Source organism: Corvus moneduloides, chromosome 3 (genome assembly GCF_009650955.1).
Source record: "Corvus moneduloides isolate bCorMon1 chromosome 3, bCorMon1.pri, whole genome shotgun sequence".
Taxonomy (NCBI): domain Eukaryota; kingdom Metazoa; phylum Chordata; class Aves; order Passeriformes; family Corvidae; genus Corvus; species Corvus moneduloides.
In genome coordinates, this window is record NC_045478.1 from 41,867,133 (window position 1) to 42,011,311 (window position 144,179).

Genomic DNA, 144,179 nt, shown 5'->3' on the forward strand with positions numbered 1-144,179 from the left:
GTAATGAATTACAAGCTCATCCATCTGGGCCCTAACACTCTGACACCCTGAAATCTAGTCATCTAGCTAAGCAGATAAAGATTAATAGAAATCTAACCTGAATAAGGAATTGTTCTAACAGGAGACAACACCAAAGAGAATTAAACAGGAAACGCCTGTGTGAGATTGATTAGGGAAGGAAAAAATTAGCTTTTGGCCTGATCTCTTTACAAATTTCCACTGCTAGAAAAAGAGTTCTCATCACAAAGATAGGAGACAATGTTAGCAAAACACAGGGATAAATGACCTGAAGGACCATGTTAGGGGATATTCAGCAATACTAAATACACATCTGTACAATAATAACTGAAAAGATTCAAACTTATTTTTAATTTCAAATTTATTTCTGCCATATGAAAGCAGAAGGATCCAATTGTATTTGTTGATCATAGGTTAACGGGATACTGGAATATGAATGTGATACAGATACCTAAAAGGCAAATGCAATACTGGCACATCATCATTCAGAATATGGTGACTGTCAATCTTAGGACATTAAATAAAAAGGAAGAGAATTAGGTAAGAGCTATTAAGTTGGTAAGGACAAAGAAAGTCTGTCATAGGAAAGAAGACTAAAACACCTCTAGATTTTTTCACAGGCCAAAATGAAGGCTGAGGGACAATTTAACTCTTCTTTATAAAATACTTCAGGAGATATACACTAAAGAGAAAGAATAGTGTTTTCAAGGGAGGAACATTGTTAGTACAAACACAGCTATGAATAAACTTTCAAGGACAAGTCAGGAGAAGCCCTCCAGCAGTTTTTCTATGGGAGATGGGGCAGAAAGCAATGGCAAGGGAAGAGCATAAAAGTACTTTTGAGATGGGGTTTTATATACTTATGAAAATATATTCCAGCCCTCTGCTATTGCAGTCATCATTCAGAGAGATCTATAAACTCCCTTCTAGTCCTGGTCCTCTTTTGAGGGCATGGCCTGAGATCTCATAAACAGAGCAAAGAAACTACTCAGAGTTCAGCTAACACATTGGCATATGGATATGCTTTCAACAATTTGACAGACTGGATTAGCATTTCCACAGTTAGGCAGTACCTGTGCCAGTACTCTGAGGCAATTTAGATGTTTTATTAAGTTAGGCAGCAAGTGAGAGATCTGAGGATCTCAAGTGATGCATAAATTTCACTCATTGGCCTGTCAGGGGTTCTGGCCCACAGTGATGTACACATATGCACAATAAAATACATGGCACCATACAGCTTCATCATGATAAATCATTTAAATTGCTTTCTGTTCCACTAGCCAAGCTAGCTAGGGCCTCCTATATTGAAGTTTGCACTGTACACACACCAAAAATATCTTACCGGTAATGAGAAAGAAATCTATAGCAGTAGACAGCTCTAGTAACTTTTGAGTATTATTACAAAGTAGCACACATAGAAAGTCAGGTCTCCTCTTTCCCAGAATGAACTCCCTAGAAAATAGAAAAAAAGTAAGAAAAGTCAGTCAGGCATACCTACTGAAGCAAGCAAATTACTAACTTCTTAAATCATTGTCATCACTTTAGTACTCAGGCTTAGGGGACAGAATAACTACACCCCTCAGTGAGGGCATTAAAAAAAACTTACTATAAATGAAAACAATCAAAATATTCCACAATAACAAAATAACTGAGTATCTTCTAGCCAGGAATTTGGAACAGGAATTGAATGATAATCAAGAAGAATGCAAAAGAAGCATTAAGTGATCTTGTGACAGATTTAGACAAGCATTAGCAAGTGGATCAAAAACCCTAAAATAGATAGGAAATTATTTTAAATAAAATTCTTATATTGACATTACCAGCTCAATAGAACTGTAAAAGAAATCAAAGGAGGTGACTCAGGGAAAAAAAACCAACCACACAAGAACAGACCCCAAGGGGTAATAATTCTTCATTAGTAGGACACAGAAAGACATATAAAAAGATAATAGGAAACAAGTGACAGAGAAGCTGCAACAAGGAAAATTTTAATTGAGTGAATGAAATCAACCTATTTTGAATTGAGTAAATTCATAGAATTCATTATAGATCAGCAAAAAACCAGTAATAAAATATCTAGCATTTTGTGCATTTTTTATGGAACACGTCACTTCATTTGTTACAAATAAGGTCTATTCCAATTCATCTACATTTTGGAGTTGTGCTTTTTCATTTTATTAGTAGTGCAAAGAAAGACATTTCTTTAATGATTTCTTTGATCTTTGATGTGATGAATGCTAAGTACATAATATTTAGTAAGTTGTAACTTTACACTGGACGTGAAATTAAATACTGACAAAAAGGAAGGTGCTCTATGAGATCTGTGTCTGGTAGGAAAGATGGAGAAAGAAGGAAACTTCATCCTACTCTGTTAATAATGGGTTTAAAGTTAAATACCAGATTTCTGGATCCAGGTATTCCCCAAACAAAAAAAAAAAAAAACAAAAAAAAACACCAAAAACCAAAAAACAAGCAAACAAACAAACAAAAAAACAAGACCATGACCTCTCACTTCTGGGTTGGAAAAGGCTGGCTTTCACTTTCAGACCATAGAAACAAAAACTAAGCCTGATTACAGTTTTCTACTGCTTTTTGCTCCTCAGCCAAACCTTGGTGTTCATGTAAAGGTTTTCTTTTCTGGAAAGAAACAGGTGAACACTCTTCTGCATTCTCAGGAAATCCTTCTTTTGAGAAGGTGAGGATGTTGAATTATGTCAAACTGTCATCATCATAAAGCAAAACAAAATTATGATGGTTAATCACATGATTAAAAATTGCCATGTAACAGGGCTTAGCAGATGCTGTCTCATTAGCAGAGCTTTTAAAAAAAAAACAGCTAATGCAAATCTCTGATCTATTGCAGTGGAAAGTAAAATGTTTCAGCAAGTTACCATGAAAGTGGACTAGATACAAAATTTATAAAAATTTATTTACATACTCAGTAATTTACAAAAATTTTTATTTACTCCATGTAATTTATCCAGGTACTCATGAGAGAGATTTTAGAAATATATTCTGGAAACTGTTCTGGTAGGATTTTGGATTTTTTCTTTTTTTTCCTAAGAATGCTCTCAGTGAGTGAATACTCATTTTCTTTGGGGAGATACTTCACACAATAGAGCTGTCTCCAGGTGCACTGAAAACAAATTTGTAATTATCCTTGAAATGATTCATATTGTTTCCAAAATCCTTAATATAGAAAAATCCTTGATAATATTCAAACTATGAAGGACCTTCAGAAGATCTGTGTGACAGAATGAAGGTCTTTAATTTAAAATCAAGCATCCTGGTGAAGTCAAATATTTTTTGTAATGACCTGGTAACATTATCAAACCTAATCCCTAGCATGATTGCAGGAAAATACTATGCTCCCTGAGAAAAAAATACTTTCAGAAATCATTTGACTCTCTGTCTCTCCCTGCTTCTTAATTTCTGTTGTTTCTTGACTAGTTCCAACTGCTTCATCTGCTTCCTTTTACCCACACCTTGTCTATTTTACCCGCTCTCCCACCCCCATTATTAATAAATCATGCTTTTATAGAATTATTTTTCAGCTTTCTCATTCATTGTCTTTGCTTTACCTGAAGTTTCCAGGGTTTCTTTTTTTGCTTACGTTCAGTATAATAGCCTAGACCAGGCAGGCTGCCTTTGCCTTATAGCACCATAAAATTGCAAGTAGTGAAAAAATTAATTCATTTACTGCAGTGTTACAGTTCGGAAGTTATAGCAGAAATTTGTAATTTTTTTGTTTGGTTTTCTTTAAAGAAAACTAAGTAGCTGTTAAATCTGTTACTTCAGCCTTTTTAAAACACCTTGATTTAAAGTAACATATGTTTTATCCTTATATGATTGTCTAATTGAAATCAAAATAACTATAGCTTATTTAATAGTTACCATTCTTTGTTTTAGAAACTAGTTGGATTGTTTCCTCTTTCCTCTTTATTTTGTATTACATTTCTCCTTTCCCATCTCTTTCTATCAGCCAAAAGCTGGTGGAGATGTCTGGTCCCAAAAAGCTGGGCTTGTGCCATGCTGCTGTGCACATAAAGTCGGTGTTTTGCTACAAGAAGGAGCCAAAGAGCCAAAGGTGTCTGGGAGGCAGCCTTTAAAGCCTGAGAAGTTTTAAAACTTAATTTCATAGAGTTATAGTTGAAATTTCTACAGAAGGCTTGGGAGTTACTGAGAGTCCTAGCCCTTGAATCTGAATGTTAAAATGATTATGAGCTAAGAGCTGAAATGGAACATCACACCATGAAATAAAAGCTACAAGAAGGGCCAGATTCTGTCAAGATAATCCCTAAGGTCAAAAGAATTCCTCATGAAGGACAGAGCTAGTCCATTCAACAGATACAAGCTCTCACTGAACGATCAACTAGATCACATGCCTCTTTCTTAATCTGATGATCTAGTTAGGTGAGCTACCTGATGCTATTCTGTTGGGATTCTACTGTGATCCATGACCACCTGTAAAGTGGAAACAAGAGCCTGATAGACTTCCACTCACCAGAAACCTTCATGAATTTGTGCTCTGTGCACTATTAGAGAAGTACAGGAAAAAAGAGACATGAATTTCGCAGGGACAGTAGATAAGAAATAAAAATTTTATTTTCTTGAAAAAACACTGGTTTAGATAAGCATCACCAGCTTCGGTCTCCAAATCTAGATGTCTCTGTCTGTTTCAAAACTAACCAGTAAGCCTTCAGACCCACTCGAGATAGACGAGGGGAAAAACCTGAAAAAAATCTCCTGTCCTTCAGCCATGTTGAGCTCATTTTGTTTACATAATTTCAACTAACAATATAAATCTTTGCTCTCAGCACAGCTTGGACCACATGGCCTTCAGAGGTCCTCTCCAACCTGAATTACTCCACAATTCTAGAAAAGTCTTTTTTCCCCCTTTTTTTTAGTGAAAATAGAAAACTACTAAGCTTGCTGATCTCAACCTCATCCCATGAGATGAAGTGTCTAAGCATACTCTATGGTTCCTTGAAAACACATAAGCTTGAAATCTCTTCAGTGAGATTTCCATCTCAGCAGCAATAAAACTGGGTGGCAAGGGCCAAAAGAGATGTTGCTGAAGTTTGCTTTAAAAATAAATTTCAATTATAGATGAGCTCTTAGTCTGAGGGCATTTAATTTGACAATAAACAAGTAGCAATTTTTTTGACATCTAAATGCTAAACAGCGTATTTCCAGCAGTTTGAAGCACTTACATGCATAGTTTTCATTCCCCCTTGCTTTCAGCTGGCAGTCTCACATGGATTTCTGGTGCAAAATTAACTATGACTGGCACAAAGCATATTCCTGCAGGCAGGGAGATTGCAAGAGGCATGCATATTTTGCCTTGGCTGAAGCTTGTACGAGTTGGTAACTTCAGTTACCTTCCAAAATTGTCTTTTGCAGAATGTATTGGTTTATGCTGGAAAGCAGACCCTCGAGTTTTAAATAAATCAGTGTGCCATTTTTTAATTATTCTCCTGCCTCTTTTGTGTAGCTGCATCAGATGCTGTGTTATTTTTTCCAGAATTATTCTTTGTAATCAAGTTCAGGCTTCAGAGAGTCACATATATTTTACAGTAGCTTTTCTTGTTTGTATCATTATAAACTAAATCAACTGCTTCATTTTACATACAGAGCAGAAAGTTTATGGTCTTATTAAAACTCCAGTAACAGCCTATTCAATTTACTCTTGTGCAAAACAAAAGACACATCCTTAAGACAGAAGTGTTTTATTGTTTGGGGGTGGGGGTTTCCACCAAATTTCAGTTCAGTATTCTTCATTATCATGCCTATCATAACTGCAATAGTAAAGACTAAAGGACATGAGGATAAGTAACAATTGAATGTTACCGTAATTCCTCACTTGCTGAATTCCCTAACATTCAAGGATATTACAGTCCCTGTTTATAGACACAGCTGCTTTCTCTAGTATATCAGACCTCCTGTAAAATCACCTCCTGATAAATCACTTCATAGCCTATTTTTCCTTACTTTCCATTTCAGTCTTCTTGAATCAATGTCCTTAGAAAAGCACCTGCTCTACTGCAAAAATATATTTCCCACAGTTGGAATTGGCGCAGGTTGCTGCTCTGCTCTAGGCTTGTGGGACAACAGATTTCTGTATCAGAAGAAAGGAAGATGAATTAATAACTCTGCTTCTCTGTGCTGGCTCTATTTGTCACTGCTTCTGCCCTTCTGTCATATCTAGAAAGATGTATTGAGCATTGGCAGCTCTTATTGCCTGGAACAGTCCATGAAAACAAAATTACACATACACACAAGAAGAATTAGAAACACGCAGTCCTGAAGATGATGAAATCTATCAGACTTTTTGGTATCAAGTAAATGTGAAAGGTGCTCCTCCTGCTTGAAAAATGAAGCTTACTGTGGCACTCCAAGACAGATGCTCTCTCAACAGCTGTCCTTTGAAGCAGTGAAGCCTGTGAGCAAGCTCGCTACCCTTCGGTATGCTCCCCGGCCAGACTGACTACCCAGGCTTGGACTGTCCACACTGTTATAGAGAGAAAGCCAGAACTTTGTCCCCTTTGGTGAACCCACTGCAGTATCAGTCTGACATTTCAACACATAATGCTGTGAACTGTCTAAGAAGGTCTCGGCTGACTGATCTGTTGTGGCACACATGATGGCAGATGTAGCCAATGCAAGAAAATTGTCCCAAACCTGTACATTAACTTGCCTGTCCACATCTGGGTATGAGCCTGTATCAAAGTACCAACAGCAAAGAATCTGGGCTTAAGGGTGGTTTCAGGCTACCTATCTGGATCTTAAAATGGAAATATAACTAATGAAAATGAGGTGTGCACTTTATACAAAATTGTTTTATCCCTGCATCTGGTATGAATATACCATCTGTAAAATACCATGTGCTGTCAGTGACCCTGTTTTAAGCAACGTTAGTGAGATGGAACTGACTAAAGTAACCCCAGCAAAGGGTAACTGTCTGAGAAGGGCACTCTATATAGAGTTTCAAAGCTCTCTATTCACTTTATGAATGACCATACCTAGGAATATTGGAATTTGTCTCTGTTGAAGGTGTTACTCTTTGATTATCATCTTACAAAAATTCTATTTCCTACAATTTGGCTATCTTAATGTGCAGTCCTCAGCATATCAGTACCCTGTAACAAATATACAAAAGTAATTAGGTTTTTCATAACATGTATGGGTTTACTCCTTCTAAAAATATGAAAAACTATTGTGCATAATGTAATTCCTAAATAATTGTGTCACATAAATTAAAAGCGGAAAAGGATATAGACAAGTAATATAAAGTGGTAATAGATAGCATGGCTGTATATATAAAGCACAAGGCTTAATTGTGTTTCTCCTTATTTACTACCAGTAAAACAAGCCAAAATGAACCCTAAAAGTAGCATTGCTTTACTTTATTAAACTAAAATTGCATTCTTACAAAAGACATCCTGAGAGCTTCAATAGTAACTAGTATCTTCATGTCTAGACTACCAATCAATGTAGATATTGGAAATTATTTCCTTCAAGCTGAGTTTTCTACACTAAAAACAATGACCTGATGAACTATATGTCATCCAAGTTACTGTCTTTATATACTATTAAAGTTTTCCTTTCTCATATGCTCTACCCATTTTTATGTTAAAAAAAACCAACAATCACAGCTATTCTTTGTGTTCTTTGGAGACTATTCCCTATCTCACAGGGGCATGCCAAATTTTTTTCCTATGCTGTAGAGAATGAGAGCATTTTCTGAAGTATAAACATCTCTGACAACACTGGTTGCCTTTACTCAATACTTTTATTACAAGATCTGAACCTGACCGACAATCCAAGAAATTACAAAAATTTGGTATATTCAGAAAAACAAATAAATCTGTTTCTATAGGTTCTAGAGACTTCTCAGGTAAGGGCTCAATATTTTACAGCATCAAGGACAATACTATTGGCATCCATTTGACCCTCAGTACTCCTGCTTATGGTTCCAAAACTATCAAAGCTGCATGAATTGTTTACAAATCTTCTGAACACTCACATCTCTTAGAGACCTAGAGCTTCCAAAGTTGCAGATATTCAACATGCACCATTTGTTCCACCCCTACAGGGGATAAATCATAACATCAAAAAATCAACATTTAGACTGAAACTGCTGACAATCCCTTACCTACAACATTTGGCATGACCGCAGTAACACAGTATAAGAGATTAACGTTTCAAGTTTAGCACTGTTGATGAGTCCGTGCATTTCTGAATTAAGCCTGAAATTTCATGGCTACATTTTAAATTGAGTTGCCTCTGAAAGTGCTCCTTAGAGGAGGAACAGCTAAGCTACGCTGGCACATGCACACAAATTGCTATGCAAGAAAAAGCTGTACTATTAGTGTAAATATATTCTGAGAGCACCAGAGATACAGGAAAATTGTACTACTTAAATAAAAGATATCTAAAAAACATTATCATAAATAATTTTATTTAATGTGCAAATCAATTCTCTCTACTTAAATCAAGATGTTTTATTTTGGCACAACAGAAGACGCTTTGCAAAATTAACTGAAGCAATTTGTCGTGGTGGGGTTTTTTTCACCCTATCAGTCTTGTCCAGGAAAAGACATTGAGTGTCATGAATTCCATCATTCAATCTCCAGTATTTTATTTCACTGTTCTTCCTACTGAAGTTCAAAATGAGCATGGGATGTCAGGCACATAGCACTGTGCATTGCAAAGATGTGAGGTCTTTAGACAGACTATTACAAGTTCTTATCAGCACCACCATATGCTACAAGACAAAATGCATATAAATCTGTCAACACACATAATTCTCATTTTCTGATTAAAGAATACCTTATACAGAAACCACACATCCTTCTTTCCTCCAGCATTACGACCCTGTTTAGGGGTATATAAAGGCAATTAATCTGCCAGAGAAAACAACAATGTATTTGAAACATAGAGGACTTGATTTGCCCATGAACTATTTCAAATCTATTTTCTGTATGCAATTTCATTGCCAGACTTGTAAAAATACTTCCATCTAAACATATTGACATTTGGTAAGAGGATATTAAAAAATATCTCATCTCTATTTTTTTTTTTCAAATTTGGGTGACTTTTTTACATGATTATGGAAGAAAAATCTTTCTTCATTTTTAGTAATAATTTTATCATCAGTCCAATAAGGAATCTACCAACTAAAAAAAAAAAAATCCTGTATACAGTGTGTGACAAAAAACCCCATATCTTTCCCAAAGAGAATACAAATTATTTCTGAAGGGGAAAAAAAAAAAAAAAATGAAACAGTCTTTGTGCTTATCATTAAAAAAATACTAATTTTGGTTTATTTTTCCTTCAGCTGGGTAGGCATATAAACTGGGAGTGGTAAAATCCACTGGTATATATAATCAGAACTTTCCATAAGAAAAAAAAATATTGTCATTGTAGCTTGATGGTCTGAGAATACCAAGAAAAAGTAGTATATTCTGTTACGTGTAAAAAGATGATCTTAAAAACAATGTCAAAGAGTAACACTGGATTTCCCAAGACTCTAAGCAGCTCATGGGTCATCAATGAAATGCAGACTTCAGAGGTGAGCAAAAACTGCTGTTGAAGTAACGAGCAAAGCCCCAAAACAAAGGACAAGTATCTCACCTACATAAAATATAGTATGTATTGTAAATTAAGATGCATCATATACAGACCAATGAGAAAAAAGGAAGATGCAAATCATGTTAGAAAACATTAAACTACCTCAAGCAAACATTGGAATGACAAGAAAAAAAAAATATACTCCTTCAAAAAGGAGGAAAAAACTTTTTCACCAGCTTCAAATTCCTCCCTTTCTGGAATTCAGGATCCTGACAACTCACTGCAGCCCCACCCTGACTCATTCAGGATCAGAGATGCAACAAAAGGATGACCACAAATCTTGATATAATCCTTTTAAACTTATTAATAATGGGATCTATTTGATATTAATTTGGACAGTAACTATTAGTATAATTTCAACTGGACTATCATAACATATTTGCTTCATCTTAGTAAAAAGAAACATGAAAAGGCAGAACAGGGGTATCATGGGTTCTCACCATGACTGACCACCACAGCTGGTTGTGTGAGTTCTCCTCAGGAGACAGAGTTGTTGGAGCCACCTGCACTGCCACAGCAACAAACAATAAATTTCCTTGTTTAACATTTAATGTATGTTCTCCTTTTTGTCCATAGTGAGATCTTGAGTTTAACAGCTATGGCAGGTAGGTTATACACAGGAATGTAATTTAAAGGCTACATAACGCGGTACCATGAAAAACAATATACAGATCAGAAATTAGAGAAAATACAAATGTCCAGACATACAGACAGCATAGCAGTTTCCCAGTCATTAATTAGTCACTAGTCATGCAATGATACTCTGCAGAATAACTTCCTAAATTAACTTGGATAGTTAAAGAGACTAGATGATAAATCCAAATTATGTGGATAAGTACATATATTTATATTTTCCATACATGTGTGTATTTTGCCTGGGAAAACATTTACACACTCAAGAGGAAACAGCTGCTGACCTCGTGGTACAAATTCCAACAAACAAAATCAGGAACAAGTTTAATTAGGTGTTAGTGAAGCAATTAAAAAAAAAAAAGGAATATATTAATTGAACAAGATTGCAGACAGGCAGTATGACAAAGACTCTTTGAAGTGACAAGATGCCTTTTAAAGAGATATTGTGTTTGACAAAAAAATACTGAAATTATTGTGCAAATCATGTTTGCATACATGATGCTTGCCAGAAGTTCATTTGACTTTATATCCTTTCCTCAGTCCTGCAATAAAAAGTAATTACAGCACATAAGGGCAAATTAAGGTATTTGAACCTTCTGCTACAGTTTCCTTGAAATTCACTTTTGACACTCCCTGTATTGACATCTTTTCTGCCTTTAATAACTTTAACCTTACGTGATCCTTCAAGGACCTGATTTATCTTTTCTAAGCTACTAATAATAAAGATGGGAGTCACAGTGGCTGGTTACAAACCAGCAAGCTCCACACCAGGATTTACAGAGACACGTTGTTTGCTGTCCCAGGAATTTGAGAAGTTAAACCTAAAGCTATTTGCACTCCAGTCTAGGCTAAAAGAGCAACAAATGATGTCACCTGCAGCATGTTATCACTGCTGTAAGTGGTTTAATGGCAATGTGCCTGGACATTTCCACACCAGATTTACTACAGTAAGTTACTTTCAAGGTCTTCTTCTCTTAATTGCTCATTGATTGCTCACCATTCTTTACAATGAGAAGCCCTGAGTTTAATTGGAATCAATGGTGACAAATGCTGTACAGTCCCAAATCCTTACTACTGACTTAATTGGAGAGATATGCACTTCCAATTTTAATTGTAAGTATTAAATGCTACCTCACCTGTTTTGCTGTTGTGCTTTACAGCAACACTCAGTCCTTTACTGTTTTGTTTGATATTTGGTCTGTCTGAACTGCTCTGAACTGCATCACTTCAAAATGTTTTGTTTATTTGCTCTTTAACACAAAAGTGTTCTTCTCATGTCTTTCAGAACACATTTGCACCCTCCTACCCAAGAAGGTTGTCATCCTGTGTTCCATATGCACTTTTCAATTTTAATATCAAAGCAAAGTAGTGGTTATTTTCAGTGTTCAGAAAAAGCAACAGACCTCATCTAAACCAGTGGAAATAGGCTTCCATCATGTGTGTCCATATTATCTTCTAGCTTAGGAAAGGTTAATATAAAATGTGCTGTAGTTTAAGCTGCAGAAGATCTAATTGTAAGGAAAAATCAGATTATTAGACTAGGTACATCTATGCACATCACTAAGGCAAATACATTTTTAGACAGGTGTGCACTGAAGCAATTATATTCTAATTATAGACCTAAAACATTGTTATCATGCTTAATTTAACACATGACGTAACCTATTCCAGAGGAATACAATTATAAAATTTTTACTGCTGTGTTACTACTAAGAAATAAGAAGCATTTCTGCAGTGTATCTATACATGATTTAAGGCTTATTTCATACTCATCTAGGAAAAGTAGAAGATAAGTCTTGGAAGGATCATTGGAGTGAAGCAAAATAATACCAGTTAAAATCAGCAGGTTCTCAAATCATGTCAGAGGTTCTAAATCTAACTTTTTAAACTATAAAAAATGATAGAATTATGAGTTTAAGCTATATCTGATATCTGATCCTTGATGCTATATGAAATAAACTTCATTAATACCAAAAAGAGAGCTGACATATAGCAGTACTTTAGTTTAATAAACAGTGACTTTGAAAGACCCTTCTCAGCTTAATAGTTCACTTATATTGATTATGCTAAGATTTTCTTTTTAGCCACTTTAACTCAGAGAGTCAATATAACATTTTGGCTGTTATACTTTATTGCTTTAAATTATTCAGGAAAGGGACTACAAGGGCAGACAGATAAGGTCTTTTTTTCTTGCTATAAGTAACACAGTATATTGTCTTCCCCTCTGCCCTACTTTCTTTTCATTTTGATGCTCTTTAATTGATCATAGTCTGATATAAATTTTTAGTTCTTCTTTTCTGAAGTCCTATAAACCAAATAATTAGAAAAAGTAGAGTAATTCTCACCTAGATAGAAGAGTGACAAAGCAAGTCAGAACACATTAAGATACCTTGGAATTTGCAATCCAGTTTTGGTCACCTACATTAGGCAAAATGAGGTTTGGATCTTTACAATGTAGTATCTCACAGCTAAGAAAGCTGCAGATATGTAATATTGTTAGATGGAGCAAAATATATCAAAAATTACAACAGCTATTTCTAAAATGTCATTTTCATTTTTATAATACCATAAGTTCACATTGCTGGGAAATTTAGGATGCCTACTCTAGATGCAGTGTAAATGCAGACACTTTTCTTCTCCACTGACGAAAGTTTCAAATTATTGATGCATGTGCTTAAGCCCTTGAATTACCCTTTTAGGATACTTTTTTTGAATGTGTCTATATTATGGTTCCTACAAGCAGCAGGCAGCACCTATCAATAACAGTAAAACAAAAAGGAAAGGCTTGATCATGACTTTACTTGCTCTGATAATGAAGATCAAAAGGTCTTTACACACCTTATAACATAGTTCCCAAGACAAGCCCAGCTTAGCACTAGGCTGAAGAGCTGTGGCAGAAATAAAACTTCTATGTTTAGATTATCCATTTGATTGAATAAAGTTTATTCCCATTTCATCCTGTGAAAATGCCATCTCCTCCTCAGTGTATCTTCTCCTGGAACATGTGGGATACTTAGGATCTCCAAAATCACTTAAGAAGAAAGTTAGGGAATGTAAAGCCAGGGTAAAACAGAGTAAAATGTTCCCTGTTTCACTTCAGCCACTTAAAAGAAAAAATACGCTGTTTCTTACCATGTGTCATTTTGATGTGCTCCCAGGTTGTTACCTCTGTTCTATGTTGAGACAAGTTATTCAACTGAGTAATTTTTTATTATTTATAAACAGTCACATCTCCTGCATGAAGTTGAGAACACCCAAACTCTTTATGTCCTAGTGCCCTAACAAAAAAAGCAAGTATCAGTTTCTTAGTGCAGGAAGTTAAAGTTATTGTCTAACACTTGTTATTAAAATTTGTGATATAATCAAGTTAATTCTTTCTGTAAGCATTTTTGGACATGGATTATTACCTTAATTATTGATGTAATTTCTAATGAGGGAATTCTATAATTCTGAGTAATTCTCAGTTTCAAATTACATATAAATGTTGAATCTTGCAGCTTGGTATTTTGAATTCTATGGCATATATCAAGACATTTTAACACAGCTACTCAACTGAGCATGGGGCTACGAGAGCCTGAAAGCTTGGCTTATCACCTCTTATAGTAGAAAAGTCTATACAGTGTAACAGGAATTTATGGGAGACTTTTAAACTTTTTTTAACATTATGAAACTCAACAGTACATATAATTTGCAGTAGTCTTTGAATATTAAGCTCTGTAGGGCTTTTTCATTATCTTGAAAGACACAGAGAAGTTTAAAAAAGTCCTTGGTCCACAGGGGAAGATGGGGATTGTGATGGACAGTCTTTTTTTTTTTTTTCCCCTAAGACTGCTGCTGTGGGAGGAGCACACAACACCAAGGTAGATAACTTTGGTCAAATTCACATAGCTGAAATTCCACAAGAGCACAAAATCCAGAGTATTACTGAGCAGTTTAGGGGTCTTTATATTTAAACAAATCCAATGTTTAAGCATTCCCTTCATCATCCAATGAAAAGAAAATAATATGCATCATAAATAAACATCCATACTGAATCATACCTTCCTACTGAAATCATTACTGTCTTGCTGGCAGAATCATTAATGGAATTGGAAAAAAAAGTGTACATACTTTCTGAAAAAGAAGAGACAAATGACAGCTGTATGGCACTGACATGTAAGAATGTGAAGAATGTATCTCGTCCTAGAAATTGTTCTATAGATTCGACCAAACATGTACAGTACTACAAAATTATTACATCCTTTTAGTACTTAGGCAACCCCTGGAAAAAATGGCCGATTGTACTCTGACAGGCTGGTTTATGGGCAAATCAGTCAGGTTGGATACCATCTCCACCTCTGCTAAAAAGGAATTGAATCTGTAAAAAACTGCTTTATAAACCTAACCTGTCATTTCTATGGTTCACGATTTACTTTATTAGTAGAATTCATGCAAGAGATTAAAAAGATACCAATGAGGATATTTTGAACTAGAGAACTCCAGACAGGAACAAAAAGTGCAAATTAAGCTAGAGCTTCAATCAGAATTTAGGTGCTTATATTTTTCAGATAGCTACAGAGATGGATAAAGCTGTGATTTTGAGGCATAATTTTAGACATTAATTTAAAATTTATTATAGGTACTCCATTGATTCTAGAGTAATGGATAAACAAAGAAGACACCAAGTCTATGAACAAGTGGGTTCTTTCACTTTCCTTAATTCTGCCTTCTTTCATAACTGCTTCCATGTTCTTGTTTTGTGACACTGGCAAAAGTTAACACAACTGGTGTCAAGTGACATCTATCTGGAAATGTCTCTTCCCAGGTTTTCCTAGGGTCCTTGGATAGTAGCTTCTACTTTCATATCACAAGCCTAAGTTACCTTTCCCCTTTGCCTTATGACAGGGTTGAAGCTAACAAATTTGCTAACCCCAGCATAAGTAACAGCCACAGGGGAACACAAACACGTTTCTAGTCAGTGACATTATCCAGTAACAAATGCAGAACATCTATCAGAATTCATTATGTCTTATTTCATTGAACAATTTCTTTAGTCTGAATTATTTAAATACTCCAGTCCTAGATCTTCTTCTGGAAAATATTTTGTTTTCTAAAGCCGGCAACCAAAAACTGATTTAGTTACCAACACTCCTGTTCTGAGACATGAATACTCAGATTAACTAGATTAAAAAAAAAAAATTACATGGAGTTTCAACAGAACATTTGGGATCTAGAAATAAATTTTGATACTTGAAGAATAATAGTGTTATTACTGAAACTTGACCCTGAGTTTTAGCAGCAAGACCAGGCACAATAGCCCTTACATAATATAAATCTTAATAAGGCAGCAGAACATGACAGGAGGCACTGATGTATTTAGGCAGCCTGGGGTCTAGCCTACACAAGTTATGCATTGTGCAAAATATGGTTTTTTAACAGGTGGCAAAGAAACCTAGAATTTTCCAGCTAACCAAACATTTAAACTGCATCCCAGGAGAGTAGGATTGTTTTCTCTTATTTAATTTTATAATATTTTATAATTTACTCCTGTTTAATGATTCATTATAACCCACCCATCCATATGCTTCATTGTTGGTAATGATAGCTCAGCAAATATGAGGCTATTTATATTTTTTTTTATTTCTTGTAAGGCAATTTTTTTTAAAGGTCCATTACTTCTAGCTTTAGACCTTTTAAATAAATAAACTAGCTAAAGATGCAAAAGGGCAGATACAGCCAGAAGAAACACACCACTGGAAGAATGAAAATGGTAACCAAGAAGATGTTTAATAATTTTAGAAGATGGGTTTTACTTCAAGGAGTGTCTGGACTGTGAAAACAGAAAAGTTAAATTATAGAATTTTAGGCATCAGATATTCTTTCACAAAAGAAGAATTTCTTAAATGATAAGGTCTCTAAATTGATGACAATGAACAAAACTAAATACCTACAGGGGGGTTTTTTTAGGCAAATTGATGATTGTTCTCTATTTATGAAGGTGGAAGTACATATGCAAACTTTAGAGTTTAAGGTGTTAAATGTGAAGATAACTAAACATGGGATAGAGAAACAGGGGGATCAGGAAGATTATCTTTACTGCTTGACAATAGGCTTTGGGGACTTTAGTTGGGGCAACCATAGAACTCTATGGGACAATAGGGGGAGTCAAATTATGTAAATTTGGGGAATGTAAAGAGAATGTGCTAAAAGCATATAGCAAGAAAGACAGGAGAGAAAACAAGAATGACAAAGCAAGTATCCTGGGATAACAAATATGGACTACTCGCTTAACCTATGGATAATTCTCTTATATTATATGCTCTTATTATAATAAAAGACAGCTCTTCTATCAAGAAAAGAAGAGCAGAATAGAACAGCTGAGCAATTCACAGTTAGATATGAATGCTGCAACAGTCTTGCCTCCTTATTGAATGTAAGTTAACACTCCACAACCAAGGAAACCTTGAGTTTGTTTTGACTCAATATATTTAAAACTTCCCTACAAAGTTCAAATATAGGAAGAAGCTAACATCATGACTTCCAGCCAGGTTAACAAAGACTGTTATTGTCATCCACTAAAATATTATTCCACATGTATTCAACAGTTTTGGATCAATGGTCAGAAGCCAACAGTATGAAGTTCAGTAAGGCAAAGCGTTATGTCCTGCACTTGGATCATAACAATCCCACTCAATGCCACAGGCTGGGGGAAGAGTGGCTGGAAAGTGGCCTGGTGGAAAAGGACCTGGGGGTGCTGGTCGACAGCAGTCTGGACAGGAGACATCTGTGCCCAAGTGGCCAAGAAGGAGGAGCAGCTTGGTGACCTGGGGTTGTTCAGTCTACAAAGAGAAGGCTCAGGGTGACCGTATTGCTTTCTACAACTACCTGAAAGGAGGTTGTAGCCAGGTGGGAATCAGCCTTCTCGCAGGGAGCAAGAGGAAATGGCCTCAGGTTTTGCTAGGAGAGGTTCAGGTTGGACATCAGGAAGAATTTCTTCACTGAAATGGTTGTCAGCCATTGGAATGGGCTGCCCAGGGAAGTGGTTGTGTGTTCCCTAGGAGTGTTCAAGAAATGACAGGATGTGGTACTCTGTGCTTATGGTTTAGTTAACATGGTGGTGTTGGACTTGATGATCTTGGAGGTCTTTTTGAACCTTAATGATTCAATGATTCTATGAGAAGTATCACCAGTCTTAGGTGTCACAACTAAAGTCAGCCAATACAATATCTTCTGCACCACTGAATACCCATTATTCCCAGAGGAGAAGTTAAGTTTAAAACTAAATTCAATACTTCAACTTGCACAGCACAGAAAGCACACAAGTTATTTCCAAAGCAAACCAAATGTCTGTGATACAGCAGTAACTCACATTTATGGCAGCTGCCACATACGTACTGTAGTTTATAAAGTGCTATTTTTCCCATTTCTAGTTACTAGTCTTCATATATTTGTAGAGCAACACTCTAGACATTTAAACCTTGGACAAAGGTTCTAATTTGAAATAAAGAACTTGTACTCTATACTATATGATTTAATCTATAAAGAACAAAAACTGATTATGAACATGAGAGAATTATGACAAAAACCTCAACCTCCTGGTATGCCACATATAATTTCCAAGAGGCAGAATGCAGAAAGAAAAAAATAATATTCGAAGAGACAAACATGCATATAGCAGTAACACTAATTAAATCACATTTAACGTGTACTAAAAAAAAAAGCTTTTTCAAATCTGCAAGAATAATCTCATATCTCTCCTCTTCTCATTTTCCAAGACCTTCAGGCAGTTTCAGTGACAAGAAATATGGTCCATATATGTGTTCTGATACCACATTTATAGAATATCAGGAATAGCAGCTTCAAAGTATTATATCACTGAATTACTTTCTGGTAATACAAAATTGAACGATCTATAAAGGCGGTGTGATTATATACATATAATTAGAAAAAAAAAATCAGGTCATGGTTAGAAAGTCTTTCTTTTAACAGGAAACATAGCTTAAAGCTAATGATATTTTCCACCATTAGAAACCAAAAAAAGGCAAGTCAGGCTAATTGTTCTCCATGATAAACTGGCTATTACCCAATAACTTTAGTGATTCTAATGGAATTTGGTTAAAGTCAGAAGACCGGAGGCTGACCAGTCAGGCTTGACTTTCCCTACTAAAAAGGAATGAAACAGTAAAACTTAATGTATTATAATACTGTCATTCATATGCTTCACTGTTTCCTTCATCAATTATATTTAGGGGGGAAAAAGGATCTAAAATACTGTTGATGAGAATACTGTTTTGCATTTCTTTAAGACCCTTGATGCTAACTGCATAAACAAGATAGCATGGTGAACTAAAGCTACGTTTTGTGTAATCTGGGACCCAGCCAGGCCTCTGAGGCAAATCATACACCTGGCTGAATAATTTCTATGTGCAGTGCCCCCAGAACCATTCTGTCTGAGACTAGATTTGCCCTATCTCATCTGAAAAGTATTTTGCCTCCAAAACATATGGACATCATGAAGACTCACAGATGTTGAAGATATCTCTGAGATGTCTTGAGGGACGTGAAAGGCCTTGCTCCTCCCACAAATCCCCTATGGGTCTCCCCTCCCATGTAGTTCTGAAAATAACAAGAGAAAGCGGCCCACAGCACAGAAATGCTCAAAAAAAAATTATTACAGATCAATTATCTTATTTATAGAAATTTATCTTACAGTGAAATGGATAATATATAAGAAATATGAAATGTCCTAGTCTTGAATTTGGCTTTGACTTTTACCCTTTGATGTATACTCTACCTGTGCCTTTGCAGGATAGTTTGGTTATAACCAAGTTATATTTTCCTTTAATTTTTTTTTTTAATTTGTAAAATGATTGACTATTATGCAGCTACTTTTTTACAGATTTGTTTGAATGAATAATATTTTTAAAGAAAAAAATTAGAAGAATTGGAAAGAAGCTCTTAAGTGCAGTGGTTTAAACTTTGGTGTATAGAAAGTAATGATACCATACAACATAATCACAAGCAGTATTTTGTGCATAATTCAATAGTTTTCCTAGTTCAGGACCGAAAATAAAAAGTATTGAATGGAAACATAATTTCCAGTTTCCCTTTTGGGATCTCTGTGTTCAATTATTGATAATCAAAATAGTGATTCAATCATTTTCAAAACTAATTATTCTTAAATTATCCATTAGCTGTTCCAACTTTTTTAATTAAAGTAAACAGTAAGCAGCTGTTCTTCCACAGTCACTACCTGCTAGTTGTAACTGAAGCCCTTTAATTTTCTATCTTGATGGAAATTAAAATGCACTTTAGCTAATTCTATCCAATTATTTTTACTCACTAGTGTTGGAGTGAAAGCTTCTCTGGACTCAGGCCCAGAGGGAAGCCAAAGCACAGGGGTTGAATTAAAACCTTTGGACAAGCTGAGATACATGAAGTCACACCAAAGTGAAATAGAAATATAGATGTTTAACTTTTAGTAGAAATATATGCTAAGTGCCTTAAACATTAAAAAGCTGCAGCAGAGACCTTAAACACAGTTCTTACTGCAGCAGTGTTACCTTTTCACAGAATTCTTTACTTTAGACAAAATATAGATAGAATTATACTGTTCACATTTTTTAGATAGAGTGTTCACATAAACAATAAGAGCTGATAGAAACTGTATAAACAAATCTGTGTAATACCTATGTAACACTTGTGTAAGACCTACAACTGTTAGAATTAGACCAGGATAGGTTAAGAAAAGGAAAACTGGAATCGTGTGTTAACCTTATTGGTCAGTTAACAAATATAATCCACACTTCTGTAAGAAAAGATATTGAGCATCTAGAATTAGAAGAAGAAGCTGTTTTCTGCCTGCTGTTTGCTGTTGCTGCTTGGCTTTATCGTGTAATCCCCTTCGAACTCTGCCTTCAAGAAAGCTATGAGGCTATGAAATAAAGAACTTAGCAGAACAGCAGCCTCCTCTGCTCTCTTACCCTAGTCCAAGAAGGAAGGGTATCCCATCCAAGCTCAACACACTAGTATGCAGAATTCCATTAAATTTCAAGCACCTTTGAAGGCAAATGAAGGTGTACACAGAATGCAGGTGTGCATATATTTATAAAAAAAATAGAAGTTCATAAAATCTGAAATTATGTGGACAGAATCAGAGTATTGATTAAGGAGAGATCATAAAATTTAAAATGTCAATGGTTAAAGCAAAAAAAGAAGACAGGTCTCTAAAATAAACCTCATCTGCTGCCCAGCTTTATAAAAAAGTTTTCGTTCCTATTTCTTTGGAGAATTCACTGTGACTGTAAAATGAAGGGAGAGAAAGAAATTTCGTATGACCCTTACAGGTTTTGAGAAGCTCCCATGGAGAAAGATATGATGTATTTTTAATAAACTTTGTGAATTTTAATGAGAAAATTTAAAGCATTGAAGAAATTTTCTTGAGATAAAAATAAGTGGTGCTAAATTCTACCCCTTCCTAAACAGCAGATAAGAATCTTTTCCTTGTCTTATAATCACCTCCTTTTATTTTGAAAGAATGTGCATGTACTTTTTAAAAATTTAATTTCAGAAATTATTCCTGTTCTTTCAGACTTTTTTGGCGTTTTTTTTCCTTAGCATTGTAAACACTGTTCTATCCAGAGCTTTTGCTGAATTCTTTTTTGGGGGAGTGTTGGGGGAGGGCAGGATTTTTTGGTTTGGTTTAGGGTCTGTTTGGGGATTTTTTGGGATATGTGCACAGATTGGAGACTGCTAAGGCAGGAGATACAGAGGCAGGCAGAATAAGCAGAGAGAGTCCAAAACAATTCCACTGAGAGTTTGGATGTGTATATCCCTTCCTCAGTTCTTAGGAAAATATATGCTGTCAGATGTTCATGCTGTGTTCACTCAAAATATTGCAGACATGATTTCAACAGTAGTGACAATTATTTCTTAAGATTTCAGAGAATGTGGAAAAAACACCCTGTTGCCTAAAAGTAGCATTTTCTGCTAGCATTAGAATGAATCTTTATTCATAAACAATACAGAATTCAAAACCAAGATCTTTACATTACAAATTACTTCAGGAAAAAATATAGTTATCACATTCATAGCACTGAACTTGTTTTTCCTCCCTATCCTATCACCAAGAATTTCTCAGTCTATTTCATCCCCCGGATTCACATTTCTGTATTGTAAAGCACTGAGTGCTGGGACAAGCAGGAATACTCCACTCTGAATAAGAAATGTAGGGTCATTTTATGCATCTAAGGAAATCTGAATTATTTCCTCTCCCACTCTCCTGCTCTCCCCCATCAAGTTTCAATCTCCAGACTGCCCTGCCCTCTCCCTGAATTATTTCCTCTCCCACTCTCCTGCTCTCCCCCATCAAGTTTCAATCTCCAGACTGCCCTGCCCTCTCCCTTTACTGCATCTAAGCTGTCTTATTGACAGCCAATCACATCTAAATGATAAACAAATGTCTAGCATATTATATCACACCTATATCACACATTCAAAGTTGTTTTGACTCTGGGTTTGTACTTGCACACTGTTGGATAGGTCTGAGTACTCTGTGGAATCCTGCATCTCAGGCCACCATGCCAAACTGATACACGAGCTGAATATTTTTGAAAAACAAGTTTTAAAAAAAGCTACTTTGAAGCTGGGTACTGCTGTTTCCTAAAACCAGGAGAATGGAGGATAACTTCTGTTAGCTATGGTCAGACTAAGGTGAGGTGAAACAACATTCCTTACCAGCTGATATTGCCACCCCTGCTGCAGACCTGGCTCTCATTTCTGCTTCTCCCGAGAGCAGGCAAGCACAAGATTTTAGGGGATAAGTGTTGTTATTTCCCACCTTTCCAATGAAATGAAACCACAGATGCAGTGGCACCTACCACTCACCCCTGCTCGTGGGAGAAGAACCCTTTCCTGGAAAATACCTTCAAAAAGTCTGAATATACATCAACACTCAAGCATTCTAGTTACTGTTTAAGCACACAACCCATGAATGCAAGTGGGGTTTCCTGAATTCTGTCTTTTCTGGCAGGTAAAAAAGGTGAAGAGGTTGTGATGTTGGCAATGACTCCTGTCAGTGCTCCATTAAAATTATATAGCATACTTCTTTCTCTTTTGTTGGTCAAGGGAAGAAATAAATCAATGTTTTTCTGCTTTCACTATAATGACATCACACAAAATAGATGGACAGTGGAAAGTGACATCAAATTCCCCCTGTCACAAAGGCTCAAGGACTAACATGAAGAGCAAAATACAGGAAACCCCTAATGCATCTAAATATATTCCCATGTGGAAAGAGCAAGGACAAAAGGCTGTGGTCCAATGAACAGGACACTTATCAAGGAATACAAGACTTTTGATTCCCTTTCTAGCTTCACTGCTAATCCAGTCTGCACTCATACTTGTGACCTTAATGCCTCATGACTCAGAATTCCCCTATGGGCAATAACTGCAATAGCTTTTTACATATAGCTTCTGTTGCACCAGATTGAAATCCAAAATCTTTACACCCATTTGTTTAAAGCTAGGTTTTCTTCTAAGAAAACCTTCTTTTCTTCTAAAAGTGACCAGAATTTAGTAGGAAAGAAACCACTTTCAACTTTTACTGTGGTTTGCAGGAACAGAATATCAGGCTCCAACAAATATCATATGTGTCACTCAACCAGCAAAATGCAAATCTAGGAGGCAAGGTTTACCTATCCAAACATGAAGACTTCATTTCAACCATATGATCCTAAACAGAAAAACCATAGGGGTTTTTTTCCCATATTTCTTTAAAATGTTAAACCATAGTATGTCAAATTTGGATCAACTGAAACCAATTAATCCTTTAACATGTATCAATTGCATTCAATAGCACATCATCATCTCTAGAAGTTTTTCACTAAACTTACATCTCTCCAAATTTTCAACAAGTATAGTGAAACATCTGTTTTTATATATTGTTGAGTAGAATGATTCAGTTTAATGTTTACTGGAATCATGAGTTCAATTAAACACAGAAATCATATGAACAACAGAGTTTAACTACCCAAATGAAATCTTTAAATTATTTTTTGTAATCAAATCCCTTTCAATGCATCTGTGTACATTTCATTGTTCTCACTTGAAATAGTAATATGCATTAAGGTTGCTGCTTTGTCCTCTCTAAACATTTTAATTATAGCAAGTGCATTAGCAACTGACATGTCACCCTTTAAAAGCTTTAAGGAATACCATTGCTTTTAACATGTACTCTTCCATATTTGTTAATGAAGCATAATTTGAAGTGCGTGTCTACTGCAAAGCATGACAGCAATCATTTTCCAAGGATGTGTGGATCATTTCATTTATAATTTGTTCGAAAACCCATGTGATGATTTTTAGTGCTTGAAAAACACACAAAAGGAACACAAAAGACCTGTATTTTGCTACAAAAAGTGTAGTAAGAGGCCTTAGTTCTTCTGATGATATTGGTCATCTTGCAGGCACCAATTTCTAAATACTAATCACGGCAATAATAAAATAATTTATGCATATACAGAAATATAATAAGATTTCGGGGGGTAGGGAAATAATAATAATGAGAGGTTCTAAATAGAAAAAAATGAGTTTGCTGATGTTGATACCTACACTGATAATTCAAGTCTAGTCTTTAAACAGTGAAAGAATATAATTTATGTTAAATCTGTAAGAACAGAGTGAAACATAGAAATAAGACTAATGGCCTTGCGCACGAAAGCTTTGACTTAATGGACAAGAAACAAAAGTATCCATCTTACTGTTTTCTCAACTCAATCTTCTTTCTCACAGTCAAAGTCTCATTATTTAAATAAATTCATCTGGATGATAAAAGTGCTGGTTTTATTCCAGGTTGTTACTTTAGATACTTATCTGCTTAGTGACAGTGTACAGCACCTAAGAACATTAAGGCAATCAAGAAACTCCATTACCTGAGCCAGGGACAGAAATGATGTTTTACACAGTGAAATGCCTAATGTTTCAATTTACTCTTACTGCAAGGGAAGATTAATAAACATCATTGCACAGAGAAGCTGTAGCTTCCACCCTAAAGGATTTTGTTTTATGTATACATCAAATGTATAGGTTGAGTTACCCGCAACTTCTTCTGAAAGGCCCTATGAATCCTTAATGCCCACATATTATTAGAATACAAACTAGAGTAAGTTACCTTTTAAGGGGACAAAGAATGACTCTTCTAGTTGAGACAGATCAACAAGATATTTGAATACAAATTTTTCCAGGCCTGTTTGAAAGTTTGCAGAGTCAGTCCTTATCCTAGGGACTTTCAGTGGCTTTTAATCTTGTATTAAACACTGTCTATCCATCTGCTTTCCCCACCTTCAGATTTCCCTCCCAAGCCTCTGAGACCTGTCTGTGTTCACTCCCTGTCCAACATCCCTTCTCTCCAACATCCCCATTTCTCTCATTTCTCTTTGGCCAACTTGCCTTTCAGAAGGTTCTTTCAGGTGAGTAGCATCATTTGTTCTCAAGGAAGACAGTCTAATTTCTGTCCATGAACTTGCAGGAAGTCTTTGAGTGGGAGCCATGCTAATCTCTTCTGTATCATTCCATTTGGATTTTTACTTTTTTTAATATGCACTACTTTCATCAGCTGTAGATAGTATGAATTTTCTGACTTATCTCAGTCTTCAGAAGAATTGTAGTTTTTCATGAAGGACAGAAGGATTCAGCACTTACTTAAATACATAGATTTATCAACAAGTACCCGTGATAACAGAGATTTCAGGAAGCCTTTTTTAAAAAAATTAAAATCTATTTGACCTGATAAGATGTCCTTTTCTCTTGGATAGATTCAGTAAAACAATTTTTTTCTTTATAAAGCATATTCCTAAATTTTTGGGAAAGCCTGTTGAATGTTTTTCCGTTTGCTTTTGAAAGTAGCCAAGAAGTCACTTAGTCATTTAATAGTTAAAATATTAAACAATATCTGAAACAATCTCCAAGTGCACAAGAAAAAGGTTTATACAATTGTCAGTACTGCTTTGCATTGTCAGAACATCTTCTAATCATGTAATGAAAAACTCTTTAATAATACATACCTGTACCTCAGATGGACTTATTAAATATTATTAGTATTTGTGTAATGTTCTGAGGATGTGAGAGGCTCTGTAAATGGCAAATGTTACTGTTATAGATGATAGCTGTAGCACAGAGCGTTGTAAGACACAAGGGACAAATACTTCTAACAGATAACCCCCCGAAGAAATATTTCAAAACAAGCATCAGCTTCTATGGTTGCCTGAGTGATTTTCACTTTGAGGGACTAACTTTAGTTCTATAAGATAATGTCAGTAGATGTGTTAAATTTAGCTATTTTAACCAGCCACTGAAATTATTTTTGTCTCTCAGTTTTACATAGTCTAAACCATTCCTCCATTAAAATGTGCAATGAATGAAAAAGTCCAGGCTGCAGCAATCAAATCCAGTTTTCAAAGAGCTTAGAAGTCAATTTATTCAGATAGAAGCCCACATATGTTATGAATTCATTTTATCATGCAGACATTTTAAGATATTATATAACATTATTTTTAATTCATATTTATTATGCATCTCAAAAATTTACTAGAAGGTGATAATGAATGGGATGACAGGGTATTTATAGAGAGGCAGAATACAGGTTAAACCAGGAGAGGAAAGGAGCTATACATTAAATCATGTTAACTAGACATCATCCCTATCAACAAGGAACATAGAAACTAAGCACGCTGAAACCCGTAGCAATTTAAAGGAAAACATTTTGCCTAAACACCCAGGATGGTAACAATAAGAACAATTTGCCAAGAAGTCAGAGAAAATATTAATGAAAGATTTGGCTGGCATATGTACACTCCAGAACAGTTACATCCATTGGAGGTGACATTTATGTCTCCTATTGATGACTTCTTGAAGTGATTAATGAGGGAACACACCAGAAGAGAGATTTGTCTTCAGTTTGGCATAAGATTTGGCACAGAATGTGACACTTGAAGACTCAAATTCCATATCATCTAGAAAATTTATAAGCTAAAGAAATGCACTACAGTAATATTTTAACTTTTGAAAAAGAATTATAACAATTTTTTTTTAATATTTTAAACAATCGGTTAAAATAAAAATGTGGTTGGTATAGAGACTGTTCAAATGCACTCATTTGGAAGCTGGTAGTAAATTAGTATCAAGATACAAATAAAGTCATTAAAGAGTAAATGGGTAGATTATTAAAAGAGGATAGATTATTAAAAGAAAAGCTGATGAAAAGAATTGCCTATGATAATAGCTGACTGGGAATTAATGTATCAGATGAAAGTCTATGTCAATAAATTCATAACAAAACAAACTGAAAAAGTAATGAAAAAAAAAAGCAAAATACCAAAATCAACTAGTTATTTATTGCTGAGGAAAGAGGCTACAGAGATAGTCTTACAAAAAATCTAACTTGTTGCTTAAGAGAGATCACCAAGTCAAATAGCACATTAGAAAGAAAAAAAGAACACAACACAAAATCAGTATCATGCCATGACGTAAACTCAGAATTAGTACCGGTGACAAATACTGTGTGGTCCTGATCTCCACATCTCAGTAAAGTTATAGTAAAAACATTAAAATTACATAAGTGGCAGGGAGGAACACAGAAACAAAAGAGCTTTTTTACAAGAAGAATCGAATTGATAACAACTCCCCTGCTGGAGGGGAGACTCCTGGTGTGAGATATGATAAATTATAAAATCATGATTCATATAAAACTGGAATACCTACTTTCCATTTTCTCACAGGGCATGATCAAAAAAAAAAAAAAAAAAAAATCTGTAAATTACCAGGCAACAAGTTGGACGTTTTTTAATGTAAAATTAAAGAATTTCACCTAACATGTTCAACACGCAGTTGAAGTGTAGAACCACATTGCCATACAAACTTGCATAAGCCAATGGTAGAAAAGAAAGATAGAAAATAATTCAAAAGGTAAATTGACAAATCCACTGTGAAAAAGCTGTGAACACAGTCTCTGGTACACAGCTGACTGCTGAAAGCAAGCAGGATATTTTAGGGGACTCAGGATAGGTTTGATCAATTCGTGCACTTAACTGGTCACTGGAAAAAAGACAATATGGGCTGCAAAAGACTTTTGTCCACCCTAGCACCAAAACAAGTGAAGAATATCAAACTATTTCAGGATCCTTGAGGAGATGACATCTCCTCAAACTCTTCTGAAGTTCTGGAGAGAAGATGTATATCAACAGTTTGCTGTTTCTCCAGATGGAGGTCATATGTGTTATTCACAAAGTTCACAACTCAGATGCACAAAATATAATTTTCCCCAGCAGTTAAAATAATTGCAAAACTTGGCAACAATACAAGCACTTTCTTCTGAACTTATTTTCTACTAAATTAGTGCAAAACAACATGTGCACTAAACTGTAGCAATAACAGGGCAAAACCTGACATACAATTTTTCACTGTAAGAAAAAAAAAGGGAATCAAGTAGCACAAATGCTGTCCCCAAGTTTAACAAAACACTGGAGGATAGTTTTTATAGTGATAAACAGCATAGCAGCCTAAACAGGTAGAACAACAGGTTCTACAACAGGTAGAATCAACTTATTATTTTATACCATAATCATTGTTTGATTCAAAAGGAAAAAAAATCAAGTTATAGAATACCTTACTTGGGTCTACTTTATATCACAACCCATTATGTGAGACTAAAGGAAACTACAAGGTCTTTCTTAAGTCAATGGCTTAGAAAATCATTATGAAACTGTGCTATAAAATAGATTTTTTGCTGTTGGGTATTGAAGCTCCTCAGGAGACTACGGCTTTCTTAAAGTATTTGATTTTACTGAAGTCTTATGAAATAATGTATAAAATAACAGTAATTGTAGATTTGAATGATACTTTTCTTAGCAAACTACAGTTACAATTTCAACAGAGGTATTCAGATTTATCTTGCAGGAAATTAGAGACATGATCCTGTATTTTTCACCTTTCAAGCTGAAGGAGAAAATACCATGTTAGAGAAATCTAAATACTACACTGAGAAAACATGCATATTCCTCACTTATGTGATCTATTTATTCCCTTTATTATTATACTACTATAATTACTTCATTAGTCCCTTTATTATCCAGTTTTCTGCCCTATCATGGGTTTACATATATTTGGAGAAATTTATAATGGGTTCGGTTGCTATTCATTAGGAGAGCCAGTTGTAATAAAGTAAATACAAAAAGTATTTGAAGACTGTTATAACTATTTATTAATTAAAGATGTGTTTCACTGAAGATAATGAGGAGAGAAAAGTACAGTTCCCATTGTCCTCTTTTCCTGCTATAATATTCTTTTCCTTTTTCTGTGTTATCTTGCACCAGAAATCCTAACTAAGAGACTCTCATCCCTGAATATATTTCTAAGTTTCCCATTAATTTTAGTCTTCATTATTTTCATGCTGTTTCTCAAACACTGATCCTCCTAAAGAAATTATTTCCATGTTTTGTTTGATTTTTTTTAGCTGGCCTTGTGTGTCATATGCTTCCAAGAAGCCCTTTTGTGTAGCCACATCTAAGCAGTATTATCACACAGCTGCAGTCTTTACCAGACTTGGAGCTCATTTACCCAATAAACAGCATCCTTCTGCCTCAGAACAGTGGTATCTCAGCTGAGAATTCACAGAACCCACTTCTTTACCCTCCTCCAAGTTCTCTGCTCCAGTCTGCTTCTGCCAAGACTTTGCAAATTGCCATCCACATCCACCCATCCTTACAGTTGTCCAAGTTTTCTCTCACCTGTCAGACTCCAACCTCATCTCCTGTTCTGAAGATGAAAGAAACCTAGGCACAATGAATACTTTCTAAAATTCTGCCTAGATGGCAACAAATAAAAGAGATGTGAGAGCTTCCCAAATAATGATGCGTAGTTTATTTATTTATTTGCAATTTTCATTGTACTGTATATATTTTACTTAACTTTAAAAGTTGCTGTTAAAGAGGTTTGTTGTGCTCAGTGTGATTATGACCATTTGCGAGCACCATCTGGAATTCAAAGAAAAGGAATGGAGATATCCAAAAATATTCAAGAATGCAGATATTCTAAACATAAACAACCTGGAACAGGTCAAGTGAAAAAAAAATTGACACGATTAATGCTGGTAGGAAGCAGTCATTGCCAAGTCACATTAGAAGTTTATCCAATAGTTTGAAAGTGGACTGTCAAGAGTGTGGTGAAACACACAAAATGGATAAAAGCCACTTTACCAGTCTCAACCTGAAAGAAAAGTACTTTCCTGCAAAGCAGTATGTGGCATGCAAAGATTTATTTGTAAACTCACATTTTAAAGTCTAACAGTGAAGCACATTTTTTTCAGGTTATCTTTCTCTAGTTTAACAACACGTTATTCAGGTATGGAACCCTCCCTTCCTTCTTTATGTAAATATACTCAGGAAAAATAGGCAGATCCACCTTAAAGCTTTAGCCTATATTACTTCAAGGTCTGTATATCTAAAACAAATCTGTAATTTATAAGACAAAAACTATTTGTTGACTATTAGGGATGGGAAGAGATACACAAAAGCAATACAAGCACATACAAACCACTCCTCTTTCTTAAATATTTGTGCAAAAGATTTGCAGATTCTACAGTGCTAAGGATGTTGTATGAAACATCCAGTTAGTTGTATGTTGTAGGCCTAATTGGCATGCTGTTTTAAAAATAAGAACAACAAAACATTAATTTATTGTGCATTCATTTATTATCATGACAGAAAAGAGCAACATGATATATCTCCTCTGGTTTTTGGAAGTTGTATGAAGTAGATTTCCTATATAGCAAAAGTGATTTATTGTCCTGCTGGGTAAAATAAACCATAATAAACACATAGAAAAAGACCAAGAGAGTTGAATTTCCTTGCTTTGGGAGACAGTATTTCTCAGCATAGAAAACAGATTACTTAAACAGTCTAATTTTGGACTTTTCTACTAACTTCTTAGTGACTGGAAATTTAATTTATTGTATTTCTCTTCCAATTCTTTCCTGATACTTTTGAATATTCCTCTATGTGATTGTACATACCACATACTAGTCCTCCAAGAACAAGAAGCCTCTGTGGGACTACTGGCTGAATGAAGATTATTAAATTCGGAGCAATAAAAAGTAAAATTCAATAAATACAACCCTGCTTATGGCAAATGAGGAAAGGGAATTATTTCTCCATCCTTACTAAAGTATTAAATAAATTTCTAAGGATGTCATAGTCCTCAGCATTATACACAGAAATTGTGTAAAGCCTAGTCCTGATGCAGAACAAGAGTGACAAATGCCTCATTTTTGCCTTTCACATGAAAGGATTAAAGTTGAGTGCTCTAGAAACAATAGATATTTTGAACCTATAGTTTTCACCTTAAAAGTAAACACATAAGGACCTAAAAGAAAATCTGACTACTATTAGCCTGCTGGTGAACAAAATATTTTCCAGTCTGATCACCATCAAACTGGCAGTAATTATGGTTTCATGTCAGACAACAAAAAGAAAAGCAACTTTTACTGTTTGGTAAGGAAACATGCAAGACTAGACTAGATAGCCATCAACATGGCAGAAAATGATTTAATATTACACTGGATCACAGCCTCTCAACAGAAGTTAAAAATATCATTTTCTTGTGAAAAAAAATGTAATTCTGGGATTTATATGCAAGAGTGGTGCATGAAAGACATCCAGAATATGTATTTTAGTCATCTCAGTACTCTTAAAGTATCTGCTGCTTTTTTTTTTTTTTTTTTTTTTTAAGGAATAGAGCTTAGGAAGGATATGGAATAATTTGAGACAGTCCAAAAGAAGCAAAAAGAAATGAAAATTGGTATACATATCTTGACCTACAACACTACAACATACATGATAATCTTTTGAGAATGTAAGAGGAGATGTTAAAGAAGAAAATTCATCCATCTTTGTATAGTCTGAAGACAAAATAAAAAGCAATGAGCTGAAATTCCAGAAAAGGAAATTTAAATTAGAAATCATGAAAATATCTTGAAGAGTGAGGACAGTGAAGTACAAGAACAGGTTGCTTAGGAAGGCTGTGCAATCTGTTTAAGGAAATTTTTTACAACCAGCCTTTAAGAGTGACACAATTATAGTATATAGTGTCCTCATGCATGAAATGTATCCAAGGACAAGATAACCACTTGTAGTGTTATTTATTACTCCAGTGATCAAATATACCTGTAAATATATCCCTATAAGATATATTTTCTCTGGGAAAAAATGCCACTGGAAAAAAATGTTTTCAGTTAACATAATGTATCTAGTCCTTATGCCTAGAGTTCACACTAGACATAAGCAGAGAAGATTTGGGAATGATTCACAAGAATGATCAAAGCCATGTGAGGCATCTCTTCTAGAGGTATGAATTAAATTTAACTTGTTAAACAAAAGAACAAAGAGTGATTTAGTCTCTCTACTGCCACAAGAACGTAAATTTCAAAAGTAATGAAGCAGCAGACTAGGAGATAAGGCACTGTAACAGCTAATGAACACAGAGCACAAATTTTTAACAATTAAACATCAAAGTAATTTGCCAGGGACTATCACAGGGCATATACATTTATAGAAACAGATCTGAAAATTATGCTCTAGTTTAACTACAAATTTAGATTCAGAACAAGAATTTTGTATTGACCCACTGAAATATGAACTTTCATTCAATGTGACAGGTGCAACGTCAGCAGGCAGGAGCTGAGATGCTGAAGTGTTCAAAGTACCTGGTAAACTTTGAATACAGAAAGAAACATGACACACTGTATAGTTAACCTTATCCAGAAAGTGAACCTGAATTTCAAGAATGCAGAAGTATCTACATCACGCTTGAAAGGGGGGACTGAAGCCTTGCAGTCTATGTAGAAGGTAGAAAACACTAGGGAGGCAATGCAAGTGGACTTCAGTTGTCTAAACATACTCAGCCTTGTGATGTCTTTTTGTTCAGTACTTTTAATTCTGAGGCATGGCTGTTTTACCAGGAGGAGGCAGTGAGAATCTGGTGTGATGGACCAAAATCTTAACAATCCTTCCTTAAGGAAGGATAAAAAATAAGTAACTAAGTAACTGTGGATTCGCTGCCCAGTGAGGTCATTGAAGGTTCAAAGTTTGAATTTAGTTACCTCCTAAAGAAGTCTGTTAGTTGTGTTGAAACTTCCAGCTCCAGTTGTATGGGGGTTTTATGATGATTTCATGGATCTTAGATAGCACCAACTATCTTTGTTTAGGTAACATCTCCAGATTGAGTACTAATAATTAATTTTTTTAAGTCTTCTGGTGATACTTTTGTCATAGCTGTGGTGGAGGTAAATTAAGCTAGTACAGAAACTATCTAAACCACTTTCTAAAAATGGAATGACTGAGGACTTGAACTAAATATGTTCTGCTGCAGACTGAAAACAGGAGTAATGAAGGAAAATACTGACAGAAAAAACACGTTTGTATAACACACTTATTTTAATTTCAGTAGCCTGCACAGGCTATAATCAAGGATTAAGCCCAACTTATTCTACATAGCTTGCATGTACAGAACACAAAGATCATTCCTACTCTCTAAAATTTTAATGGTCACAGTCCATCAGGCTTTTTAAATACAGAATGACTTATAAGTAAAGAAATAGAAGGGCTTTTACTTTGTGCTATTTTCTAATGTACTGTTATGTAACTTAGTTCCCAGCACGTTGCTAACCACTCATAAAAGAAGATGGTCAGAATATGTATTTGACTTCTGATTCCAATAGGCACACAAAGAATCACTATGTATACATCACTATGTATACTATATCATGTTCCATATACAATTATTTACATATTTTTCTATTTTCTTTTTTTCCAGTACCAACTGGAGAACAGGTAACTTCCAAATGGTGAACTATCATTTGCCTTTCTTTTCTTTCTCCATTTTTCAGAGGAGGCTGAGGCAAACAGTTGTTTCCAAGTGTCTGCTGCTTTTACTCACAAATTAACGGAACAGAATTCTAGAAGGCCAATGAAAATCTCAAGGTTAACTTTCAGAAAGCAGCAACTGAAATGCATCAGTACTAACACTAAACCATTCCTTTTATCTCCCTCTTTGTGCTGCATTTTTTCTGCTTCACATGATACCATAGTGTAAGATAGGTTATAAAATACTATCTTTGATTCAGTAATTTTCTGTGCTAGTTAAATGAGTCTTTGTAGGGTTGGTTTTTTTTAAAGTGTGTACTAAAACATCCCTGAAACGTAAAAGAAAATATCCATATAAATATTATGATGGCCAGTCATGTCCATTAACAAGTTTTCTACTCCCTAATACACCTTCAAGATAGTAGGATTAATCACCTGTGCAGATTTCATACTACAAGTTCATGTAAAGCAATGTCCTCAAAGCAAGAGTAGAGGCTGAAATGTGCCTACAGCTTGGAACTTATTTGAACACTTTTTCAGCTCTGTTATCTTTTCATAGTATACCCGACCCTCTGCTGAGTCCTATGGATAAAAAGCTTTTTATAATGGTTTCTACCTTAGCAAACCAGAAAGTGTAATTTCTCATGATCTGCTACTTATTTGTAGGAAAATTGCAAAAATTATGAAATGCAGTGAATTGTTTTTAATCAAGGGATATGTTTCTTCCATAAAGCATGCTTGTTGTATCTCCAGTGACTTCCTAGAAGGAGTTCAGTCCCATGGCAGAGTTGCCAATCAGCATCTATACTGACTGCAGCATAATAGTGTATCATTAAGCAGGACTAACTATCTTTACAATAGAAAATCAGTAACTACAAAATTATTTTCAATTTATCATCTATGTTGTGAACTGTATTTTAATTAACCTCTTGGCTCACATAAGCTGATTTTAAACAAGTGGGCAGAAAACAAATCCTACAATAAGTCTAAAAGCGAACAGTCTGTATGTTTCATTACAGAGAGTAGGGAAAGTTGTTCTTCCCCAAAGAAAGACACTCCACAGAAAAATCAAATAGTCTAAATATTTCCAAGTGAGCATCAACTGGCATGTCATCTTTTGACAGTACTGTTCCCTGAGAGTAAACCATAAACAGCTATACACCTGACTACTGTATTTGTTTCAGTAGAACAACCACAACAAAAAGGCAAAATCTGTGCTCCCATTTGGTATTTTGCTACCAGCTTTCACACTTGTCTATCTATTTGTCTACATTTTCCAATATCCTACATCTATTTTCTTCTGCGCTGACCTGCAGTGCCACTAAGCTCCTCATTCAGACCAATTTATTTTGCAGATCCTACAAGAAGTTAGCCAACTAAAACTGGTGTCTTATTCCATTTCTGGAAATACCAATATACAAATGACAGTTCTGCCATCAGTGCCCATGACTACATCTCACTTCTAACACCACATTAAATCATGCTTGAGAAGCCCTCAGGATAGGCAGTACCTCTTTTCACCTATTTTGAGAAGCACTTTCATCCAATTAGGTGCTACATTAATAAATTCGTATTTTTATTATTAAAGAAGCACTGTTAATAATCTAATGTCAAAAGTTGTTAGTGTTTGTAATACTGAAAGCTGCAGTGTTTGATGATTTGCTAGATCTGCCAGGGTTCCTCTTTTCTTTGTGATAAATCAAGTGACAAGTTTGTCTACAGTCTTGAGGCAACCACTAACGAGTTGCATGGAGTTCATCCTATCTCATCCTATAAAATAATATGATCTTCAAATTAATCAGATGCCTTCATGATGCAGACACTTCTAGCTGCATAATTATGGAAATTACTGCACTCACTTGGCAACATTTCAGGCACTAATGCTTAGCACTATACTGTACAAACGGGATTTTTTTGAACTTATGCACTCATTAACAATTCCTGGTCTCCATGATCTTTCTTTGCTACTCTAAATTCTATCAAGGCTCCAAAACAAGACCCACAATACAAGAAAACATTTTTGTAGGTAGAATACATCTCCAAGTGCAGTAGAAAATGACTGAAAGAACAACACAGATCCTATGCCCGTAATATGCTTCTAATGTTTTATGCATCTCAATTACACCCACACAGACATACAGATGGAAAAAACTGCTGTTTTATTGAACAAAACTGTAATAAAAATGGTAAAACACTTCCCATTCTAGCTTATGAGCTCAAACTAACTGGAATGGAAGACAGAAATACTTTAATACAAATACATCTTTTTTTCTTTTCTTTATGAGGAAAATCTGTGTTTCATAGTGCTTCCATTACTGGAAGTTCTCATTCCATTGTCTAACTCCACATATTTCCTCCCATTCCTTTGTGACTGCTTCAATGTCACCATCTTTAACAGTACAGCCTAATTAGGCAGAATATACACTGCTTTGTAGTCTTCTGTCATGCAGCTGTACTACCATTATCAGCTCATACAGTATTTTTTGGTTGCTTAAGAAACTTCACACCTTTGGCTTTCCCTGAGCCAATATTTATGCTTAATACATGAAAGCATTTAAACTTGTTTACTGGGAAATAAGATAAATACCTTTGCTTACCAGAAATCCTTAAATTTAAAAAAAAAAAAAATGTAGATTTGTTACCATTCACTCACCTATAGACTAATAATGTATCTAGTGGTCAAAATGAAAATGTGATCACTTTTGTATGACAGTTACATGTTTCAATGTGAAATATATTAATGGTTCATTTATTCCTAAAATAAAAGCTAATAAAAAGTTGGAAGTGCAAGTACAGTACATTATTTGATACTTTTACATTTTCATCCTGATGTTCCACCAAATAAAAAAAGTCACACTATTATGATAGTACCTATTTGAAAAGGCACCAATTAAGTACACGGTCCCTTCAAACCTCAAAGTTTTGAACAATGGTGGTAGTTATTTTTAATCTGGAGAGGGTTGTGGGTCCCTTAGAAGACTAGAAGAACTCTTTTTCACCCTGCAGAGCTATCCTGACATCATTACAAAATCACTAGGCTGCTATATTGTGCGAAACTTTATTGGCCTTCTAAAAGGGGACATCTTAAAAGTACAAGAAGTACTGTGAACACACAGAAAGGGAAATCTGTGCTTGTGTGTTGGATTTTACCTGCAAATTGTCTTGCACCTCAACAAGAAGAGTACTTATTTCTTCTGAAAATCTATGAGGCATTAATGCATGACTAGAGACTGAAATGCTTGAAATGCTTGATTAGTCTTAGAAGTGTGATGAAATGTTATTCAGATAATTTATTTCCTTTCCTAATACTAACCCAGCTAAGGATGGTTAAATGGTATTTAAACACTCTGAATCCAAATGTATATGTTTTTACAGGGTACCCACAGGCTAAGTGTGTCATAGTTTTTAAAACTCTCCCTTGCTTTGACCCCTTTTTTTACCAGTATCACCTAACTCAGCTATTTTTAAAGCATATATCACCATCTAATCTCAAAATTCCTCTTGTCCTTTGAAGAACTATTTCTTCTTCTACCATTGTTGAAAAAAATAACCAAAAAAAAAAAAAAAAAAAAAAGGAAGAGAAAAAAGAAAAGGAAAAGAAAAAGGAAAAATGAGTGCACAAGATTACCTGAGCTGAATTATGTTTTCTGCCAGAAGAAGGAAACATCATTGTCTCCTCACAGTTCATTTAACCTGAGAGGAAGCACAAATGAGGCTTCTAATTTCTGAAGGAGATGAGAATCGCAATAAAATACATCTGCAGATAGATATGTACTTCAGGGAAACTCTTAAGAACAATACATAAATTCTTTCTGTACAATTTTCTTTATGGGCAGAGAGAAAAATTTCTTTCCTCTCACTATCTGTTATGTAACTTTATTTCTAACAAAGGGAGTATTAGAAAGAGCTATGTTTTATCTTGCTATACCCTTCCAGAAAAGGTCTTTAAACAGTATGAAATGAAAGAAAGAAAAAGCACATCCCAATATGTGCCAACGTATATCATGTGATATGTATTTCCTGTACTCATTGCCCAATGAATAACCTTCATACAAATCCAATACATACAACAGCACACAGTTCAATAAGCTTGGTAGGCACTCCTGCACTAACATTTTGACTTTGTATAATTATTAGCTACATTAGATTATTTCTCTTTGTAAGTAAAGGAAATTCCTACTTGCACACATTACCTTCACATACAAAAGTAAATGGAACTTTCTAATGTGAGTACAGTATGTTATCAGTGGCTATAATTACAACTTTTTTCTTAGTTTGTCCTCTTGGATTTTTTTTTTAATCTCACAACACAAATTTAAAAATAGGCAAGCCCCACTGTTTTTGAAGGTGAAACACTTTTTTTTTAACTTTCAAAATTACAGTAGACTATGACATAACTTCTATACATATAGAATAGTTTCATTTCTGAAAGGCTGGAACAAATCTCTAATACACTATGGCAGCTGGTGTGGGGTCAGTAGCTCTGACCAAGGAAGCTGTGACTGGTCCGGAGAGATGGTCCCAAAAGAGATCGTCTTCCCGGGGCCCGGTGTCTTCCCTCAGCTGCTGGCTGGAGGGCCTGTGCAAAGCTGTCAGCTCTTTAGTGACTGTCAGCTCATGATTCCAGCTCAGCTCTGCAGGGCAGCCTCCAGGCCAGACCAGGGAGAGAGAGACGAGAGGCCCGTGTAGCTGTTCCGCACGAGGCAGCTTTATTAGTCCGGTGAAGGGGAGGCCAGGGACGAGCTCGCTCTGCCCTCGCAGGGGCAGGGGGCCAGCTTTATAGGGATACAGGGGGTGGGTGTCAGAGGGTGAGGGCCAATGGGTTACAAAGGATCTGCTTAGGGTCTCCCAGAGGATTCTGGGTTTGTCTTCTTCTCGCCGTAACTGAAGAGTAGCTCCCTTTCCAGGGGAGTTCTGCTGGGAGGTTTAGGCACTCTCCTTATCTCAGCACACGTCCCTCCAGGGCAGTGGCTGAGCATACCCTACAATACACTGTGCTGGTTTTGACTGGGATATAGTTAATTTTCTTAACAGCAGCTAGTATGGGCTATGTTTTGGAGTTGTGCTGGAAGCAGTGTTGATAACTGTATTTCATAACTGCTTACACAGTCAAGGCCTTTTCTGCTTCTTACCCCACCCCACCAGTGAGTTGGCTGGGGTGCACAGGGAGTTGGGAGGGACACAGCTGGGACAGTGACCCCAACTGACCAAAGTGATATCCAGTACCATGGGGCGCTGGATATCATGCTCAGCAAATAGCTGGGGAAAGTACAAGGAAGCAGGGACCTCTGGAGCAGTGGTGTTCGTGTTCTGAACCCACTGTTACATGTGATGGAGCCCTGTTTTCCTGGCAATGGCTGAAAACCTGCCAGCCAAATCAAAGTCATGAATGAAATCCTTGTTTTACTTCATTTGCTTTACTTGTCAAACTTTTCTTTATATCAAGCCACAGGTTTTTTCACTTTTCCTCTTCTGATTATCTCCCCCTTCCCACCGAGGGTGAGAGACTGAGTGGCTGTGTGGGGCTGACTTGCTGGCTGGGGTTAAACCATGACATACACACAGTTCAAGAAACCATTCAATAAATAAGAGATTAGTTTCATGACAGAAAATGAGTATGAGCTTTAATAAAGCTTGTTTATATTTGCAGTTTGAAGATCTATAGCTGTCCTTGGATGGCTGTCAGGTAATCCATCTGTGAATTACTGAAGTCAAATAATCAAAGCTTTCATTTCTCTAAATCATCTGTGTAGCCAGTATTTACTGTTTCAAAGTGATCTTTTGGAATTGGTAAAGAAGCAAAAGTATAGTTATCCAAATAGAACCAAACTGTTACTGTATTTCTACTGCTACAGAAAACTTCCAGTGAAAAATGGACCATCACTTTTCCACTGTTTTTTGTGGCATAAAAGAAAGGTTGTCTTTAGCTTCTGCTCAGGAAAAATATGGGATGCAGCAGTAAGAGGCTCAGGGAAGAAAAATTCAAAGAGATGGCTATGTATCAGATAAAGTGGCAGAGATTCACGAAACTTCGAAGGAGGAGCTCTGGTATAAGAATGATTACTGGAAGGAAAATAGAGAGATTCATGATTTGGAGACAGATAGGACTATAGAGAATAGAAGGAAAGGCTACATGCACAGACTATTCCCTCTTCTGTGATTGTTCTGAAGCCAGAACAGTTTATCACAGCTATTATATCCATAAATACAGTACAAGTTAGAAGACACAGGATATAATGGAGGAGAAAATAATGGAAGCCACAGGAAAGATAAGGATATCAGAAGGCAGGCTAGGGAAAAGTATATCTTGATCTTACACAGAAAAAAATAGCAATCACAAGACCAAGGAGGAAAAATTAATATAATGCAAGACATTAAAAAAGAAAGTTAATCAGTAATATTACCACAATGATATTAACATCCCTTGTTCCAGCTAAACTTAAACTGAACATAATTACTTCATTTCCTTGCAAAAAGGCTTGGAGGAAGTTGTGCGATTTGGGTTTCTTTTTGTTTCTTTCTGAAATCTTAGCCAGTAGATTCAGTCTAATCAGCAAAAATCCTCTGACATAATAGAACTATGCCAGAACAACAACTTTTAGGATTTCTTTCTTCTGATTAAATGATTTTTTTAATATTCTCTAATATTAGTATACTTTTAGCTAGTAAACACATACTCTTAATGGGACATGATAAAATGCTTCAGATTTACTTTTTACACTCTTAAACTTTCTGATTTTCTTATTTTCAAACAAATATTCTTAGTTCCAGTACAAGTTCTTCCACATGGTAAAGAGAAAATGAAAATTAAAGTTAGGTCCTCCATAAAACAGAAGTGAAGAGCACCCCTACAATACCTTTTCTTTTGAAAGAGAGAAGCAAAGAAGGAAAGAAGGAAAAAAAGGAGAGAGGAAAAGACAACAAAAGAAAGAAAACAGTAAAGAAAAAATTGGGGAGACTGTAAGGAAATAGAACAGATATCAAGGTTTGATCTCCAGACTATTCATATGCCAACTAATTTATTATTGAGGCATGACATTTCTGAATCACTTGCTACACACTCCATTAATGAAATTATTCAGATAAATGCAATAAATATTAGAAATTAGAATTACTGTAAATATTTTTTCCCATAAGATCTCTCAGACAGCATAAAGAAAACATCATGCAACAATTCCTTCAGTTTTCTCAGAACTCAAGGAGAACCGTGGGAGCTATTGAATTTACTTGCTTATATCTACAGTATGAGACACTAATTCCAAGTTTTTTCATTCACATATGAGGTTAAATCCTGTCTCTGTCGAAATCAATCAGACTTTTGCTATTGATTTCAATGAAACCACAGTTCTGATCAGTGTTTGTACTCACTCTCATGGCTTAGACATTCTTAACAAAAAATCAGGCAATCTAAAATACAGGGGTCCAATTCACTACAGTCATTTTTCATATGGCAGAGGGAAGAAATGTTTTGGTTCAATGGGAAGATTGTGATGTTTACCTAGTGCAACAATTTGCATTGAGTCAATCTGCAATCATACAAGTGTTCTTCTGCTGTTCAGACTTCTGTTGTTACAGTACACAAGAATATATTTTTTTCATTGATTTGGTTATTAATCTCATTATGACAACTATTCATAACCGATTTTCACTGCTTAGGAAAAAAGTATAAAGCCCACATGACATGCTAGTGCATGAAAGATCAGTGAAGCCCTTTTTATATTATTGCAATTATATGTAACTACAAAATGACTGTATAAAAGGATTATTTATTGAACTTCTATCCACATATTTTTTTTCCTGATTTATTCCCATATAGCTGACAGGGTGCAAGGATGCGCAATTACCCCAGCGCACTGACTTTCTCAATGTATCACTGTATTGAACACCCTAGTCTAATGTAAAACACCACCCTTAGGGTGCAGAGGTGCCATACACATCGCACACAGACTCCAGCCCCGGGCTTTATCCAGCCATTACTTGCCCATCTCTGTCCAGAGAAGGGCAACAAAGCAGGTGAAGGGTCTGGAGCACATGTTCCATGGGAAGCAGCTGAAGGAGCTGCGATTGTTTAGCCCGGAGAACCTTAGGGGGTGAAAGGAGCCAGGTGAGGGGGGGGGGGGGGGGGGTCAGCCTCTTCTCCCAGGCAACCAGCGACAAGATTAGAGGACGTAGTCTTGAACTGCTGCATGAGGGGAGATTGAGGTTAGACATCAGCAGGAATTTCTTCACAGGAAGGGTGATTAGACATTGGAATGGGCCGCCCAGGCATGTGGTGGAGCCACCATCCCTGGATGTGTTTAAGGAAAGACTGGATGTGGCACTCAGTGCCATGGTCGAGTCGACAGGGTGGTGTTCGGTCATAGCTTGGACTCGATGATCTCATCCTACATGGATCCGGCGACTACCATTTCGCGGCTGAAAAGCAAACAACAATCCAGCAAAACCTTCTGAAGAACTGAAAGATTTTTAGACCTTTCGGGTAAAAAAAAGAAGAAAAAACCAAACAACAAATGCAATTTGAATGCCCAGCGGAGGCCCCGGCCTTTCAGCAGCTGCCCACGCCCCCCGCTCCCGGAGCCCAGGGCAGGAGCGCGGCGCGCCTCTCCCCGCGGGATAACGGGGCGGGATAACGGGGCCGCCCGCCGCCCGCCCCGCGCATGCGCCCCGCCTGGCGCACGCGCCGCCGCCGCCCCGTCCCGGCGCAGCCCACGCGGCCCCGGCCCGGCCCGCGCGGCTCCCGCAGGGGCCCCCCCGCGCCCGCCCGCCGGCAGCGGCCCTGCCTCCCGCGGGTGAGTAGCAGCGCCGGCCCCGAGCACTGGGGAACGGCTCCTCGGGGCTGGGAGAAGCCGGGGCTGCTGTCAGAGGGACTGCGGCGGCCCCCGGGCGGTGCCGTCCCTCCTCCCCCCTGCGGAAGCCTCGCCGCGCCTCCCGCCCGCGGCTGATGCTCCCCTTGTGGCGGGGGCTGGCTCTTGGCTCCGCAGAGTGACAGATACGTGTGACCTCTCGGAACTCGGTGGCTTGCTCAGGGGATGGGAGCAGCGCAGCGGGCTGGGTCCGCTCCCCTCCCTTTCTTTCGACTCTTGTTAAGCAGCCTGGCTCTGCAGCGGCCCCGCCGTGAACTGCCCCGGGGAGCTCCCGGTGAGGGCGGGTAAAGGTCGCTTTCTTCTCGTGGCCTGCACCTGCTCTAAGTTAGGCGTGTTCCCATGTCCTTTCAAAGCGGGAGAAGGCTGGCGTGTTGAAGGCAAATACTCTAGTGTAATGCTGGAGGCTCTCTTACCACGTTTACAGCAAAGAATCCAGAAGGATTTCGTTTTGTTATTGCTGCTGTCTTTCTTAAATTCAAATCACATTTTCTGTTTTCTGGTTGTCACATTTCAAATACCTCTTTCTAAATTGGGTAGACCAAAAAGAAATCTTCTATAATTTGAAGTGTTTAAAAAGAAACCCTTTTAGCATGTAAGCACAGCTCTGAAGTTTCTGCATGCTGTATCTAATGTCTTCTTCCATATTTAATGATTTTCAAGCTGTTTTCAAAAAAAGGCTTTAGAAGAAGACTTTTTATATAGAGAGAGTTTTTGAGAAATTCCGGTTTTTTCTAACACTAGAAACACTCACGACATTCCCACACATATGGTCAGCCTCTGTTGCTTTTTATTATTTGTGAGATCAGAATGTGCTGTGTAAATAAATGTGCTCTGTAAATGTGGTGCTTTAAACACTCTTACCAGTCCTCAGTTTACTAAACCTCACCTGGTCAATCACTTGGAAACTAAATTAATGTTTCTAGATGCACATCTGCACTGTAGCTCCAGAATCAGGGCTTTAAGGCCTAGGAGCTTCAACTCTAGATAGAGCTGATCTGTCACTTCAGGGTTTTCAGTTTCATTGAGCTGGGAAAACTAAGTAGAAACTAAGCTTAGATAACTTAGCTGAGAAGCTTTGATCCCATCCATGAGCTACCAGCCTCAGTAGCTTCTGGATGACCTTACCCTTGATCAATAAAATCAGATTTTCAGAGTTCTCCTCTATATTGCATTTCCATTTGTTATGGTTAAGGAACATCAGAGCAAATAAGTTATAGTATTTGCTGATTCTTACTAAACTAGATAAATCAGTTTTATCTGAACCTACTTTCTTTGCATAGGATATTTCTGTTTTGGGATTTGTAAAACTGAAAGAAGCAACCCACTGGGCAGGGCACTGAAACTTGAGTTGTCTGTCCAGAATTATCTAGAGTAATTATCCGCCATCACCCCTTTCAACCACTTTTATTGGGTTTTTTTTTTTTTTTTTTCCTCACTAAAGAAACATTCTTATTTGGGGAAACATGTCAGGAAAAAAAGTTCATCATCTGTACGTTTTTTCCTTCATCTAGTGGAAAGGACAAACAGAAAGTTTCCCTGCACAAAAACTTAAGTATATAAAAAGAGGTAGTGAGGGAGAAAAAAAATCACTGGCAGGTAAGAGCTTGAGACATTCAATTAAGTTTGGGGAACAGATAGGAAAAAATACTTGAGATTTTTTCATAGACCCTTTTTCTTTTCTTTCTTCATGGAGGAGTTGCTTTAAGAAGAACACCTTGAGATTTTGCCTACTGTGATGAATTTCATGCTATTTATTACCAAAAAACCCAAGTTAATTTGGAACAGAGATGATCATAACGGGATGTACTTACATGTATTTTTTGCTTTTAATTCTATATAATTGCTTCCAAACTAAAAAGTAAAATAACTGTGTCAGATTTTTTTGTTTGTTTTGAGAAGGGAACTGGATGCTGAGGAAATACAGGTTTTAACTTTTCCCGGTAAAGCTTCATATTTTTCTAATGTAATGAAGGAAACTACTAAATGATTCATTAAAGGAGAAAGATATCTAAACCAACTCTTTCTTCCTTCTGACCTGTTACAGGTGGTTTTTTTCTTTTAAAATTTATTGAGTAGGCAAGAGAAAGAGCTCAAATTGCTTACATTTTTGGCTGGTAGATCTGTATGTGTAAACAAATGTGGAGTTAGAATCCAGAAGTGAGTCAGAGTAACTGCGTGTAAGATCTTAACCTGCATAAAGCTGAAGTTTTTCCTGTTAGATCCAAGCACACCCAAAAGTCCAAGGTAAGATACTTCCTAAGTCTATAGGAGTGACATGTACCTCAGTAAATTGTAATCAGGCTCTTAAAATTTGAAATGTCCATGACAAATACAAAATTACAGCTGTGCTTTGTCTAATGACTGTTGAATCAGAAATGTATTTTTAAAGTTTTTGCACTTGCAAGAATAGACATAACTTCATGTAGCTGTTTCACGGGGCATGTTTGCTCAGTCTGTTTCCTCAATATTGCCCTTGTGCTGTGGCACTAGCATTGATAAGGGTAGTTTACCTGTCACTGTCTCTGAAAAGTAGATCTGAACAAGATTAAATGGCACAGGAAGCACTGCCAACCTGTAGCTCTTCAATGCACCTTTTACCGTATACGTGTCTATGCCAGGTCTGAATTATATTATCATCATTGAGACTGATGTCTGCCCAAAAGAGAAGCCTTTACCATAGGTATCACTTCTTGTTCTAGAAATTTTGCACTTTGATGCTGACCCTGTCTAAGCATAGCAGAAGTTCATAATGTGCTATGGTAGACCAAGGTTTGTCTCAATGCTAGTTAAATGCTAGTCAAGGAGGCTGCTCATTTTTAGTACACTTCAACTTTTAATAGGGAGGGACCCCAACAATATTCCATTGAAAAAATACTTGCTAAAATAGTAACATGGAGCACCAAGATCAATTCCTGACACTTCAGACAAATCACTTAATAATAGTGAAATCTTGATCTAAACAGGAGGAATTGAGTAGCACATATGTCAAGCAAGAATAAAAAGGAACAGTTTCTTCGATATGGAATAGGAAAACCTAAATGAAAGACCTTGTGAACATTCCAATTATAGACATTGCAGTCATGAATTCTTTTTCACAGAAGAGATAAAATCATAAGTGCAGAGGTAGTTTATCGCTGGCAGTCCTGTATGTTGTTTAATGAAGATCAGAGGCATCGGGGTTAAATTAAATGAAATACATTAATACATTAGTCAGATGAATAATATTGTTTCCCTAAAAAAAAATCCTGACCCTTCAGAAAACTTCAGTTTGTCTAATGTGAAAATTGAGTTAAATTGCCAGGTAGGGGTAGCATAATGTACTAGAAAGAAGACTGAAAAGGTAAAGAAAAATATCAGGAGTAGTTTGAGTGTATTTAGAGTTAATTTCTTATTAAAGAAAGATGTTCTGTACTCCAAATAATCTCTGACAGAATTCTAAAATTGTGGGATGGATTGTTAGCTGTAGAAAAAGAATCCTGTAGTTTGACATAAAGTGTTGTGAAATCCTCTTAGCCTATATGCTGTAGAATAATTTTCCCTGACAGTAGCCAAATGTATGGTTTCACAATCCAGTTGGGCAAAATGAGCATCATTTTCATAGTCTTGCCTTGCTCCATCTTTCCTTTGTTGGCTTTAGTGCTGTGATACTGATTCAACTGAGTCCACTCCCTAACAAAGTAAAAGTGTATTGGCATTTTTGTGTTGTTTATTTGTGAAATGTTAACAGGGTTTTGCTCTTAAAGTAAATGAGTGACTTTACTGTGAAAACAAAATTAATCCCAAAAGTAAGTAGGAATAGACAGTAGGATGAGAGGATTAATATTGGAAATGGAAGCAGAAGTTCCCTTTGTGGCAGTGTAATACTGCTAATCCAATTCAGGCTATATTGTTAAAAAGCATATTCTAAAATTCCTTATCTAAAATTATTATAGCATTAGCAAACAGTGTATTGTGACAACTGAGCTCTATGTTAATGCACTGTAACACTGGTAGGAAACTAAGGTGAAATAATTTGTAAGTATTTTGAAATTACCTGTGTATATCTCAGTAAATTAAAATAAGATTCTAAAATTTGGAGGTCAGTGACAGAAATACAAATCACAGCTTTGCTATGTCTAGTGACCCTTGAATCAGAAATTTATTCTTAGATTTTCCAGTTTAGTGTTGTCAGTTTTATGCATAATCTTGTTCCACATAATTCTGTGGTAACCTAAATTTTGTTAATCCTTTTCTCTGGTTCTCTTGTGATAATGTCAAACAGGAATTAAAGTTATAAATAATCAGGCCTTCCATTACACTGATTTTCTTCCCCTTACTTTCAAGGTTCAAATCTTGTTGTGTACCATTGGTGTTGTTTTGAATTTAGCCCTGGAACGCTACATGAAGTGTCAGGCAGCTGTGACATTGTAGTAACTGGCTGCCAGTGGCTAACTTGCAGGCTTTCTGCTTGAGGTACATCCTTAATGCTATGCTGTTTTGTGTTTACATGATTCAGAAAAAAAATTAGAGTTTTAGATCTGTGAAGTTGCAAAGCATCATGGTTTTGAATTAATTTGCCAGAGTATTTTGTTAATATATTGGTTAACTAAACACAAAGTGGTTGGTCTGAAGCCAATAGGTTAGCCAATAGTAAATAGGTTAGTAAATGAAACCTGTATTCTGAACATAAGCTGTAGTTCAGTCATACCCCATTTTGTCTTTTACTCTTGTTCTGCTATGTTATTCTCCTTTCGTGTCTTTTGCTTTTTTCTTGTTTTCTTTATTATTTCTACCAGAATAGCATTTGCAAAACATAATAGTTCTGAAATAATGTAACCAGAATTTCTATTTCATGGTATTTACCTGGGTAAAGATAAAAGTTAAGTTCAAAAGTAAAATAGTTTATAAAATATTTGAGTCCTTGGTGGTAGAACCTCAGAATCTGACACATGTTCTCAAATAAAGAAATGGGGTTTTGTTTGTGTACCCCACCCCCCACAAAGTCTGTTAGTTATGCAGTCAGTGTATACATCACATTTCTCTCCATGTTATTTCTGTTATGTAGAGATTTAATGAAGCATTTCATACTGCTGAATACTAGGTAGTAAGAAATCTGACCTGAAAATATTTGTCTTTTGATCAGTTGCGGCCAAAATCCTTCTGTTGGGATTCTGAACTATGACATCATGGCAAGATTTCGCAGAAGAACATGCATCATTTTGTTGCTTTTTATTTTGTTTATTTGCTCCATAATGATGGCTTTGAAGACGCTGAGACCTGACAGAGCTGGCTTTGGGGATCCATTTGGACTTGGTTTGTTGCCGGAGCTTCAACAACGGACAGTGCTTTTAGACAGTAAACAGAATTCCCTAAATAGGGCTCAAGGAGATACTGTAACACGTGTCAGTAATTTGCATAGCATTGCTGTCAATACTATGAAGGCATCTTTGTCTCCAGTAAAAAAGCTGGAAGAGGAACTGTCTTCTCCTAATTATAACTTTCACATATTCTACTATACTTGGTATGGCAATCCACAGTTCGATGGTAAATATATTCACTGGAATCATCCACTGTTGCCACATTGGGATCCCAAAATTGCAAACAATTATCCAAAGGGAAGGCATACTCCTCCTGAGGACATTGGGGCCAACTTTTATCCCGAACTTGGATCTTACAGTTCCAAAGACCCTACTGTCATAGAAGCCCACATGAAACAAATGCGTTCAGCTTCTACTGGTAATGAATGTTAACGTTTCAGCATGTTGTTCATTTACCCAGCCTTATATATGTGGATGAGCACAACTGAGCCATCCTTCTCTTTTTCTGTGTAATTCAGGAAATGTCTGAAACTAGTAAATATCTTTATATCTCTGAGTTTTAACCCCCAACTGAAACCTACATCTTTAAAGCCATGTCTGATGAGTGTAACAACAAAGAAACATAAGAATGGTGTTTGTAATCCTGTAGGTACATGTTTTTCATGACTTACTGCTAAACACTGATAACATATATGGAAAATACAGAAACCTTCACTAGAATACATTGTCTGTGTATTTTATTTTTGGAGATGAATGCTTTAGTTTAAAGAACAGGTTTCACTAAACCATGCTAACATGCTCAAGAGCAGTCTGTTCACATATAAGTGGGTTTATTTTTTTCTCTGAATGATGTGTGTGCAATAACAATTATGTATTAATTGTTACTGTCCAAAATTACCTCCTTTCAATACAAATTGATGTTCACTTTTTCTAAATAAGATGAACTGTATACATGAGAATAGTCAATATATTTTTTGTGTCTTTCCTTGTTGTTGGGCTTTATGGTCCTTTTTGTGTTAAACTTCTTTAAAATAAGCAGTCGTATAGGCTAATATTAAACTCTGAACAGCTTCTGTAAGTGTAGTTGGAGCAACATGACCAGAGCTCACAGCATTATTGACACTGCTAATCACCTTGTATTGAATCTCCTTCATTCACCTAATCATTAAGGTTTAATGTAATTGTTATATTTTGATTAGTGATGTTTACTTGTGTAGTGTTTACTTCTTGGTTGTTGTTATCTTGTGGGTTTTAACCTAACCTTTATTTTGTACAAGGGTTAATACAAACAGGAAATTTCTCACTCTCTTCAGTAATATAACTCCATCAACAGGAGTAACAAGACTGGTGCAGAGAAATCTCAGATATAAGTTGCCAATAAGCACTGTTTTAGTCTTATCTGAAGCAAAATAATGCATGATAGTGTGATAAAGGCAAGCTTTAAAAGAATCTGTAATGTTTCTCGTCCTCTTAGTACAGATGTGTAAGAAAGCTGAACTGCTGGTGGAATAGATGCCAATACTAGGAAAAATGCTTTGCATAATCAATTTTTTTAGTAACTTCAGTTAGTTTTCCATGTAAAACTCAGCAATGCGAATGAGTAGTTCAGGCTTCCTGTGACACTCTTTGTAACATTACTGATAAAGAGTTACCTTTTTCCTGCTGTTATTCTGACTTACAGATTTAAGTACAATTTAATTTGTTCTCTCTCATCTAGATTTGACTAACATAAATCATCAACTTTTGTCCCTCAAGTCACTACTTCAAATACTGCATATTTTTTTAAGAATTATGCTTTGTTCATCTTTTGTGTACTGTGAGGCTGACTATTTACAAGTTTCTTCTTTTTCTGTCTTAGCCAGTGTCTGATTCATGACTGCATCTTGCATTCTGTCACATAATTTTTTTTTTCTAGCTGTTTTTGGGGCTTTATCAAGGATCTTATGAAAAAAAGAAAAATGTAAGTGGTTCTTTCAGCCAGTATTGTCTAATGATCAAAGGCATATAAGAGATTGGGGCAACAGGAGTCTCATGCAGTGCTTCCCTGTATTCTTCTTATATTTTAAACTTGTTTCCTTATCTATTAATTTCCTAATATTTTACAGATTAATACAGTAGATTTTATTCTTGAGATTGCTTGGAGAAATTTATTTTTTTCCACCAGTCTTTTTTTGTGATAGTCCACTTTGGTCTTTAGTGACTATTCTGGTTTTAAAAATTTATAACACTGTTTTTAGTGTCAAGTCCATCCCTTTTTTTTAGACTCTTGAAGTGGTACATAACTCTATTTTTTAACCACAGGAAAGAAAATGTTTAGTAGTCTTTCTCAGGAAAAGACCAAAGCAAATGTGAATTTAGATTCCTTGATCAACAATTCTGTCTCCTGAACTTTTATGTATTTCCTAAAGGTGTAAAAGAGGATCTTGTCAGATGTATTCAAGATACCCAAATTTGTTGCTGCTGTTCTGCTTTATACCTCACTCATTTGCATTTAGTCCTTTTCTTTTGTGTGAAATAAAAGATAATCTGATAAAATGCAGTAAAATACTGCATTTTGCTTTCCTGGAGCAGACTGTCTCTTGTGATAATCTGTTATTTGTGATTTTCTTTTTGATAAAATGCAGAGAGAATGTGCCTAAAGGTAGTTGAACTCCCTTCTATGTGTAGTGAGCACAAATTTCTGGTTTGGATATTAGGTGATTATGTTTTCACTGTAATTTATGATTTCTTTTTCCTAATTTTGGAATTGTTTGCTGGAAATTGTTGGTCAGAAATGTTATAATGTTAGTCAAGTAGGTAGAATTTAGAATATATACTTTCCTAGCTCAGTAAATTTATTCATGTACTTAAATCATTACCTAGTTAAAAAGAACCACATTGACTTATTCTTCCATATGTTCTGCATTCCATTGTTAGGAAACTACTTCTACATCAGTATTTCATGTACTTCTTTCAGACTTGGCTTCTTTTTGATATTGTTTCCAGCTGCACATCTAAGAGATCTAATTTGTTTATCTGACAGCATTTTATTTTAGAAGGAAAGGGTTTAGCCTTTCTGAAGAGGTATGTGGTCTTTTGCTTTCTTGTAGAGCATCAGAAAAATTTATAATATGAAAACATGGTATTTGTTGTATTTTTTCTGCACAGGACTGGTAGCATCCTTAAATTATTGAGAGTTACTGAAGCATTTTTGAAGATAATAAATTTAAAAACTAGTTTCACATGCGTGGAAGGGTGGATTACACCATAGTAACTGTACCAGCAAGAAAGAAGGTTGTGGGATTGCAGTCACTACTTCTAGTATTAAATGGTTGTTTTGTAGTAGAGCCAGAGGTACAATGAAGAAATATGGTGGTGAATAAAATTCCATTAGATAAAAATCTCATCACATGCATAGCCATCATCTCTTGAGTGTTCTATAAGCCATGCATCTTGATACTCTCTGACTGTATCGTGGCATAGCTATAATACCTTTGTGGGGAGCACTCTTTTCCTCTTGAACAACCTGAAGGTTGGAATGCTGTGCTGAAAGGTGGGAGGGAACAGCTCTTAAGTATTAGGCTTAGGACACTGAGTATAGATTTCTTCCCTTGACAAATGATCTAACCACTGTTTGTTTTGTAGTCCTATAAACAAAGAGAGGAGTTAAAATCCACTCTGAGAATACTGAGATTTTGTAACTGATTAAAAAGTAATTTGAGATTCTGATTTATATTATGTAGCTTTCACATCAATAATTGTAACTCATTACAATGTTACAGTATACATGTAATATATTAAACAACATGATTTAAAACTCAAGTTTTGTATTTCCAGGTGTAATAGTGCTTTCATGGTACCCACCAGGTATGGCTGATGAAAATGGAGAACCAACTGATGATTTGGTGCCAGTTGTTTTGGACTATGCACAAAAATATAATCTAAAGGTAAAGTATTTCTAAATGCATAAAATAGGAAAGTAATTAGGAAAGTAAACCTCACTATTATACTGCACTTCATTTTGGTCATAGAAGCCATTGAATTGCCCTGGACTTTGGTAGGACCTGAGTAATATTCCCTTGTAAGTAGAATAAATATTATAATCTGCTTTAGCTTGCAGAATCTAAGGCATACTGTATCTTGTGGGTTTTTATTTTTTTTTATTTCTTTTCAGGAAACAGTTTCTAAAATAAGACATTATGTTGTTTCTCCAGTGAGTCTTGGGAGATGAGGGAAGTATTACATACTCCAAAATACTGTGAAGTACAATGAGCTATAAACTAAGGACCTTTGAGAAAGAAGAAAGACTATCTTCGTTTTGCATTATTTCATAGCTTGCTAGCACCTGATCATAGAGGTCGGAGTGAGCATCTATGAGTAATAAAGACAGATTTGGAATATCTAGTTTGAACTAATGTCTTTATTCCAGAAGGTACCAGGAACATTTGCCTTGGATTGTAAGGTCAGAGACTCAGGGTTACTTCAGGGCATGACAGGATAGAAAGGCTAAGTTACTGACTTCTTAAAATAGGTGAAATATCAAGTCAGTTAAAGACTACATGAATTGATCAGTAGAATCTTAAATTGTGGTTTGGTTTTTTTTATTTTTAGAATAAAACTTGTATTTTCCTTTTGTTGTAATGGAAATGTGCATTTCATTTTAATCTCTCCAGTAATAAATTTGACTTTTTAAGTAGCTGCATGTGTTTCATCTCTGGAGTGTGCTGTCTGTACTGTGTACTGAAAACACAGGCTGTTCATCTGCTCGGGTTTTAGTCGGTCATGCAAGTTGCAGGACCTCAGAGAAATTTCCTGTCACTTGGGGTAACTTTAGATTCCTTAGCAAGCAGGAGGAAAGTAGGATGAATAAATTGGATACAGAAGTAATTTTGAAACTATTAAAAATATTGTGTGATTTGCATTATGTGACATAGGTTGCACTATCTAATAATAAATTATTAAAAAGACAGAAAATGGTATTATCCTGCCCCAAAATTTTCAGACCATCTAATGGAGTTTGCTCTCGCCTAAAAGAACTTGTTAACATTCAAGTCACAAAGGAGTCAGGGCAAAATGAAATAAGCTACCAAGGAAAATACAACAGTGTGTAATAGTATGGTAATGATTGGAATGTGGATGAAGCTGCTGTTACCACTTGGAAGAATTACTGGAATACAGATACTCAGTATAGATATTGCAGGAAATGCTACCTTCGCTGTAATGTTTTTAAGCATTCTTGCACTAGTAAGTTATTATAGTAAGTGTTAGGAGTCTCAGTAGACCAAAGCCAGTATACAAAATACGTTTCTATTATGTCTGCTAAGTAGAAGTCTGGGAGAAGATATACCCTTTCGATTTGCCTGGTTTTGATAGTTGGAAATGAAACATGAAATTATAGTGCTCTTCAACCTCTACTGTCAGTCTTAGTGATTTAGTCTAACACTATTTTTCTATAGTTTCTACTTAATAGGGAGATTGGCTCTGCAGTGGAAATTTTCTGCTGTTGCGGAGTTGTCAAAGACATTATTAAGTGCATTCTGCTCTAAACTGCTTCTGAAAAACTTGCTTTGATTAATGTAATGTATTCTGCCATGATTGTATATTTGAAAACAAATTTATTTTTACATTGGAATTCACACATATCAGTTAATCAATTCCTTAAGCTTCAAGTTTGACATTCAGAGCAGTAGCAGTACATTATATTAGATTTAGTTCCAAGAGCTTATTGCTGTTGATAAATCTATAAAATTTTAAATTGAAGTTTTTGTATCCCGTATCTTAAAATGTATTATGACTCTGAAAACTACCCTTGGAGCATTACCTTTAGCAGATTTTAATATATTGGTTAGAAATTAAATATTAAAATGTTTCATTAGTTTATCAGTTCTTTGACCTTCAAGTAGATAATATTTTAATTTTTAAGTTTTGTAGCTTTTTAAGTTTTCTGAAGCATGATTACCACTTGCTGTAGCCTAGGGAAAACAAAAGCAGTGTTCTGTTTTAATGTAAAAAACCTAAGTATTTAATACCAAACCTTCCTGGGATCTGAAGCTTCTGATGTCAGTAGTGCAGGAGTTGTACTAGGGCTGGATTATTCTCATTATGGACTGATGATTTGTTGGGTCTATAAACAACTGTATTTTTTGTGACTGGTACTTACTTCATACAATACCCAGTGCCCACGTATTCAGTAGTGTTTTACGTTTGTGTTGCTCTTACGTTTTCATCTTTCAGGTCACTTTTCACATCGAACCTTACAAAGACAGAGATGATCGCAGCATGTACCACAATGTCAAGTACATAATTGACAAGTGAGTTCTTCCAGATGGTTTCCTTTGGGGTTTCTTACATGCTGGTTTAGGGGACTTCTGCATATTATCTAAAGCTTGTAAAAATACATAAGAATGTCTGCTGAGACTGAAGAGAACTGAAAGGAACTTTGTTCATATTTCAGTGGTGTAAAACTCAGTCTGCTTTGTAAATACTGAAGTGTGACTTTTACATAGATTCTCAAAATTGCTTTCAAACATTCTTTAATATCACAGGTCATACTTTAGTTTAAAGCAGATACTTCAGATAGCAACATGTTATATAAATTAAATTAAATTAAATGTACATTTTGATAGTGACAAACTAGCAGATGGAGACTTATTGTGTTGACCTCTAATGATTTTAATTTATCTTGACAAAATCTGTACAGCTACTAGTTGTTTTGCTTATCAGTGCTGCTTAGACTGTCTTTATTTCACACTGAATTAGAGAACTGCCCTTCAGAGGAAACTGATAACTGTAGCACAGTTTGACACTAAGTTACTGTCACAGTTTAACCCCAGCCAGCAGCTAGGTACCACCAGTGCTGCTTCCTTTCCCTCTCACCCCCCAGCACTCGGGAGGTGAATCAGAAAGAAAAGATAGACTTTGTGGGTTGAGATAAGAGCAATTTGATGATTGAAACAAAACAGTATTATGATAATTATGTCAGTAGTATTATTAAGAATGTTAATGGAAAGGAGAAGGAGAGAGGGTAACAGAACCCAAGACAAAACGCTCACCACCTACAGAGCAGTGCCCAGCCCAGCCCTGAGCAATGTTCAGCCCCCTTCCAGGTAACTCCCTCAGTTTATATATGGGCATGACATGCTGAAGTGTGGAGTATCTCTTTGGCCAGCTCAGGTCAGCTGTCCTGGCCTTGCTCCCTCCCAGCTTTTTGTGCAGCTCCTCACTGGCAGAGCATGAGACGCTGAGAAGCTCTTGACTTAGAGTAAGCACTACTCAGCAGCAGACAAAACATAAGTGTGTTATCAACGTTTTTCTCATGCTAAATAAAAAAGACCACACCACTGTACCTACCGGCTACTAAGAACATTAACGTCCCTGCCAAACCCAGGACAGTTAATAATTTGTAGTAATTTAAAGGTTCTTTGAAGAGTTACTGTTTGATACTTCAGCAAACACTGGACTGAAAGTGGATATGGATTGCTGTGTTTCAAAGTCCATGCCCTGCTTTTTTAAATTAGTTTTTAGGACAAGTCTTCATCTCAGATTGTACAACAGTGTTTTCCAAATGGCAAATTTTGTCTTAACGATACTTGTTTGCTTTATAGATACGGAAGCCATCCAGCCTTTTACAGGCATAAGACCAGCACAGGCAGACTTCTTCCTATGTTTTATGTCTATGACTCTTACGTAACAATTCCTGAAATATGGGCAAATCTGTTAACTGTTTCTGGATCCCAGAGTATTCGAAATACTCCATATGATGCATTATTCATTGCACTTCTTGTAGAAGAAAGACATAAGCATGACATTCACAGAAGCGGTTTTGATGGAATGTACACGTACTTTGCCACCAATGGCTTCTCCTACGGCTCATCTCATCATAATTGGGCAGGTTTAAAAGCCTTTTGTGATAGTAACAACTTAATGTTTATTCCAAGTGTGGGGCCAGGTTATATTGATACCAGTATCCGACCATGGAACAACCACAACACCCGGAACCGTGTCAACGGGAAGTATTACGAGACTGCCTTCAGTGCAGCCCTTCTGGTGCGACCAGAAATTATTTCCATTACATCTTTTAATGAATGGCACGAGGGAACACAGATTGAAAAAGCTGTCCCTAAACGGACTGGACAGGTAGTTTACCTTGATTATAAACCCCATAAACCAAATGTTTACCTAGAGCTTACTCAGAAGTGGTCTGAGAAGTACAGAAAAGAACAAGAACAGTGGCTTATGTGAGCTGGTTTTGTTTCCTAATGCATTGACTGCATTAAGAAAGAAATTGAGAGCTGAGGAATCTGTTACTAGATGTCTTTATTATATCTTTTGAATGTATATGCACTACTACTGAATTTTAATTTTGAAAAGTAAAAAGATTATGAGAATATTAGCAATTATGTCTTACTGGATATTTTAGTTCAAAAATATTCAGGGAAAGCTGTTGTTTTCAGTTGTTGGTTTTTTTTTTTACTTTGTAACTTGCATGCTGAGTTTTCAGAGCATCTGCATGGGATAACTCTACATGACCAAAGTATAACAAAAAATTGGCACAGTTCCTTACTTCCTTTATTCCTGTGTTTCTAATCAAACTGATACTGTAATCTAAATCCTCATAGCTTCTTGCAGGATGCATGTCTATAATGTGTGGAATAATCTACATTTATGCTTTTTAATGCTTTGCACACAGAGTTCTTGACATATGACTAGCTTCTGGTAAAAGCACTGAAGAGTTATGTGTGATGCAACACCACTGGGTTTTGTTTAAAAGGAAAAAAAGTATTTGAAAGAAAGTTCCAAAGAACTGCTGAAAGATTTCTAGTTTACTTACATTTTTTCTGTTTGGTACATGGTGTAGACTTCTGCAGATTACTGGATACCAACCAGGAACATTTTTTTTCTATTACTTTGAATTAAAAATAAAAGAATTTTGAATTTGAGTGGAAAATATTTTTTGAGGGGAAAAAACCCCTAAAGATGCAAAAAATTTATTAAAACTTCTATTATTATGTGTTTTCTGCTAATTGACTGCAGACACAGATCTAGTGTGGTTTTTTTAAATGTTTAAAGTTTCTAAACTTAAATAAACCTAATATCTTACTAGTCCTACAATAACAATAATTGTAGGAAATACTTTTTTTGTTTCTGATTTAGGAGCAACCTAGTTTGGTAGCAATGAGAGCTACTACCTATTTGTTTAATTTGAAATCTGAGATTTCTCTTTTTCATCTAGTCCATTTAGTCCAGAATTCAGAATTGTAGATACTAAAATCTTTCTGTTGTTCAGATAAGCACTCTGCCAATGCTACCTGTAAGACTCTGGTGTGGCTGGAACTGAGTATTTTCAGTCCTGAGAATCTCACTTGCCAAATGTTGTAATTATTAACTGGCATTTTTTATGAGGTTTGAAAGGTTCAAGTCACACAGACATACCTCCTCAGCAATACATTTTTTTGGATTTTCGTAGAATTTAATAAAAAAGCCCTAAACTTTGGAATAGTGGAAATTGCAGTGTTTTGTTTATTTGCAGTAAGTGTTTAAACTTAGCAAAGTGGATTCTTTCTTAGTTGTTCATTTTATTTTTTTAATCTATGTATAAGGTGCTGATCCTGTGTTTTAGTTCATATGCTGAAACTGTTGTGACCACTAGTAACAATCAGAATTCAATTTATTTCAGCAGAACCCATGAAAATGACACTCTTTACTCAGATCTCACTGTAATCTGTCCGTTAAGTGGTATGGTGAATGGGAGGACTTCTGTTAGAACAGAAACCAAACTACTATGTTTTTTCCGGAGAACTGTCATTCCAAATAAATACAAGCCCATTACCTCTATAATTTTCTAGAGTCTTTCTGGTATGAAAAAGGTTTGTTTATATATCTCTTACTTATTTACAGTTTAGTTTTCTTGTCATTTCTCTGCAGTTGCTCAAGCAGTGAGGTGTCATCTAATGCCCTTAGCTGCTTGAAAAAATACAGAAATTGCATGGCAGATATATAGCCTGGCATGTTGAAGTGTGCCTCTAGAGTTACTGGAGTCTTATTAATCTCTCTTCATATTTTTTTTAATTTTCCTATTGCATTTCTGCAAGGTCTGAAATGCCTCTGAAAGAAGTGTTTACTAACACTCGTTTTGTTTTGCTTATTCTCAGGTGGATAAATTGACATAGACATAGGTATGACCACAGTCAAAAAATAGTGTCTGAGACATAAGAAGCACTTGTTAGATTTTTACCACTTCCAAGATAACTGCTCCCTTTTTTAAGGAATCTGATATTACTTATTTTACTATAAAGCCCTTAAATAGCTATACATAACTCATTTTTATGATTTGTTCTATGTTTATGCTTTTACAGCCCAGAGTCCATATATTTATTTTAAATGTGAGAGAACAATTAAATGTTTTGCATATGTTACTAAAAAGTCTTCTGAAATCAAACCTTTCCAAAGGACAAGTCTCTTTGTTTTCTCTTTGCTTAAACTTTTGTCATCCACTGGTCTTTTCTCACTGTAGTTATCTGAGCACTTTACTGGTCTTGACAACTTTGCACTCACCTTTCAGCCCTTACTTTCTGCTGGTGGCAGTTTATTTTCTTTGTGACTGTGAAAGTCACTCCTTTGTTGCTGTGTATAGAAACATTTGAAATTTGTCGTAGGGTATTGTACAACTGAGGTGATCTGTCTTGTTTAAAATACAGTTTATGGTAACAATGTAATGGATCTTCATTACTCTGAAAGACTTTTGTAATTGCTGTAAAGGTATCATTTAGCTCTTGCCATGAAGTGATTTGGGTCATGGCACGCTGATGTCTAATGGGACCTTTAGAAGAATTTACAGAATTTCTGTAGAAAAGAATGAAAATTAAGTGCCTAGAAATTCATCACCCCTGAACACTTACTGTGCTTTTATGTGCTTGATGTGTTTTAAAACATAAATGTGCAACCTCACATACTATTTCAGAGTTGAGAATTGAATTTGATGATCCTAAGGAAAGCTGATGGAATAGCAGCTACTAGAACTACCCCACTAGCCTGACCCAATACTTTCTCTGTACTTAAAGCAAATCAGTGTGCTGCTTCCTCTTATAGGGAGTGGAGAGTGTTGCTTATGGACTATTGCTGCAGCTGTGATACTTATTTGAAATTTGAGTAAAAATAGGTCTGTGGGAAAGGGTTTGTACAAATGCAAAGGAATAAGATTGTTACAAAGGCACAGTTACTGGGGCAAGGGAGGAGAAAAGTTAATGTATTTAAGAAGGTGGTTGCTTCAAGGTTTAAGATTACAGTAGGGAAAAAAAAAGGGACTCCACGTGCAACCAGACTTTAGAGGCAGGGAAGCACATTTGTAATGATTTTGAGATTTGAAATAGATTTAAGGAATATCCAGATCTTATTTCACTTTGGTGTCCCATGACTTTTACTTCTTGGCCAACTGAAAAAAATACTGTAATGACTGTTTTTAATATTTTTACACTGATTAAAGGCATTGATTCATCTTGTTATTTCATAGTACTTAGAGTGATATGGGGAGATTTAAAAGAGATCGTGCCATGGTATGCCTCTGCAAATACAGAAATACCTGAAGTAATCAATCACATACTACTGACTGAGTATCCCCAGGGGGTAAATGGTTTCTAGACAAGTAGCAAGTCCTTGTGGTAAAAGAGAACATATTTTTAAAAGAAAATCTATAGGTTCATTTCTGCTTCTGTCAGTTATGATCAAGTAAATTATTTTAGTTCTGTGAGCTGTCTCAGAACTGAAGCTTAGTGCATCAACTCTGAAATAAGAATGTGTATTAAATCTTGTATAGTAGCGCATGTTTCTCAGATCTCTAATCTTGTACTGAATGTTGTGGGAAAACACGTGCTGATGCTGTTACTATTTTAGTGGCAAGCTATAGATCATTGTGAATATAGTTTCTGCAGTGATGTTCATTGTATTTGTCTAGTGCATTTCTTTTGAGGTGCCAGTGATTTGTCTCTTAAGAGGTTGTTGAAGCAGGAGGTTCTTCAGTGAAAACATTTTAATATAAAACTTGATATGTATTTGCTCTGCATAGTTTGAATTAACACATTAACAGTTCTTGGATTCAATTGAAAACATTTCTCAGGAGTGTCTTCAGCTCTGTTGACAGTAAATGGATCTCCAGGCACATGGATAAGGACTTCCTGTTACTTGGGGCACTTTTTTTTCTGAATCTTGTGAACCTAAAAAAGAGGAAATAAAGCATTTATAAACGAATTATTTGCCGCTTAATGTAAGATGAAAATCTCTCTCCCAGTCCTCCAAGTACTTGTCTTCATCCTTCTACTTGGTTAAAATTGTGTTAGTGTTTCATTTCTTTTTATCTTTTACTTTTGACCAGCATGTTAAATGTTCTATAAATTTCTAAAGTGACTGTATTTCTAAGATTTCATAGTTGGAATATTCAGTAAAGAGAATCTACAAGATTAATGGCACGGCAGAAAAGCCTGATGTGAATTTGATATTGTATAGGTGAATTTGTTGTGAATGGATAGTGTATCTTTGATGTGCATTGAACACAAATAAAAACTACATTTCTTTTAATACCCTACATGACTGTGACAGAGATGAATTTGCTTACATAAAAACAAAAAAAAATGTGTGTGTGTGTCTATTTAGATATGTGCATATACCTGAAGTCATTATTTTTAAAGTACTATATTGTAATAAAATTACAAACTGGGTTCTGCTACTTTTAAGTAAGCAGTGGTTTTAATTCCCTCTGATATTTACAGAAGACCTTTTTGCTTATGTATGCTTTCAGGAACAATAAATATATGCCCAAAAATTGTGATTTTGAAAGGAGTGTGTGATAGTCGGGTCTTTTAATAATACGGGTTTTGAAAGTTAATTTTTATTTTTCTATTACTATGTGTGTGTAAAACTTAGACTGAAAACAACAGGTTTACCACAATTTTTTAAACAGACAAGACTCCTGAAGTTTTTAGGTCTGATTTTATTGCATCTTATTAGGCTGCTGAGTTCACTACTGCATGGTGTTGCAAGTGTCTTTTGAGTCCTGAGGTACAAGTGTATGTTGACAAAGTAAAGCTGAAGTTTGCAGTTCATACTAAAGTTTAGGAGGGATGGGTGCACAAATAATTAGCCTTGCAGGAGAATGGTTTACAACGGATTATTACAGAAGGGTGAATGAAGTATTTGTTGCATTCTGATAGTATATTGTGCTCTTCAGGTATGAAAAGTCTGGAAGGTAAGTGTTGCCATTTTATTTTCAGTGTGGAATTACCTCCTTGGTGTTTGAAAAATGTGTTTTGTTTTTCCAGCAAACTAACTACACTGGTATGAAAGAAATTAAAGCTAATTCACACACATAGTATTGTGTATTTCTGTAGTCAAGTCAAATATATTTTAAAATGTATAATCACCTCATATTTCTTTTGGCTTATCGCATTGTAAGTGACTCTGCTATAGTTAAGGTGTTTTGCTCCACAGTGCAAAAATTTCCTGAAAATTTTCTGTCTCAGGAGATGCAAAAGGTAATCAACACAAGGTCTATTTGAAATTTGAACTTATGCACATACCTGTTGTCGTGGGTTCGGTTTGTAACCGGGTGGAAACACCAATTTAGTGTAGTGGTTTGGTCCAAAATACTCATTACTGTTTATCTGCTGTGAGATAAGAATTAGGAGAAATGCAAAGCAGGCACCAAACTTGAAAGAATATAAAGAAGTTTATTAACAGACCTAAAAGAAGGGAAAAAAAAAAAAAAATACCACCTTCAGAACTCTCCTCCTCCCCCCACCTTCCTCCCTTCTCCCACTGACAATGTAAAAAGACAACCCTTAAGATGTTCAGTCTGTTTACCACTTCCATAATAACCTTGTTCAGTCCATTTAGAAAGAGAAGTCTCTTCTTGCTCGTGCTATGAAAACAGTATCACAACGAGACAGCCGCCCACTTCCAAATATTGTTCAGTCCATTTAGGAAGAGGAGTCTCTCTGCCTGCATGTGAGTCCCTTCCCCCGACTTGCAGCTTTTCCCGCAACTGCTTTCGAGGGTCCACTCTTGAAGTTTTTTGGGGTACAATTTTAAGGTTGAGCTGTTCAGAAACAAAACCAGAGGCCCTTCTCCTTCCCTGGGAGCAAAGGGTCTTCATCATCTTCATTGTTAGGACTATCTCTGGGAGCATCTTTAGGAACTGAGGTTTTCTCCTTTCCCATTTGGAGCAAAAGTCCTCATCTGGTTCATCTCTAGGGACTGAGGTTTTCTCCTTTCCCGTTTGGAGCAAAAGTCCTCATCTGGTCCATCTCTCCCTGTCCAAACTTCTCATGAAATTACAGCTGCATCAGCATCTGCCTATCTCAGTGCAGGTGCTTTTGCTTACGAGTTGAACACTCCACCCCCCATATCTTCATGAAATTACAACGGGATACTCTGATATAGCTTCACAACAGAATTTCAGCTTTAAGCATCTCCTCTCTCTCTTCCCTCAGGTTTTCAGCTCTTCACAGCAGTAAAAAGGGTTAATCTCACCTCGGCCTTGCAGCTTTGCAGCTGGAATGTTGAATGTTTCTTATTGCAGTGGAGAGGGGGGAGAGCCGAGCCGCTCCGGCTGCCCACAGCAAGGCAGTGGGGGGGGTTCCATGGCTGGAACAGGTCCATCGACTCCAGGATGGCCATGGCCTGGCCCGGCCTGGCCCAAGCAGGGCTTGGCCGGGCCCGCTGGCCCCCACACGGGGCCCGCAGCCACCTGTGCCAGCGCCGGAAACGAGAGAGAGCTTGGAGGGGGAGTTTGTCTGTTCTTAAGTGTGGATCACAGAGGCGGTCACAACTTTAAGTGGCTCAAAGAATTGTCCATATTCAAACTGGCCAGCTGATAGGTTCTATCAGGTCCCAGAGGAAACTGTAAGCACCCCTTAGCAAGGACATCCCTTCCGGGACTATGCTTGCTAACTTATGGCACCTGTAATGGACACTTTACTAGGAGACTTCTGAGAAACTTTGGCATTTTAGTAGATAAAATATCTTCCAAGGTGTTTCATGTCACTTTATGTGAATTTAGGAGAAAGAAGAAGGAGATAACAATGAAAAAGTATTTATTACCTGTTCATCTAATCTGATCATTTTCCGTACAGTAAATGGGATGTATATTCTAAACATTCTTTATGTGAACAATAAATAAGAATGACTAGTACATTTATGTTTGTTTTCTTTAGCTGGGCAGCGTAGATAGAGGAAACAGTGACACAACAAAAAGCACATATATCTTTCATTTTTAAACTTCAGTTTAGTTACATTTTTAAACAACATAAAATGTGTGAGCTGTGAAACTAATGGAATATTCAGAAGATCCCTGCAATAAAAATCTGAAAAATTAATTCACTGACCCAATTTAGTGATAGATTCAGAGTAAAGTTATCTTGTAGCTATCATAATGTTTCAGTATTTTTCAAATAGAAAGCTACAGTCTGTTAAGCTGGAGTCAAAAAAGAAGTAACAGGTGTATACAGTGTGATGATCTTATGGCGAATGATGAGAATTCTCTTTTGTATATTCCATTATTGGTATTATTCAAAGCTGGCTTAGCACATTCAAAAATGAGCGAGTTTTGTTAAATTAATTTAGATCTTAGAATATGTGTGTGCAAATGAACACACACACAATTTTTTTCTAATTTCTTTGTGAAAAATGCAGCTGCCCTTGTATGGATAGAAAAAAATCTAGAGCAGTTTTAATCAGTTCCCAGATCTGTGCTTGTCAGTGTTCATGGTGTGATCCAGAGTGGCTCACTTCTCTATCCTAGCAGTTGTGTGGATAGTCAGAAGTAATCAGAGTATTCAAGTTCATTTCCTACAGCCTTTTATCTTAAAATACGGGTAAAAATCTTCTCAACTTTTCAAAACTAGAGGGTTGTAGAAATGGTTAAATGAAACTGTTTTCAACATAGATTATAATACAGCAAAAGTATATACTAGCCGACTAAAATCCATATTGGAGAAAAATAAATGTTTTATTAGATAATGTTGATGCCTGCTATTGCATTCAGAGTTGATGTACCACATTTAGGAAACAACCTTTTTTTAAAAATTTGGTATCTACTTAGAGTATTTAAACATTTTTATTTAGTTAGAATAGATGTTTTTTAAAACCTCAGAGGTGTATTCTTCTCTCCATAGAACCAACACAATGACAAGCGGTTTGTTGTTTTTTGAGGAGGGGGTGTGTTTTGTTTGTTTTTTAATACATGGAAATGAGCACTATGTATCTGACAGCAGGACCTTGTCTTCAGAGTTGGTTTTATAACTTGATGTCATTGCTATGGAAACACAGCACAATCTCTCAAGACTTAATTTCTCAACTGCAGTGTGATTCAACAAATAAGAAACAGCCATAACTTGAGTTGATTTTTAGAATACTAGTAGAAAAATAGGCCGTTGGTTTGTTGTGATTTTAATGGAAGTTTCTTGAAAAATTCTAATACACTATGGTAGAAAATACTTTTATCATAGTGCTAAGATTGACTGCTCATGAAGATCAGATAGCTAGTTAAAGTTTGATAAGTATGATTTTAAATATGCTATATGTATTTCAATAATACAATATTTCATAATACTATTACTACTAATCAAAGTAATAATGGTGAATACTTATTTTTAAAGGGGAAACTAAAGAAGAACTAAAAAGGGCTTTTAAAGAAGCCATTAACCTCAGAAAGCAATGTTAATCAATGAGAAACAGTAGATTTTTCAGGGGAGAAAGAAGTATCCAGCCATTTACTTTGTGAGAAGCTCTGCTGTCCTTATTTTGTCTCATATATATGATTCTTGGTGAGTACACAAATTTTATTCCAGGTGAGTGAAGAACCTAGTTTCAAAAAATAAAATACATTCTGAAAACACAAATGGTAAATCATATTGGTAGTACTCGTAGCATACCAAAAGTACGTATGCTTTGCTCTTTATGTCCAACCTTTGGCTGACCAACTTCCTGATCTACCACTTCACTTGGAATTTTTTGCACATATTTGTACTTTTTTTTTTTTTTTTTATGAAAACATTGGGGAACCAGTACAAAGCAAAATTTTAAAACTCCATTGCAGTAACATGACATTGAAAAAGGTAAGCTGTATAGAACAGAGGAAAGCAGTTAAGAGATGTCAAAATTACAAAATGTCTGGAGGCTTTATGCAGGCAGTATAACCATATTCAGATTATTACATCAATCAAAAGATTTAAATTTTAAGATGCCTGGAAGAAGCTCATGTAGTTAAAAAACAGAATAAAGAAAAGTGCTAGAAATAAAAGATATCTTTAAAATGCAGATTCTGTCCAAAGGATCAAACCAGAAAATAACTAAAGTTCTGGCATTAATTCTAAAGCTAAAAAAAAATCCCCTACCAAACTTGAAGGAACAACTTCCTAGACCTAAAATAATAAAATAATAATTCAGCTTCCCCCGTCCATCCCCCAGAACTAAATAGGAGGCAAGACATAATACAATAGTAAGGAAAAAATACCCAAACAACAATTTCTAAGACCTGTATACTAAAGTCTTCATTAATGCATATTTCTAAAACATGTCACAAGCAGACAGAAAGCTGCTAGTGTGCTAGTAGTGCTGGCAGATAGCAGAGCAGCAAAAGATCCCTTGGATGTTCGATAAAGCAGTAGTAGAGAAGTTGAAAGTGTTTTGTATCTATGTTTATTACAGAAGAAGTTAGAATTTTTCATGCTGGATCCAGTATCCATTGCTCAAGAAATATCCTAATCAAGAAATTAATTAATCAAGAAATATCCTATGTTGAAGTGTCATAAAAGTGATCTTTTGACTGGATCAATAAAACAGCAATAAATCACCCACTCTAAATTTTACTCATTCGAGGGTTTTCAAGGAACTCAAGTATGAAATTCTTAACAATGTGAATACTTTGTTGTTTAAGTTAAGGGTAGGCACATAAAGGAAAGGGGACAAATGTGGTATCAATATTAAGAATACTTCTAGGAGAGCTGCTTGGAACTGTAAACAAGTCTGAAATTCATCCTTGATTTTAAAAAATAGGAAGAATAGACATTTAAGATAGATGTATTGAGCAGTATCAGTGTAGCTTTTCCAAAGCAAACTCATGCACCACAAATCCATTACATTTTTGAAAGTATAATTAGAAGTGTGGTCAAGGATAATAAAGCTTCCAGCGAGGTACTTGGCCTTCAAAAGATACTAAATTGGTACATAAGTAGAGGGAAGAACTTTCAATAGATTACTTGCATTAAAAGTTAAGAAACAGATAATAGAAATACTAAACTTTCATAAAAACAGGCAGGTATTTGTTAAGTAACAAAGAAGCCTGTTGTGGTACTTGTGCTGTTCAGAAGGTCATTTAAAAATATATGTGCTAGTGCTAAACAATTTCTGAAGATAATCAAAATTAAAACCCTAATTGTGTAATAGTAATTACAGAGTAGAGTAACAAATTGGGTGATAAAAGAGCTGGAAAACAATGTTGACCAATCTTTATCAGTACATACTGTACATGCACAAAGCTGTACTATGTTATAGTGGTCTCCTACTGCTTCAAATAGATTTGGCTATCCATTTGGTTAGTACTATTAAAAAAAATTAATCTCAAAGATAGTAAAGAACAAATATATTACTAGGAAAGAAAGAAAATATCACTATACCATTGTAGAAATGTGCATCATGCTTGCATCTGGAGTACTGGTTACTTATCCCCTTTTTAAAAAAAGAACTGAAAAGAGACATGGAAAGATTATAGAAATCATAGTGAGAGAGAGTTGAACCAAGGAAAATGTAAATTAAGAATGCTCACCTTCAAGAAAAATTGTTCTTTAGAAGGCGCTGGCGGACTAAAATCATTGAAGGGCATAAGGAAAATTAATAGTGAACAATAATAATTTTCTATTCCTTATGCCAAAGAAAGGTCATCTAATTAAATTTTCAGATAATGTATTTCGACAAAGATTAGGAAATTGGGGTTTTTTCACTCAATATAGTAAAATTATCAAATGTACTGCTACAGGATAGTGTAGAAATTGAGAGTATAATAGGTACAAAGTCACAATAGCATTGATCAGACTTCATAAGCAGGGTAGTCCAGGTGCAACTTTTGCCTCAAAAACTCTCTAAACAACTGTTTCTCAGCAATCAAAAGTATTTTTGAAAATAAATGTGAGTTCTCTTTCATGTAATGCTTTAGGTATTTTGCAAGACATTGTTTTGACTTACGTGTGAAAATCAGAAATGTCTTCATCTGTTTCTGAAATTAAGGATATTCATATTGGAACGCAAGAAACTGATTTAGTGGCAACTAATTAATATTTTCGTTTTCTTCTTTCTGTAAGGTTGAAGGTTGCTGGCTTTAAACTCTGGACCGTCATAGGCATGAGTTTAGCACTCATGCTGTGCTAAACTAATGCCATTTATTCTTAAAGATTTTAAAGGATTGTGATGTTGCTGCTTATCTGTCATGAAAACTAAACCCCAAAGTCTGGAGATAGACCCCACGTGTTGCAGAAAGGTTCAGGCTACCTCTGTGTAGCTTCTTCAGCCTGGTGCTACAGATGATCAGTTTGATTGCAGCAAGTTGTGGAGCTTAGAAGAGAGACTCTGTGGTGTTAGGGGCCTTTGAATATAGATTATAGATGTAAAGAAGGAGAGAACCAGAGCATTAATCAGAGGGCTTCCAGGGGATCCAGTACAGAAGATTTTAATTAAATAAATATATAATTTGCTTTATAACCCCACAAATTTCAGTTTAGCAGTGGGGAACTTTGCACTAGTTAATGACTCTTTTCCCTTATATACCCATTAATGTTTATATATTGAAATTCACCTGCAACTTTATTTCATGATAAATCTCATAAAGTATTTTTCCAGAATTCATGCAGTTCTGCAAATTGGCCTGTGACTAATCCTAATTCATGAAAAGAGTAAATAAATTCTTTAATCATTATGTCAGAACTTTCTGGACTGATCACTGCTAGTTACCACTTATGGTAAAGCTAGGTAAGTGACTGTGGAATCACTCCTAGGAGATTTTGGTGTAAAATAAAACATGGCTTAAACTATCTTCAGCTACATCTGAGGTGAGAAACTGGATTGAATTAATTCAGTGGGAGTAGAAATATGTTAGGTCTTCATTGGAACACAGCATTAAACAAGCAATGGGAGACCATTCATGTGTTGCGAAGTAGCAAATTCTTTCTTAAAGTGAAATGTTTTCAACCATATTTCTTATTCATCCAAAGGCTTTTTGACAAATCTACAAAACCTAATGATCAGGCTATCAGTTTTAACAACTTTTTATTTAGCAAGTGTGTTCTCCTGAGTTTAAATACTTTTTTGTTCATTATAGGGACCTATATTGTTTCTTTTATTTGTATCAGGAAGGAAAGAGGGATTGAACATCCCATAATGCACCTTGAATATGTGTAATACAGAGGAGTATGGGGGGATAAAAAGGGGTTGTTGATAATTATATGCAGATCAATTCATACTTTTATCTGTCTGAAAATGTAATGCTTAAACAAACTTTCTCCATGGTAATATGCTACCAAATGTTGTACAACCAAATCTGTCCAGGAAACACGTAAACACCTCATGATACTGAAAAAAATGTGCTCTTTTCAATTATATTTATATTGTCCTCTACATATTTGCCAAATGATACGACTCTATGTTCACAGGTACTTAGATCTCTTTTTGTAATTTGGAATCTTAAGTACATTCCTGTGCCAAGTCTGTATTGATGAAAAATATATAAAAATTTAAATATTTAAGATTGATTGAAATACATAGAAAACCCCTTAGGTCTAGCTTGCAAATTTTTTATACTTAGCAGGATTTTGAAAGTTTTTTCCTCAGCCAATATTCATCCTTCAGTTAAGAAACCTATGACAAGAAAGTGAACAAGCAGAGAATGCAAAATATAGGGGATTTTGTTCCTTTTTTTTCTGCCAGTGCTTGAAACCTACAAGATAAGACTATCATATGATACAGAATTTGTGTGCTCAACCCTATGCACTCAATATTTTCTTTAGTTGAGATTTCATAAAATTTTAACCTGTAGCATGTAGAGAACATTAGAATATTAGGGCATATTTGTGATTTTTGAGCTTTGGTTTAGGCCCTAAACAGGTTTTCCAAAATCTATTAAAATACTAGAGAAGCCAGCATATGGGTGAAAAGAATGCTTCACATGCTGTGTACATAAAAGCATGACAGCAACAGCTGAAAAGCATTTTAAATGAGAAAAGACATGAATTGAACATTTAGTGTCAATAATCTCAGTATGTAATGTGAATCTAAGGCTACCAGACACATATTAGTGTAAGATATGTGGAAAATTTTGAGTCTAGTTCTGAAAAGTTGGGGGTTTTTTTTATTATTAACCCCAAATTATGACATTATAGAGATACTATGCTATTCATAAATGTTTCCCATAAGCCTTTTCCCCCCCCTCTCTCCATCTTTACAGGTGCATATTTTATTGCACCACAGAGGCAGAAAAATAGCTACGTAATATCTTTTGGTGAGATTCTTAGAGGAACGGTAATATTTTTTTTGCATTTGTATGGGACTCAAGATACAAGATTCAGTTCCCAGTTGTGTTACAGTAACTTGCTGGCCTCAGGCAATTGCCTTAGTCCCCCATGTGTAAAACAGGAGTAATATTCCATATCTATTATGATCTGGCTGTCTGATTTATTCAGTTGTCAAAAGTGTGTTTTTCAGGCAAAGACAGTTGCTTACAACAATTTGTGTGCAGAGCACAGAGGGTACCCTGTCACTGGCACATGCTTATCTAGATGCTGCTAAAACAAGCTGTCTTCATAATCTAAAATCTCAGAGCTTTCTTCTGGAGGTGCCTGATGTTTCTGTTTTCTATGTAGAGCAGTTAAAGCTTAGCTTTAGATGCAATTGCACAAGAATAATGGTAATCTAACCAATACCTTTTTTTCCCTAAAGTGGGACAAAAAAAAGATATTACCAGAAGAATTCTTTTATCACCAGATACTACAATTATACCATCTGGGCTGTTGAGAGGATGACATGTAAATAGTGCAGTTCCCTTAAATGAGAAAGAAATGAGGGGCCCTGAGGTCCTCAGGGAATGCTGCAAATTGCATGTGCTGATCATGTGAGGAAAGGGTTGTCCCAGAATCACTTCCTCTAGAACTGCAGCAACTATTTGAGGTGACTGAAGAACTTGCCTTTTTCTTGCTTTTCTGGTTCATGCCCTTCTCCTATAATTCACAGGCTTTATGACATATATTCTTCCTGCAGTTGGCATTCCTATCTCCCTACCCTGTGCCAACTCCCATGCTTACTGCCTCCTGCTTACTGCACAGTTACTCCTCACTTAAGATTTTCTAAGTTTTCTAATAGCTAAGATTGATTCAGTGAGAAGCAAAAGGGAGGGACTGCTGGAGTTAAAGAGCAGATTTTCAAGAAAAACTCAATAGCTTTCATTTTCTTTGGTGGAAAAGGGGCATTCAGCAATGTAAACTGAGAGTGGTGTACAGGCATGGAGGGTAATCTCAGCACTGGACTACAACATGGCATCCAGGTGTTTAGCCACAAAACTAAATCCTATGAGTCCAATATGTAAAGTAAGAGGTTGTACTCTAAGACTTTGCTGACTGACAAATCCAGTTTCAAGTGCAGGATGAAGAATGACACTGAACTCCAAGTATCTTAAAACCGAAGTATTGTTTGATATTTTAAAATTTCTGAATAGGTATTAACCTGCCAGTAAGAGCAAAGTTCTGAGCGTGCCTGAATTCTCAGATGGCATTTAATGTGTGAACAAGACTTACAAGATAGGAAATCAGATAAATACATTACGGACAAGAAATTGCACAATGAAATTCAGAAAGTCTGACAGAGTATGGGGTGGTGAGGATCTAAGGAAGCAGATTAAAGGGAGTAGGATAAGGTTGAGACATGAACTGTCAGAAGAGTGAAAGAACAGCAAAAATAGCAGGAAGTACTGCTGCTATCTAGCTGGTGTTCCCTTTGTGAAAGTAACAATGGTTGGGCAAGTTATTGAGTGCACACACTAAGGAATCCTGAGTTAGCTGGGTTCAGCCAAGGCTTGTGCCATGGAGAGTGAAGAAAAAGCATGGTTTAAAACTGGGAAAATCACCTTAGAAGTTTGCAGTTGAAAGACTTTGGAAAAAACATGATTTTATGTGACTACTTCCATTTCCTTTTATGTCTTCTTTGCTCAAATTGCTAAATGGATACTGTGGATTGCTTGTTACTGTCAGAACTATTGCTCAAGAACAGGAGTATTGCACAAGAAGCAGTTTGTATGAAATGAGGCTTTACTGCATTTTCCAGTACGTTTCTCTTTCCTAGCATAGCTTATGAATGGCTTGGTTGTTGGGTACTGTGTTTTCAGACATCCTTAGGACGTTGCTCTCTTTTCCATACCATAAGCAGACATTCATTGGTTGTATGTGGGGTAACCAAAGTTGATTTCCTCATAGAGCTCTTAAATGAATTTGTTTTTAAGATGTAACTATAGAGTAGCTTTATGCACACATGGATACTTATTCCCATAGACTTTTTATATAGATGCAGAGATGCATTTAATTTTTGCATCCCTTAAAGCCCTTTATTCACCTTAATGTTAGCCAAGTGCTTCAGTTTACTTTCTTTTGTTTTAAATGTGTTTAAATAATTTTGATGGGTATACAATCTCTGCAGGTTTTGTTACTGAGTTCAGATGAAGCTCAGTCTGGAGCTGTGGCACATTTTGTAACTTCCCAGTCTGACAGAGGAGAGAACTGCATACTGCAGGTTATCTTGTCCCATATGATAAATCCACTGCACATGTGTAGAGCAGCTGTGGCTTTATAACAATAAATACCAGTGTAAATGGCACGCTCATGAGGCAATGGACTTTTATACAGACAATAACTTGGTTACCTGTTGGAAGCATTGGGCTCACTGCTGTTCAGCAGAGGAGCAAGAAAACAGTTGTGTACACTGGGAGCACCAAATGCAATGCATGTGTGCAAGGCTGAGCTACTGCATGTGCCCAGGGTGAGTGGTGTGCAGGGCAGCAGCCAGACTTCAGCAGCACCAAGCAACCCACACAAATTCAGCAACTCCAGAGCTCCCAGGACATGCCAGTTCTTTGCTGGTCCAAGGGTGGAAGAGGAGAAAGGCCTGAGACCCTTCCAAAAAGGCAGCTAGGATCTAGGTGCTCTTATATCCACTTCCAGAACAGTTCCTGTGGGTGCCCTCAGGCAAAATGGAGCCAGCACCACCAATGGCTGCATAACTGACTTAGGCCAGGAAGGTACAGAATGGAACTAGAAACCAATGCAAACTGAAAGGCAGCTGTGATCGAGAGCAAGTGCTCCAACACCATTCCTAGGGTGACTGCAATAACATTTTTATTCATTAATTCATTTCTTCTGGCAATCAATTAATGTCTCAAACTATAGTCTGTACAAATCTCAGCAATCTATTTAGCACTTAACATAGATATATTGCATTAAATAGCCCTGGTGAAGTGGAATGCCAGCAGTATTAATTACAAAATTATGCCATACCTAGAGCATTTTATGTAATGTTTTGCTAATACTCCATTAATTTATTATATTTTTTGCCTCATAATTTATAACATTATTTATATTACCTTTTTCCTATTAATTTATAATAATTTTAAAAAGCATAACTAGTTTATAACTTTTTATCCAAATAAGCAAAAGTATCCATGATATAAATTACAGGAGCTATTTAGGAGTTCAAACAACATTGGGGCATTAAAAATCTTTGGGCACCTTAGTTAATATAATTTCACAGGCAAAACATACTAATTTTTTCAAAAAAAGTTTCAAGAAATCTCTTAGTATTTTTCATTTAATGGAATGCAGAGAAGGGAATAAATTTAGTTTAGCAGAACCTTTCAAAATAGTGTGTCATTGCACATGATTAAAAATTGAAAATGGGCAAAAAGGCAAATAAACATTCAAAACATAAGTATAACTTATTCCAGAAATAAACTGTATTTATTTCTGTTTAAGTGCATCATCAGTAATATTTAACTGAATTGTCCAGGACAGTCAAAACAAGAAGGTTGTACAGATACTGTTGCACACCAATACCAGCTTTTCCTGAAGCAATATTTGGATTTGGAGGGAGAGCTGAGTGAGAGAGGATTAAAGAAAGGGTGATGTTTCACTGTAATGCCACCTTTGTGTAATGCATGTACTCAGTACATAGTATCTCATACCTATGAGACACTGAAATTTCTCATTACTTGGCTGTAACCTGTGCTTCCAGTGTTAAGGTATTTCCTGATCTTTCATCTCCTTTCATCTAGAATACTCAAAATATTTGGGAAAGAGAGAAATATGTAATAATAAGTAACACATGTATGTTTGGTGCCACATTCTTCAATTTTTTTACATTCTTTTGAGAAGATAAAATTAATATTGGCCTTTATTAAGCCTTTCTACCAAGCAAGTAGCACTTTTGCCAGGAGAAGCCATTTGTTATGGGACCTGAAGAATTAGCCTGATGATTTAGTCAAGTACCCTGTTCCTGATGCTGTCACTAGTGTTCAGCATGACTTTTAAAAAGCCCCGTTCCCACTTTGTTCTTCCAGCTTTGGCCTGGTGTTTGAGACTAATAATATTCATTTTTCTTTTTACAGCACTGTGAGATCTACAGGTGACCAGTGCTTTGTGGATGTGTTCCTTTGTTGGCAGTATTTTGTCTTATTTGGAAATCATCTAGCCTTTCTGTCCCAGCTCAGCTGATAAATAATGAAGGAATATTCATATAATTTTCATTTTACATATCTAAAAATGGTGTTATGAAGGAACTAGAAAACCTTATTGCCCTGATTCTTTGCATGAATACTGGTGAAAGCAGACAGCTTTAGGAGAAGGTTTAGAACAAAGTACTTTCTGTGAATAACCCATTCCAAATATATTGCATTTTCCTGAGGCAGCAAGGGCTTGGCTGAAGTTGAGGAGTGGAGAAATGAGAATGGAATAAAGAGAATGAAAGCAAAGGAAAATACACTCAGAAAATACACAACAGAAAATAAGCCAAAAAATAGGCTTAGATTTTTAACTAAGTGTTAAGCTTTTCCCTTCTAATCTGATGACTCATTTTTGCAAGTCTTCTTAATGTCTTTGAAATTGATTATTTAATTAAAATTTCATCCTAGTAATAGCTTGAGGTTGCTTCTTGATAATTTACCAGTACTAATCCTATCCTTCTCTAATAAACTCTGAGGCTTTTTGCCTCAGAAATTAGCCTGAAAATTATTTTTATTCTCTAATAAATCGGGAACTGCCTCAAGCTATTATTATATTATTTATAATTCTTCAGACTACACTAGTAACTGTCCTGTTTTACCTTGTGAAAGGAATAAAAACATAGTTATATGAGATCTTGCTATGTAGATGAGTCTCTGTCAGTCAGAGGCAGAGGGAAATTTCTAGGAGAATCTTACGATGCAGCCTTGTGGTACCTAAAGGGAGCTTGCAAGAAGGCTGGAGAGGGACTTTTTACAAGGGCTTGTAGTGGTAGGACAAGGGGGAATGGCCCTAAGATGAAGGGGGGTAGATTTTGATTAGATATTAGGAATAAAATCTGTAATATAAGGGTAGTGAGGCACTGGAATAATTTGCCCAAAGAGTTTGTGGATTCTCCATCCCTGGAGGTGTTCAAGACCAGACAATGTGGCTCTGAGGAAGGTCATATATGTCTCTTTAATTAACAAAATGCTCATAGCTTAGTTAATATGAGCTACAGATTTATTCTTCCCATGTTTGATCTTTCTGACAGAAGTGAATGTCAAGACAAGGTGTCTAATTTTGTCTCACATTTTGTAATGGATTGAATTTGTTTCTGTCACACCTTTAAAAGACATATCTCTGATAGAATTTTCATAATGTCATGGGTCTTGCTTTGTTTGTATTCAGTTCACACCCATGATAATCCTTTAGGACACAGTGCTGCAAGGTGCTGAGCAAAACTGGGGAGTTTCTGAGCAATGTCAGTTCTCATAGAAACCAGTGAAGCTAAGGGCAATTTGCTACCCAAGGAGACCTTTAGTACTTCAGAGTTAGTTAATCCATTTGTCTAGTAAAATAAATGGATAAGACTGGGGTGGAAAGCATCTTACCTGTGGCTCCCCTGAGGCACATCTCTGCTGCAGTCACAGGACTGCAGGCTGTCTGCTTTGGCACAAAGCTCTGCATAGGCTGCAAAACCTGTCCTGGAGGGAAAACAGCACCTGCCAGCAGGGTTGGCGTGTTCGGCATGTGACAGAGTTTCAGAAGACATCTGCCAAATTCAATCACTGGTAGAAGGTAGTTTCTGAATCTGACAAAGCACAGTCATGAACTGAATCTGAGTGTGTGGTGTGACTTGGGCCACTCTAAGTATAGACAGAAGTAAAAAAATCTTCAGTCTGGACCATCAAAATGCCTTTGGTGTTTCATCTCAAGAAGCCCCACATGCACAGTAATATCCTGATCTGCTGCCTCCTGTCCCAAAGTAGGCAGCCAAGCCTGGATCCATAATTCTTTACAATAGGCACCTCACGAAGCCTTGTTTTCCTGCACCCTCTCCACAGACAGTGGAGAAATACTGAAATCTCTCATTTCCAAATTACCCTTGAAGGCTTTGCTGTGTAAGTAAAATAAATTATTTTAGGGAATATTTCTAGGTGCTTCTGCTGCTAACCTATGCTGTTGATGTCATAGGACGGACCTGGCACAGTTTTAGCCAATGCTAATGCACCTTTCATGTTTCAACAGTTTCCGTGTGGGGAGAGGTAGAATGGAATTCAGCTGGGGGCTGTGAGACACACCTGCAGAACACCATGGCAGCACAGAGAAGCTTGTCTCCACCTGACCTTGGAGGGAGGAGATGCCATACAGCAGAGCCCTGCGGATAGGAGCCTGCCAGAAGCTGCCGGACGGGTGAACAGCGAGTGCTCCCTCCCATACAGGACCACTGAGAGGTGTGTTACTGACATGGCAATGTGAGATAGGCCACTTAGAGAAAAATACCATATAAGGAAATACTGGGTCTTGAAGAGGTGTATAAAACCAGCTCGTTTCTTTGAATAAACGTCTCAGATTCCCTGCCAGTCTGAGTCTGTGCCTTAGCTGTTATGTCACTTCTGGGTATAGTTTGAGCACCAACATCATCAACAGATAACTTCCAAATGGAAGTCTGGATGTGTCCCTGTTGTTGATGGTGAGAGTGTTCAGCAGTGTGGCTGCAGGATGTTCTCTGTCAGCCAGCAGCAGCAACAGATGAAGACTGAGAGTGTATTTTGTTTGCTGGTGGAGAGAGCTTTCCATTCTAATACAAAGCACAGGTGGAAAAAGTGATACCAGCTGTTACTTAAGTGTGCTGTAATTTCAACAATCATGTATGAAGAAAGATCCCTAGCCTCTAGTGTCTTCTGAGCATTTGGTTTCCAAATACATTCTTGTTTTTCCTTGGAGGCTCTTCTAATTGTTAAGCTATTGACACAGATTGGGTTGAGAGCAAAGCTATTTGTCACTTAACTTAAAACTAAGTTTTGTGAATTCAAGCAGTGAGGATAGTGGCTAGTGGTGCCCTCTGTTCAGATCCTGACTGCAGAGGTTACATTTGGATGGTCTAGAGAACCTTTCTGAGTAAGGAAGTCTTCATTTCTCAAACCGGAGAATCACTTTTCACTGAGATGTAAGAGGTTGAACTCAAACTAAGGAGAGTCACAATCCCTTTGAAAGTGTGTTGACCAGGGAATTTCATGGCCAGGTGTGGCCACAAATACTTTCTGTTTCAGGTGCTGTACAAGGGACCTTGACCTTCTGAAATGTGATTAGATGGAGACAGCAAATGGTATGACCGAGTCAGACACCCCAGGTTCAGCATTTCCCAAGCTCATCCTCAATATTGCAGATTTTTTTCTCAGAACCTTTGTTTCTGAGAGTGACCCTTATCTTTGCAAGAAATCTGAGTTCTCTCCAGAGACTACTAATAAATTTGTTAATATTCAGATAGCATTTTGAATCCTTCTATGCTCTTTTACATCAATGAAGGTTAACTCTTCTATGTATAACCTCATTAGTTTTGTTAGTTTTAAGTATATGCCTAGACTTGTTCTTGGCTTTGGGAAAAGCTGGGCAACATTTGCAGAATCATGTTTAATGAAGCTTTGGCATTTAAGGGTATTGCAAATGCAAATATCATGGTATGAACGTAATATTTGTGTGTTATAGGAGGTGAGTCTTGAAATATATTAAAATATAATAGTATGACACTTGGGCTTTTCCTTGAAGTTTACCAACATCAGCCAAATGTTTGCAAGAGGAGAGGAGAAAGGAAAGAGAAATGGAAAAGAAAAGAAAATTTTAATATGCAGGAATTAATGAAAATGGTCTTACTTTTGCACCTAAAGTATAGAACATAGTCTTTTTGTTTGTTTATTCATTTTCTACTGTTGGTTTTTACTTTATAAAAAAATCTTGCCTTGTATACAGTCAAATGCAGAACAAATGCAGGGAAAGGCAAATGAATTTGTGTGAGTAGCATATCCAGCCTGTCCTAGATGCTAAGGGTACATGTATAGCTTACTCGTAATATAATAATTTGTAATTACAATATAATGCGTAATTGTAAGAGTATAATAATCTAATATGACAATATTACAACATATATGTGGGGAGCACCTTTTTAAACCCAGGAATTAGTGATATATAAAAGCATAAAGGAGCGTAAAAGTTTGAATTCACCAGACATTTTAAGCTGGCTCCTGAGTTATTTTATGCTTTTTTTAGTCTTACAATAGCATTCAAAATACCATTGTACTCTGCTTCAAAGTTAAATTAGTGCTGCTGTATATAGGCACATTCCTTTCACCATTTTTGAATATGGGGTCAGACAATTTTGTTGGGGGCAAGGCGCTGAGGAAGGATAAGCAGGAGTGCTCTGATGACCTTGTCTATACATGCATACATTCTCTAGAGCATGTCACTTCTCATTTATCCCAGTCACACTGCTCAAATGCAGTATCTTCTTTTCCCACTGTAGCATGAGAGAATGCGGATGTCAGGATTGCTGGCCATGATCATTGTTCCAATCACAGAAATTCACAGTTTGCACTTGAACAGCTTCTTCTTGAACAGCTTTAGGATTTAGGATGATCTGGCAGTTTTCAACTCCCTGTTTTGAATTATTTTCATGTTCACTGTCAAGTGTGTGTGTATGTGCAGGTGTCTGTCTGTGATGGTTGGACAGCCAATGGATCACTGTTTGGAAATTACTGCTCAGGCTAAGCTTGCATAGCCATTCTAGCTAAAGATAACATTTAGCTCTCCTCACACGGCCTGCATGGCCCAAATAAATTTTCAAAGTGTCAGTCTGGATTTCTATCTTTCTTTCTTCCCTTCCTAATCTCTGATGCATGTAGCGGACACCATGAAATGGATTTTTCTTGCATCTGAATTTCACTGATTTCCTAAATCCTGTTTGCCTGGAGGCAGAATGACAATGTGACTTCCTCCTTTTCCATTTGGCTCTTAGTGCACAGGACAACACTGTATGTTGGCACTTAAGCATGACCAGAAGTACTCCCCACTATGGCCGGTTCTTCCCTTCATCTTATTTTCCTTTCGTATTTTTATAAAATCTTCACTACTGTTTCTTGTGCCCGTTCAGTTCTCGCTGCTTTGTGTCCTGAGCCATTGCTCACATTATCTTGCCTATCGAGAGCAGAAAGGGAGGCTGTGCCAGCCCAGACAGCTGTATTGACTGAGGGTGTGAAAAGCTCATCCCACCAAACTGACTGTTCCCACAGCTTCTGTGAACTTCTGATTGTTTGTTTTCTTAGTTTATGTCAGAGGAATAAAAGGCAGAAGAGCTTTTGCTGGATTTGGATCAGTGCTGGGGATGGAGCCTGGTTTCTTCGTATGTAATTGTGGTTGCAGGGTTTTCACCCCTGAAATTGTTTCATGTGGACAGAGGTTTTGAATAAAATCCAGAAACAGGACATGTGCTTTTATGTCAAAGGTAAGCACCAGATTCAAAACTGCAATTTGAATTCCTTTCTTCTTCCTCCACTCAAAGGGCAGCTGCTTAGTCTTCAATCAATAAACACGTTTTGTTTCATTTTTTTAACTCCAAGTCTCTCTGGTGCATAGAGTTCTCCCTTCTTTATGTGACCAGGTTAAGACAATCTTAGCATAGCTAAGTAGTTCAGTGCTTAGATTGACTTGGTGTCCCACAAGCATCTATCAGAAGGAGATGTCGGTCTTCTCAGAGCATTTCTAAGACACAGCAAAGGGATTGTCCTGCTTCAAAAACATGATTATGGCAACTGCTTTCTTTTGAGGGCAAGGCTTGGGTGAAAATTGCTCTCCCTTTCAGAAAAGAGCCTACTAAACATTTGTCATGAAAGTGGGAGAATCAGATCTGCTGTCCTGTAACCTACATCTTTCTAGAAAGACTTTCTTAGTATTGTGCTACAAGTTATTTAAATTAAGGAAGGACACTTTCTACTTTCCCTCTTAATGCTATACCATGGTGAAAGGAAGGCATCAAGATTCCTTGACTAAGAGGGGGACGGGAAGAACATTGACAAGGGAGCATCTTAGCCATACCATGTACTGGTCCTTGCTTCTATAACTGGTTATTTTGTCAAAGACAGCACGGAGGGTAAATGTTACAGATGATCTGATCAAGCAAAGGAAGTGGGTGATGCCTTTGATCAGGGAATTGAATTTTAAAGTTAAATTAATAAAAGGTCAGAGGCCTATTAAATTATTCCAGGTGCAAAGCAGAGATGTAAGGAAAGTAATTTTGGCCTTTGGTACCAATCTTCACCCAAATACAACTAAATGGACTGACGTGTGGTTTGTTGCTTTTGGCTTTTTTTTTTTGACTCTGGTTCTTATCCTGAGGCAGCCAAGGAAGATATATGGAATAGCTGGATTTTTTTAGTACTTTTTCAATAACATAAAGTGCATTTTGTCTGTGATTGTTTTGGCGCTGTGGGGATTACCAGTGCTACCTTTATGCTGAGTGAAAGTTCATTCTTAGGAGGCCTTCAAACTGTCTGGTGCTTCAGGGCTTCTGTTGCATGTATTAATTTTAAGTGAACCCTTCCTCTAATTATAGCACAGCCACACAGCAGTTCTCTGAACTCTGTATTAAACTTTGTGTAAAATCCTCATTGTCTCTGCAGGAACATAGCTATCAGGAAACTCAGGGGACAGCCATGTCAGACCTTTGAACATTTCAAAAATTGAAAAACAGTGTGCTCCAAGGAGCCTGCATAAAATCTTTCACTTGGATTCAGCTGATGTTACCATGTCAGCATGAATTGCTTGAGGGAGGAGAGAACAGCAATGCTTTTCTATTTCTAAACACTCTCTTTTACATTTGTTTAGTTTATGCAGCATAGTTTCATTTCAATCTATGCAGTGTTATACTGTTGGCATGTTGCTTTCAATATTCACTTAAAATAGAGGATATAAACCACAGAAACTAAACTGCAGCAAGGGGGACAGATGGAATTTTTCCTCTTAAGTAAAAAATACAAAGTAATGAATATGTATGCAATCACTTTTTTATGTGTGACATACAATGAATAGGTCTTTGTGTCATAGCCCCCTAAAATGCTACAACCTCACAGAGATTCTTATATAAATCAAATTACACAGAATGTAATGTCTTCTCATTAGCAAAAGGGAAAGACTCCCCTTCTTGCAGGGAGTGGCAAAAAAAAATCCATAGATATTTAATGAAAAATATTAAAGCTGTGTCCTTTTGACTAAAAAAAAAGAATGCCATAATAAAACCAAGTAGCCTAGGAAGGAAACAAAGCACGCTTTCAACAACTGCTCTCTTCTACCCTCTATCAGTTCTTCTGCAGCAGCCATCATCCAGATAGCTGAAGGGCTTGTGTTAAGCCTCTGCCCGAATCTCTTTATTATCTGATTTCTGTATTAATTTACAAAACATGTGAAAGAAAATGTAAGTAGGATTCACATTCTGCAATATTTTCCCAGGAAGCTAGGGTCTTATTTTGTAAACAGCTGACAGAAATTGTATGCACTAAAGTATTTGATCAAGTAGTCTGAACAGTGAAATATAGTGAAAAGTTCATTAAATATATCTTAATGAAAAGAGATGTTGTCCGAACAGAGCCCTCAAGTCAGTGCATATCTTTGAATACCTCTTAAGCACCATTGTACTTACCAACTATTCAAAATAAGAAGTAAAATATGCAAAAGTGAGTTTTCAGTGGAGTCTAGTGAGACAAGCATCAATCTCTTTTCTTATCTCTCTACATTTGGGTGATCTGAACATGAATGATTTTATTTTCTCTATAAAAATATGTTCAGAAGGCAGCAATTCCTAAACCAAATGAATCCAAATGAAATTCAGTATTTGAGTAAACAGTAGCTCATACTATATCCTCTGCAATATCTAAGTATGGCTCAGGAGTGCTCTTGGAAAAGGTGGACTCCAAATGATTTGTGGACTGAATTCTTCCTCCTGTGCCTACCTTGTACTGCCTGTGAACCCACAAACTTAATGCCCAATAGGTTACTTGAAAGCAGGTGTGGCAAGTTCTTATCTAGCATTTCAATCGTGAGACTCTGACTGAATGGAGCACAGTCCTTACAATTTCTGTTCCCGGGCCATTTTCTGTTTGTCAGCTTACTGTATATGTGCATTTATTTTAGAATCTACTGTTCACTGTTTGGTTAAGTCATAATTGCTAAGCAAATACATCCTCTCAGTTACCAGAACAGGGAGCTATTGTTTTGAAAAATTGTGCTGTTTAATATACAAATCCAAGATAATTTCATCTGCTGTCTTTCCCAGCAACACAATGGACTTTGCCAATCATTGCACTAAATTTGCTTAAGAGATAAGAGTTAATATGAGCTCATTCAGCTTTGCCATCTATCAAGCAGTAGCCTTGAGTGTTCTCTTTAGTATTCAATATTATTATATGTTGTCCTTGAGGAGTTTACATATTGCTTATTTTCATTCTCCTGTTATAATGGGGAAATTGCTTCACCTTATAAGCTTGATCTCCACAGTCCTGTATCAAAGATATTTTTATTTACCGTATTTTAAAATAGAAGAGATATATTCCAGGGGGGTAAAGATCTTGTAAATATATTTGCTTTTAACTGAACAAAAGAGGCAGTACCATCATAAGTACCTGAGGGGCCAAATGCTGGGAGTGCTCGGTGGGTCGGACCACCCCTGGAGAGCCAGCCCTCTGCAGCCCTGCTCCTGCTCAGCTGCTGCCAAGCCAAAAAATGAAGCATCAGCAAGGTTCATGGCCAGGCACAATCCTTGGTTTATCCTCAGTTCAGCTGAAGGCACGGGCTCCAACTCCAGCACGGCTCCCAAGTGGAGGGACCACAGCTCACATAGCCTGGCCACATCATCTCAGAGCTGGTTTGAGTGCCCACAGCCAGAGCTCCAGGAAGGGCAGAGACACTGCAGAGCCTCTTGATGCTCTCAGGGCCCAAACAAAGAGTAGAAAAAAAGATTGCTGAGGCTGCCATAAAGTACAGTAGTGGCCCTGCATTTTGGAGCACCCCAGAATGATTCCCACAATGTTTCCATAGGAAAGTAGAGTGGGTGCTAAAGAAGTATCATACTCCTCAGCTTCTTCTGAGTAAGGCTGTAAAGCCAATGACAATATCAAACTCTAACTTTATGCAGAGCTAAGAACACCTATAATTGTTTCCAAGACCACATTTCATGGAATCATGGAATCATAGAATCATAGAATCACAGAATCATAGACTCATAGCATGGCTTGAGTTGTAAAGGACTTTAAAGATCATCTCGTTCCAATTCCTCTGCTGTGGCAGGGATACCTTGCACTGGACCAAGTTGCTCAGAGCCCCATCCGACCTGGCCTTGAACACTTTCAGGGATGGGGCATCCAGAACTTCTCTGGGAAACCTGTTCCAGTGCCTTGCCACCCTCACAGAAAAGAATTTCTGACATCTAATCCACACCTGCTGTCCTTCAGTTTCAAGCCAGTTCAGTTTGAAGGACACATAGTGATAGCCTTAACCTATAACTACATGCCCTTGTAAACAGTCCCTCTCACTCTTTCTTGTAAAACCCCTTTGAGTACTGGAAGATTTCCATAAGCTCTCCCTGGCACCTTCTCTTCCCCATGCTGAACAGCCTCAGCTCTCTCAGTCTATCTCCATAGAAGAGGTGCTCCAGCCCTCTGATCATCATTGTGGCCCTCCTCTGTACTCAGTACAGTAGCTCCACATCTTTCCTATGTTGGGGGCCTCAGAACTGGATGCAATTGTTACTCTTAAAAGTTCTTTGACTATTTGAGTTGCTTTGCTTTTAGAAAATCAGAATTTAAAGACACACTGTACTTTGTTGTTTTTGCAAGCACAACCCATGCAGGACTAATACACTGTGCAAATACAAATTATTTACAGCATAATGTTAAAGTATTCTTCATCTTGTGTCAATACTGAGGTCTGTAAGTATTTTTCACACAGGCAGATTTGTATAATACATATAATTTATTGTAGTTTCATACAACATGAATTTGCTGATTAAAAGCAGTGGGAAAATAATGAGCAGAGAATTGCACAATCATTAGTTTATTGAATGCTTTGAGAAAAATTACTGTTATAGGGAATGATGTAGAAATACAGGAAAAGAGGAAGTGTTCACAGGAAAAACAAAAACAAAAACACACAAAAGATATGAAAAGCAACAAGAAAATCAATATAAAATCACAAATCCATGATGTATGAAAACTTCTGGTTCTCCAAGTGATCACAGAAAGCAAAAAGGGCAGAGTTTGCATACATGAAGACCATTCCATTGCAATGCCCTATTCAAAATTGTTTGCAACTTCTTAAGAGAGAATTTGGCCTCTTCACAAAGGTGCTCATTGAGCATCACCCTCTATTACTGAGAAATATGTATAATGTACCATCAAATAGCAGGAACATAAAAAAAAAAGACCTGCATTTTTAATTTTAATATATTTTCTTCCTCCTTTGTACTTCTTGATAAACTAGGTAGAGAATTTCAAGTGATCCTGGAATATTTAGGTTCAATTTTTCTGTTAATGTTTGCCTAAGTTACCGAGCAGATGCCCTGGTCTACAATATTTAGAGGCTGTTACTGGAAATTAGCCCCTGACATACCTGTGTCAGACCAGTACGAAAAAAGGCATGAAAATGTAAGTGCTGAAGCAATCTAAAAGGATGTGCTATAGTCTCCTGGTTACTCTCAGATAATAATCAAATCACATGCCTTGAAGTAATAAGGGCAACAATAAAAGCAGTTTCTAGAACTTTACAAATTCTTTCAAGTAAAACACCAAAATTTCTTTGACTTTTCTTGGTAAAGGGTTCGCAGCCTCTTAACAAAAAAGGGGGGGGAAAGTATTAATTGCTTCTGCTGTCTGGCCCTAAGAAGTAGGAAGGTCACAGACAAAACTACAAGGCAAACTTCACAAAACTGGAGTCAGATTTTTCAGGCGTTTAACAGGGAATGACAGGATTGTCACTCATATCACACAGCCTAGGCCAAGGGAGGAGCCTGTTTCCTTTACACATTCACTGCTTGGTCTTGTTGAAACCTGTCCTTTGAAGCCATAATTTTGAGAACTATTTCACACATATCACCTCCTGTCAGTAGGTGGGACAGAAGTGACACAAGGAGCTCTGATTTCCTTGATGGCTGCACAGGCAGGAAGCTAATGAGGCTGCTGCATTCCATCACCTCCTCAAAATAGAAGCAGATTTGCAATTAATTATCAATAATATGTTTTCTGGCTTTCCAGAATAGTGCAGATGTTCAGTGGTTTTTTTTTACTATAGGTGTGTTATAAAATGACAATCTACTCTTCCTCAGCATTCAGGAGTGTCCAGAATCAAAGCCCATTTGGCACCTACTTTATGAGCATCCTTCTGAGAACATCTGTTGAAAATGCCTGCCTACCCCAGCCACTTGTAGGTGTTGTTAGTTGACTCAGACTTTCACACAAGTGTAGAATCATAAAATTTGCTGACTTTTATATGATAGATGCTAACTTAGACAGAAATTCCCTCAAAACTGGCTGGAAAATACATCGACAGCCCATACTTTAGCCTTGTCAATTGATGTTTTTCACCTGCCTTCTCCATAAAATGTCAACACAGAGCTGCTGTCCTTCAGAATGGTGTGCTTCAGTTTAAGGCCAGCCATTTTATAGATATGCTAAGCACAGCCCCGAACCAGGGACAAAATCTAACAGTAGTTTAATTTATATGTCCTATTTCACCTTCCTGAAATACCAACTTGCTTTTAAAGTCGTGTGTTTACAATGGAGACAGAGGAGAATGTTCCTTCAAAATTTTAAGAAAATTTCTAATCATATCATTGAGTAAAAGGCTGCAGACTTACCCTAACTTGAAATCTGAAGATTTACATGGGGGTTGTTTGGGTTTTTTTCTTCTTTTTTTGCCTTTTTTTTTTTCCTTATTGCCTCAATACCTTCTTGCTGACAGCTTTGCACAAACTTTAAATCTCCCAGGACTCTTAGACACTAGCCATGTTTTTTACACAAATTCCTCACTTTGATAATTTCTTCAGGTGAATTGTTTTAGGTCCCAATTCTGTGAGAGCTACTTAAATAATAATTTCTTGTATATTAGGAGCTTAATGGAGGGTCTCCATCAACTTTGCTGTATTATTTTGGTGTTTTATTTCTTGGGCAAATTGTAACTCCAGTTGATGGAGGGTTACCATCAATTGTGGGTTAGACAGCTTCTGTGCAGCTTCTTAAAAATAAACCAAAACAAAAGCCCACGACTAAATCTTGGTTTTCACCTCCCAATAATACAACTAGTGAGGTTGAGCCAAGAATATTTAATTTTCTTTCTCAAGGGTGATAGATATATGATATGAAACAGCATCACAGCTGGCAATTGTGCCTGTCTAGTTGTGTAGGTATCTATTTTTTTCAAATGGATTGGCAGCACTGTTTCTCAGGGTTTACAACAGCACTGAGAAACGATGGGAAGTGTCTGAATGAGAGAGGAAATGTCACCTCAAACTGGTGCTGACATTTATTCAAGAAAATTTTTGTGAAACTGAGATTATGGAAAACAGTGATTTTTTTTCTCCTGATAGATGAAATGAAGTCATCAGTAATTTCTTCTGTCAAGGAATATTGTTATTACAGGACAGTGTCAGTACACCATTTTAATGAATAACAAACTTTAGTTTTAGATTGAACTCGTCATTTTTTTCTGAATCCTGTGTCCTAGTTTGTACATAATTAAATCAAGGACAATCTAAATGTGTCTGTTACATGTGAGCTCAGATTCAATAGATCTAATGATCATAACTATATACCTATCCATACTGCTAGACACAGAAAATTCATAAAGGCTTCTTCAGACTGGAGAGCCTATACTTCATCTATTTCCACAAGGCCCAAGGATAAATCTCAAGCCTATAAAACAAACTGGGAACCACGATACCAAGGGGATTTATAAAACTATCAAGGTGAAGTGATCATTAACAGTATTTCTTTGTAAAATACAGGTACACTCTGAATGTAATTTATAGACAATATGTCATATGAAAAGGTATATTAACACAATTCAAACCTAGATAACTACAATTCAGGTTCATTAAACTATAATTACTCATATAGATTAACATAAATGGGACCTGAAATTAATGATGGAGGTTTGTTTCTGTCATGTATTTGCTACCCTCAGCTGAAGCTACTTCAGCCACAAGAGGAAGGCATCCAGGATTTCGGGTAATGTTTTCAAAATATTCACCTTCTGCTGAATCCATGAGAATTATTGCTATACCTTCCTTACATTTATAATGCTTTTTCTCAGAGATAGCTGTGTATTTTTATGTGATTGATGTAATCTCATCAGCAGTCAGAGCTCATTTGTGCATTTTTCCATGTTTTCAAAGCTAAAATTTAGTTTTTTCTCCTTTCCACGAATCCTTCTAAATTTATGAATACACTTTTGGAAGTGGTTAGGCAGTAGCAGCCATTGTAGAAATGCTTTCAATGTTGCTGGATATTGCACACTTCTGCACTATTTCATCTAGGTGCTTAAAAAGGAAGGGAACCACCTGAAAGTTTTGTCAGAGGCTATGGTAGTTTTGCCCTCCGTCTATTTCACAGCCAGGCCAGTGGCAATGACATTCCCTTGTCAGAAACACAGGAATGGTACATCTTCTGTCAATAGGTGTTTGTATTTTATATCTTTAACTCTTTTAGAAAAGAATTTTCTTGGTTTCTTTCATTTCAACAGAAATACAAACAAAAACAAAACAAAACAAAGCCTCTTTGGACATCTTTGTCAATTTTACCAAATTCCATTCATATGGAGAAATACTTATAGAGAAGTTTATAGCTGTTTCCCAGTCAGACAAGTGCTAAGTCATTAGTCATTAACCACCGAGGTTAGATTAGTCACCTTTTTAGTCTCAGGTATCTTTTCTTTTTTCCAGTGGCATAGGACTCAGAAGAAATCTGAATATTAGCAACTTTGCTTTGATCTGTCTTTGCATAAATGGGCAAAGCGATAAGGATTACGAGCTGAGATTCTTTTAGTTTCGTGGTTGAGTCCATAATCCCAGGCAAGCACAGTAAGTTGGAGAAGGTGGATAAAACCAGCGTACAGGGGCTTTCTTGTTTCTTCCACCTCCGCAGCCAGGAGCATCCACAGTCACTCTCATCAGGGCTCTAAGTGTACCCTAGCTAGCTACAATGCTTGCCTTCTCACAGTACAGAAGCTAGACTGGACAAAACACTGATAAGAATGTAATACACATCATTCCACCTGAGGCGCAGATGCGGACTACACATTCAAGCAGTCTTTTCTATATCAAATATTCATGAAATAGATATGAAATACAGGAACCCAGTACATTGCCTTACCTTGCTAGTTTTACACACTTTATGCCTGCATGGATTAACTAGTACAGGTTAAGTTAAGATATAAATTTTAAACAAGAGAAAGCATGGTCTCTTAACATACTTCCAGCACAGACTTCAAAATATAGTTTTAGCATGGAAGGAGACTATAAAAAGCATAGATGTGAGCTGGGCATCATCAGCTTAAATCAGGACAGCTTCACTTGACCAGGTTGCTAAGGAAAAGCTTTCTGTTATATCCTTTGTTCTTGAGCTTTATATTAATTTTCTTAGACCTTATATGTGCCACAGAAGTTTTTCTCGGGCTGCCTGCTGACAGTTTTCCATAAAAGCACATGTGAATCAGCAGACCAGGCTCTTCCGTTATCTGTGATATTATACAACTGCACTTCACCTTTCCAAGAGTAATTATTCTCACTGCTAAAACCAAGTAACAGTATTCTGGCTCATTCTCCTTGGAGATCTCCAGAGGAGGACCAGTCTTACAAATACTAAGAGTTATTGCTGGTGGATCACTCAAATAATACAAATTCAGTAGATATTGCACCCTTAAACACCTTGTTCTCTTGCAGAATATTATGTGTCAGGTTTCATTTCATCACTCTCTGCTTGTTGGTCATTATGTCTTCATCCTAGATAGAGAAAGAAAAGTCCAGTGCTGAAAAGATTGTTTCATTCAAGTTTCAGCAATTGGAAGAGAAAGGCATCTCAGGGTGTTGAAGATGCACTATCTCCAGTATAATTTTGTATAATAGAAAAATTCTGCCTTCAGAGAACACTTCCTCATAGCCCAGTCCCAGTGTTGCATTGGCTATGTTTCCAGAGCCTTTGACCTACCTAAATTTTTAATGCACTTACAACAGAACTTATTCTTTACAGAAGGTTCATATCCAGAAAGTAGCATTGGAGAGAATCTGCTAAGATTACTTCCCCTACTCTGACAAGCTGAGAGAACCTCTGACCAGTTCTTTAAGATGCATTCTCTGTGGGAAAGTGCTTAGAAAGCAGAGGAATCTCGCTAGCATTCACTGTCCTTGCTTTAAAAAGTTCAAAAACACCACCATAGAAAGATACTAAGCTAACAACTGAAGAGAGCTGGTATCGGGACAGAAACAACATTTAATGAAACATCTTCCCATTGCAATTTCTTGGGGCGGTTAATTGTAGTTAAATATTTAGTAAAATAAATTTAATTCCATTATTATTATTTAATTTTTAGTTATCTTGGTAGAGAGAATTAGCTTACTTTTTTCCTAACAATCATTATCACTGAGTGAACTCACAAATGGAGGGCAACAGTCAGCCTTTACATGGGATGAGCTGACAACTGTCATCAAGTGTGTTTCTGAATTAGAATTACAGAGTTCTCAGGAACGGAGGCATGTGCTTTCCATCCCAGTGAAAGGGCTGTTTGGGGGAGTGGTGACACTAAATGCCATCTCACTAGAGAATTATCTCTTCTGGCAGGCAATAATCGAAACCCTTTGGCAAGCAGCAAGAAGGATCTTTAAGTGGCTTCTGACTTGGGGAGTAAGGCTGCTCATGACTAATCTATTTCCAGACAAAAAGGTACAAGTCAAAAGTACTCAAAGACTCAAAAGTCCTGTTTATGCCTTTCTGTGTTGTCCCTCCAACACAGATGGGGTGGTTGAAGTTCCCCATGAGGATCAGGACCTGAGAACACGAGGACAGGGCTCCTGTCTGCCCATAGAGGGCCTCATACACTCAGTTTTTCTGGTCAGGCAGCCTGTAGCAGAACCCCACTATGATGTCACCTGTCCCTGCCCTCCCTTTAATCCTGGCCAACAGCTCTCCGTCAGCTCCTCACCCATCCCCAGGTGAAGCTCCACACATTCCAGCTTGTCAATGACATAAAGGGAAACACCCCCTCTTCGTCTCCCCTTCTGTCCTTCCTAAAGAGCCTGTATCCTTCTATTTTAGCACTCCAGTCATAGCAGCCATGGCACCACATCTCCCTGAAGCCGGTAGGATCACAGCCCTGCAGGCATGTACATGTCTGTAACTCCTGTTGTTTATTCCCCACGCTGTGTGTGCTTGCACAGAGGACCCCAGTGAAGCTGAATTAGTGGCTGCAGTGGTTGGAATGACCCTGAGATTATCTCACTTGGTTAGAGCACAGTGCTAGTAATTCCAAGGGCCTGGGTTTGATCCCCCTACAGGCAATTCACTTAGGAGTTGGACTCCAGCCTTACATATGTCTTACAACTCCAAATATTTTGTGATTCTGTGAATTCCTGTGCTACTCTTCAGGTGCTCTCCTGCTGACCTGTGATCTCTCTCCAGGCTCTAGGCATCTATTGCTGGCCCTGGCATCAAACCATCAAACTGTTGGGTTTGGGATGGACTGAGGTTCTGCTCCCTTGGTAACTTTAGTTTTAAGCCCTCTTGACCAGCTTGGCAAGTCTGTGACTAAAAAAAACACTTTGCCCTCTCTGAGAGATGGACCCCATCAGCCCCATATAGAACAGGTTTCTCAAAATGAGTCTCAAAGACTAAGCAGCTGAGACCCTGGCTGTGGCACCAGTCCTGTAACCATTTCTTGATCTGCCAGATTGGACTGGTCCTCTCAAACACACTTCCCTTTGACTGGGAGGGTTGATGTAAAACCTACCTGTGTTCCAGACTCCCTTACTGCTGCTCTCAGGACTCTGTAATTCTTGATACTTGTCAGAGTGCTCCTGGCAGTATCTCTGGTGCCCACATGAAACAGCAGCACATAATAATCAGTGGACGGTATGAGACCTCACTCTCAGTGACAACCCTGACACGAGCCCCTGGTAAGCAGCACTCCTCTCTAGGGGGCACGCCAGGTCAGTAAATGGCTCCTCTGCACCTCTCAGAATAGAGTTGCCCACTACTATTTCCCATTACCTTTTCTTTCTTGTGCTCACACATCAGGCTGACTTCCCAGCTCCAGCATCTCTCCTGAGTTATGACAAGAAAGGTTGTGTTACCCTTATGCTGTGTCTTGGCATAACATTCTTTGTATTTCACACTTCAGAGTGAGTTATGTAACAGCTACCATCATTAGGTAAAGCCCTAATATATGAGAGATTTAGTAAAAGGACCTTCCATTCTATACGCATACAGAAAGAATCAACTTTCAACACACTTACTGCACAAAAATCCCCTTGATTAGATGTGTAGTCATAATTGCATACAGATCAAAGTGCTAATCATCTTGGCTGACAGCACCAGTGATGCAAAGCACTAATATTCCATCCAATATTCCCTTTGAAAAATGCCCCCTGACTATGAAATACAGACACACTTTGCATTTGCTGGCTTAATGTTTTTGGAGGTTCACAGAGCTGTGTTTCTATCTCACAAGCTTTTCTTGGCAGACGTTTATCAATCAGCATCTTTTCATTAAGCTGGCAGCCACTGTAAAAACCATTAAATCTCTGAGCAGTTCTGTCCTAGGCAATCTGTCCTTCAGTGCGGGTCTTTGCAGAGGTGCTTGTACTAAAAGGTCCTTGTAAGAATTTTGCAATGATCTCTCTGTCCAAAGATTTCTGAACCAGTGAAGACTTTATTATTTTGGCCTCTCCCCGTACAGAGATTTCAGGAAAATAGGAACTAATGATAAATTAAGTGGTCTGGGATTCAGAGCAACAATCAAGGAAGGAAAAATGCTAACCTATTTTTGCATGTTTAGAGTGAAAAAAGAAGACTCTAACTACTCTTAGGTATGTTCATGTCAATGATAAGCTGGCAGGCTTGCTGGCAGAGTACTGTATTTTTTGGTACAAAAAATTTCAAAGATTTGGTTTCTAAGCAAGTTTAAAAGGCACAGCACTAAATCAGACATCAGCAAAGCTCGGAGCTTCTGGAAGACACTGCCATGACCAGGCTCATGGGCTTTGCTAGCTTGAATTCTTGTTACAGCTATTTCATGATAAGAAATTGAAAGGTGTTTCCAGAGCAAGGAACAAACCAGGAAAAAATAAAAACATGAAAATATTATAGTATTCTGAGGATGAGAATGTTGTTATGTATTCATTCGCAATCTAATTATCAGGATAATGAATTGGGTCATGGGGATATTTAGTGTATATGAAGATTGTCAAGATTTAATAATAGGCAATAAAAAAGTAAGCTGCTACAGCCACAATTGTCCAAACATGTGAATGAGACTAGTTTGCACTAAAGAAATAATACCTTTTATTAGACCAGCTGACAGAGCTTGTAAAAAGCCTGAGCCTTTCCTCCAGATGGGAAGCAAGAGCTTCCATTGTCTAATAAGCACAAGTGGAGCAGAGCATGCAGCTTGCATGAGAATAGGTGATAGGATCATTAGATCCCAGTCTAGGAAAAGAGCAAGAAATACCACCTAAATCATGAAAAACATTGAGAAATTACATCAGGATCAGAAGAGAAGGAAGAAATTTTATTTATTGCATAAATAAAACAATATTTCTTTGGGTCTATGTTGTGTCTATGACTTTAAGCATCTGGTAGAATTATGAGTTTTAGTTCCCAGATTTGTCTTTTGAAAGTATTTTATAAGTTTCCTCTGAGTATCAGGACTGAATTGTCAAAGATGAAGTAGCTGGCCTGTGGAAAAGTTTCTCCCAGTGGTAGCTGTATTTTTATGTCCTGAATCAATGGCATGTGTGAATTCTTTTTAGTACACAGTGGGTGTGTTGTTTAATCCAAGCAATTTCAGGGATGCCATTTTGTGCACTAAATGAAAGTCTGGAGTATACTTGTTTAGGTGTTTGTTGTGAGCAAGAACGCAGTGATCTGTGTTGCTGCTATGCATTATTAAATAGGATAACCAAAGATCAGCATACTTACCTCAAGAAAACTTGCTCCACAAAGGTAATGATTTACAGATACTCCAGTGTATTTGATCTGCAAAGAGCACACACAAGACCTCCTTCATCATTCTAAAGATGACACTCACCAAAAATGGGTACTCTTCTAAGCAAATAAATCAGACCTGAATATTGTCATGACTTGCTACAACAGACCCCCCCGCAACCGACACTTCCAAATAGACCAAACATTTTGCTAAGCAAATTTCAATGTATATTGGGTTTTAAATTGAAGTATGCACTAGACTTGAGGTTTTTCTATGCTGCACTCTGTGTAATCAAATCATTAAATATGTACAACCTATTCTGGAAGACAACTCATCCAGAATATCTTCTGCCTCTGTCACGCTCACTACACTCCTGAGCTTTCAAGTAATCTTCCAAAGCTTATCAAACTTCTCATCAAAAGCAAGCTTTCCACAAGCCAGCATACATCATGCAAGTGAAAAAACTGACATCACATCTCCACAGGAAGCATAATAAATGTTCTACCAGACTGAGCCTAGATCTCTCTACTCAGATAGCCCTGACTCCAAGTTCTCTTCCTTTTCTATGCTATTCCCCTTCCAAACAGCCCATCCATGTTTACCCTTTCCCCAAAGGACTCATTTTTGTTGACTCTTACTCAATATATGTATGATCATTCTCAAAATTCCTACTTTTGTCAGCATCCCTATCAAACTAGCATCATCCTTGTGCTCTCTATACTTTTCATATCAGTGTCTTGTTCACAGCATCCCATGCAAGAACATAGGAGCAAGAGTCCCTAGTCCTGGCTACAAGCTTGACAGATCAATGAGGATATGATGAGATTATTTGGATTTTATGCTATAATGCATAAATACTCACTGGAAGAAGTTGTCCTGGGCCATTTAACATCATTGTGATCCAATGTTTCAGTGATCTTTTACCATGTGTGATTTACCTTTAATGTCACACAACACTTGCAACATAGTTCCTTTAGTACTAACCCTTCTTATTATAATCATTTTAACTGGAATGCTGCAGAGCACATTGTGCCTCATAATGAAATAAAATAAAGAAGATTTTTGAGCTTCGATTCAATGAGAAGCATTAGAAGGATAATAAAAAGCCTTCTCACAAAATCAGCGTGAAGAGAAAAATATAACAAGGTTTTTACTAGAATTGCAAATAAACTGTTTGCAGATACAATTTAGTAGATCAAAATCAGGGCAGATGGCTGTTTGAAACATTGGAGCAAGGAAGGACATTGCCTTAGTTGTTAATGCATTGCACAGAAGACATTGAACAGGTAGGTTACCTAGAGGTAACTTTATTAAACAGTACAGACTTGAATGTTCCAGCAGGACATGTACCATGCAAGTCACCTTTCTCTTGTAGTACCATCTCTCCTGTATTACATGATGTCCACAGAAGAGCAGGAGAGATGGTGAGGGGTCTAGAGAACAAGCATTATAAAGAGCAGCTGAGGGAGCAGGGGTTGTTTAGCGCAGAGGAGGCTCAAGGAGGACCTAATGTCTCTGTACAACTACCTGAAAGGACGTGGTAGTGAGGTGAGTGTTGTTCTCTTTTCCCAGGTCACAAGTGATGGGATAAAAAAGAATGGCCTCATGTGGCACCAGGAGAGGTTTAGACCGGATATTAGGAAAAATGTCTTCACCAAAATGGTTGTCAAGAATTGGAACAGGCTGCCCAGGGAAGTGATCTCTGGAAGTATTTAAAGAATACTAAGGGACATGTTTTCTTGGTGGACTTGACAGTGCTAGGTTAATGACTGAATTTGATCATCTTTTCCAGCCTAAATGAATTTATGAGTCTATTGATATCAATATATCAGTTTTTAACCTCCTCCCATCACACAGGATGGAGAATTTAAAAATCTCTTTATTACACTATTACACTATAACCCGCTTCCTAGATACTCAGTTTTGCAAGTACTCGCTGTTGCAGACTAAGAGAGCATGGCCTGCTGCCCTGCCCAGGCAGAGGAACCCCTTTCCCACATTCAGGAGGAAGTAGCACACCTTGAAATTTCATACTAACTGCAGTGAAAGGAAAATGAACAGGAGTAAAAGCTTGGAAAAGGGAAAGATTTTCCTTGCCTTGTTAGTTCATGCAGCTATTGCCTATTTCTGAGGTTTCTGTTTGGGAAAATTTTCAGCAGAAATTTTCAGCTTCACAATGCAGTGAAGCCCAGTTAGGATGTTGCTGCAATTTATAGTTAAGAGGCCAGTAGGAATGTGAGTGTTCTGGACAGTTAGTGACATTTATTGTTCCAGCATCACAGTTTGTCTCCCCACAGGCATAAAAATAATATAGAGAGTGTACTGCAATTGTGCTCTTACATAAGCTCCTGTAGAAGGTATGATTGAGATATCTTTATATTAAGGGTAGTAACCAGCCTTAGAGAGGTGAACTCCTCTCTACTTTCTCCCCAACATAAAAAGGTAAAATGATGTATTTTGGAAAATTGTTCACTCTTAGTATTTCTTGTTTGTAAGTGGATAAATACAGTAAGAGCTACAGAACTACTAAATTCTAATATTTTCTATATTTCAATCTATATCTTCTTTCTGCAGCTCTCTTTTGTGCTGGATTGAAAATTCAAGAGTCACAGCTTCAGCTTACACTCCAGTTACAAACAGCAGAACATTTATAATATTTTTTTCATTCTGGTGTTCTTAGGAGTTTAGATCAAGAGAGTTCTTTGACAATTGCTTGCACATGTCCATCAGAAACCATAAATAAATTCAATGTTACTGAGACCTTCATTATTTCTGACTGTTCTGGTTTTGCAATAAAAACAATCCAATACATGACATATTGACTTGGTAGAAAATTTAGTTTTTCAACCAGCCCTGTTTAGGCAAATCAAAGTAGGGATTTTTTAGGGGGAAGCCTGTTGCCAAGTCTTGTTTTGTTGCAGTTTGATGGAAGGCTGAGCAATGCTGCTAATGAGATCAAGCAGAATCTACCTATCTAGTTATCACAATAAATGTACAGCAGTTTATCATATTATTTCTACTGGAAGGCAATTCCATAATCTCACCCCTCTAGTGGCTAAGAATATACCTTTTTCATTTTCAGTCCAAGTATATGGTTTATATGCCTTGTTCTTGCACCAGTATTTCCTTTGTTTAGATAACCATTTCTCCCTCAGTCGTGATACCCTCCCAATACGTCTAGACAAAGCAGTAAGTTGTGTATGGATTTGTCCTACTTTCAGACTTGCTTTAAGGCTAAAGAAGTCACATTCTAGCTGTTGTTTGTCTGAGAGGGTCTTCCCATTTTTTCTTGCATCCCTTACTTTTTCCAATTGTATCTTTCATTAAAATGAGATCAGGCTTCCTACCACCTTGCATTAATTACAGTCTCCCCTATTTCTTTCCATTAAATACCAGCCTCAGGATAAATGTGAAGTTAAAGCCTGAAAATCATTTCCTCTGAACTCTTCTGGTAATTATCTCGTCTCTGTTACAAGTTCAATGACAGAAGAGTAAATTGTCCAGAATTGGCAAATACAATCACAGCTTTTCTGCAGAAAAGGGGAAACTGCTGCTTTGTAACTAGCCAGGCTTCCCTAACTTGGGCCTGTCACCATTTCTGGCCTCCACAAAGCTCTTTCACACAAATTCATTTTAGAATCAACTTGTATGTAATTCTGGCTACTGGTACATAGTCAAGCATGAAGTAAATCCTGAGGACGGGACCAATGCCTTATTGACAAGTTCCCAAATTCTGGGGAGTTGTTTAAAACTGAAATTTTGGTGGAGAGCGGTATTTATTGGGGATGAAGAAACCTGATCAAATTATTGTATGCTGGATTACATTTAGGCTTATTCTGCCTAAAGAATTACTCCAAATACCACGTGATGAGGTCAAGGCTTTGTCTTTTTTGGCCATCAAGATCCTCTGATTCAAGGGATTTGGTTTTGTATGTTTATTTCCTGATTACAAGTTTGATTTGACTATGTCATCAGGCTTTGTTTTCTACGTAATTTTGGCCTTCTAAGTTACAAAGATGCATCAGAACTGAAGTACTATAAAATGGAAATGAAGAGAAGTAACTATCTGTATAAACTCTTTGTCTGTGTTCCTGATACACCTGTAAATTTTTATATGTTGGATTTTAAAATTATTTTTTAGATGGGAACTAATGGAAAAACAACTGTGTACTTCTTCCCATTCTTGGTGTAGAATTGATGACTCATTATGATATATTGTACACAGGTTTTGAAATTTCAGCTGATATGCCTATTCTTTGCTGCTTCACAATGCATTCTCTCTTTTGACTTTCGTCTGTTATAAAGGTCAACTAAGTAATTTAGTCCAAAAGATGAGGAAATAAATGGTACCATTAGAAATAGCAGAATTTGTATGATACCAGTTTATCTGTATATCTACTATATATTTTATGCAATTACCTTTCTACTTAAGTAGTTTTAAAAATACATTCTCTAAAATGAAAATTGTATCCCAGAGTACCATTTTCATTTGCATATCTGCTACCACTGCTCTCATTCACATGGTGTTGGTCGGTTTCTTTACTTTTTTTCTTGGTCTGCTTTACAATATCTTCATTTTTTATTTCAGGCTTAAAGTAAAAATACTGAATTTGTCAGGCTAAAGAATGAAGATTGTTTGTGACTATGTGTGAGAAGCTATAGATCCAGTAACACTGGAAATGTTATAGAATGTTTATAGTAGAAGCTGTTGGATGGTTTTATGTCAAAGATGTGAAACAGCAATGACACTGAAAAGAAAAACAACTTTTAGAAATTCACCAAGAAATTCCAAGTGGATCTATAACAAATGAGGCAGAAAGCATCATCTGTCATAAGAAAAAAGTACTTGAAAGGACAAGGATCTTGCAAAGTGCTGATTAAATGTAATATGCTACCTGACAATGCACAAATGTGAAATGCTTCAGTGAAGAAGATGAACAGGTCCTCCACTGCATCAGAAAAGCAGAGTATTCTTGCTGAGGTCCATTATCATTAAAGTTGTTAGCATTTGTGTAACAAAACATTAAGAAGAAAAAAGTAGGCAAATAATACTGCAAGAGGGATGATCCAGATTCCAAATGTTCTAAAAGACTAAAAGCTCTGAATTACTTGCATTCACCAAAAACAATCTCTTTTCTAGTCCCACTTACTAACAAGCCAGCAAACCTAGCTCTGTCTGGGAAGTATCATGAAAGATGGTAAATAAAACGTTCAACCACGAACCGCATCCATCACAAACTGAAGGTCAATTTGAAGTAATGCTTCGTATTATCCCTACCAACCCAGGGAAATTTATTTTCTATCCAGGATAAATTTAACATAGATTATCTAGCACTACAAAAAAAAGAGTTGAAAACAGCCAAACCAAAAGAAATAAATATCCACACAGTTTTACAAGGAGCTGATTTACAGACAGGAGTTGACATTAAAGGACAGACAAATTCTGGTATTCTTTACCTTCAGTTCTGAATCAGTGCTCAATAAACTTTCATGCTGAAGAATTAATCAAATTCATCAGCTAGGACTGGAAAATTGATAATATTATTTTGTCATGACAGTTTCTACAGTCACTTGTGAATAAAGTCATCCATGAAAACATCTGACATTTATCCAGAAGTTAATAACTATCAGTGTGAAGTTCATTGAATACTAAAAGAGATGGAAGAGAAACGGCAGTTTATTCACTGACCGGAGAAACTGACAGAGCCCTGAACTTCCAGAAGCTTGACTGGAGCTTTATTCACTCCTCTGGCCCTGTCTTAGGACAATGTCTACTGACCCAAGGAGACCTTAAGCTCAGGGGAACATCCCTCCAATGTAAATGAAACACAGTGGTCAGATTGCATTCATTGCACTGCAGCCTGAAACACCATCAGTTAATTTTATGAAGATTAAACAGAGATTAAGAAGTATCATCATGTTGTTTTTCCCAAATCAGTCCCCAGTGTTGCAGAAAGGCTGTAACGCTTGCAGTACAGATCTAGAAAGATCTAGAATCACAGAATATCTCTAATTAGAAGGGACCCATAAGGATCATCAAGTCTAACTCCTTGCTTCTTACCTAAAACCAAACCCTATGACTAAGAGCGTTGTCCAGACACTCACTGAACTCTGACAAGAGTGGTGCTGTGACGACTTCCCTGGGGAACCTGTTCCAGAAACCAACCATCCTTTCAGTGAAGAACCTAATGGCAAGCCTGAACTTGCCCTGATGAAACTTAATTCCATTTCCTCTTGTCCTGTCTCTGGTCACCCGAGATAGGAGCTCAACACTCCTCAGCTCCACTTTTCCACCTTGAGAAAGTTAGTGACTGCAATCAGGTCGCCCCTCAACCTTCTCTTCTCCAGGCTGAATCAGCCAAAGTACCTCAGTCATTCCTCATAAGTTTGTCTTCAAGATATTTCACCATCTTTGTTGCCCTCCTCTGGAAACACTCAAATAGTTTTATGTTTTCCTTATATTGAAGAACCAAAACTTACAGTACTTGAGGTATGGCTACACCAGAGCAGTGTAGAGTGGGAAGAAAGCAGAGAGAGGCGACTCTAGAATTATGGTTCACGGATCAAAGAAGAAAAATCTGTTACAGATCCTTCCTTACTTCTATCAAAAATAATCCAAACTGGATTACATTTTACATTCTGATCTATTGTGCCTGTGTCTCAGGCAGGTGAGATAGAACAAGCTACCTGCCTGTTCTCAGTATCCCAGCACCAAAGATGCTTTTTATCCTTCTCCACTATGAACCTAAGATACAAAATGCAACTGTATGCTTGACATAGAAAACAATGAAGTAACAGCATGAGACCTCTAGAATATATCTTCATTTTCCACACTTCATTCTCAGAATTAATACCTTGTGCAACATCTGCAATTTCATATCTGAGATGTTACTTTTTGAAAACTGTGCTAAGAATCTAGTTGAACTACCTACTCAAGCATAGTGGGTAGGTGTATCAATGCTGAAGTTAGGCTTCATGAAGTCATATCCAAGGCACATCTCTAGATGTATGAAAGGAATTTTTTCCTTGGTTACAAGATGGTTACCTTGTTGATGGGTTTCACTAGGAAAAGGCATTTCAATTCATCAGCAGTGATGATATCTGCAAAATAAATGTCAATGTTGTAATTTAAAACTGTTTATTTTCACAAATCACATGAATTTCTATGATTGCATGAATTACTGACAAGAGAAAACATTCTGGTCTTCTTACATTTGTATCAGGCTGGGATTAGAGTAGCCTTCAGAGAACAAGGCTGATTACCCCCTTGCATCTCTCAACTGCATTGGATTTTTTATATAAGTTAAACTAAGCATAAGATATATCCAGTATTTAATAGTTCCTTATACGTGCTGCTCCATGTCCTAAACATAGGTGTGTCTCAGTTTTGCTGCGATGTTCAAGACTGTTGTGAGAATCTCAGTGCTTCTATGAAACAGTTAATGCTGATACTCAGATTCTGGGAGGCATAAGGATATTCATTTTACAACTGTTGATGGCTAGACAGTATCAACATGGTATCTGAGATGTGATTCTGCTATATAACTCAAGAGAGAAAAATTATAAAATATGTTTATTTCAATTCAGATCTTCAGATGCTTAGTGTTTAAAAAGCAAGACAGATGTTGAAGCCTTGCTTGAAGTGCTTTAGGGTAACTGGGTGATGTTGTGAAGTGTGCATTCAGAACAGAGCTATCAAGACTGTGTATTTCTCTAAGCATTTCTGCAAACTATTGACAGTGTGGAAATGCTCCCTGCTGTAGACTTCTACGTCACAGTGATTCCTGATTCATGAATGACGGCCAAGTATTAAAGTTAAAACATAAAGGAAAGCCAGCTACTCGTATCTCCTATGTAGAGAGGGCAAAGCTTTAAAGGGTAGCCTCAAAGCTTTCTTACCTTTTGGACTCTGGTTTGTTTCTAACATTTATGTCCAGTATGCATTCCTGATTATGTGTCCATTGACTTTTGGCCTTCAATAACATGTCTCCAATCAAGCAAATTTTGCCAAGCCTTTTGATATGTGATACCACAGCAGTAGGACTGAGAAAATAAAATATCCATTTGGATTTTTTGCTTGCAACAGAGTTTTTAGCTTCTAATATAGCTATAAAATGGGGAAAAAAAATTGTCAGTGATAAATCACGGCTTATAAATTTTGCTACTACCATGAAGCCTAAAGCAAGACAAATAAACAATGCATTACTGCTAGATTTTCAGATGGGACACAGACATTAAATTACTTGTATTAAATAAAATGTACAGGCTGTGGACAGATTCAGACAGGAAAGAAGATTGACACAGAAAGCAGCTGCAGCAGAAGTAGTAAAAGAAAATCTGAACATGGAAAAGCTACTTGGAAACACTCTGACTTTTAATTAATAAGAGAATCAATCCCTTTCCACTGCAATTCTGTGGAATATCAACTTTAGAAGAGTTGTTTGAAATCTTGAGGGAAAAGGCTGTGAGTAATCAATACACTTTTTTTTTTCCTTTTTTTTCAATATTTTGTAAAATGGAAATACCAGTATTTTCATTCTAATATTGGACATTGATCTAGTGACACAAAGGCAGCCAGCAGAGAAACATGTCTATATTTTCTGAAGGCTCAGATACAGCTGATATCATTGCCCATGATGATTGGTCTTGTCTGAGGGACCATCAAACCAGCATTGTTGCCAGAGCCAGAGGTGATCTGAGCAGAGGTTCCAGTTCTCTGGAACTAAGAAAAGGAGTACTGTTACCTGAGCAAACTGCTCATGTACAGAGCCAGACAAAAAGTATACGAGTTAACAAGAACAAATGCACTTACATACTTTCCCTGGCTTTCTTTACAGAATCACAGAATCATGGACTGGTGGAAGTCGGAAGGAAGCTCTGGAGATACCCAGGTCCAGCTCCCCTGCACAGGCAGGGGACACATTGAGTCAGCTGCCCATGACCATGCTCAGAGAGTTTTTTAATATCTCCAAGGATGGAGACCACAACTTCTCCAGCCAACCTATACCAGTTCTTGGTCATCCTCACAGTGACAAGAGTGTTTCCTGACGTTCAGAGGGAAGCTCTTGGGTTTCCATTTGTGCCTGCTGCCTTTGGCCCTGTCACTGGGTACCACTGTCCTTCATGCTCCTTCCCATCAGATGTTTACATTCATGGATGGGATCCCCCTGATTTTTCTCTGCTCCATGCTGAACAGTCCCAGCGCTCTAAGCCTTTCCTCACGGGTGAGATGCTCCAGTCCCTTAATAGTCTTACTGGCCTTTCACTGGACTAAGTCCAGTAAGACTGTATCTCTCTTGAACTGGGGAGCCAGAACTGGACGCTGAAGTGTATATTTCATATAAAATGCAAACTTTTGGTCTGAGTATACTTGATAAAATTAGTAGCAGAATTTTTCAAGACAGGGCATTTCTTCAAAGCATTTCCTTTGTGAAGTGTGGATTACAATACCATAGAGATAACAGGTTTCCCAGCCTTTGGGTTCCATGGTTTTAATAAGGCCATCTGACTAGAAAGAGAGATTTTTGAAATTGTACATGCATCTGGGTAAAGTACATAGCTTGATATATAAATAAACTTTTGTGTTGTTTTCTTCCTTGATGTGCAAAGCTCACAGATGTTCGTTTCAAACAGAAAACCGGCATCATGATTAAAGCACAGTGTGTGCTCTTTTATTTGGCTAGAGGTAGAAATGCAGGGGAATGGTATCACTCAATGATATAAATATTGCAGAGTAAGTTATCTGAGAATTCTTTAGAAGGCTGCTGTTACGTGTGTATTGGGGATTTTCAAAAGAAATACAAGTTGGGGGAAACATTTGTTGATGCTCTCAGTCTGCTGCCATTATCGCCTCAGTAAAACTCTCACTGGATGATGAACAAGTGCATAAAGCAATGCTTTTGGAAGTCACAACTACAGGTGTGTACTATTGCAAATACTTTGTGGACTGTGAAATTCAAGTAAAAACAAAGTATCTTGTTTTATCAGACCAAATTAAGAGAGTAATTTTCACTTCCAAAGCATTCAGGATGGACCCTCAGACCCCTGTGGTTCCACAAGCAAGCAGAATTATTGAGACAGAAATTGTCAAATGACAAGTTTTGTGTGAGAAGTTGTGTTCTGAGATATTTTAATATAGAGAATGTATAATTTTTACAGAATTTAATTTTTTTCCACAGCAGACATATATTTTCCCAAAGACAGAACACTTTCTAGAGATCATAGAGTGTGAAGAACATACAGCAAATCAGCTTCATTAGCTGACAAAGGTCTTAAAATATTTCTTAGAAACTCGTGTTTGTGGATTAATGCCAATGGCAGGGATTAATCCTCACTGCAAGGTAAAAAGAAATTTAGGTTAAAGATATCTAAATGTGTTAAGATGTACCTGTGTTTACCTAAACATGATTCAATAACCATGTATTCATCACCTGGATGGGTCTGTCGAAATATGACTGTGATATTTTGCAGAACCAACATATCAGTTTTGCTGGCAATATAATACCTGCATTGCTGACTACATAACTTTTATAATTTTTCCTTTGATATGGTAACACTGCTGCACAGAAACAGAAGCATCACCTTATGCCTCACAGCTCATCTAATCTGCAGCTAAGGCTGAGATACTCGCAGAAATTCACGCACATAAGGTAGGAGTGAGTCTGCCTGAATCTTGTGTGTCCTGCTGTGTTTGAGTTTCATGGAATCATAGAATAGCTTGGGTTGGAAGGAACCTTAAAGATCATCCTGGAAGAGTATCCCTGCTAATCTTGTGTATCATTGGATCACCTCTCTGATGAACCAGTTCTCCCAGCATGGTTGTAGAAAAGTTCATGGGCCTGGGCCTTCAAAGGTTTCTCTAACTGACTATTTACTCAGTCAAGGTATTTGAACGTGAAACTTTATCAGTGACACTTCTATTCTGGCTTCCTTCCAGCTTTCTTTTTGAATCCTATCATATCCATTGGGGTTTCAAATATGAAAATGAAATCTCAAGAGGACTTGTTAATAATTTTGTATTGGCTGTAGCTGGCACTTACTCTGTTGGGCAATCCAGGAGAAACTATTTGTTGTATAATCCATGAATAAAAGTCTCCTTTTAGAAATCGATGATATTTATGTCTTATTATCTCAGGCATTAGATGCAAGATTTACCTGTAATATCAGAATGACAGTGAATTAGTATGGAAATGAGACTGCTGTGGTGTTTCCATACTGTGTCTGGTCACTGCCTCTTTAAAAAGAAATAGAAACCTCACACATGACAACCTCACTGCCTTGGAAGACACTTGCTAAAACTACTCAGACTCTGAGAGGGCACAAAACCTGTCAAAGTATTGTTTGTATTTGCTCTTAAACTAGAAATTGCTTATAGTACAGTTCATCTCTAGAACCATTTATTTGGTTGGCAACTTGGAAAGGACTTTGCAAATTGGTATATTTATTAAAATCAGACCCCTTTTTAATTCCCTTTTTCTGCTGTTTCAGTCAAGGTTTAGATGGCTCATATTTATTGCTCTCTTTGAGATACAGCATAGAGAGCTTTAACATCCTGCTACTGGTTTTTCATTAAACCACAAGGCACTAAAGATATTGGCCTTCTTCCTGATGTTATTTAGCTTCTATGATTGTCATGCATTCACCTAGATGATCTTTCCAGATCTCCTCTTTCCATCAGAGAATGAAAGTAACCTTTTCTATAATTGGTTTTTCAAGGAAAAGAGGGACCCATTTCTCAGTGGATAATAAATGATGATAATCGTCTGATTCCTCCCATAATGCGTAGCACCCTCTTTTCAGACAAGAAAAAAATAATAATTCAGGAAAGATAATTAGAAATTAAATTGCTTCTGAGCATTTCTCTTTCAATGAAAACCTCTCTCACCCTTAGTTTTCTGGACATATCTAATCTAATCATCAGCTGTCACTAAGTAATTGAATATCCTTGAGTTTGAACTGTCACAGGGACAATGATATGTCTTTTCCTGTTACTTTTGACTTCAGAAAGAGATGTCTTATATGTAATTGCCCCAGGTGGTTCAGCGTTCAAGCTCACTTTGCCTGCCAGCTATATGTATGTGTACAAACACACACATTAACACAGTGAAATCAATGACAGCAGAACATGCTGTAGATTATAATATATGAATACATGTATATATTATATATGTAGTATTTTCTATTCTGTTTAGAAAGTCACCTCTTTTGGATAACTCATTGTGGTGGTTTGACCCTGGCTGGACAAAAGGTGCCCACCAAAACTGCACTATCACTCCTCTCCTAAGCTGGATAGGGGAGAAAAAACATAACAAAAGGCTCCTGGGACAAGATAAGGACAGGGAGTGATCAGTGAGCAGTTTACATCATGGGCAAAAGAGAGCTGATTTGAGAAAAAATAATTTAATTTATTATCAAACAATCAGAGCAGGGCGATGAGAAACAGCAGTCCTCCTGAGGCTGTTCTTAACTAGTTAGTTCCAGGCAGAGATGCATTCAGCATACTGGTAGGTTAGAGGTGCTTGTCTCTCCCTAAACCTTTGTTTCTTATTCAGATACACAAATAAAATGTGCTGGATTTATCACTGACACAATTAGAAGTTATAGGGTTGAGAAGATATTCTTCCTAGGATCTATTTCTTAGTGCTATAATACATCATGACATTTAATTGACCTAATGCCCATAGCCATGATTCCACATGCAAATTTCGTGTGCCAAAGTTCATGCTATTTCAGCTCCTACATTACAAGGACAAAAATTAACATGGTGATTAAAGAGACAACCTAGATTTGCAAATTTAAGCATTTCAGTGACAGCATGACAGTATGGGACCAGTTTTTGTCCAACAGTATATCAGAGAGAAGTGTCCATCTGCATGGTTCTATGGTTAGGTAGGAAAATTAAGACCCATTGCTAAGAGGGGAGGAGGAAACTAGCCAGGTGAAAATATAACATAGGCTATGGAAGAAGACTGCTGTGATACAAGAAAACTTTAGTTCATCTAGTTAGTCTAACCACTGTACTGTAATCACTAGCAATCTGGATCTCCGATTTCCAAACTCTAACTCCTAATGTTTAAATTCTCTAAACTACTACAATAAAATCTGGACACAGAGAGTTGCAGATAAACAAAAAAAAAAAAAAAAAACCAAACCAACCTTGGCAGATTATTTAAAGACAGACAAATAATAAACTGCTTAACAGAGTCCTGAATCTCTTCTTTGACAGTCATGACATTTTAGGCACCTAGGATCAAGCCAGACTAGCCATGGCTTCACTTATGAGCAATGTTATTCTCTGCTGCTGCTGCTCACATTTTATATAATATCTTGGTGACTCACCAGTGAGTTAAACAGATCACTGTCTTCTGAAGTCTGGAACTTAGACACAAATGTTCCATTTACACCTTATGTGCTGTCCTTTATGAGATATCTCCCCTGCAGACGTAGGGGATTTTCTATCTTATCAGTGTTTTTCCATGCATTTTTATTTTAACACCAACATAGTAGACCTTATTACGTTTATTTTTACTTCCTGTTTTGCTTTGTAATGTTGCTTTTACCAGCTTGTGCTGACAGTCTTTAAATCATTGGTGCTTTTCATTAAATCAGATCTCCATGATGCAAGGCAAGATCCTGGATCAAGTTACCACCTGATATGCTTTTCAGTGTTCCAATGCAACTATTGAGGCTACTTGCATGCTGAAAGTAATCTAGATGAGCAACTCTAGGAACAAAGTTAAAATTTTACCATTCAAATGGAAAATAGGAGAATGCTATTAGGGGATGTACATAGAGCTAATTATATTTACATTGCGAGGTCAAATGAGTCCTTCTACACATTTATTTTGACTCCTTTCCCTCTATGAATTTAGTTGTGCAATAAACACATGCACAATGTAACTGCTTGTGCAATGCCTGAAATAAGAAATCTGATCTTTAGATATATTTGCATTGAATGAAACATTATTTTAAAAGTCATGTATGCTATATGCAGACACAGAGAGGAGTGACAAAACAATTTTAGGCATTTTGTGTTGAGGTCAGGAAGGTTAATTTGTGCAAGTGTGCAAAGTTTGGCCAGTAAGTAAAGATTAGTCTAGGACATCTCCTGAAAATTAGAATCTGAAAATATTTTTTTGGTCAAGTTAAATTTAAAATAAGCACTTTATAATTTTTTGAAAATATGATTGCACAAGCTTTTTTGCTCACTAAATTGAGGGTTTTATTTATAAGTACATTTCATCACACTGCAGTATATGCCTTAAGGATTTGGAACAAAATACTGGAGTTATTATCTGATTTAGTTCTGTGTCTGTAGCACAATATACAATGACTTGTTTGAAAAGTTGTTGCAATAAGAAAGAAAAAAAAATCTTAGAGCAATGAATTTGGCACTGTTTTCAGAGAACTGTAGAGCAACTGTATTGTGGTGCATAAAATTTGGTACTGAGGTGCCTCAACTATACTTTTATTTATGACTGCAATCATCACTCAACAGTGATAGAAATTTTCAGGATTTCTTTTTAAACCATTTGGGTTCATTCCTTTTCTATAATTTTCCAGAGTGTGTATTTTATTCCGAGGTGAGCATACCTCAGCGTTGTAAGACAAGGGATGAATTTGCCTTTGAGGTTTTCCTTTCCTCCACAGAGGCAAAAGGGAGAATCAGATCTATCCCTTTAAGCCCAAAATCTGAACATGATCTCTTGCACATTGCGGAAGCAGCCTGTGAGAGTAACAAGTTGAAGCCCACCCCCAGGTTTACTGGGAGAGAAGAATTACAGGAAGTCAAGTCCTGTTACCTGTACTGAAGACAGGCATTTATCAGTTGAAGACAGCATTGAAAACATTTACATTCCATGCCAGGTGGAAGACAGACTTATTGAAGACAGTATTAATCACTAGGCATCAGACCAAGCACCTGTTTATGAATATGCAAAATACTACTTGGAGGGAGGCTCACCTTGCTTGGCAGAATAGATGCATTGTATCAAAGGAATCTGTTTAGTGTTTACTAAGTATCCACTCTTCAGTGGTGACACCTTTAATTTATACTAATTCTGAATGTCTTTCCTCATGCTACAGAAACATCAACTACCAATGCATGTTATGTTCCTCAATCTCACCTAAAACTGTAATCTATAGTACTAACTTCTGTAAAAATAAAAATACATAACTGTGCTTTAAGAAAAAAAAAACTACCCTGAACTGAATTTCAGTGGCAACTTGGCAATAAGTTCTCATGTACTTCTTCAAAAGACCATAAAATGTATTTGTAATGGAAATGTAATATTGTATCACTAACTACTTTGATGCTTTTCCTTAGGGCTGGACTACAATAGAAGAAAAATACAGCTGCTGAAGAATGGAGTGACTGATGTATAACAAAAGAAATGTGGTGGAAGGCCTAAAAAAATACCACACAGAGTCCAACCTTGACCTTGATGACTTTTAACCATCCTCACCTGAGGATTGCTCAACAATCTCCAGTGATGTAATGCCTCTTAATTCTCTCGGAATCTTTCAAAAATCCCTTGATTATTGAAGAGTTAACTGAGAAAGTTTAATCAGCGCAAAGATTCATTGAGCTACTGAAGTAGGTTATCAACTGATATCCTAATTGTCTGAAGTATTCATCTACCTGAGCACCATGTGAAAGTTTTGATCATTCCCACAATTGTTCGGTTTTTTTCTGATGCTGTCTTAGACACAGTAATGATTCATTTGAAAGAGATCCAAGACAAACATTATTTAAATCACTTGATCCATTTACTAAGCTGCTGAAAAATTAACAAGAGCATTGTTTAATATATGTTTTTTTTTAGTAGCACAGGTTGAGTTAGGGAACTTTTGTAGAAGCCTGACTGCATAAGAACACTGAGAAATAAATTTTGCAGTAGAAGGAGCAAAAACAGTAAGGAATGTGGTCTACGTGAAAATTATTTTTTCTGTGGAGCTGGCTGAAAGAAAAAATCTGACCACATAAGCTTTTTTATTTCCCCTTAAAATAAAACCCAAAGAAAAAAATAACTGTGTAAAAATTAAAAACTGGAATATGTCTTCAAGTGATTCTATAACCAAACATTTCAATTTCATTTCAGGTAAGTTTGGCAAAGCAAAGAAATGGAAATGAAGAGATATATTTGGCAAACCCTCCCAAAACCAGACATGAGAAGAAACAGTTTTTCACTTTTTACTCAAGAGCACTCACCTACAGCAGATATAGCTCAAATTTATTTCTCTCCTCTGTCTCAGGGAATACAACTTTCCAAGCAGGGTGCCTCAGATGCTAAAGAACTCATTGAGCTGAGTAGGCTACTCTCTGTCTTTTACTTTCAGGCTGGTCAATCCAGTCTAAAATATTTACAAGTTATTTTGATCAGTGTCTGGAAACTAAGTGTTCTCACTTGCAATCTCTACTTAAATCCCTTGAGTAGCATCCCAGACAGCTCTTCTAATTTTTTTTCTCTCTAACAGAATTAATCTTCAATTATTCCATGCAAGGTGGAACAGTACAAGAATAAGAAATGAATTGTCCATGGCTTTATGGCTCAGTCACTAGTATGTGATAATTTAGTTCAAATGTGTCTCAGCTCTAAACACAGAAGGCCTTTGGCTCAAGGGCAGTCAGTTTTTATGAGAACCTTATAGTACTGGCTTAGGAGATCTTCAAAGGAGTAGGGACTCCCTCAGTCTCTCCTGTTGGAGGCCCTATAACAAGAAAGAGGCAGGTTCATACTTCTTTATAACAGAAAATAAAAATATGAAGCAGAATTTCTCATAGGTATTCAAATGATTCAACAATCAGAGAGAGTGGGGAAGCCCTACGCACTCCACTTGGTCACAGAAATGTAATCTGGAGAAAAGGGAACTGTAGAGATGCTGACTATGCAAACAGATTAAGGAGGCCAGACAAGACAACTCCCATTTTTCAAGGAAGAATTTGAAATAACAGAGAAATAACATATCTTCTTTTGGTCTACATTTTCCTCAATATTAGCATGCCAGTCTTGTTCTAACTTTTTTTTCTCAAGGTCAGTAATTTATTTGTCTAAAAATCTGAGAAATGACCATTTCACACTCAAATGGATATTTTGAAAATAAAATGTCTCATTAAAGACATCTTAATGATATAGCCGCTCCCAGCCAAGGGATATGGAAGCAAAGGGAAACTTCCATAACTGTCAGGGGATTTTTGAGGGAGACCATATCAATTTCAAGGTAAGAAAATGAATGAAAATAAATGCATTTTAAAGTGATTTTGTAATCAATATTCATTAAGTCTCCTATAGTATGAATAGCTTCAACACTTGTCTTTATTATAAATGTACAGATTCTTACAGGCACTACAATTTATTTAATTCAAAATATGCATCTACAGATAGAATATAAATAAGGGGGGAAAAAAAAAAACATATACCATCAAAGTGATAAAGGGAGAAAATAAACTCTCAGCAGTACTTCAGTGTTTCCATACATTATGCCTAATGCTGGGTAACAATATACTTTTTATGAAACTAATCCATGAAAACTGCTGTTAGTGTCTATTAATCTGAACCTGGAAAGCTAGACCTCATTCCCTACAGATCTGCCCCAGAATAAAAGTAATTGCATTAACTTCCTGCAATAGCAGCCTGATACCTATTCTAGGCTCCATTGTTTATTTCTATCTATTCTTGCAGTGAATCAATATTTAATTTTCAATTCCTCCAACAAAGAAAAAAAAAAAGAACTGGAATATGCTTTATCAGAAAATGTCATTCCCCTCAAAAAAAAAAAAAAAAAAATCAGGTATACTTCGTATAACAGGACACTAGAAAATTACAATGTTTCCAGGTTGTCAAAGGCACACTATATTTGCAAGATAATTTCCCACTGGATTCTTGATTCGATTTTTTTCCCAAAGGGTTTACCACTTTCTTGTTATTTAAAACATACAAAGAAGACAGATTTTATAAATCTATCCATAGGCAGAAATATCAATATGGTACAGATGGAAGATGGATTTCTCTCTGGCATGCAATCTTCTATGATTTATTTGAAATAAACAGGACAAAGGCCATTTCCATATCTATGTTAACACCTTTCTGTATTTTAGATTTCTTATTCCTTGAGCACCAATACCTGAGAACAAAAATATTAGATTCAGTGAAAGGCCAAACAGTCTAAACTACAGTTTTTCTACTTAAAACTGAGACACATCTTATTTACAACATGATTCTATGTTACAAAATAATGCCCATTTAAGGAAATGACAGGTGTATCAGTCAGGGCTTGTCTCTCTCTCTCTCTCCCTCATTAAAAGTAGGGTTAACCACAACATCTCTCATTGTGTTATATTCATTCATACAGGCCTCCAATAATTGAGTGATTTTTCCTCTGACTCTTGGCGACACTATATTAATTCCATCAAATAGTGCCTCCTTGTCCAAAGCCAGCTGTTCTGATTTTCTGAAAATTTAGGACAGGAAGATACACTGTAAACAGCTGACTCTAAGTTGAAATGCCATTTTGGCATACACAGCTTGAAAGACCCTGTTTGAAGAAATGACATTACAGGAAAACAAGCTCTCTAGGCCAGCAATAAAAACAGGAAACTGTTGTTTCCACATGTACTTAATATAGCACATCCTTTATGATGTGATGGAATACTGTAAACATAGGGATTTGGTTTTGTTTGTGGGCAAGGTTGTTGGGGATTGTGGAGTCCAGCTCATCAGATCTCTAATACCAATAAAATTACTTGCTCTCCACTGGTGATTTCAGGCTGAAATTACTAAGGTTATTTGGAAAACAAAAATTAAAGGACAGTATCTCTATTCCCTAGATTTTCATCAAACTATCCTGAGAAATGTATCTGTTGTCAAAAGCAGAGCTTGAACACAATAAGCTTCCCTCTTTCTTTATTTGTAACTTTAGCTTGCACTGCTGGAACAGTAACTTTCCCTCCCTTCCAAGGCAATCACAAGGGCAGATTAATTATTCTAGCTCCGGGCTTCAGATTTTTAACATTCAATAGTGCCGCATAATTAATGCAGGTGGTATTTACACATCATTAGATTTTATAAAGGTTTTACCTTTCTCCTGAAGCTACCATACAGCTTATTTGTATGAATTATACCCCTTGCTCCCCCTTCTTTGGTTCTGGGTTTCTTTATTCTGTTTAGCCTTGTAAAACCATTCTCTGCAAAGCACTTAGCATCATTTATTAACTCACGCTTTTTCTTTCTCCCCCACTCAGAGCTTAACTTTTAGATCTCTTACAGGCCTTGGTGGCCTCCTCACAGCTTCCTTTCTTGTATTTTCATACTCCTACCCTCCCACATCTCCCCCTCCTCCCCCATATATTTTCCAGAGAAACTTTGAGTCACAGAATCTACTGAGACCTCAAGTGATCCCCCGGTCCATGTCCTTCCCTCTTGTTAAAAAAGATCCAAACAGCTCAGATAAATGCTTTTGTCAAACACTGAACTGCCAAGAGTCAAAATGGGGTAAGGCTGTAAGCATCCAGGACAGAAAAAAGGATATTTCAGTGAAGACATTTTGAGCTGAAGAAAGCTCACACAGGCATTTTTTGTACTTGACAGGGTCTGCAGAAACAAACTGATTATTCTCATCCTTTTGCTAGGATTTGTTCCCGGTATCTTGGATGTTGGTAGGAACTAGTGGTAGAAAAAACAAATCTAAATATGTCAAAATTTCTCTCAGGGACTGGATGCACTGGTGAAGAACACTCTCTGTTAAACAGAACAATAAAATTGTCTGTGTCCCAGAAGATGCCTAGAAGGAACTGCTCCTTCTCCATGTTGTTTGGCCTTCTGATGGACAGGGTATTTTCTCAGTCCACCACAGCAATTGTGTGACCCCTCTTGAGACACCATTCTTTTTCTGTTTTCTAACAAAGATAAGCTGAAAGTCTTCACCATCAAGGCCCTTTGCAGTTATCTCACTTTACCTGTGAAGCATTCACTCATTGCTGAAATGTCAGGTCTCACTTCCAGTCAGTTTGAGAAGTCAGTTTCACTAACATTTGGCTTTTAAAAGAAACAAACCAACTAAATCCCCACAAACTTTGATCTTTTTATCCAAACTCATACCTCAGATTTACTTCTTGTAACATCAGCAAAGCTGTTTATTATCCTTTTTTGTCACAGTGGCTGCAAGCTTGACAATATTTAAATTGCTGCCCTTGACTTTGAGAACAAACCTTTTATCCTGAGTTATTTTTTTTAACACCTCCTTTTTAGTGCCTGGTTCATCTGTTGCCCTGAGCTTATACATACTTAGAAAACTGTTGAAGGCAGGACTGTACCTTTTTGTTCTACAGTGTCTAGACATAATAAAAGTCATGATCCATGACTACTTCTAGCTTAGCAAGCTCTCATAGAGTCCAGATAAAAATCTGGCTGTAGATCCACCCATTTATATCTACCTAGGTATCTATTTATATGCATCTATTACATATCTAACGAGTCCATATTAACATTAATATCAATACTTGCCATTGTTAGGAAAGACAAGCAAGGTGACAGGGTTTCAAATTCCACAGAAAATCTGAATCTGAGATGAGGTCATTTAATCAGTAATTCTGATCAGGATTAATATTGAAGAAAAAGGCAGATGACTCAGCTTCTTAATATCTCAACTAGAACAATGAAAATACAAGTTAAAAAGAAAAATTATAGCCTCATCTTTATTTATTTTATAACACTAAGTTTATATTCATACCACAAATGCCAGAGGGTAAAGAAAGAAGAAACTTCTGCAGCAGAAGCTTAACTAATTTCTTTTACTTAGCACATCACTGACTAACTGAAAACTTTTAAATCTACACTTCACAAAGTTTCCAGTACTTTTACAGTGCTGCTTGCAAGGGTTCAAAAATGGTCAAAAGTCTCTACAGAACTGGACATCTGTTCCAGTCTTAGAGGTGTTGTAGGTAGTCAAATAAAACCACTTCTGGGAAAAACAGATGGACTGGAAGCATATTCTTCAGGTGGAAAGATAGCCTACCAAAGGAAACCTAATTAGTCCTGACCCAGCCTAGCCAAACAGGGACATAAACCTCTTTGAGAAAATGATATCTTATCTTCTTGAGTATTGACTCAACAAGATCAGAAATAGAAAAAGTATTCAGCTTATGCAAAAGGAGACCATTGTTACTGACCTGTGTCTTCAAAAAAAAAAAAAAAACAAAAGGAAGATAAGTAGATAAATTGTTGTACAACTCTTAACCTAGGAGAGAAAAAGGAACCCTGCCCTAGGAAATACACAAAGTCAGTTCGTCTCAGGCAATAACCTGAAAGGGTAATTGATCACAGAATCATAGAGTGGGTCATGTTGAATGGGACTGCAGTGGGTCATCTGTTCCCACCTCCCTGCTCAAGCAGGGTCATCCTACGGCACACAGCACAGAATTGCATCCAGACAGTTCTGGAATATCTCCAGTAAGGGAGACTCCACAGCCTCTGTGGGCAGATCCTGGAAGGGCAGCCTACTTCCAAGCAATGATTGGGTGTGACAGGCACTGGATCCATATACAGTGTTCTTCTTCACGGATCAGCACTGGTATTGTACACTACCTATTTTGTTTAAAATATTGTGAGGACATCTGAGAAGATGACTGTGTATTTATACATAGGTCCTAGCCTCTGAGTCACACTGTACAGCCTTTTGGTCTGGAATGACCCAGCTTGCAAAGATGTGTTGTGGAGGGGCTGTTTGTTGCTTTTTTTTTTCTCCAGGATGTTCTTTAATTTGTCTCTTACAGTGGTTGCAAACCCTTTCCCTGCTTGAAAGAGTTACTATGTACCAGACTGTCTTTTTGTGCCCTAATAAAATCTAGCATAGGAGATTGAAAGCCTTTGGGTTCTTTTGATAGTTTCACTAACAAGAAATGTCTATGGAGGCTTTTTGCCCTCTTAGCTCTGGTTAATTTAAGATCTTCCACACAGATACTTTCTAAAGTCTTATCTTTTTTTCAAATGTATCTCATGTACAGAACATTCATTTGTTACATATGGCTGGCTTGTATCTTCCGTATGAAGGAGAAATCACTACTCAAAGTCACTGAAAAGTTCAGCCTAAAATAAAAAAATCAATCACGTGCGATTAGTTTAAAATATTAATGTGTAAAAACTAAAGTTTTCTTCTGAGCTAAAAATATCTTTGATTCTTAAATGAAGGAGAAGAAAAAAAATCAATGGAAATTAAATATTGATTTAACAAAAATAGGCAGTTAATCCTTTACGTACAATTTCCTATTCATAGATCCACTGTCATTTTACACGCAAAGTAATTAACACAAAACATGATTTTGCAGACAAATTTCTTCTCTTGAATCTTGTAAGGAGGACTCAGCACTAAACTCAGCTCTCCATCCAGAGCTGAGTCTCACACATGCACTGTTGGCAGGGCAGAAGAACACTCTGAGCCTCTGTCCCTCCTCGGTGCAGCTGAGCATCAACACTAATCAATCTTCCCTGCAGCCTGTCCTACTAAGTCAGGCACTGGCATGGCTGAAGTATTGGCATACTTTGTGATAGGCTTTGTTGCAGGGTTGGAGATGGCCAGCTGAAACTGGTGACTTCTTTAATCACCCCATCAAAATTCAGTGGAAGTCATTTGCCTGAGCCCTGAAACACTGAAATGAGATGATTTGGCCAGCATCCCATTACAGATCATTTCAGGAGCTAAGAAGAAAATTATGGTCTCTTCACTTGCAGACTTACATTCTGCAGTGTAAGATATTCTCTATAAAGTGAATGCTTCTTTCATTAGACTCAGCTGAGAAAATCCACACACCCCAGCTTCCATCAATTAAACGAATTGAAGCAGTAGATTTAGCCTAGTTCCCCATTCAGGACTGCAGAGCAATTGTTGAAAAAAAATCAGCCCTCAAGCCTGGAAAAACCTTACCTCATTAAAAATATAACAGGAAAAGAAGAAAAAGAGGGGACGTTAAAGGCTTTCGAGACATTTGAAGGTAAATCTCTGCTACAGTTGCAGAGTCACAATGCTCTCAGGCAGACTAAATAACCTGCTGGAAGAAACTTACAGGAGGTCCAAAAGTCCTTTGTGATAAATTCTGTCACCTAATTGAAGACAGATTTGGGATGGTTTTCTTGTCTCTGAAGGAATTCAGCCCAATCTGTTTATTATTACATTTTCTCTGCCTAAGAGGGCTGATCCTCAAGATGAAGATTAGTACTATAACTAATACACACACACACACACACATATATACATATATATACACACACACACATATATCTATATATTAGTACAGTAAGGGGTATTATTTAGAGGTATTCCCCCTTTGGAGCAAAGAATAGCATGTCAAGTGGCAGGAGTGCAGGTTTCTAGATGAAGTATACCTATATCCACTTAAAATGTGCATTTCTTCTGTATGATTTTAATATTATGTATATTGAAACCTATCCAGATTATTTTTATACAAAACCCCAAGTTTTTTTAGGAGACTGACTATGTGTGTAACACAACTGCCCTGTTCTTCACTGTGTCTGAAGTAGTTTGGAGGAACATCTTCTCAAGGATACCAAAAACTGGTGCATATTTCTGTTTTTCTGTTTTCCAATTTGGATGTTCTGTCAGGTGATATGTGTGCTGATGCGTGGAGCTTTTAGGAGTTCTTTTTAAGATAATCAGAAGTGGTTTCAGGACAGGATCCTAAAGCAGAGAAACAACTGCATTACTCTGGAACACAGGCCTGGCTTTTTGTCTCAGTAAACATATTAATTGATTGGTCTTTCAGATTTAATAAGTAACTTTATAATCCATCCTACCAAATTATTTAAATAATCTTTTCAGTTTTAGTAGAATTTTTAGTTTTACACTCTATTCATTTGATAATTTCAGCAGAGTACAAAAGCATGCCTTCAGGCACAGCCCATTGTGACAAGCTGTGTGAGGATGCACTGCCTCGTGGGGCTGGAAAAGATGCTTCCTTCGTTACTGAGTTATCTCTCAAAGCAGCCTGGTTGCACTATAGGAAAATAATTGATACTCACTTTTAGATGGCTGCAGTGTATTCTCATTTCACTGCTAAGCCAATTCACTTGGAATTGAGAGGAAGAGATAGAGGTTTTTTTCTGACCCTTAACTGGCATGTTTCCCACAGGATGGCAATCAAATGTGCTTTCCAAAGAACATGGGTTTCTGCTCCGTTTAGCTCTGATATGATCTCTGCCAGGTCTTTACTTGCAGAAGTATCACTGCACAGGTGCCTAAAAAATAAACTGTCACTGGTTTTCCAGATCTTAAGCAGAGAGTTAATTTACTTTGGGCTTTGCTTGAACAATTCAGAGTAGCTGCTCTTTCAGTTTTCAGGTTTAAAAAAACTCACTAAGGCCATGTAATGATTCCTGAAAAAGTCTTCCTCAGACAAGATCATATTATTTTTCAGCTCAAAGAATTACCCAATATTGGGCTCTGTATCTTGGTATTATTAGAAAGGAGAATTATAAAAGCTACCTTTGATCATGGTCAAGATCCACAAGCAACTGCCTTTCCTCAGCCTTCCAGGTGTCTTCCCTTACAGCACTTTACACCAAAAATGCCCTTTGCCTTCCCACTTGCCTTCCGTCCTTCCACTTTCCTGTTCTGTCTTCTTCCACTGTCTGTGATCTCTGTATCAAATAAAGATTTTTTTATATGAGAACCAACCATTTCAGTGTAGCAACAGCAACAACAACTCTCATTAGCCTCTGAACATTTATGTTTTGGCAGTAAATAGAGATGTTTGACAAGGCCATCCAGTTAGTTTCCTATGTTTGATAAATTCACTGAGGACAACTTACTGCAAAATCAAAATAGTGGTCTTTAAATGATTCAACATTGTTATTCACTGAGGTAGAATTTATCCTGTGGCCCTACAAAAGTCACCTTGAAATTTAGAGAAGCAGTTCCATGGCCAGCTGAAATTGGCGATTAGAAAATTAATTCCACAGTCAAGATACCAGACTGAATTACCATGTTATTGAAGATCCATTTAAGATTACATTTACCACTCTGAGAAATGATTTGTCATCTCCATTTCTAACTATCACAGAGAGTTTACTCCTAACACAGCAAAACTCCTGCTCCTCACCAGCAGTATTAGCAGTGACAATGCCGCTTCCACCGAGACTTTACCTCAAAGATAGCTCATATTCAGAGCTTTCTTAAGTTCTTGAATCAGCTACCAAATCTTACCCATTGATCTTGCTCAGTAACATAATTGCAGCTTTATGGATTCTGATAGAGATGTGTGACCATAATGTACCAACCTTGCTAGAGGTTTTTGGAGTCCAGTCCAGTTGGACTATATGCACTTCCCTTTGGTACAACTGAAATAAATGCTTCCTAAGGGGTGCAAGGTTAAAATCCTATCTGCTTCTATTGTAATTACCTCACAAAGTCCTAATATACAAGCTAGGGATGATAAAGTTTCACTTAATTAGCAGACAGATAAGCTGGCCTGCTGAATGAATTATTTGCATCATACTAAGATTTCTAGGGAAAGAGAGACTTTCTGAAATGCATGTGAAACTCTGATGTTACTGTAACTGAAAAGAAACTGGGAGAATTTTTGTCAGCTTCAGTGGGAGCAAGCAGGATATCATTATAAACATATAGGTACTTTCTGCAGATTTTTTAGTCTAGTGTGACAGAAGATGACATTTAAATTCTAGTCTGTTTTCTCTTTTCTTATAATTATCTCACAACCTATATTGTAGTTCTGTGTTCCTAAATGTATTTTTCATGAATTCTCAGTTTGTATTTATTCAAAATGCGTATTATCCACACATATACACCTACGAACCAACATTTGCACATAACACAAGGTGGGACTGATACAGAATGAGAGCTTCGGTGGATCGATGCTGCGTTTGTCCCTAGTGGGTCCCTCGAGCCCCGCTCAGGCGGCTCTGCCAGCACCCACGCGTGCACACGATCTCACCTTCACAGGTGGCTGTGAACAGCCGCTCACACCCACAGTCTGTGCACGGACCGGAGACAGAGAGGCGAGAGGGGCTCTCTGTGTGCAATTCCGAGGCGTTTAATGGCAACACCCTAAAGGGAACAGAGGCAAGAACGAACAACCAAACCAAAAGCCCGCGCCGGTTTTATCCTGAAGGCTCCCAAAGGCGGACAGAGCATCCAAAACCAATAGTCTGAGGGCCAGGGGGCAGAGGCAAGGCTGAGTGACGTAACAGGGGCCAGTGGGAAAAGGGATGGGGGGTGGAGAGAGGGCCAGTGACCAGCAGAATCTAGACAAAGGGAGAACTTTCTAGCACAGTGTTGTAAGGAGAGACCACTTTTAGGGGAACTTGGGGGGTGTAAAGTGGACTTAGCCACCGCAACAGACTGAGATTTATGTTTACTTGGTGTCTTTTCTGGCTTGTTCATGTTGCAAAAAGGAAAACTTTTCAAAAACATCTACTTGGCTTAGGAATTAAATTCCATTTTCAAAAAACATTTATGCACTTGGGGACACTTAGGCTCAGTGACCTCTAAGTCCATTTGGAAAGCTGATTTGAAAACCACAGATAAAGCAAATTATTTCGCCATAAACTGAGATTCAGGCAGGAAGAAAAAAAATAAAGTATGAAGAGATGATTGAGAGCATTACAGCAGATAAAAGGAAACATATAAACTGAAAATTAGGTGTAACAAGCATCTCATACAATTTGAGAAACTAAATGCAGCGTAGCTGAAAAGAGGAGAAAAGTCTGTGTTGCTGCTACTGATTGAAACTGTGACTGGGTTTTTTTGATTCTTTTTTTTTCCTGAATCCTAATTTTCTTTTCACACTAACAAAATTAACTTGCATATACTGGGTCAGACATTTGTTCCATAGCTGCAGACCTGGCTAGTAGCCCTCTTTAGAAACGTAGTATCTACATTTCCCTCACTTGCTAGGCCTATGTGCAGAAGTAGATGTTCTTGAAGACACATTTCAAAGAACAGGCTGGACTAGATGACCTCCAAAGGTTCTTTCAAACCAAAGTTAACATGGGGTATTCTGAAGATTCTCCCATAATGTACCTTAATTTCATCAAGATCTTTGGGTGGAAAGGATAATGCACTATGTATCTGTAGTTGTTGTGTGTATCTGCAGCTCCAGTGAAGTTGTGATCATTTGAAATTCATTGACTCCATTTACCACAATTAAGAGAATAGTAAGAGATTATGGATGTGTTTAAACCAGGGAATTTACATCCTCTTTTCAGGAAAAAAAAAAAAAAACAACAAAAATTAAGGGCCTTGAAGGAAATAACTTGACAGAATGATGAATAATATCTCTCTCATACATCCCATGAGGGGAAAGGAAAGCAGCACCTCTGTCACTCAGAATTGGAGGGACAGGAAAAGGAAATGGCACATCCTTTCTCCAGAAACACCCTGTACTTCTGAAATGTGCAGTACTCTCTGTAAACTTTGTTATGTTGTTTTTGGTTGGTGTAGCATGGTACTTGCTATGAAAGCCAAAAAACCAGTATGTGTGAATGGATGAAAGAAAAATGACAACAATTTCCAGGTAAAAAGTACAGGAAATCAATTGGTCATGCATAGCAGCATGAAATTAAGACAACTGCATGCAGAATCAGAGCCATCTCTGTCGTATTTCTACGGAAGTGTTACCAGATATTACACCAGAGATTGGCATAGTTACAAGTTTCCTAAACTAGTCCAGAAAAATAATTTTACTTGAGTAACATCCATTCGTGCAATTTAGCTCATACTTTGTACACCTGAAAGCTCTTAGGTCTTAAATTTAAAATGAATTCTGTACAAACAAGGAAGCAGGCTGGAGTTTTTGGATTTTTTTCCCCTGGTTAATGTAAAAAAAAAATTTATGTCCTGAAGGCCCACTATTCTAGAGGTATCATACAGCCTGTTTGTTTGTCTTCCATTTAACCCAGAGTTCTGGTGACCCATAACCAAGCCACATAACATCGAGAACACACGCCAGAGTTTACCCTGTTTGAGTGAAGATACTTAATGCCTCCAAACACATTCACAGAAAATCAGGTGAGTTCCATGTTGCTGGTGTTGGCTTTCCTATAGTTAACTGGTGATGACTATTCACTGGTGGCACATCACTTTACCCCCCACCCCCCTTCCTCAAACCATCATCTCCCTTTTTTTTTTATCAGAATACTGTTCAGTAAAATTGATTTTATCCCTTTAATAGCTTAATTTTTCTTTAATATCTGTAGAGGAAGGCAGCTATAAAGGCCGGTTGCTTCCCAGTTAGCATAGCCTGTAAATTAGTGGGGAGAGAAGAACCCTTCCTATCTTTGTAGGTTTGGCAGAAACAGGAAATTTTCATTTATGAAGAAAATGGACTTTAAATAAAAAGACTGAACTATTTTAAGGGTTGTTAACTGTGTTTACGTCCCTGCCAGTCCTATTACAAGTGATAAAAATTCTTTCTGTCCCAAAATCCAGGAGGAGAATATTTCAGCCATAAGCCTGTGTGGATGCTGGGGTGCATATGTTTGTGTAGATGTTTATACTGATGTTTTCCCTGGAGGTTAGTCTGCAGTGTGGGGCTGCCCGTGTGCTTCCCCTTGGCTGACAAAAAGGAGGGAGCTGCACTGGTAGGAGTCCATGGCCTGACAGTGACACATAAAGTGATGGGGTGGCAGGGCTTGTGTTCCCTGGGCCTGGGGCAGAGTGGGGCTAACTGGGGGCGTGGGGCGTTGGGGGGAGGGGAAGGGAAGGGAAGGGAGGACGTGCTCCTGGGAATTAGTTACTAGGGCTGGGAAATAAATTGTTTATTAGTGCTCTGTAAGTGTCTGGTATCATTATTTATTTGTTGGATTGCCAATATTGACCCTGAATATATAGGACACTGATTGTCCTGGATATACAGCACACTGATTGTCAGTTAATTGTGTGTCATTAATAAGTCACTAGATAACTTTGAATGAGTTGAATTAAGCCACATGAACTGAGATGTTTTTCTCTCTGCAGCAACAGCCATTGCAAGAGCTGCTTTGCTCAGGCAACAACTGGAGAGGAAACTCAGGAGCAGTGGGTCACAGGCAGAATGCCTCTGGCTCTGCTCTGGCATGCTGCAGGAGCCAGATCATGCACTGCCCCCAGGATAGGAGCAGCCCAGGCTCTGCAGGAGCATGGTTTCTCAAAAACTGTCAAATTGTCCTTTTCCCCAACATTTGCTTCTGACTCCTCTTGCACGAGGAGCTGAGACTTGTGCATATTTCCTATTTCACTTTGCTGAACTGATTTGCATTACTCCAAGCCTGTTAATAGTGGAGATGCTAATCCCCATCCAGAAGTGGTTTTGATGAGTAATTTGGAGAAGGGAAGATTTCAGTAGCCAGTCTGAATTTTATTAGCTTACCAAATCTGAATCTTGAGATGCTTTTGGTGTGTAGGTGATAGGAAATAGCATAAACCATAACTTAAGAACAGCTGCTGTTCAACCAAGGTTTGGGTTTCAGGTCAGTCAGAGTCCTTTAAAGACTCTCCAGTCTATAAAGATTTTTGATCATAGCAGAGGATTTTCAGCTTTTAAGGACATCACATATCAATTTTTACTTCGATCACAGGTAAACCAAGAACTCATTGCTTGGTATTAAAACTATAGTATTTTATCCAGCTCGAAAGGAATCTGTAGTTTGTGGCATGCCAGCAGTCCTATAAACCATGGCTGTTCTTTTTTACCCCAACTCTTATTTAACCATGCTTTGAACCCTTGCCTTTGTGAGAAATAGTGTAAAATCTTAACTGTCTGATACTTTAATTCCAAGAAAAAAATCCATGTTGACTACCCTTTGTCCCCCAGTTATACAGCAAATCCACAGCATCCTATACTATAATTCCTGCATTAAATGTAAAGACCTAGTCAAGAAACTAAAGAACAGACTTTTAAAGTTTCAAGTGTAAAGCTAAAAGATTAGAAGAAAGAATTAGTCCTTTCTTAGGTCTCCCTGGTCTTAAAGTGAACAATGGTTAGGAAAACTACCTTTAAAAAAGATGATGTCGTTTACTTCTGCATTCACCAATGTGCGCCCTTCTGCTCCTCAGAGGCAGTTCAGGGTCTTTCAGCCTAATCAGGTCTGTCTCCCCACAAATGTGAGATGTTCTTGCCGTTATCTTCATTGATTCAGTCCCGAAAATGGTGCCAATAAATTGAATATTAACGTAAAGGGTATTCACACTTTCAAATAAAATAAACCAATGCCACTAAACTACAGAAGAGTCGTCTTGTTGATAAAGACTTGGTTTTGAAGCATGATGTTTCAATTTCTTATGCTACTGCAAATTACTGTTTATGAATATTTGAATGATCACTGATCAGTAAAGTTTTATCACTAAATATTGATACAAAATTTTATCAGTAGCATATTATTCTTTTTTTTCCCTTTAAAATAAAATCAGTCACCTCTTCAGGGACTGGAAAGGAAATTATACTAATTTCTAAATTGAATGGGGAATAGTTTTCCAGACTTGTAAAGAACATCAGCTGATTGCTGGGGATGCTGTGAAAGTATAGAATATTTTCCAATTTTGCAATAGCAGGATGAACAATAAAAGAGAATATTTCAAGTAAAATTTTCAACTTCCAGCCAATGCTTTTGGACTAGCAATGTCCAAAGCTTGCCTTGTTGGTGTTCCTTCTTGGTCCGTATTCATTTCCAGTTCCTTCATTTCCCTCTGTGAAATCATCCTGAAAAATATCTCCACTGAAAGACACGTATCAGGCTCAATAACTTCCACTGAAGAATTAGTACATGTTAAAACTTCAGACTGCCTCAAAAGCCCAGCAGTCTGATCTGCATACCCTTCTTTATAAAGAAAAAAAAGGCTATTAACCTCTATCCCCATCAAGAGTAATGAACAGTTTTAGCATAAATTTTAATTATAGAAAATCCCATTTCCTCTGAATCTCTGTGTTGTAATAATTTTAGCAATGATGTTTGAAAATGTTTCTTTCTTCCAGTATAGGTTTCCTGCCAATATTTCTTATAAATTGAGACATTTTATATACTGGAAATGATGGATACAAACTATATAGTTCTACAACTGTTCTCAACAATGTGTCGGGGGAAAAATGCAAGCATGACAGAAAATGCAAACTTCAAAAAGTAAGAATGTTCAGAGGTATTTAAATATGATTCAATATATAAGGACAAAAATATTTCATTTTAGAATAAATTGACCTTTCATATTAAGATTGTCCTTATTTCAAAATCACCATTAAAATACTTTAAGAATTGGCTATTGCTTTCAATTTATTCATCACTGCTTAAAGTCAGCACTTCTAGACACAACCAGTATTAATTACATAGGAAAAAAACGCTGTAGGAGATTCAAGGGACTGTGACTTCTTCCTACACAAAGAGGAGCTGTGAGGTCATTAGCGGTCTCAATATACAGAATATTTTTACATCTGTGTGTGCTCAGAGAAAGGGACATGTCACATAGGGACATCAGGAGCTACCAAACACAGTGAAGACAAAGGCATTGCAGTGAGCACTTGGGTCTGGAATTTGTCCTTTCTCCCTAAATGCAGCTTTTAAAGATGTGTGCAGTCGTACTTGACAAAATAGTGGCCACCAATGACCTTGTGCCTTAAATTCAACCATTCTCAAAAATTCATGGTGTGACCAAGGAGGTATGAACTTAAATAGGGTGATAACCTAAAGTAAAAATTATCCCTCATAGCACAGATCAACAGATTGTGTTTCTTTCATCTGATCAGAGACAAAATTACACAGGAGTCTGTTCTCAAAAGCAGCAAAGCATTGCATTTGAGGCCTGTTATTCACCTGCACCCAGGTGAAGCTCAGTAACACTTCCACAAGCTACAGATAGAAAGATTGAGTGCTGTCCTTGGAAAATGACAGCTCCTGGGAAGTTCAAGCCAAGTAATATAGCAGGCAAGGGGCAACTTCAACAGTCTCCTGCTCTTGTCAATTCTTACTAAAAAAGCAAGTTAAAAACCTTAGCCATAATTTTCAGCTTGATGGAGAGGAGGAAAAGTTACTCTGTGGGTACAGAAAAGGAAAAAAGTGTTGATTTACCAAAAAAATACTGAAACATCTTCCCCTTTCAGCGTATATTACATCTCATGCAATTACATATTCTGTTCTCAGTGGGGTTGTTACTGGCTGAAACAGAAGGTGAAAATCAGTAATTTTTTATGCTCTTGATATCTCATTTTTATGATTCTTCTGCTGTATCCAAACATTTCAGACATTCTTGTTCTTGTGGATAAAGATTTCAAGAGTGATAGTAACTCACAGTGGGATGGATTTTTTTTTTTCACCTTCACTGAAAAATCAAACACAGTGTGATCCCAGCGTTTTCTTCTTTATTTCTCTGGGAGACAGCCAAATGTTACCTACAGATACTATTCATGAGGTTCATATATTGTGTTCAAAAGGGGAAAAAAAATCTCTATGTCCTTAGTAAAGTAAAGTATTGTAAAATACCAGGATAAACAACATCTTAAAAGACCTATTAAATAATTTGTACCACCAGGAGAGAGCAAAGCCCAGTTAACCGTCCTTTGTCACAGAAAGCTGTTGTGTCTGTTCCATTCGGTGGACAGTTACCATGGAGAACAAACTAGGCAAAATGCTGGTCTAGGTATTCCAAAAGCAGTTTTATAATCATATCTCTACTAGAAATGTTAAGTTCCTTTTAGATGCAAGTTTTGCACAGATGAAGGGTATAGGTTACTTTCAAATAAAGGCAGAGAACTTCTGTGTATTGCAGGCACTGGAATCTAAAACTAAAGACTTTTTCTCCATTCCCCCACTGACCAGAAAAATCCTCTTTTATTTCATGTCAGTTTCCTGCAGCTGCTACTTATCTTACTTCTGCCCACCCCTGTGGCTAGGAACAAGGCATTACATTAGCTGAGTCAATGAGTCAAAGCAGTGCTGCATTCTCTCTTTTTAGGAAGAAATCCTACTCCTTAGAAAGGTGATAAGTATAAAGCAAGTTATTGCCACAGCTCCTGATGTTCTGTGCCTTCTGTAGCCTCAAGGGATTCCAGGGCTTACATAATGCATATGTACACTCCTGAACACAATCTGATTAGGACATACCAAGGCCATACCCTGTGTCTCTCCTGTTTTTAACAGCACAGAAGTGGCAGCATTTTGGGCAACAAGCAATGCATGGAGAGGCTCCATTTAAGGCTAAGATTCCCAGACTCAGTTGTCCATGTATGTATGTTCATATACATCAGATGCTTTCATTTCCACTGTTGTCAGTGGAGCTGGATAGGACTTGAGCTGGCCTGTCTCTAGCTGCCTACTTTAGGGTGAATTTCACTCTTGTAGGTTTCCTGAGCTTCTGAGAGCAGATCTGACTGCATGGAAGGCTTGGCACCTTGAGCACGAAAAAAAAAAAAAAGACCATAGGTGTCTCCAGGTTGAGGAGTTTTGCAGCAGCAGTGAGCTGGCAGAAGGGGGTTTTACCCCTCGCGTGCCGACACAAAGAAGCCCGGAGGTCAATGCTGAAACCCCTCTGGAAGGCGGCACTCAGTGCCCATCACACAATGAAAAAGGGGCAGAGCTCCTCACCCAAAGGGGCTGTACCTTCCTGTCGCTGTCAGGCAGGCACGCAGGCGAAGGCAAAGAAGTAAAGAGAGGTGACTCTCTGTATGTGTTCTACACAGATTTATTCCCGTGAAAAGACAGGGACAAAGAGGCAAATTGGTAGGAGGGTCCAGGGGTCTTATACTGGGTACAGAATAGGTGGGGAAAGGGATCTCAGCCAATGGGATAGGGGCAAGCAGGTGGGATTGACAGCAAGGGAACCAATGGGAACAACACAAAGGAGGGACTCAGGGAAGGATCCAATGGGGTGTCGAGGAACAAGGAACTTTCTAGAACTAATATATATTAAAGAAGGGAAATGAATATACATCACTTCATACATAAAACAGGGAGGGGAAAACATTAACCAATTGGGAGAAAATATGCAAAAGACAGAACAAGGGAATTATGGGTTCTCAGCATGACTGAAAGTTGCATGCTAAATTTGGCTTGCTAACCACCACAGCTGGTTGTCTGAGTTCTCCTCAGGAGACAGAGTGGCTGGAGCCACTTGCACCGCCACAGCAGGTTACAGCATTTGCCTGGGAAGATGGAGCTCCCACTCCTCTGGCTTTTCTGGTTTTGTAGCAAGGACTGTTCAGTGTGAGAAACAGAGCTCCTTGCACTTAGATGCTCTCAGATGAAAGAAGCCAGGCTCCTTTTTTTTTTTTTGTTTCTTTCATGCCAGTTTTCTCCGTTGTTGTGTCTCATCACTTTCTAGTTGGTTATTAGTTGATATGACTAGGACTCATCCTATAGAGCTCTTTCATTCTGCAATTCTTCCCTGCAACAGATTTATAAGCAATCAAATGTCTCCTATCTGGTAAAAATAAAATGCTTTTCACTATAAGTGAAAGTTACAGACATTCATGAACAGCTCATGGTTCCCAAATCAATTCATTTCAGTACTGGAACAGCCTCTGAGAAACCTGTCTCCTGCAGACAGAAATGTAACTTCACAGTGGTAAGTCCACTGTGAAAATAGAGTTTGACAGAGTGAAAATGTTGAATTCAGTCTTTGTTTCAGACCACAAGGATCCTATTTCATGCATTAAGTGCCAAGGAGCTCAATTATTTATTACTTTATAGCTGGAACTGGAAAATTTCCCAGATTACTTATCTATTCTCAAATACTTGAACAAATGAGGAAAGCAGGGGAAAATTTATTAGAATGAGTAAATAACCAGTGAATGGAGAGTTCTTTCTCAAAAATCTGTAGTCAATATCCTAGATCACTCCGATTCCTTGGCTGGTTCATACAGTATTTAATACCCTTGTTTCAGCTAGAAATATGGCAAGGATACTTCTCTGTTATTGTGTAGCTCACTGCTGTACTCCTGTTAATTGGACTGAGAAAGTGAAGGGAACAGAAAACCAGAGAGGCTTGGGAAAAAGAAGTTTTCAGTTACTATCATTAATTTGAACATTTACTATCTTTAGAGGAGTGAATAAAAATTCAGTCCATATTATAGCTTAATCTGGTCTACCCTTGCAAAATGGAAAAGTATTGCAGTCATTATCTATTTTTGCATCAAGATAATTGTACTTTATTTTTTCTTTGCCAAAAGTGTTAATAAAAAAGAAAAGCTTCTCTGCAGAAACAGTAGCACTAACGTACATTAAGGAAATTATCTTTAAAAACACTTCTCATTCAAATTATGGAAAGGAGGAGTTAACTTAGCTAACAAAAAATGATGTACAACACAGATCCTGTTGTGGGAATTTCAGGTTATTTTGATATGTTCAGGATTCAAAATAACCTATTTTAATTCATAATGTGTGTCTACAAAGGCCTGGCTGTGAGAGCAGTGCTGACTCACTGCACAGAGCTTACAGCCAACCTGGGCAGACACATCAGCTTTCTGAGGGGCAGAAGTGTGAAGTTTAACAGCTACTGGGGTTGTTTCCAACCACCACCAATTCTTATTATCAGCAGGCTTTTTCTTTGCCTTTCATCCACAAGGCTTTTACTGTCTGGAATCCCACAACTGCTTTTCTCAGGGTTTTCTGCATCTAGCTGTTCCTCTCTTCTGTTCTGATTATAAAGTAATGATCTTTCAGACTTCATCTAGAGACCCAGATAGAAACTCCTATTGAGCCTTAGTTTGTAAAATCCTTAAAGACCAAAGAACTTCCTTCTTTTACAGACAGATACTGTATATTAGGTGATGTAAATAGATTAAATCTCTTCAGCGTCTCTTTCACAGTTCTTTCAGGTGTTACTAAATTTTGCGTAAGTACCTGTATATAGCAGTTTGATGAGACTTTTTATATCAAGACAAAAGAAATGAAAGTTAATGATTCAGTAAATGACCATCATGGTCTTCAGAATTGTAAAAATCAATAGTGAAATTTGACTGATAGATTCACCATCATGAATTGATTAGCCTCTTTCAGTGAGCATTCATGGCAGAATTTCCAATGGTAATGGTAATTACCAGTGGTTTTCTGTATAATAGAAAAAGATTAGACAAAAATTAACTACTTTGGAGGACTTCAAAGAAATCCTTTATCCTCTGTACACTGAAAATTATACAAGGGTCATGGTGATCACAATTAGCTAACACAAAAAGATGTCAAACACCTGTCACCTGCCTTTGAAGAACCAAATCCCTGGAAGATTTGGTTCCCAAAAAAGTGTGGGGACGTTTGTGCCTGATTGAATGAATGCAGTTTTGCCTATTATTCAGAGATTATTTCCCTTTCCCATAGGCAGAACATAATAATTCGACAGCCAACAAGGATTAGTGAAGTTATTAGCAATAGCATGAATTCTTCCTGACCTACAAATGGGGATACAATTCTGTTTTCACTCCCATACCAACAGTATAAAATATTATCAACACTTGCAAAACTGGTCTAGCCTGTACACATTCCCCTTTCTGGTATTTCTTTGGACTCCCTCTCACCCTAGTATTTCATTTCCCTACCAGCTTCCCTGCCAGCCCCAGGATTTCTTTATTTTAACTAAATTTACCTCCTTCCTAAATTATGTAATCATCTTTTATCTCATGGGTTGATCCAAACTCTCTTTTTTCTCTTGATTCTAGAAAGACAAATTCCTTTACATCAGGTTTCATTGTCTTGTTATGCAACATAGTGCTTTGTTGTGAGGAGAACCTCAGGAACCCAAGGACACTTAATAAGGATAAGATGGAGCTCATCTAACTGAGAGCTGCTGGCATATATGCAGACAGGTCTGTCTGTCTGTCCTGACCCTTGGTCTTTAGCTGCCACCCAGAAACTGATTTTTTGTGGTTCCACCATGAGCTGGTTCACCAGCAAATTGGAAAACAATGTAACAAATACACTGAATATTTTTCTGAGCTTTAGCACTGTTTAGCCAGTTTAAATTGGCTCACATGAGGTTGCACAAGAGCCAAGAAAAGGGAGCTGGTGGGAGTCTGCTGCCAGGAACAGTCTGGGGGTGGGAGCACTTCACCATCAGATGGGCTCAGCCAACTTTGCACTCAGAACACGATGCCCAATCCCTTCATCTTTAGAATAATAAGACCTCATATATTAATAAAGAATGTATAAACAGGAAGTTTACAACAGATTCAATATGTAAACTATTTCACGGGACTATTGCACTAAGCTATTTTACAATGCTCAGTTTTTATTTGAAACCATGGCATTTATTTACATCCTATCTATGATGTCTGTAAGATAACTCCCATTGCAATTTTTATATAAATTGCTAGACTTTATGAGAAAAATCAGTGCCTCACAGAGATATGCAGGAATTTCCTGGATCAGCTTCATAATGCTCATTTATTAATCAGAAGCCATATATAAATAATTAATGAAAAATGCCATCCCCTTTCAAATATAAATCATGTCTTGTCCTAACTGCAAAATATCAAATTCTCAAAATGGAATAAGCATATCAAGCACAAAATTAAGTTTTGATTTACACATTTCCCAAGGAACATCAGTCCTTATTAATGAAAACTAATATAGCTAAATCTTCCTTATTTTTCTTATACAGGTAGTCTTATTACAGACTTGTTTTGACATTGCTGGCAAGATTTTCCATTATTTCCAAAGACCCTGAATCATTTTCAAAATTATTTTTATTTTCTTCAGAGACAATCTGCTTCAAGATCTGTTGAATTCAGCTAGTAATTAGAACTAGTCTCAAAGAATAACAGACATATATGACTTCATCATGTGATATTGACACCTAAACAAAAACAACCTTTAGGAACAGGCCAGAGAATACCACAGAGTATTGGGCCATCTATAATGTTTGACTGTAAAAAATATTCATATTGCTTTGCAGGTTGCTTTATTATGGAAAACGCTGTCTGAGAGACAGGAACATTTTCTGTGTTATTTCCATTGTTTCTGCTGCTGGGCTGATGAGGAAATGAAAGAGGCAACTTTACATTCACAACCTTTCCAAACAGCAACTTGAGAATTTAAGCTTATTGTCACTGCTTTTGTGACTTAAGAGGCAAACTAATGCAATCAATTTTACTGACTTTTTCTCTTCTTGCTTCATACAGTCTATAATTTTTTCTTTCTTCTTCTCTACAGAAGTATAGAAAGCCATTTGAAGACTGCAAATATTTCCAGACAAGTCTGAGGCAGAGAAGGAAACAATAGACATCAAAAAATATACAATGTCAGTATGATCATTTCACACTGTCACTCCAGACTTCACTGCACTTCCAAACACTTACGCAACTGTGCTGAGATTATTTCAACACAGTTGCAAAACGTTTATTAGACCTCCAGCTGTTCTGTGATAGCATAAGTGGGAAGACAATGATAAAATTGTATCCAACTTGTTATATATTAAATATTAATTCCTTTTTTTGCAAATATTATTCTTTTAAGATACAATCTTATGCAGGGAGAAGTATGCTATTCACAGGGGAGCTACTGTGTGCAGAATGCAACTAGTGAAACCCTTTTGTCTTAAGTCATACAGTGGATGTGCTTTTGCAGTTTCTGCATACAGGTGACGGTGAGTACTACAAGATTTGGTGGTAATTTGTCCTAAAACACAAGTCAGACACTTCTGCATTTTGCTGAATCGTTATGCCCTGAAAGAAGTACTGGCAGCTACACAGGCCCAAATCTAAGGGTCACAGATGTCAGATGGATACTTAAGATTCTCATCCTCAGCTGAAAATCATTGCATATCTGCCATTTGTGCCTTTGAAAATATACCCTTAAGTGTTTTGCTGAATCAGAGCCTATATGTGGTCTAGCTCACATCATATGGTACAGGGTGAAGTCCTATAGCTAAAGGCTTTACAGGATTAGGAAAACAACTCTTTCCTAAAATACAGCTCATTTTCTTTGCTGTCTGTAACTTCAGTGAAGACAAAATCTTGCTCGGTTTCAAGAGATAACAGAGACTTAAAACGAAATAAGAAAAACCTTGCAGGACAGCACAGGGATCCCTGTGATCACATTGCTGACACGGAATCTCAGGGAACAGAAACAGCCTATGAGAATCAGAGGAGTCTTAGTGTTTTGCTAGTCTTATTGAGGAAAGAAAACAGAGTTGATATCAGTCAGCTGTCAGTGACTGATCTTGGTCAATTACAAAACTGAGAGGTAGAACCTCACTGCAATGAGAAGAGTTGAGGTTGTGACAGTCCTACAGCCCGTTATTTCTACCTATCTTATCAGATGCTGCAAGCTGGTGGGTCAAGAAACCCTAGGGACTTTCAGAGTTCAGATATTAAATAAATGTGAATAATTTCACAGATGGAGTTTGATAACAATATTTCTATTAGGGAATTACATTTGGTGGAGGAAGGAGAAGACTGTAGCAATGAACAAAAAGGTTCCCAGAGTTTAAAGGCAGGCTTTTAGATGTACTTTCCCCGGTGCTGAGTCCCCCTTCACCAATGCCTATTAGCACTTTCTTATCCATTGTGGCTAATGTTCTTTTCCTGATCACACAATGACAATCTCGTCTCATTCTCATTCACCTTATTCTACTTTGAGAACTATTTGGGAGTTTAGACCCCTTGCAGATATCCAGCCCATCAAATAGTCACAAATGGCTTGTCTCCATTTCATATTAGTTATCATGCACAAAAATCATCCCATACTTGGAATTTTCATAGCAAAAATACCCATATTCTACTTATTTTTCACTTTAATCTGTAGAGTATGTTCATATAAGCAGGACAAACTGTATCTTTCTGTTCTGAATTGCAGAACAAAATTGAATGTGAGTTGGTTTTCCCTTTTTTTCCCCAGCAAAAAAAAAATACTCATATTCAATGGGTTTTGTCATAGGCTTCGTCATATCTTGACAAATAATTATGAGCTTCAAGTTTGGTTACTCAGCTTCAGTTTGTGGAATTTCTGTAATTTGGGTTTAGGAGGTGATTTACTTCTTGCAGTTGGTACATCAATCTTACATCATTCTTTCAAATTTACCTGATCTTACTAAGATAGTGCCCTGGTTTCAGCTGGAATAGAGTTAATTTCTTCTCAGTAGCTCTTACAGGACTGTATTTTGGATTCAGAATGAGAATGGTGTTGATAATATGCTGATGTTTTGTATTTTAAGTCATGTTTATCCTAAGTCAAGGACCTTTTTTGTGGTCTTGTGGTCTGCAAGTGAGGAGGTGCACAAAAGAGAACTGGGAGGGAGCATGTCCAGGACAGGTGTCCTGAACTGACCAAAAGGATATTCCACACCACAGAGCATCATGCCCAGTATATAAACTGGGGAAAGTTACCTGAAAGGGGGGCTGAGCTGGACTGAAGAAGGAAAGTCTGGCGTTGGTCAGTTGGTGGTGAGGAAACGTATTATGCATGACTTGTTTAGCTTTTTTCCATTAGTATTAATATTAACATTAATATTAGTATTTTATTACTATTATTATCATTGACCATTTTTACTCTATTTTACTTTGGTTTTGATTATTAAACTGTTCTTATATCAACCTACAAGTTTTACTTTGATTCTCCTCCCCACTCCCCCAGGGTGGCAGGGAGAGAGGGGTGTTGAGTGAGCAGCTGCCTTAATTTCCAGCTGGGCTTAAACAATGACAGATACCAAAAAACTGAGTAAGACCATATAGTAAATGTTCAAAGCAGTAAAACATTAGCAGTGACTTCTCCTCTTGTTATATTACTGGCAACCATAATAATACAAAATATCCCATCAGTGGTCAGCTTTGTGAACATTGACATAGAAGTGTAAAACACTTTAAAAAATTAAATAATAAATAATTAACTTAAATAATAAATTTATTTAATTATTTTTAAAATTTTTACTTTTATTTTTAGGCAAAAAGTGGTGTTTAGTATAAATACATTACAAAATAAATACATTCTTTTTAAAATAGTGACATTAATGCTGAAAGGGACATACATGAAATGGAAAAAGGGACAGAACCATCCTGTGCTCTTTAACAGTAGTTGTTTCAAGGCAGACAGCTCAAGATTAGATTTTTCTTGTATTGTTTTTCAGGGCATTCTACAACCTTCTTTATAGACATACAATAAATCAAACACAGAGAAACATGTTTATTCATATGTTGTCTTTCCTTGAATGTATCTATATCCTTTATGTTGCCCTGCTTTTTCACTCTGGTGTCCCAAGCATCACTGGATATGAGTTTGTACAGGTTTATTCCACCTCAGCTTGAACAACTCAGCCATTGCACAGGCCAGGCCAGAGCAGAAATGATGTATTTTGTGATTTGTCCTCGCCCACTTTCTTTGGAAATGGCTATTAACTTGAACTCCTCAAGGTAGCAGTCAAAAGGTGACTGTCAAACTTTCTGGGATCCCAAATTTCCTTTCAAAATGTCTGCATGTTATAGTTTTACAATGCAGAACTATGTTTTCCTCTAGCCAATACATCTGTTAAACACTAGAGGTGATGGAACTCTTTGCTGTGTTTCTGCAACCTGCCATATTCTCATGCAATTTTCTGGGCAAACAACCCGTGGAAACACCTGCCCACACATGACGCTCATGCCAGACCTGCCTTTGGCAGATCCCACCCCACTCACACAGCAGAACCAGCTGCTACCAGAGCCCAGGTGCACCAAATCCTCATTCCAGTGAGTGAGAATCAAGGTAAACATGCCTATTTTGTAACTCTTGCTGGGATTTACACACAATGATAACACCAATATCAAGTTCTTCTCCATTGTTAACACTGGCCATGCCTAAGGACACACCAAAGAAAACCAAATTGCAAATAAGCAGGAAATTTCTAGGTAAAAAATTAAGAATCTTCTGAATAATGCACTATTGTATTAAGGTGTACATTTTCTACATTTTGGATTTAGGCATACAACATTTGCCTTCTTTTTGTATAGCAAAGTCTGTTGAAGATCTGCTTCTTTTACCCTTCTAAAGCCTTAATATAGAAAATATTTGATTTGCAATGAAGCCAGTACCCGGAGAAGCAAACATTTCTCTCTCTATACAGCATTAAAGGACAGAAAAGTCAATATCTCACCTTCCACTTTCTTTGCAGTCTGGGGCTATACCCTTGTGATATGGACATCCTGTATGGAGGAAAAGCTGTGCTTTTATCTGAATCTCAGATATCCTATTCTAGGGCAAGGTGACAAGCTGTTATGAAGAGTTCAGACAGGGTTCTATGCTATAATTTCCTATTGTTTATCACTAATGCTGTTGAACAAAATGCTTCAGAGTTTATGAGGCTTTTATTATTATAATAATAAAATTTATTTTATAAATATTAATATTTATAAATAATAAATACAATAAATATTCTTTAATATAATTATTACATAATATAATAAAATATATTATATATTATATTCTATATAACTCTGTTCTATTCTAATAATATATTACTATTTGTTATTAGTACATTAGTTATATTTGTATTAGAATGTAAGATAATTAATTCTATTATTTAATATGAATTTATAATATTTATTTTAAAATAAATCTTATTTATTAATAATAAATGTATTTTATTATTTACAGGATCCTCACCTGGTCTGCAGAGACATCAACTCTTTCAATAAAACATCTGCCCAGTGTTTTAGTCTTAATTCCATATAAACAGAGGATATGAGCTGTAAAGAATAAGTAGCCAGCAGCTGAACAGCATTTCGCACAATCATGTCCATGCTTTCACTTCAAAGTGTTTGTAATTATGTCTTTTCAAACTCAAGAAAGATATGGTAAAGGTAATAGGGAACTCTCACTGTAGTTCCTTATTGTATAAGAATCAAGGACATAAAAAGAAAGATCAGGTAATTGCCCCAAAATGATTGTCTCATTTATGTCTCAAATATGAAAACTTACAGTTAAAGTGATGGAAATTATGCACATAAGAAGCTAATGGCATGTAACAAGGGAAAAAAAGACTCTTTCACAACCATAGCTATAACAGCATCTTGCAGCAAAATTACTATTTTATAGGTATGGTATCATTCAATAACAATAAGAAAAATAATCTAGATGTGTTTCAGCATATAACTGCACTGAAAACCACAGTATAAGAAGCCAAGAAACTCTTTGGATCTCTTTGTCAGTGACTCAAAACTGAGTGCCAGGAGGGGATTCAGCTTCAGATAGAGACACTCTCATCACAGTATCTTTGTGTGGGTATCTTCATACGAGGTAAATATTCAAGCCCTTCCTGTCAAAGGAATCAGAGTGATTCCACTAATGCTTCAGCAGACACTAGCATTTGATCAGCTGAATTATTTCCTGAACTGTGTCTGACAGAGAACAACTTTTCATTGCCTAAACATAACAATCTCATACTGGTTTTGATGCTTTACAACATTCCCTGGTTTCTGCTTATCCCTCCAAAGGACACAGGGTTTTTCCCATCCCATGCAGAAGTCTCAGCTACTACAGGGTGCTTCAAATGGCATGAGGTGCCCATATTTAGAGAACTTCATCTGTTTATCCTATCTTATGAATTGAAATAGGAATCATTTTATTCAGCTTAATGCTTGTGCTTCAGTTTGTTCAGACAGATCTTTCTCCAGTAATCATGAGGGACCTTGGCAGTTAGGTTTTCCCTTAGGTCCCAAATATTTAGGCATAAATATCTTCACTGCAATAAAAGAACAAATTATAAAGTCATAGAAATATGTCCACTAGATTTTATAGTTATAAAGCTTTATTTGAATGCAGTGAGCATTCAAATAAGAGTAATTTATTTTATATTACTTCTTGCTATTGCAAGTTCATGACTACATAACAGATATAACACCAGTGGAGACATTCCTTAAAGGAAAGCACAAAAGAACCAAAAATAATGAATCATAGCAGAACTACCCTATGACTCCTCTGAGGGGTGTGGTCGTTATATTAATTGTACACATTCACTTCATTTAATTTATTTTATTCATCACACCTTTTATTAAGAGAAAAAATTGCAAATTGTATCGAATCAGTGCTGACATCTGGCCATTAAAGGGTCTGCATCAGAAATAAAGGACAAATTCTCATCTGGGATAATTCCCTGAATGTCTAGCAGAAACAATGAGTTGAACTTGATTTTAGATTTCAGTATTAGTAACAGGTATATTCAGTTCAGAACTTGATTGCCCCTAACCTGAGGATGCAGCCGAGGCCTCTCTAGGACTCTGACTCACTTTGATAGCACACTTCCTGCTTGCACTACTAGCTGAAAAAATTCAGAAATGGATGGAGGAATAATGGTATTGTAACTTATTTACCTTGTGATAGCTCTGATCCCATGGACTGATCACACTGATAATTAACATACTTCTTGATTTTCCTTAAACTCCCCATGTGATCTGCCCTTCCCTGGTGTGTCATATACTGGGACCAGCACAGTGGCCAGCCAGGTAGTGTGTCTTGGATCTTCTTAGGAGTCAGTCTACTGGTCTCCACCCTTTCTCAGCTGTCTGCAAGGAAGGACTAAAAGTCAGGGGAAAAGAACTGTGGGACAGCTGTTAGCTGGCAGTTGCACAGCGGGATATATTTTGAGCACCCTAAATGTACTTGAAAGGGAAATAGAGACACAATAATTCCTGCATGCTTTGTCTGTTTGAATAATTACCTATAATAGTACTTTTACTGTTGAGTTGCTAGATTCAATTAGGCACCTATTGTATTTCTTTGGATACTCAGACATCAGTGTGGCTTTAAAAACCTTAAGAGTTTTTCTCAGATCCTCTGTGCTTCCTAATGAATAGAAATATTGCAGTATAATCACATCTCTGTTATCAGTTGCAATATTAACCTTGGCCACTTTAAAAAATGTTTTCATATTTCTGATATCACGATGCCATATTCTATCAAGGCAAACAAATGAAATTTCAATTACGAAATCTCTGACAAAGCTATTACAAACATGTCATATTATGGAAATTTCTCTAAAAATAGTCAGGAACAAACTCTGTCACTTGCTCAAGAGCCTGTCAGACTCTTTCATAAGAAATGTTCATACAATGATTCTCTTTATTACATTTCCATATTATCACTGAATAGTCTCTATCTTTCATAATTTCTTAACATTATTACAACAGATGTGATTGAATGTATAGCAAAGTGACATTAAGAAAGTGATTTGTTTGTTTCTAGGATGCCTTAAGGAAATAAAAGTGTTGCAAAAATTAAAATGAGCTAATAGAATAAAAAAGCTGATATCAAGGCTCCAAGAGCACTTGAATTTAATTGCTCTGACCAATTGTGTACTCAGTAAACAATACTGAGTTTGTATTTTTTTATTTTTATACTTACACATTTCTGAAACACAATAGTTAATAACATATATTCATCTACTTCTTTTTTTTAAGCTAAATAATAGGTTTTTTTGAAATATTTTTGCTGCTCTGGCATCACAGTGCCAGAGATGTCCTCTTCGTGCCCTCTCTAATCCTGATTTTTTTTCATTTTAAGGAGGGAAATTTATTTCGCCCTATTTCACATTGTCTGTCATTTCTCCATTACACAGTGCCAGTTACACAATAGCATTTTTTCATGCCAATATATTTTTCAGATGCAAATGGGCAGATTACAGATGAGGTGCATAGAAGGTGCCTTTTGTGAAATGCACTAACTTCTCACTGTCTTTTCTTTTCACCAAAGCTATTAGTCTTTCAATTAACCAGGAGTGACAATTCCTGCGCATCATACTAATTTTCTATTCTTTACATTTCTATTTTTCATTTTTATTTCACTTCAACTCACTTGACATATGAACAGTTGGGGGTTTTTTTTAATTCAGTGGATATGCTTCCTTCTTGGTTTTCTCAATCTATGCTAACTATTTTACAAAGAAAAGAGTCAAAGATGTTGATGTTACCTTAGTCTTCCATGCCTGTGTATTTGCAGAAATTCCACACCAGAATTTTTCATACTTCTCTCTGTACAGGAATTGTGAAAACCACATACAGCATTTATTTTCTCATCTAAAATGTGTAACATCTATGGGGCAACTCTACCAAACTGTAGAGATAAAAATAAAATAAGGATAGTGTACCTTGTTTTCAGTTTATTTTACTTCAGTGTAATAGATAAGAAGTAGACAATAATTTATGCCCTCATACTTGTAGCACTGCTTCTCTATGCTGCATATTGACTATATTTAAAGTCTAGTGGGTGCTAGAATGGAAAACATCTGCTTGAAAATAAGAAAGTGACTACATTATTCAGTCACGTCCATTTGTCTTACTTCTTTTCACGTGCTCTTGTCCTCTGTGGATCACTGTACTTTTCTGGTGTGTGTTAAGCCTGAAGATCACATGTGTGCCCCTTGCTCTTCAGTCAGAACTTTAGAGAAGAATTAGATGCTCTGCCTGACCACCTTTTCTCCAGAAAAAAATGTTACAATATGTATGTGGTATTTCAGACAGGTGGAAGTCCAAAAAGGGTGGTGTGCACTTACAGTGGACTATGATCATGTTTGACATCCTGTTAGTTCTCATCTGAGGTTATTAGTTTATGAACAGGAACATTACATTCTCCAGGATTTATGTTGTGTCTTTTGCTTCATATAAGCAATGATGGAATTAGGGAATATTTCTTTCCTTATTATGTCATACATCCTTCATTTTAGGAGACAGCAAGTAGTGCTTTCAGGTCTATTAATAACATCACAAATCTTGCTGACATGTGCATTAAAAAATTGTCATGGTCTCATGTGGCAATATTCTGAAGTCTTCAAAACCTTAAAACTACCCTTAAATTTAGTGGGTGAAGCCTGAGTGACTAAAATTGTTCTTTTGTGTCTACTTGTGCCCAAGAGAATAAAAACCAGTAGATAAGGAAAGTTAAATTATAGTGATGTAAATATAAATAGAATGTTATAATAGGAATGAGAAGAATACTTCAGGGTAAGGAAAGAAGAAGCAGAGAGAAAGAGGAAGAGGAAAATGTGAGGTAGTGTAGGTGATTCAAGAGAAAAGCTCAAGGGATGAAGGAATAATTTGAGATAGAAGATAGTGCAGGGAAGGTCTGGAAAGACAAAGAGTGTTAAGACAAATCTGCAATGAGTGGAGAAGGTCTGTGTTGTTGAAAACACAGTCAAATTTGCAGCGAAAACTTCATATCAATGCAACATAATCAAAAGCAATGGTTCAAAACAAAGTTCATAGGAACATCCTCAGTGGCTATACTTGGCCAGCGAACATAAACCATCATTGTATAGCTGGAGGAACTGGAATAGGAATAGTTAGGATAGAGACTATATCTGAAAAATATATTGTATAAAAAGCAAACAGGAAAAGAGCATCTTTATCTTTCCTTTATTATAAGTCAGGATCTGAAATGTCATGAAATCAATTAGCTTGCTTGTAACAATTTAAATTTATTCATTATGGCAAAACTTTATTCAGCAAACATCCAGACAGCAATGTTGTTGAGTCAGACAAAATCCTAGTATTCTTCCTCTTTTGAACTAATTCCACTAAATTCAAGGAGAAATAAAAAGAAAATGAGAAGAGCGGAAACAATTGAAAATGAAAATTGAAAGCCACACAGGAAAAAGAAGATATCATTATGAAACATAGATTTAGAGGAAACATAAAGATTTTAGTCATAGGCTTGGGGCTTCAATAGTAAGTTTGGGCGCAGTAAGGGTTAATCAAAAATAGTTAGGAGAGCTGGACCTGAAATAGAGTTTTAGATGCTAGTAACTGATTACCAAATAATTGATGATATAGAATTTTAGATGTTAGTAACTGATTACCAAATAATTGAGGATATAGAATTTTAAGTGTTAGTAACTGATTACCAAATAACTGATGATCTGTCATTTGCATGTTTGTTCAGCTATGCTTAGAATAATGAGCAGAAACATTGATAAGTTGGTGTATAGAATAAAGACAATTACCAATTTCCTCCCTTTGTGGGAGCCCATCCAAAAGTCACGCAAGAAGAAACTTAGAGGTCACTAAAGTAATTAGGATTGTTAAAACTCAGAAGGGCAAAAAGGTCAAAATGAGGAAAATTAGTTACTTCATCTTTTTTGGGACCACTGACCCAATTCAAGACCACCAATTCCATTCAGGACACACACTATGCATGCTTAATGACATGTAAGCTCATTTCCATACGAAGCAGAGAATGGGAGGTGTCAACACTATGAATATGCATTTTGTATTTTGGATATTCATAATATTTGGAAATAAAAGGTATCATGTTTGCTTGTATCGGGCCCTGCCTCTTAGGGAGCTATCCCACGCAGAGCCTGGCGCCAAATAAAACATGCACTTTCTAACTCTAAACTGTTAGAGAGTTTTTGTCCATCTCAGTTGGATATCAATATTAGATCAATATTCAGTTTTTTGGTAAATCAATTAGACAAGAACTCAGATATTAAATAGACATACTATTTTATATGGGAATGGGATATTGACCCTTCCAGCCAATCACACAGTTGCAACTATCTATGGAGGAAAAAGTGGAGAATACCAAACTGGGCACATCTATCTATCAAGCTGGTAGATAGGCTGTAATATTCATGTGAATTCAGTCCTCTAGGGTTGACTGTCAAGCATTTTCTTTTTGACAGGCTATGGGTAGTAAAAACCAATTAAATATTGCTGTGATGTAAATACCAGTTATATATTGCTATTCTGTACAAAAAAAAAAGTCTGATTAACTTTCTAAGAAGCTTCAAATCTTTAACAGAGTTTCATACTTTAAATCAGAAAATAAAGACTCTAAGAGTGATGGTCTAGCTTAAACAAAAGTATTCAGTCTTTCCCCATTATCTGTTTCATTTCCCAGACAGCCTTTTTTAGAAGGATGAATAGAATTTTCATATCAGCTTTCATTGGTGACCCATGTAATTGCCTTTAGTCTTACGTTACAAGAAAATCCATCTTTTGAGCTATGTGATGACAGAGAGGCAGCTTTGTTTCCCAAAATTTCAAGCAACCTTTACTAGAAAGAAATCACTAGCAGCTATTCTGCTAGTGATTCTGATTTACTCAGCCAAAAAAAAAAAAAAAAAAAAAAAAGAGAAACACCAATTTTGAACTGCCTCTTTTTCAGTAAAACAGCTTTATTATCAGCTCTGAAATGGATGTGTCTGCACTCATAATAAAGTTTGATAAAATACAGCCTTATTGACCTGAACAAAGGTTTTGCTGTTTTTCCTGTTCATCATTTATAGTGATATCCGTAGAGAGCATTAAGGCCTTTTTATATTTTTAAATGAAAGCTCTTTCTACAGATAACCTATCAGCACTCCAGCTATCTGCATGACTTATCCATATAGTCACATTATTTTAATATATTCAATACATTTGCATATTGATTTATTTGCCATGAAAGACAAAATCTTTATTCGTTTGCTCTTTACAGGTAGGAAAGCATCCCCAAAGAGGAGCATTCCTTGAGACCAACAGCATTAATTCAGTGCACCTGGGTCCTTGGAACTGGTATCCTGGAACACCATTGCCTATCAATTTTCTGAGGATTCACTAGACACCAGGAGAGCTGTTATATTTAGATGCTTATCTGCTTTTGACTGCAGTGCAGTACTTGCAAAGATGTGTTTCATTTTGAGGCTTAACACATTAAATATCACCTGATCTGAAGACGTTTGAGGGTGTAGGGCCTCTTGCATAGAATAAATGTCTTATCTAAAAATAGCATTACATTTCTGCGTAGTCCTTCATTTTGTGTAGATCTACTTTGTACATAAATTAAGGCACAAAGAGAAACTAAAGGTCTGTCTTCACACTGACAGAGGGAAGAAATCTCAAAGCTTAAAAAGAAGATCCTCTGACATTCCTACTCAAAATCTCCCCAGTATGTCCAAATACTGCACTGAATAGCAGAAGCTATCCTTCAAAGACTTAGATGGAAAACAGAAAAAATTAAAGCTGTAGTGTCATGCTGAATAACAGATATAACAGCACAGATTAAAGCTGCAGTAACTCACTGAATATTCACTTTGATTATGTGAGGTTTAAATAAGGCCTTTAAACCAAGATTCCTCTGTGATTAAATCTTTAATACACCCACTTAATCTCTTAAATAACTAGCATTTTAGGAAATAATGGATCACTGGAATAAAATTACTAGTCTAGTAGATTAAAGGAGAAGAACCAAGTAGCAATTACCACCATGGGCTCTATTGAATAACACTGTGGGTTAGCAATGACAAAGCACTGGACAACAACAGCCTGTTTGCCTATGTCATATGAATATCCCCCAAATGGGGAAATGTGTGACTTGAATGTCTACCCACTGCAGTCCTTTTCAAATCACAAAAGCTTTCTGTTGCTCATATCTGAAAATATCCTGAACATATGCTTTTCAACACTAAAAGTTTGAGCTGGATCTTCAAAAATAAAAAACACCTAATATTATGCTATGAAATCATCATCTGCAAGTTGTCCATAGCTACCAGTCCAGTTCTCCTAAAGCTCACTCTGGTAAGGAGCCTTTTCCCTGCATACCCACATAGAGCTGCTTATCTTTATTTTATTTATAGCTAAATTTATAACTTCAAGTTGTGCTCATTTAACAGTGGAAGAGGAGGAAATATAGCAAGACCATAATGCACTGAGGCTGTAGGATGAGGTTCTGACTGGCATGTCAAAGTTGACTTGGAAAGAATCTGGGCCATTACAACAATGCAGAACTATAGGGTTAAGGTTAAGGTTTCTTTACAATATAGCCCTGATGTCTTACCATGTCTATTAAAGAAATGAGGACTTGCTTCCTTTCCAGTCTATTCTGTGTTCTTTCCTTTGGTAGAACCAGTGCTATTGAGAAGGCTGATCATAAATTTTTCACTTCACAGTAAGGACAGAGAGGGCAGTATTAAAAATATTTAGGAGTTTCATTCCTATGATTTCAATGGTTTCACTGTATTGAGGGTAGGCAGACTATGAGAGAGGAAGGAAGGAATTCGGAAGGAATTCGGAAGGAATTCGGAAGGAAGGAAGGAAGGAATTCGGAAGGAATTCGGAAGGAATTCGGAAGGAAGGAAGGAAGGAAGGAAGGAAGGAAGGAAGGAAGGAAGGAAGGAATATAGGGAAATCTCTGTACTCTTGTAGAATTGAAAAGACAATTACTTCCTCCAGATACTGTTTTTAAAGATGTTGCTTATAAAATATGGAACAAAATAGTATTGCAAAAATCTTACATATAGAACAACCTTGCAATTCCAGCCTAGGAGGTATTTCCAATCAAATGCCTTGGTGCGTCATAAATTAATTAAAAAGATAAAACTAGCAACATAGTCCTAAAAATTATAGTTACATAGCAGACATCCCCAGCCTGGGAGCAAAAAGATAATTTAATGAATTGCCATCATCCTACCCTACTTTCCCTTTCAGTATTACTATTTGTAGTAGTGGATAGGATCAAGGTGGAAATTACTTTTCCAAATCACCCTCTTTTAATTTTTTTTCCAAATTTATGACATTTGTGTTCTTGGCTCATTCATAATGAAAACCATGAACATATCCCTCTCCAGCATGTATATTTTTCATTTATTTGTCATACCAGAATGTATACATCAAGGAATGTTTCTCACCACAGAATTATTTACACTGTGTTTGGGGAAACAGGCTTTTTTGTTGTTTTTGTTGGCTTTTTTTTTTGCTTGGAGTCAGCTCTAATTTCTTCCAGATGTTTGTTTTACTTATGGAGAAAGGTAAAAGTTCAGTAAAGGAAAATAATCTAAATTTTACCTGTCACTGGTTTAAAATAATTTCAACAACTGCTACGTGCTTTATGAAGTCAGTAAATTCCATTTTAGCACTTTTATAATCACTAAAGCCACAGGCAAAGTGTATGCAAAATGTGATGGAATTATGTGGTGAAAAAAATCTGACACAACTGCAAAGATACAGTGGCTGCTCTGCTGCTCCTTTCCTGTAGTTTCTATCCCCTTTTCCATCCTCCTTTATTACCCTTTATCTAACAGGTAAACTGCATAGATAATGCGTAATAAAAGAGAATGGTACCAATACTGGCTAAAATCTTCAGGAAGGCATTACAAAATAAAAGCTGATTCCAAGGGAGGAATAATCAACCTAACATGAACCTGTATTTCAGATATTATTTT

At 36.9% G+C, this 144,179-nt stretch overlaps 1 protein-coding gene and 1 long non-coding RNA gene across 2 annotated transcripts; both read left to right on the top strand.

Moving 5' to 3' along the window:
* The first annotated feature begins 41,904 nt into the window (after positions 1-41,904).
* MANEA (mannosidase endo-alpha) lies at positions 41,905-60,131 on the top strand. Its single transcript, XM_032105095.1, has 5 exons — positions 41,905-41,965; positions 47,163-47,755; positions 51,154-51,263; positions 53,551-53,627; positions 54,921-60,131. Exons 2-5 carry the CDS (start codon positions 47,206-47,208, stop codon positions 55,555-55,557), a joined length of 1,374 nt encoding a protein of 457 aa, XP_031960986.1. The 5' UTR covers positions 41,905-41,965; positions 47,163-47,205; the 3' UTR covers positions 55,558-60,131.
* Positions 60,132-74,121: 13,990 nt separating this feature from the next.
* LOC116442269 lies at positions 74,122-101,699 on the top strand. The gene is made up of 2 exons (XR_004239467.1): positions 74,122-75,322; positions 100,937-101,699. It is a non-coding gene; the product is annotated as an uncharacterized LOC116442269 (long non-coding RNA).
* Positions 101,700-144,179: the final 42,480 nt, after the last annotated feature.

Bases quoted from the DNA above. Each gene is read 5' to 3' on its own strand.
- MANEA (XM_032105095.1), top strand. From the start codon at position 47,206: ATGGCAAGATTTCGCAGAAGAACATGCATCATTTTGTTGCTTTTTATT. The intron at 47,756-51,153 runs GTAATGAATGTT...TTGTATTTCCAG, and splicing joins AATGCGTTCAGCTTCTACTG to GTGTAATAGTGCTTTCATGG. The intron at 51,264-53,550 runs GTAAAGTATTTC...TTCATCTTTCAG, and splicing joins CACAAAAATATAATCTAAAG to GTCACTTTTCACATCGAACC.